The 125,055-nt window shown below is 40.3% G+C and overlaps 8 protein-coding genes and 1 non-coding gene across 11 annotated transcripts; 5 read left to right on the forward strand and 4 right to left on the reverse strand.

The window, feature by feature from the left end:
• Positions 1-1,400: 1,400 nt before the first annotated feature.
• On the forward strand, positions 1,401-1,472 carry trnae-uuc. The gene has a single exon. It is a non-coding gene; the product is annotated as a tRNA-Glu (tRNA).
• Positions 1,473-3,364: 1,892 nt separating this feature from the next.
• On the reverse strand, positions 3,365-22,868 carry slc7a5 (solute carrier family 7 member 5). The gene is made up of 10 exons (XM_047595997.1): positions 21,559-22,868; positions 19,221-19,346; positions 12,010-12,115; positions 11,092-11,136; positions 10,855-10,978; positions 9,947-10,050; positions 9,745-9,841; positions 8,683-8,832; positions 5,245-5,422; positions 3,365-5,070 (listed from the first exon to the last, which is right to left on the reverse strand). Exons 1-10 carry the CDS (start codon positions 22,118-22,120, stop codon positions 5,015-5,017), a joined length of 1,548 nt encoding a protein of 515 aa, XP_047451953.1. The 5' UTR covers positions 22,121-22,868; the 3' UTR covers positions 3,365-5,014.
• A 9,476-nt stretch (positions 22,869-32,344) lies between these two features.
• ca5a (carbonic anhydrase Va) lies at positions 32,345-48,215 on the reverse strand. Of its 2 annotated transcripts, none has more exons than XM_047595758.1 (7): positions 47,711-48,215; positions 43,040-43,237; positions 42,096-42,214; positions 39,524-39,619; positions 39,271-39,333; positions 38,111-38,269; positions 32,345-36,450 (listed from the first exon to the last, which is right to left on the reverse strand). In XM_047595758.1, exons 1-7 carry the CDS (start codon positions 47,847-47,849, stop codon positions 36,280-36,282), a joined length of 945 nt encoding a protein of 314 aa, XP_047451714.1. In that variant the 5' UTR covers positions 47,850-48,215; the 3' UTR covers positions 32,345-36,279. The 2 variants fall into 2 exon arrangements, with proteins under 2 accessions (XP_047451714.1, XP_047451715.1); XM_047595759.1 differs by lacking the exon at positions 47,711-48,215 and adding an exon at positions 43,387-43,791.
• A 1,360-nt stretch (positions 48,216-49,575) lies between these two features.
• Positions 49,576-59,194, reverse strand: uba2 (ubiquitin-like modifier activating enzyme 2). The gene is made up of 17 exons (XM_047596595.1): positions 58,964-59,194; positions 57,337-57,420; positions 57,163-57,233; positions 55,797-55,861; positions 55,608-55,708; positions 55,382-55,503; positions 54,528-54,595; positions 54,299-54,420; positions 54,059-54,158; positions 53,561-53,712; positions 53,370-53,463; positions 53,181-53,293; positions 52,926-53,081; positions 52,749-52,845; positions 51,996-52,101; positions 51,739-51,881; positions 49,576-50,931 (listed from the first exon to the last, which is right to left on the reverse strand). Exons 1-17 carry the CDS (start codon positions 59,102-59,104, stop codon positions 50,711-50,713), a joined length of 1,956 nt encoding a protein of 651 aa, XP_047452551.1. The 5' UTR covers positions 59,105-59,194; the 3' UTR covers positions 49,576-50,710.
• A 2,248-nt stretch (positions 59,195-61,442) lies between these two features.
• Positions 61,443-69,771, forward strand: lcat (lecithin-cholesterol acyltransferase). The gene is given in 8 exon segments (XM_047597540.1): positions 61,443-61,846; positions 64,078-64,234; positions 64,515-64,585; positions 64,588-64,629; positions 65,714-65,809; positions 66,859-67,083; positions 67,195-67,390; positions 68,313-69,771. Coding segments are annotated over 8 exon segments (1,305 nt in total). The 5' UTR covers positions 61,443-61,686; the 3' UTR covers positions 68,671-69,771.
• Positions 69,772-69,865: 94 nt separating this feature from the next.
• On the forward strand, positions 69,866-80,042 carry pla2g15 (phospholipase A2, group XV). The gene is made up of 7 exons (XM_047597542.1): positions 69,866-70,167; positions 72,915-73,071; positions 74,536-74,654; positions 74,759-74,857; positions 75,347-75,571; positions 77,443-77,555; positions 78,933-80,042. Exons 1-7 carry the CDS (start codon positions 70,029-70,031, stop codon positions 79,332-79,334), a joined length of 1,254 nt encoding a protein of 417 aa, XP_047453498.1. The 5' UTR covers positions 69,866-70,028; the 3' UTR covers positions 79,335-80,042.
• Positions 80,043-82,178: 2,136 nt separating this feature from the next.
• On the reverse strand, positions 82,179-95,203 carry usb1 (U6 snRNA biogenesis 1). 2 transcript variants are annotated; one of them, XM_047597544.1, is made up of 7 exons: positions 95,181-95,203; positions 84,299-84,438; positions 84,035-84,218; positions 83,793-83,846; positions 83,383-83,488; positions 83,130-83,210; positions 82,179-82,423 (listed from the first exon to the last, which is right to left on the reverse strand). In XM_047597544.1, the coding sequence occupies exons 2-7, from the start codon at positions 84,408-84,410 to the stop codon at positions 82,316-82,318; spliced, it is 645 nt and encodes a 214-aa protein (XP_047453500.1). In that variant the 5' UTR covers positions 84,411-84,438; positions 95,181-95,203; the 3' UTR covers positions 82,179-82,315. The 2 variants fall into 2 exon arrangements, with proteins under 2 accessions (XP_047453500.1, XP_047453499.1); XM_047597543.1 differs by lacking the exon at positions 95,181-95,203 and adding an exon at positions 85,123-85,649.
• znf319b (zinc finger protein 319b) lies at positions 86,876-92,200 on the forward strand. Its single transcript, XM_047597539.1, has 4 exons — positions 86,876-87,191; positions 88,297-88,361; positions 88,493-88,596; positions 89,039-92,200. Exons 3-4 carry the CDS (start codon positions 88,592-88,594, stop codon positions 90,918-90,920), a joined length of 1,887 nt encoding a protein of 628 aa, XP_047453495.1. The 5' UTR covers positions 86,876-87,191; positions 88,297-88,361; positions 88,493-88,591; the 3' UTR covers positions 90,921-92,200.
• A 488-nt stretch (positions 95,204-95,691) lies between the features above and the next one.
• csnk2a2b (casein kinase 2, alpha prime polypeptide b) lies at positions 95,692-108,335 on the forward strand. Its single transcript, XM_047597545.1, has 12 exons — positions 95,692-96,732; positions 97,136-97,247; positions 100,105-100,206; positions 101,608-101,658; positions 101,780-101,839; positions 102,180-102,263; positions 103,453-103,563; positions 103,676-103,777; positions 104,061-104,161; positions 106,112-106,260; positions 106,717-106,800; positions 107,621-108,335. Exons 1-11 carry the CDS (start codon positions 96,629-96,631, stop codon positions 106,791-106,793), a joined length of 1,053 nt encoding a protein of 350 aa, XP_047453501.1. The 5' UTR covers positions 95,692-96,628; the 3' UTR covers positions 106,794-106,800; positions 107,621-108,335.
• The last annotated feature ends 16,720 nt before the right edge of the window (positions 108,336-125,055 follow it).

A 125,055-nucleotide genomic window follows, 5' to 3' on the forward strand; every position in this document is an offset into this window, starting at 1 on the left:
TTCAACATCTTATGTTTAATGAGCACTTTTCCATTTTTTTCCCTAATTTTATCAGCACCAAGCAAATTATTTATTAATTATGTTAATGTATTTTTGTTAAATACTATTTCTTAATGTCAAACTTTATCTGTAAATAATTTTTAATATGTTCTATATTTATTTATAGTTGATTTATAGTTTCATAAGTTTAATGAGTAAATTTAAGTTTATTTATTTACCTATTTATGTTTATTAAGCATACTGAATTATTAGACCACATTTACATTGTGCAATTAGTTATTAATTTTCAAAGATAAAATAAAATTGAAAAAATAATTCACAACAATTAAGAGAAAATAAAGATGGCGTTACCAGCAGATTCAAAATGTCCCTGGGCTCGAGAAGCTGAAGAAGCACAGAAGCTGCCATTGTGCTCATAGTTCTCCTCTGCAGAAACAACAAAGCAGAAAAATGTCCTGTAAAAATCCCAAGCTGATTTCAGAGGCCTCGGCTTCCCACATCCATTCATCTATGGCCTACTTCCGGGCACAGAAGTGGGATGCAGGAATTTCCGACTACTTGAAAGTCTTTGGTTGTTTCTGGAGTACCTGAACATTAGCGCTTTTCTACCCAGGCTGCCGAGGAGTGTGAGAACATGCAAAGGAAAACTGAAAAAACCCTCCAGATATGCAGCACAATGAGGGGGAACAAATCTGATTACCTAACACTTTTCTTCCTCTATGTAGTGTATTCTGACTACAAAAAAGATGTACAAGCACAGATTTAATTTAATGTCATATAAATATGTATATATAGAGACACCAATAAGGATTCATAGTACAATGATATTTTAAGTTTACTCCGTCTTTACATATTTATACATAAACTATACATAAACACCACAGCCTCGCACACAAAAGAATAAACATCATTATTTCTTTAAATGTTTTTAAGAATGCTATTTTGGTCCAGACCATAGACTGTACAAATAAATCTTAATACAGTTCAGACTGAATTATCTCAACAAGTATTTGGGGGATACTGTATAAAACGTTTAGTATATAGTAGAATATGTGAACATCAGCTATTCTTTGTGTTCACTGCCCTTCTACACAACCTGAGGCAATTTAAAATAATATAATTAAGTAATGTTTATAGCCGTGCTAGCAGCAAGCTAGTGGACAGACTGAAGACTGAATTATAATTAAACATTTTAACTTTTATAATTAATAACTTTTTTTCCGTTATTCAAAGATGATTTAATGAATCCTACTGACTGTGACAATCCAGTTGATTACTCTTTACAAATAGTGTTTGTGCGTTGGAACAACAGGTTTTCCCTATTCTAACACTGTAGACACTTAGCATTTTCATACCTTGTGTAGCATCTGCTAGTTAGCATGCTAACCATAGCTCAGCGGTCCCATATGGTCTAGCGGTTAGGATTCCTGGTTTTCACCCAGGCGGCCCGGGTTCGACTCCCGGTATGGGAACAGAAGTTTTTGGCCGATCTACAAATTAATCGTTACAGAAACAATGCGCCCTTCACATTTATTACTGAGAGTCCTTGAACAAGCAACTAACTCACAATCTGCCCCTGCACTCTGCGCAGTTGGCAGCCTGCTGCTCCAGTTGTACACAGTACTTTGTGTATTTATTTATAGTTTAATAATGGGTCACATGCAGAGGTAGTACTTCTCAATGCGGCATAAACACAAGTTAAAATGATTCTGATTTATCTCAGCTTATGTTTTAATGGCATTCATATACGTTGAAATCACAGATGGGGCATAATTAATTCTTATGAAAGTTTTAATGCTGTTATCTCGAGACCATATATTAATAAACTTGAGATTAAAGAGAGAGATCATTTACTAAATGAGTAATGTGAGGTTATTTAAAGAATGTAGCTTTTAATCTTTGGTTTATTAATTAAAACTGCTATCACATCACACTCTCCTTTTTGCAAGTTATATATAGTTCAAATGTCAAACATAGTGAAGGACAACATGGAAACCAGTTACCCATAGAAGGACGCCTACTGTATTACACTGTAAGTAAACAGCTGCTGGCTGTTGGCAGAAGCCCGTGTTGAAGGACTCGGATGTTGGCAGTGAGTCTTACCTGTTGCTGAGTTACTGTTTTTGTGGCATGTATTGTTCTTAGCATTATGTAAGAGAAAGTGATATTGAAAAAAAAATAATAAGGACTCCACTGTTTATATTCCTAAAATAATTTCAGTGGGAATTTGAGAAAGGTGAAGAGGTGAGTAATGCCTGAGCAGACAGTGGACGTTCTAAAATACAGATTGTTCAGAATAAAATGTCCTTTGTTGTTTCTGTTACTTTTCTGGTCATGTGATACAAACAATTAGTTGTTGCTGTTTCTATTAGCTTACACCATAGACTTTATTAAAATGCACAAACCCACTGTGACCCTCCTTATAAATTTAGTAGTTTCATCGCTTTGTAAATTTTTTGAAGCTCTATGTGACGTCTCTGGTCGTCGCCATCTTGGCTACTTCTAAACTTAGCTTAGAGGTGGAGCTAAAGCTGGTGAGCAACGTTTGAACAGATAGCGGCCATTCTAAAACACAGATTATTCAGGGTAAAATGTCCCTCATGGTTTCAATAATTCTTTCTGGCTACTTAAGGGCTTGATACAAACACCACAATCAGTTGTTGCTATCGTCATTAGCATACACCAGAGACTTAATATAAATATTCAGAACACTCTGTGGCCTCCCCTCATAGGTTTCCTGTGTAGTCCCATTGCTTTGTGACGTTTGTGAAGCTCAGTGTAGCATCTCTGGCAGTCGCCATTTGTGATGACACAAAAAATGATGAATTAACACGTGTACACTTGTCATGAACGAAGAAATTAGCTTTTAAGACCAAAATTTGTACCAGGATGTAAACATGTTTATTTCTGCTGTAAAGTCCAACATATTAACATAGCAGCCTGTGTCCTGGAGTCAGCATCTAGTGGCCATTTGAGGAACAGTTTGAAGAGGATATTTATACATCACGCAGATATTAGCTTCTATTTAGCATTATTGTTCCTGCTGCATGATGAACGTACGGTAACTCGCTGCACATTTATCAGGGCTTTTATCGGTGATAAGAAGATGAAAAAGTGTCTAAAAACAAAAATAATAATTAAAAAAAAAACAGTGAAATGTAGATGTGATTGAGCACCATAATTATTGACATCAGTCTAGATAAAATTTTGATTATAGTGTTTCACAGAAAATGAAAAACTTCCGCTGATGCAGTTTATATTTTGATGTTGTCCAAACATTAAATTCAACATAAATAAATAAATAAATAAATAAAGGGGGAAAGAATGAGACAAAAACCAAAACACGACAGACAGAACACAAGAGTGGAAAAAAAACTCAAGATTTATTTATAAAGCACTTTTCTGACAAAATGCCCTGTAAACAAATTAGAGGGACTAATGACAACAAACATCCAATAGTCCTAAAAAATAAATAAATAAATGTTCTACTGTCCTATTCAGGTTAGTTTTCCATCGTGTTGGGTGCACGATGGCTGGAGTGTTAGAAAAGGCTACATCTATAAAAAAAAATACACACTAACCCCTCCTACATCCAGTGATGCCGCGTCTCTATGGAGACTGCTACCGTGGTAACTTTTGGTCCGTTGCCAGGAGGGCGGTCGTTGTTAATAATACAGCACTAACTTTTCTCTCTCTCGTTTTTTTTTAAACCGTCACTGTATGTGGAGTGAACAAAGCAGAAGGATGAGAAATAAAAACTCAAATTTCATACTGCTATTGGAAAATGTGCTCCAAACCACCTCGCTCACCCCTTGACCTTTCATCCCCTCCTCCCCCCCTTTTCGATCCTCCACAACATACGTGAATGATCATGTAACGAGAGACATCTCAGACGTCAGACGACGACATCTGCTTCCCAGACAGTCACGCAACACACAAACACATGAGCTACACTATAAAAAAAATGACCATCAGGTTTGTTTCTGTCTCTTCTCTTTAACCTGTCGCTGTCTGTTTCGACAGTATGAAGTTCGGAAAACACTCTTGGTGTGATGGAGTGATAACGGCGCTCTGGGAGCCAGGCTCAGTACGCTAACACATTGATCCCCAAAGCCAACGTGAGGATCACTGACCCTCAAAAAATAAACAGTAGCACATTCTGACCCACTTTTTCCCCCCCCTGTCTTGGTATCTCTGTCTGAATTTGTCATTTTAAATCAACATGACGCAACTTCAGCACACAGGGACGCCCTGTGAGGCGACATCAGTAGACTGCACACAGATAAACATGAAATACGAACTTTGAACAAAAACTTAACGGAAAAAAACTTGTGTGTAAAGTTCATTCTTGCTCTGAGCGCTTTAGTCAGATGGTGAATATATATATATATATCTATATATATATATATATATAAATACACACAAAATAAATTGATGGAATGCATTCGTCAGCAGTGGTGACGGCAGCGACGTTAAAACCAGAGAAATGTAACGACTGGAGGACAAAAATAATGAAATATCTTCATAAAAAAATCCTGGCAGCTATTAAACCCTGTTTCACAACGAAAATAAACTCCTAAATGGTCTTAAAACTCACAGCTGTAACGGCCACTGCAGATGACACTTCATTTGCCGCATAAGGCACGACATGCTAAATACAACAGGTTCCTACTGAGAAAGACATGGAACGTATTTACATAAAAAACGAAAAACAGAAATAAAAACGCATAGAAATCTACAAATGGTAGTGACTAAACATAGTCAAATAACCCCCCCGCCCCAAAAAAATATCAGTAACATGACAAAGTAAAGACAGCATCACTTCAGATGCTTTCGTTAGGTCCTTATCTGCATCCTTGCAGACAGGGCGTGGGGGGAGATAGGAAGGAAGAAAGAGAGAGTGTGGAGTGAAAATGGTTCAGCAGAGAACAAGCTTCATCTGTTGTGGTGCCCCGAGCTCAGAGGTCAGTGTTTGTGTGATCTGAATAACCAGCGTCTGAAGTGAGAGGCCCTTCTACGACTCCTGTGGCACAACCTCCATCATCTTCTGACAGAAGGCCGTGGTAGAGACTGCAAAACACACGCAGAAAAAGAGTGAACGCGGAGAATGGGACGTTTCTGTTGGACAAAGATTACGTTCTTTATGCAATGTCTCAAGTTGTGGTTTTGAAAAAAGCATCTTGAATAAATTGCATGAATAAAATAGAATTGATAGAAATAAGAGTAGACGGGTGTTACACTCACAGATTCCATTCAGCAGCCACTTGGGTTTGTTCTGCCACCACACCCCGATGAAGTAGACTGGAAGCCCGGTGGCGATGATGCCAAAGCCGATGCCGCACTCCAACGGCGTCTTAAGGATGGAGACGACGATGAGGAAGAAGCAGGCCAGAACGAAACTCACCGGCAGCAGAATGTTAACCTGCATGAAAGGAGGAAGGAAAGGTTAACAAAAAAATAAAAATAAATAAAAACAATGATCCATACCTCCTCTTTACTGTAGTAATATACATTCTATAAGGAGACAGACACATGCTGCATTTCCATTCCCCCTAAAAATTAGCAAAACCTAAATTTCAATGGAAACACCTATGCTTCGAAAAACATCGCTCTCATGAAAAAGTTGCAAAAGAGCATTTCCATTTTTGTCACTGGCAACGATGGAGATGATGCAGGCGGTCATGTGACCAGTTCATCTGAAGTCCATCTTCTTCAAAGTGAAGTCTCACGTGACGAGAATTTAAGATTTATTATTATGGGATACCGCGAGACTTTACGAGAGTTACAGCTCAAAACACGTTTCAATGGAAACACGTACAAAGCGCAATTGTACTTGTACTGAAATTTCAGAAATAACACTTTTATATTGCGAAAAATTGTGATGGACACATAGCTACTGAGACATTTTCTTTGACCTTAAAACAAAATGCAACACATGTGTGGACTCAGCCTAGAGGGACGCTGTCAGAAAGTCAGGCTGTTTCCCCCGTTTTCAGCCTCTATTCGCAAATATAAAGGAGCCAAATCAATGAAGTTAGCAACGATTAAAACCAAAACCATGAGCTGAAAGAGGAGTGCACGTGGCTATTTCTTCCTATATTTTTGTATATTTATTCTGTATATGTTTACGGTTTATTTTATTGGAGGTAAAATATTGTGGATGTTCAACCAGTGACTACATAAGTTTTAGTTTCAAGTCATTTTGTTTTTTCTGTTGTGGGCACAGCTGGAGATGATCCTTACATTTGATCCATCACTGCTGGAAAAATATGATTTGAAGTGTTCTCATACTTTTAGTCTGATGCCTTTTCCAGTTCAGGTAAATCTTCACGCTACTAACCACAATGTTTATTTTAGTGCATCTTAAGTTCCAGGTTTGATGAGGAGGAACTTAACAAGCCCGGACAGAAAACTGACACATCAAACACGTTTAGGATGAAACCAGAAAGTGAAATCTCATGTCAGGCCTCATTGGAGGTTTCTGCGCTTCCAATATGATCTTAAATAAACAAAATTTCCTCCCGTGGAGATTCACAAAAGGCTAGATCACATGTGCATTGTGCGAACTTAGCTGGTAATACTGAATGATGATCTCTTACTACCACCTTGCCAAACATCCACTTTGCATAATTCATTAATGTCTGTCTGATCGACTTGATTTTCCAGATTTTCTTCTATGTCAGGTTTGACACAGGCAGAAGAGGTAGAGGACGTTTTGCTGTAGTTCTGGTTAATGGCAGACCTAGAATAAACAACTACAAAAGATCAGACATTGTTGAAGATGGAATTCGGTGGATAATTTCCGCACAGGAAGAATCCAGGTCGTCACTGCTGCTCATTTCGGAACGAGACGCTCATCAATTACCTTCCCCGAGGACATGCATATTAATTAAGAAATGTGACCGTGTTGTGATTCTCTGGCGGATCTGAGGCAAAATGTGCTGATGAGCAAGAATGTGACAGACAAAGAAATGAGGACGAAGTACAGTGGGAGACGGGGAGAAAGAGACCAGAGGTCAGCTGAGAGACAGAGCTGCCACTGTCCCTCCAGTGGACCAACACGTCTCTCTGCCTCTTTCCCTTCACACCACCTCTCGCCTCCCTAATAAGAGACGCACACACACATATGAATGAAAACTGATATGAGAACAAAGAGCAACAGTAGCTCTGTGTTTCATGAGTCCTGCAGGGTCTGTCTGGTCTGGTCTGGTCTGGTATAGTCTGGTCTGGTATAGTCTGGTCTGGTCTGGTATACGCTGGTCTGGTCTGGTTTGGTATAGTCTGGTCTGGTCTGGTCTGGTTTGGTTTGGTATAGTCTGGTCTGGTTGGTCTGGTTGTTGGTTGGTATAGTTGGTCTGTTGGTATAGTGGTCTGGTTGTATAGGTGTCTGTTGGTCTGGTCTGGTTGTCTGGTCTGGTATGGTGTTGGTTAGTTGGTTGGTCTGGTTATTGGTCTGGTCTGGTATAGGCTGGTTGGTTGGTCTGTTGGTATATCTGTCTGGTCTGGTCTGTTTGTTGGTATTCTGTGTCTGGTCTGGTCTGGTCTGGTATAGTCTGGTCTGGTCTGGTATAGGCTGGTCTGGTTTGGTATAGGCTGGTCTGGTTTGGTCTGGTCTGGTCTGGTCTGGTCTGGTCTGGTCTGGTATAGGCTGGTCTGGTATAGTCTGGTCTGGTCTAGTCTGGTCTGGTCTAGTCTGGTCTGTTCTGGTCTGGTCTGGTCTGGTCTAGGCTCTTTGTCTTTTTCCCATTACATTGAGTTGACAGGTCAGTTTCTTTAAATTAACCAATCACAGACAAACTATTTTTGCTTAAAGGGGAAATGAAGCACTCAATTAAGTTTCGCCCTTATCAACAATATATAAGACTATTAACAAATATTTTCCTATAAGGAGAAAATACAGCGGCTGTTACTTGTTTTTTTTAGCATGGATGCCGCCATCCTGCCGTACGGTGGCTTGTGATGTTATAGGGTTGGTGATTCCCATAGGGGTAGACAGTGAAAGAGTGGGCATCGGTGTACAACCGCCACACCGACACCAGGTAGTGTTACCAACACGCTCTTCTCTCCAAACCACTTCTTCAAAAACATAACCATTAGGATTTATATTGGGCTCAAGATCTCTTTCCATTTCATCCTCGTCCATTTCTAACTGGGTTCAGAGGGATTCAACCGACCCAGTCGCGTAGTCAAGTACGTCACGTCAAAATGGCCACTTCCATGCGGAAATGACAAAAAATAAACTTCCTAAATCTTTGATTTTAGTAGCTTGTTATTATTTGACTTTAGCAAAGGTGTTATTTCAGATGTAGTTCGCAGTGCAAGGAGCAATAAGCGTACGTTTCATTTGCCCTTTAAAAGACAAATGAATCAAAACCCCTATAACAACAAGCACTACCCAGGAGCATCCAGCTCCAGTTCTGTCTTTTAATCTGCGACGTGTTCATCTGGGCTGAATGGATCTTTGTTGCTCGCATGAGACAAAGAAGAAACATTTCCTGCTGCCAAAGCTAACTTGAGTGGGAGTCAATGGAAGACGAAAAAAGGAAGGTTTCAATGGCCGCTTGTCTCTCTAGATCTGTAACCGTCTTTGCACTTCGGCCTCATTTGCTCAGATCAAACGCCTCTTCATTAGCAGCGCGGCTAGTTGGCAAAACGAGCGACGGCGTGTTTTCGTGGCCTCACCTTGATCGGCCGCTCCAGATGGGGCTTCTTATAACGGAGCCACATCATCCCGATGATCGCCATGGCGATGCAGAGCCAGTTGAAGAAGCTGAAGAAGTTTATGACGGAGAAGATGTCGTTGGAGAAGGCGTAGAGAAGAGTCATCACACACTGGAGACAGAGCAGGAGAAGTTAGATATGCAAAAAATAAATATTGCTTATCTTATCTCTGATAGCGTATTTGTCAGAGAATATGCATTTAATTGGATTTCATTTTACAAGCAGCAAAAAAAACTGTTTAATTAAAGAAGACGGAGCTGAGATGTTAGAGACTGTTCTCTAACATAGAGAAAACCACAGGGTTGAAGAAAGGTCATATTATTAAAAGGGGCTTTGGCAGGAAGTAAGGTTGTTTTTAACCGCGGTAAAATATGTGTGTATCGGGAATAGTCGACTTAAATTAGAGGTGGTTTTGTGACGTATTCCAGGCTGATGAGCAACAACAACTCTTTTTCTGGACTTTTTTGTCAGCGCCTTAATACACAAAACAAGACAGTGAATGACACCTGGGTCACATTACACTGATCGGAAACACTTAAGAACAGATGGACTCTAATTTGACCTTTGAAATTTGTAATCCTAGAGGTGCAAACTCACAGATATGCACATTTTCTGGAATAAATAAACACACAAGAATAATATTTCTGTTTCATTTGCTTGGTTGTTTTCTCAGTGTCTACTTTCAGGACCTGATGTTTTTAAGTCCTTTCTCTTCAGAAATGAATGAGAAAGCAGCTTGGTTATATTATTTTAAGGTAGTCCTATCAGTCTGTGTTTGACATGTGTTGACACTGTAATCGCTCGGCTCTGTAAATTTGTTCTTGCGCAGACTGTGATTGCTTTATTTCCAAATCTGTGTTTGGAGTTTGTCACATCTGTTGCGAACTTTTGCTTTTATAATCCTAACTGATGCCTTTTCTTTCTTAATTTATCATTTCACTTTAAACCACATTAATCGAGGCGTATTGCCGACACGATTTCTGTGTTGCAGCAGGTAGAAAACCGCAGAATAAGAGAACGTACGGTGAATATAAGTGAGGGGAGCGGGGTCAGCAGCGACGGGTGGATCATTGACAGCAGGCTGGGCAGGTGACCTTCCCGAGAGCCCACAAAGAATAACCTGGGAGGAAATGAAGGACACAAATTAATAATTGGTTGACTTGAAGATTCTGTTCGGGCGGCGTTCGTTTTCCTGAACTCTTTGTGTATTTGTCATATGTGTTACCTGGACGACGTGAACAGAGAACCGTTGACTGATCCGAAGCAGGACAGACCCACGAACACGGGGATGATCCACGCCATGGGGCCCAGGTGACAGTCACCGAAATCCTGTCACAGTTGAAGGTAGTGATGAAAAATGTTGTATTCAGGAGATAAATAATTTTAATAAATGTACAAGAGAAGGCGGAGGAACAAGTAATTTCTGTTAAGAAAGAACAGCGTGTTTTAAAAAGTTAACTTATAAAGAAGAATAGACCACAGTCTCAGTCTTTTCCTTGTTTTTTTCTTCCTGTCGTGCATCGTCTTCTTCTTCTGTTTCCTCTCTTCTCCATGTTTTTCTTTGTCTCCGTCTTCTTCAATTTCTACATCAGTCTTTTCCTCCTAGTTTGTCTGTTTCTTCTCCTATACTTCATCTTCCTCTCTATCATTTGTCTCCATCTTTTGTTCTTTACTTTCTCACATCAGTCTTGATCTCCTCCTTCTATTCTATTCTTCGTCTACTTCTTCCCCAAACATCCTTCCACTTTCCTGTCTTCTACACCCCTCTCATCCTTTTCTCCTCTCTATCTTGTTTCCCATCTTTTTTCTTTCCCTTCTCCATTTATTTCTCCATCTCCTTCTTCCTCTTCTGCTTTGTCTCTTCCTTGTCTTCTTCCTCTCCTCCTTACATTCTGTCTTTTCCTCCTGTTTTCTGCTTCCTCATCTACATCTCCATCTTCATCATCCTCCTTTCCTTTTTCTTCACGTTGCCATGACAACTGTGGTGCAAACTATGCGGAGGTGCCGAAAAACAATCCTGTGTCCTTGTTACTTTGGACCTGGCACCAAAAATTAAGTCAAGAGGTGCCTAATTAATTTACCCAGGGATCTAAGTTAATTATAAACATCGTCACTGAGAGTCTGTCCACTCACCACGGCCACAGCCTCCGAGTTGAGCATCCGATCGGGGGAGAGGGTGGTGAAATAAGCCAGGTTGGTGAGGACGTACACGGCCGTCACGATGGGCAGGGAGATGATGATGGCGCGAGGAAGGTTCCTGAGGACGACATGCAAATAACAACGGTCTGAGTTAGAGCGCGGACGGCTTTTGGCTGTACAGGACGCATCTATCATTTAAGAAAAAATAATGTTTCACTGTGTGCAACTCACTTGTAAGGGTCAATCATCTCCTCAGTAACAAAATTCAAGTAGTTCCTGGAAGAAGAACAGGAGGAAACAGTCAGATAGTGTCCGGCAAAACTGATACTTATGTCTCTGTGAAGGTTGTCGGTCATCCAGATCAGGTGGAGTAAATCCAAAAATAGTACACTTGCAACAAGTTGTTTCTTCAGTTCTAAGAAACCGTCCAGATAGGATCACATATCTTCTCGTTTTCAGATTTTCATTTTTTGATAAAGCTGATTCTTATCACACAGCAGCATGTGTTCGTACTGTAATCAAAGAATGCAATCAGTTGTTCTTCAGCACTAGCCGGTTTGTGTACTTTTTAACTACCTGGCTCTAAGCTAAGTTAAGCTAATCTAATCAGGTCCGAACATGAATTGAGCAACCACTGCAGGTCAACATCAATGAACTACCGTCAATTAAAGCCAGCTGTGATGCTGCCTCAAGTCGACTGCAAGGGATTAAGCCTTCAAACCAGCAGGTGGCAGTAGTATGAATTCACTGTAGTAAAATGGGAAATAGGAAGTGCTATTTTTAGCCGGGAGGCTGGGAAGCTGGGATTTTCACCACTTAGATATCACTGGTTCTTGAAGCTGAACAGCCAATCAGGGTGATCACAACTCGATTTGCTGCCAATTCAACGTGTTGAGAAGTCATCGGCGGCTGTGTGATTAGTGCTGACGATGCAGGACACGCCATAAAAAAATAGGGTCGTATATGCTGGCTCAAAAATGGCAGGCAGCTGAAAAAGGACAAAAGCCAAAAGCCAAAACACAATTAACTTTCAGACAGCACTGAAGAGGAAAAAGGTAGTACTAGTTTGGTGGAATCTTGTCACGACAGTATCATTTTACTCCTTTCGGGAATGGGTGTCGAACAGGTTGTGTAGTTGTGTTAACTCACCAGCCACCGTAGGCAAACAGGCCGCTGTACAGCGCCAGGCCGATGCTGCCAAAATCCTTCTTGGACCCTTTGAAGGAATTCTCTGGAAGAAGGTCCTCCGTCTCACCTGGAGAAGACAAAACGGGATTAAGGCTGTGGAAGAAGAGACTGCTTCATAAAAGAAGTAAAAAAGTCCAAGCATTTGAAATGTGGAGGAACCTAACTAGACTTTTTATTACACCTAAAATAAAGAGTAAACATTGTAATTAACAATAACATAATATGTGGGCAAACACGGGAGAATGGAGAAGAAATCCAAATACACACATTTTTTTGGAATGTCATAAACTATAAAACGTTTTGGGATGATGTATATGTTATATAACTAAGTTACGTACATAGTACATCTACACCAATCAGCCACAACATTAAAACCACTGACAGGAGAAGTAAATAACATCGACCATCTTGTGACAATCCAATGTTCTGCTGGGAAACATTTGGACCTGACATTTGTGTGGATGTTACTTAGACATGTAGCACCCACCTAGACCAGACACCCCCACCCTAAGGCAATGACACAGCAGGATGCAGCCTGACACAGGCACAAAAATCGTTTAGGAACAACTCAAAAGACATCAAGAACAGCACAAGGTGTTGACGTCGCCTCAAAATTCACTAGATTCCAAACTGATCAAGCATCTGTGGGATGATCCACTTAACCCACAGGACCCAAAGACCCCCCCATTAACAACATCCTGTTTCCAGACACCCCAGGACACCCTCAGAAGACCCATGTCCATCCTCTGATGATTCACAGCTGTTTTACACAATATTAGGTCATAATGTTATGGCAGGCTACTTTTGTGGGATGAATAATGGATTATCTTCAGATAAGATGTGGAACAATAAATGAAACAATGACCTGTATTTACACCAACAACACACCAACCAAACAAAAAACATGTCTTTGGTTTTAAATCCGTCTCAGTATGTGGATCAGTGAAGGACTGCAGATTTACTAGCGGGAGTTAAGACCGGCTGAGACGTTCAATCCGTGACCGAAGAATTCTTTGGACGGCCTGAGGCGTGGACGGCTCAAGCCAGCAGACAGAAAGACGAGGCCAAACGAAGGAGGACAGAGACATGTCTGTGGTTTAATAACTTAAACGTACATTCAGAATCCAGTGGGTGGAAATCTCCAAAATCTCCAAGGAACTTTATGTCTATCTCAACAACGGAGGTTTAAACTAATTTTAATGATTAATAACCTACCGTGCAATCATCACAGCAATGGTTAATATCTTGAAACTAATAAACTAATAAAATTCAGATTTTTTTCTTTCTACAAAAATGTTTTTAATGTACGATTTGTAACAGAGGAAGTTCACAAAGACTGCTTTAATTTGCATATGTATATCTTAGAAGATGCCAACGAGTTGGAGACTTGCACTTTACTTTACAGATGTTTGTTTTTGGTTGATGTGATGGTCCACACTCTGCTGCAGAACAAGGGCCCAGACCAAGCCGTTGAGAGGATTTACTGGTTCTTGATCACAGCCTCTTTTTCTCTGACCTCCAGCTTCGTGGCCGGTTCGCGGGGATCTGAGCCACATTCTTGATCCCCACAACGATGCGTACACATTCTCAGACATGGTGACGGTTGCTAAACCAACAGCTCCAGGCAGTGTTGGTACTGGGAGCGTCGGCCCTAAGCCACTGTGCAGTGTGGGAAACGCCCGCTAGAAGAAATGTTGGTATATTGACCTTGGTCTTTCCCCAAATGTCTAAATGTAAATTATACTCATTAATACATCTGCTTTATTAACTCTTTGAAGGTTACGCTGGTGGCTGTGACACAGCTCTTCAAACATGTTCAATTCAAAACAGGTCCAGTTGCTTTTGTCTCAGTAGCAAAACTTCATGTGTGTTCAGTTTAAAATAACATTTAAATCAAGTTTATCTGAGACAAAAAATAATACAAACTGTGACGAAGCCATATGAAGCATACAAATCTTGGCTCAGCTTGTCAAACATCTCATCCATCTTGAAGCTTCTGCGTTAGGTTTAAAGTGGGAAACATCTGGTTTGTCCTAAACCTTTACAGCTTTCCGTCCTGTGAGATGATGGTTGTGCATTAAAAGGAATTTGACAGGAAGTTGTTCCACTTTTCTCTTTGTTCCACCACACTAACCAGGAAACACTCTGTGATCAGCTGGTCACATGATACTGGTGCCGGGCAGTGAAAGTGAGACAGACAAGGAATTAAATATGTATGCAAAATGGAGAACACACACACAGGTACACAAACGTACCAGCAAAGGCTGAATTCCCACCTCTAGTAGCTTTTTTTTCCCTTTAAAAGTAAAAGAATTTAAGCCATTAGGAAATATATGATTTATTTGGTGCAGAGAAAGAATTTGTTGGTGGTTTTATAAGGAGATATCCTCAAATCCTGAAGCCATAAATTCATATTTATACATTTCTTTTCAGCTCAATTTGAGCAAACAATGTTTATTTTGTTAATTAGTGAGTATCTCTTCATGGTATGTTGTCTCATATATGGCTTGTGATAAATAAGAAAGCATTAATTATTTATTAAATAATGAATTAAATTATTATTAACCTGAGAGTAGTAGATGGCTAGCTGCTTGCATCTGATCCACTATGCTCGCTTGGTACATATGTTTATCGTGTTTCAAACAGTTTAATAGAATTTATTGGTCAGCCATTAGTCATTAGTTGGTGTACCATTATCATGGAGGCTGTATTCTCCTGTCTTCTGACTATATGCTAAGCTAAGCTAATCAACTCCTGGCTCAAGGTTCATACTTGTCACCAAACATGAGTGAGGTAACAACCTGGAGGTCAAATCACACTTTTACCAAACGATAACCGGTAACGTTGCCTCACGTCGCCTGAGTCTGGACCAAAAAGTTGCACCTGAACACACAAAGACTACAGTCAAAGTCCAGCGAGCTCGTACATTCTGCACCTGCCTGAAAGGAAATAACTCTTCAGGGAAACAGGAAGTGCTTCTATTAGCTTGGGAGGATATGAAGCTAGGAAGAGCTACAAACCGTCTAGATTAGGGGCGGGAAAAAATACTGCTCGGGGGGCCAAAAGCGGACCTGTGCAATAACCCGCCATTACAAAACACTGAGACCCAGAAGTGAACAACTCAAAATAATTAGTTTTTTAATGTTTTAATTAAAGCAAAGGCAAACATCTGGAGTTGTCATTTATAGGTTATCATGCTACTGGTGCAGCCTCCTTTAGATTAAATTGTAGTGTCCTCTGAACTAAAATGAGTATGTTAATGTTTAATTCATATGTGCAGTTTATTTTTAGGATAAATCAATACAGCTTTTGGGAATGCAGAGTGAACGTTTGATAAGAAGCTTTGTTTCTGTGGATTAAATCACTTAACATTCACTTTGAAGCAACAAAGGTGCTTCAGAAAAAGACTGTTGGTGCAGAAGGGAGGGATCTGACTGTGAATCAGACCTCTTAGCAAACCCACACCTTTTTACTCACCTGGGCCGATGTTGACTGTGACATTTACACAAGGTCGGGGATGATTGGTTTGTAAGTAGATAAAAGACAAATGCAATAAGGTCCTTTTGTAACAGGTGGTCTGTGACTGTGACACGAGATCAGTTTTTCTGAGTGTTTCAAGTCTAAACAGTGTGGTGGGTTGTCGGATTGAGGAAGCAGGACTTGACAGGAGTTAATTAGATTACACTCGTCTCTAATCTCTGGCCTTACGAGCCACAGACATTCCTCCACGCTCTCATTCACATCTAAATGCCTTGACTGCCTTAACCCAGTTCTAAAATTAACCTTATAAATCATGTCTTAACCCTCAAACTGGCTTTTTGACAGACTCAAATTGTGCTAATGGTGCTGAAATATTCTCAGTATGACGGTTTATAGATGTTTTTGGTGTCCGGTTGGGATCCTGGACGTCCCATACTTGGTCACAAAAAATGATTCCTTGCTCAAAAACCCTCCACACTGCATTACATCCAGTTTCTAAACCAACCAGCAAATAAATCTATACTAAAGTGGCCCATTTTTAGACGGGGCAATTCAAAGGCACACTCCAACAACCAATCACAATCCAGGGAGAGCGACAACCTTTCTTTGTTGATATAATCACAGCCACGTGTCTTTATCTGAAAACTGAAAGGAGTCTCAGATAAATAGTCATTAGAAGCTAAATGATTTAAGTGTGGCATCAAACTAAATACAAATCATAAACGATTGGTTCAGAAAGGATTACAACTACAAATGAGTAGAATTCCTCTTCAAGCTTCCGGGTACAAACCAAAACAGGCATTAGAGAAGGTGAGGTTTGCTCTCAACTTATGTGGATTAAGATCAGGAGGAATGAAAGGTGAATGCAGTTCCTGCTTAGAGAATGAGGAGGAGGTGGAGCAGGAGGAGGCGTTAAAGCTCTTGTTATTTACTTTAGATAAGTTTGATATAAGTGTTCATTTAACTGGGTCAGTGCTCCATAGATTTGTAAAAACCTGGAGGAGCTAAAGCAGCTCGTGTCTTCTAGCTGCTGCAAAACCAACTTCCCAAAAAGAACAACACATCTTTCCGACGGTCTATTTACCAACTTCCTTCTCCTTAACTCTCCCCTCTCCTACTTCCACCCTGTCGGCTCCACACCTGAACAATTCCACTCACTGTTGAGGCCCCCACTGCCCGGCAGTCAGCTGATCCACGACCTGCGGCCTCCGACCTCTACACAAACAGTGCAGGGTGTTGTTTCACTCAGGATGCCAACGCACTGAAGTCAGAAACTTAGGGCTGCAGTTACACCTTTGAGATCTGGTTGATTCTTTACAAAAGGCTCAGCGCCAGTCTAGGTTGTCTTTTAGGAAAGCCAAAGTTACCAGTTTTCAATGTTTTATAGTGGCCAGATTGTAGAAAGTATAGAGACAGACGACCTAATTCTACATAATCATGCAGAGGTTTATTTGAAGTTGTTAAACTTTAAATAAACCTCCTTTAATTAAACTCTTTTAGACCTTTGAAGGCGTTCTGTAGTATCTGGAAACCAAGATGTTAGCAACAGATTCTTTGAATCCTGCAAGATGTGAGGTGGGCCCTCCCAAACATCCTGCAGATGCTCGACTGAGATGAGATCTGGAGGATTTTGGAGGCCAAGTCAAAAGCTTGAATGTGAAGCGGCTGTGGCTCGTCAGATAGAGCGGGTGGTCCACGAACCAGAGGGTTCCTTGAGCAAGAACCCCCAGTGTGTGGTACTTGTGTGTGAATATGTGTGTGCTTTTGTGAGTCAATGGGTACAAAAGCGCTATATAAAAGTCTTCCTCAAACCATTCCTGAACCAGTTTCCATGAAATGGACCGTAGCAATGCTTAGGTAGGTGGTACGAGTCAAAGTAACATCCACGTGGACGACAGGACCAAAGGTCTCCAAGCAGAACATTGCATCTGCAACTGACTTGCCTTCTTCCTCATCCTGTTTTCCTCAGGTAAGCAACGCACAAGCACGAATGAACCGTGGTCTCACACAACCCTGTTCATCTCTGGTTCATCTTCCTTTTACTTCCTCGGAGTAGTTTAGACCAGGAACACCCCACGAGAGGTCTGGAGCATTGGTGCTCTGAACCATTAGTCTGGCTCAAATCCTTCCACTTGCCCATTTTTCCTGCTTCAAACTACAACTTTGAGGACAAAATGTTGCTGCCCATTAAATCCCAACCACTAACAGGCGAGGCACCACTTCAATGTTTCAATGTTATTGCAGATTGAACTACATGCCCTATACATATATTGTTATTATTCTTATTTAAACTCATGCATTTGTGTAAATTGCAGTAGTTTACTATAGTATACTTAAACTTGATGAATTTTAAGGCTGAGCATTGTACCGTTAAAGTCGGGTGTCAGGTCAAAGGTTAAGAGGTCACGTTTCGGGCTCATTGCTCCAGACAGAAGAAACACAAATGCGCTTCTCTTCAAACAGAGAATTATCAATTAGAAATTAACCTGCAACATCTCTCTAGCTCATCTACAATCATCACCAGCTCCGTCTGTCTGAGGAACACACCAGCTGACAGCTCCGAGGAGGAGAAGCAGCCGTGGCTTTGGCAGCGAACACACACATAGAGGCAACAGGGGCGGAATAAACCAGCAGTGACCTGTCGAAGCAGCTTTTCATCATTTGAAAGAAAGCAGAGCGGTATTAGGTGCTCTCTGATATTTAGCACTTCAGCGATTTAATCTCTAAGACCCAGTGAACTCCAAAATTAGTTGCACAGGCCTCCTCTGGATAGTCAATGAGCTCATGTCCTGTCTGTCCAAGTCGTGTCATGTAAAAGACACATATTACCTATCCAAACCAAGTCTGCTTGAGTCTTTATATGACTCAGACAGGCCATAAAGAAGGCTATACACCAGGATGCTGCTAACACGTGATGAGATAAGCACAGTTTGAGCAAACACAGTGTGAGAAATCATCCAACACAAACTTAGAAGATAAAAAGTTAGCTTTGCGTTCCAACTAAAAATCTGATTCTTCAATGGAGAGTCGTTAAATTTGATGTCGTTTGGACACGTGGAGTAAGAACACACAGTGCAGTCAGGAAGGAATTAAAAGCCCCAGGACAAATCACCACTTCCTGTCTCGGGTTGTGACACACACTTGCAGACATTTCACAGCCAAATATTTTGTTTGCCCGTGAATTTTAAGGAGACCTTTAGCTTACTGGTGTCTGCGTAAATATTGTAAGCGCTAATTAGATACATGTGATCGACCCTAAAGCATGTTCTAAAATTAACATTTCAGAAATTTTATTATGATCATTTTTTTAAGGCGAATTCTTTTGGTTGGTGCTTTGAGTCCTTTGACTCTTTCAGGACTATGACATGTGATATGATTATGTGTCTTTTAAATGAATTTGCTGTCACATTAACTGTACACCGATCAGGCGTAACATTAACTGCATCCTGCTGGGGATAGCTGCTGCTGATCAAAGAGTGTCATTGTTATGGGGTGGGATGGTCTGGTCTAGGTGGGTGCGACATGTCTAAGTAACATCTGCACGAATGAATGCCAGGTGTAAAAGTTTCCAAGCAGAACACTGAACTGCGACAACCTTGTTGATGTTATTCACTTGGTCAGTGGTTTTAAATCTGTGGTCTGTGGTGTTTGCGTTGACATGTGTGAACGTAGGCTGCGCTTGTGCGAGATACCTTGGCCAATCTTGACGAAGCCGATAATGATGATGAGTCCGAGGGCCAGAAGCTTGGCGGCGGCAAAGAAGTCCTGGACTCTGGTGGCTGCCTTCACGCTGTAGCAGTTCACGAAAGTCAACAAGACTACAGAGAGTAAGAGAGACACAAAAAGAATAAGAAAGAGACACATTAGACTATTTCTACCATCGTCCACATACCAAACAACACCACAGTACCACACCTACAACATGGACCGTGTCAATGCTACAAGTTTATTTTCTGATGGGAGTCGGTGTTTAGACGTACAGTGCACGGTGGAAGACCTTGGACTTTGTTTGAAGCAACGTGAATCAGGTGTCGTCTGGAGGTTGTTCAACTTCCACACTTGCTAGGAACCAGTTTGAGCAAACATAAAAAACAAGGCTAAAACAACAAAGGCAGTTCACTTTGTTGGGTTTCTTAAAGAAACATCACTACAACTACAGACTGACAAGGCGCCACACCGCGCCATCTTGTTCCTGACCGCGTACAAGCCCACATGCCACTATGTTTTGGCAGAAACACTTTTTTTCTTTGTCATTGGTTGTAGTGGTTGTCACTGTGGTTGGATTACAACCCTTTGTCGTGCCCTTCACACATGCAGTGAACATTTGCACTGTCGTTAATGCTGTCACTTTTTTGTTGTTGCTGTTGCATTTAACCCCTTTCACCTTATCTTAATTTAAAAACAGCGAATGTTCTCCCAAGTGCTGCAAAGAGTGGCCAAAGCATGTCTGCCAACAGCGGGTGTTTTGTGGCACAAAACAAAGTGAGCCGAAGATGGTAAAATAAGGAAGTTTTCAGGTAGAATAATAATGTCCTTTTTCATTTCATATGCCTGTGCACAGCGCTGGTACCCACGTCCTCTGGCGCACACAGCGAACCCCTTCCCTTGGAACCCAATAAAAGTGATTAACTGAGGCAGAAGGTTCATTCAAAGCTCCTAAATCAGGTCAGAGCCTCAACAAAAGACGAGACGGCACAATGGGGCTCTGTGTTAGGGAGACCAAGACAAAGGGATAGAGGGTGAGTACAGTAAAAGGCTAGAAACACCAACTCACATAACGGCGTGCGCACACAAAACGCTATTTCTTGGACGTTTATTTGTGCATATACTTTTCCCACAGTGATAAACGACTCAAATTGAACTTTAACTTTAACTTGCATGTGGAGAATTTTGGATCAGAGCCATACCCTGACCCTGACCGGAGACATGCACAATGGAACAGATACAGATATAACTGAGCCCCTGCGGCATCGTCTTTGTTCTGTGGTCTCAGTCAGGATTTAGGCTTCGGTCTAAGATTAGGCAGCAGCAGAGTAGCTAGATGTCCCCTCGCACATACATGGACACACATGCAAGGTCATGTGCAACTATGTATTTATGGAAGAGACGGCACGTGCGAGATGGGAAAAATAGTTTTTGTATTTGGCACTCAAAGACAACAGGTACAAGCAGAGACTGGCGCTAACAGGTTAAAGCAGCTAATAATCCGTTGTTAATCTTGTTAAGCTCTGAGGCACCAAGCAGACCACGTGTTAATTAATGAAACTCACATTTATTGGTTAAGGTTTAAAAGAAAATCATTAGTCCTCATTTCATTCAACTCTGATGAATGTTAGGCTTTAAAATCATATCATAAAAACATACAATGAGACATTAGTAGATTTTTATTTTATTTTTTTGTACATATTTCCTTAAGACTACATTTAAGCCGGGCTAAAGAAAAGGGATAGAAAATTATAGTAGAAAAAAAATCTGTATAGCTTTAAGTCACTTAATTAATAATAAGTTAATTTTAATGTATTTTGTTTGTATATTCAGGACTTTTGTGGGAATATCTATTTTTGCATTTTTTTTTGTTAATCGCGAAAAATTTGACAAAAAAATAAATTAAACGTCAAATTTAAAACTTTGAATTGAAATGAATGAATTATAACTTAAATGACATTTGAGTTCATTTTAACATCTTCCTTTTTGGAAACATCTGCGTCCTGCAATTTTTTTGACATCGCCGCAAAAAAATAAATAAGTATATATACATATACATATTCAAATATTTTTCTTTACATACGTACAACTTAAATTAAACTTAAACGTGTCCATTGAGTGTTAAATAAATACATGAAGAAAATACTTCCCATAAAGTTGGTTTGGCTGATGTAACAACGCAGGTTTTTTTCATCACTATATACTCTCACGTGCAACAATTTGACGACAAGGAGAAGCAGGAAGTGTAATCACATTTGTGCACTAGCTAGAAAAAGTTGCATCATCCCCACTCGGGGCGGTTCGACCTGGGTTCGGGATACTCACGGATGCAGAGACAGGCCACCAGCTTGGCCCCGTTCTCGGGCACCGGGCACACGGGGAAGATGGGCTTCAGGAGGTAGGTGGCGAACACGTAGGCGACGATGTACTGCGAGGACGGGCGGATGATGAGCAACTCGATCCAGAGTTTGAGGAAAGCTAGCAGGGGGCCGTACACCTCCAGGATGTAGGCATAGTCCCCCCCGGACTTGGTGATGGTGGTCCCCAGCTCCGCGTAGCACAGGGCTCCCACGGTGGAGAACACCCCGCACACTGCCCACACTATCAGGGATACACCCACCGAGCCGGCCTCCCTCACCACCCCGGTCGGGGACACGAAGATGCCCGAGCCGATGATGGTGCCCACGATGATGGCCACGCCGTTCAGCAGGGTGATGTTCCTCTCCAGGACGATCCCTTTCCCCGGTGCCTCTCCCACTGCGGCCCCGGTCCCATCCAGGTCGGAGCACCCCTTGTCCCCGCCGGAGAGCATCTTCTCCCTCGCCTGCTTATCCTCTTCTTCCCTGTCCGCCGACGAATTCGAGTTTCTCTTCTTAACTCCAGACATGCTGAACTCGGTTATTTCTTCGTCCTCTTTTTTCCTTCTTCTTCTTTTTCCTCTTCAGGCGAAGCTCACGGTCGATTCACCCCCGTCCCTCTGTCGCCGGTCTGGTGTCGCCGGTCTTTTATCCGGTGAGAGGTCGGATGCTCTGGCCGGGCCACGAGGAGTGCCGTGGTGGAGTGAGTCAAAGCGCGGCGTGGTCCTCGCGTGTATACTCTCGAGTCCACAAAGAAAAGTGAGTAATGTTCATACGTATTCAATCAAGGCCATCCCCGTAATACGCGTATCAATATACATCCGGGCCATTAGCGCCCTCTAGTGGCAGACAACGTTACTACACCTCGCCCCTTTTTTTTGGTGGAGGGACCAGAGATTGAGACAAAGGGGCCCAGGACACCATCTGTCCTGCATGGAGGCAAGACGCAAAGACAGAAAAGAGACACACAAGAATTACTACCACAAAATTTGTACTATGAGTCTTTGTAGTTGATGTTTTTGTGTCTGTTTTCAATCTCTTTCTGGATATTTTACTATTATTTATAGTTCACTTGATTCCCTTTCTGGATGTTTTGAATAAATTTAAGATTTAACATCAAATCTGTTTCAATTTCAAGTCATTTTGCATCTCTTTATTATTGGTTTGTGTCTCTTTGTAGCTGTTCGGTATGTCATGGTCATTATGTGTCTTTTTGCTCTGTTGACTGTGGCCTTGCATCTCTCACTCTCTCTTTCTGTGTAATTTGTTTCCACTATAATAAAATGTAAGTAGATTTTGAGTCATTTTGCACATGTTTTTTTATGGGGTTGTGTCTCTTCGTAGTTGCTATTTGCCCTTTTGCTGCAGTTTACTTTCTTCTGGAAGCACATTGCATCTCTTTTAGTCAGTTTATTCTCTTTCTGGATATTGTGCAGTGAGTTGTTTTCACTTTACACCTATTTTAGTTGGTTTAAAGTAATTTTGAATGTCTGTTTTAATTTGTTTTCTGTCGCTTTGCTGTAGTTTTCTCTCTGGCTTTCCTCTCTTGCATCTTTCTATTGCCATTTTTTTTTTACATGCATTCCCTTTCTGGATATTTTAGAATTGGTTTGTTTTCATTTTGCATCTGTTTTTTATTTGCTTGCATCTCTTTGTACCTGTTCTGTGTCTCTTTGCTGCAGTTTTCTATTTCAGTAGATTTTAGGTCATTTTGCAAGTCTTTTTTTATTTGTTTGCATCTCAGTTTGCACTCATTCCAGGTTACTTTGTGGTAATTTTGTGTTTCTTTGCAGTTGTTTTCCATATTTCTGCTTCTACCAATCTCTATACTGGTTTGAATCTTTTTGCCGTTGCCTTTTTGTGTATCTTGGGTTGAGGCCTTGGTTTATTTGCATTTATTTTTTATCTCCCTTTTTATTCTTTTGTCTTACTCTGTTTGGTTTGCATCTCTTCCCTGGCCACTTCCCTATGTGTTTGCAGCCAATCTGAATTTATTTGTGTTCATTTTGCACCTCTTAGTTTTTTTTTGTTTTGTTTTTTCATGTCTTTCATCATTTTCTGTCTTTCTGGTTGATTGAATTGATCTGTTTGAGTCTTGGTAGTTGCTTTGACCTACAAAATATGTTACCCACTGTTTTGAGTAATCAATTAATGGACCAAATAGAGTGTAAAAATTACATTAAAAACAAACAAGGATACAATAAGAACGGTAGCCAGACTAGCTGATCTGGTTCAACACTCTACAACAGCCTGAAAGAAATTGCCTCTAGTAACGAGAACACGGAACTATTTGAGTAATTTTACAAGTCCTGTCGAAGGCATCTAATTGTCTTTGGAAATATTTGAGTGGAGTAGGGTGTCAGTCATTTAATTAAAGATTAAAGAGTGTCTGATGACAAAGCCGGTTTGTACTCCCCTTAAGATTGTATATGCCACCGCAAAAACTGAAATGCCAGGGAATAATTACGAAGCTTCCAGTCATCTGACAAGGAAATTTGTTCCCGGTATATACAGTCTCAATAAGAAACGTCACACTGATTCAAGAGATAACAATGAAGTCAGACATGGTGAATAAGTTCCAGAACATTTTAGATATGGTCTGTTTACACTTACACAGACAGTTTATGTCCTAAATAAAGCACATTATTTGACTGTGAGAAGAACAAAATATCCAAATTCAACAAAGAAAAGCGTCAAATGAAAAGACGATCTCTGCCAACGCGAATTCCAACTAAATTCTTGCTGTAAACGACACAAACATGCGACAGCTGAATAAAATTTTGATACATATCTCTTAATTTCCCCCTTTCCTACATTTTACCTTTCACAAATTAACAAAAAAAAAACTTTCTCAGAGTTTCTCTGCAGTGCCTGTCAAACTATTTCTGTTACTGGAATCAGGAAGCCTTTGTGTTTATTTTGCTTAAACTGGAAACATCTACACACACCACCACATTCAAACTTAGGCTTGCAGCACTATGGAGAACAGACTAGACCATTTTCAAATCTGAGGATTTTCAGTGTTTAGACAAAACAGATTCATTTATAAACCAATCAGCCACAACATTAAAACCACTGACAGGTTTAGTCATTAACACTCATCATGACGTTATAATGCAACATTCTGGTCCTTTGGTCTTTGGTCTTTGGTCCTGCATTTATGCGGATGTTACCTAGCTCCTACCTAAACACTGTTGCTGACTAGGCATCTCCACTCCACAGTGATGATACTCCACAAAAGCAGCCTACCACACCACAAAAGTGTCCTAGCACTGCTCAATAAACATGAAACGTAGCCCAAGATTTTGATCCAGCCTCCAAACTCCCTAGATACCAAACTGGTGGAGTATCTACGGGACGCTCTCAGGCAACAATAATCCACTATGGCCTTTGCCCTCAATCCATACAACCCAAAAGCGCTGAGTACCAACGTACTGGTGCCAGCCACCACAGGATATCCTCAGAAGGCCAATATTCATTCTCTGGAAACTCCCAAACTCCCCAGATCTTAAAGTAATAAAGTTTCTGTGGGACACTCTCGAGCAACAGTAATCCACAAAGGCCTCTCCTCTCAATTAATTTGACCCAAATTCGACCAGACACCACAGGACATCCTCAGAAGGCCCATGTCCATTCCCTGATGAGCCAGAACTGTTTAGGAGGCATAAGGTGGATTTAGAGAATAATAGCAAGGTGGTTTTAATGTTATTGCGTACTTCAGTAAATATGTTAATTTGTTGGAGGCAGCACCCATGACATGGCACACATATCCGATTAGTCATATAGGTAGGATTAGAGGAAATGAATGGAATAGTCAGCAAGTCAGTCGTGCAAGTTTGGGTGTGGAATTGGCAAAGTACTTGAAACACATCCATGCTGACTAACACCACAGAGCACAGCACAAACAGCAATAGACTGATGTCTCTGCAGACATGAAAGCATCCCCTCTGAGACAAACATAAGTCCGAGCCGTGTTTGTAATATTACACGATACATGCAAACACCTCCAGTGACACAGACGGACAATTTCCTGTGTCCACATGAGTTATTGGCCAAATCCGGCCTGAAGCTGTTCTTTTATTGGTCTCTGTCTGTCTCTGCTCGAAGCCCGGAGAATGCAGGACATTCATCTCAGGCTACTTCTCAAATACACCTTAATCCCTGTCTGACTCATCAAACTGTCTCTCTCAGCCCTCCCAAACATAATCCTCCGTGAGACACGAGAACCGGTCCGGTCCGTGTATTTTTTGGTCGTTCGAGTTTGGTCTTACATTATGAAACGAACAAAAAAGTGAAATAAATGAAAGTGTATTAGTTTTTTTTTTTTAAAAAAAAGCAAAGACAAAAAATTCCATGACAGCTGGGATAGGCTCCAGCAACCCCCATGACCCGAGTGAGGAGATCGGTAGTAGAAGATGAGGTGATGAAAGTTAAACAAGTAAATTTGCCTTTCGTCATTAGAACGATTTGTGCTGAAGGCTTGGGATCAGTTTGGTTATTTGTTTTGTAGATAGTGGTTGATCCAATCGCCATGTAACATGTGAAAGTGCATTTTAACCAAGTGGAAAATTTGGAAAAGGTTGAAAAAAGAAGCTCAATCACCAAAAAAATTAAAGAGGACTAAAGCAGACTCATATCCTGGAGATTTTGTAGATGAAGAAGAAAAACTTTTCTGTTGGTCTAAACAAAGCATGGATGTGACTTTGCATCAGTATTTAGACGTCATTTCAGACTTGATGACAAAAACTATGTCATCTGAATCTATCTCTGGGCGTTTGTCTTGTGAATCTGGAGGATTTATGGGTTTATTCAGTGCTGGACATAATGATCCATGTCTATAAGAAGGGCCAAGCTTGTGCAGACTGACTGACATTTTTATTGCCAAAGCGAATGAGGCTGTGCTCGAGATAACTAACAAACAATATGTCGCAAAACATGCTGCAATACTCTTTCTAGTATTTGATAGCTGCAAGTTTTCCAAATGAAAGTATAATGGGAAACCTGTTCTTGTTGCTTTAAAATGCAGGGAGGACTTTTCCTCTTGTTATCAGCCATTTTCCTACAGAACAGCACACAATAGCTGGCGTGGGTGTGTTGTGTCAGCACGTTTTCCACCAACACGTCACATTCATGAAAATATATTCCCACAGTTAATCAAGCTTGTCATGTGACTGCCCAGTTCAAAGCAGTGAAAGGATTTATTTATTTTTTTTGTCCAGGAACATGTGGTTGTAGATATGAGTAGGAGTCGAGGGTAAATGTTTTGTGTTGTGGGAGAGGTCCTATCCCGGCAGCTGTGTCAGGTTTCTCTCTCAGGGAATCAGCATTTAGGATCATTAATGTAACCTCCACATTCACAATAAAATGCGAGGACTATTCAGTAATGCTTTTTATTTGTGCTGAAGGCTCGGGATCACTGTTTGGCTGTTTGTTTTGTTGATAATGGTTGATCCAGTCGCCATGTAAGTGCGTTTTAACCAAGTGACAAATTTGGAAAAGGTTGAAAAAAGATGTCTACAGTCTGGTTTATATAGTTCATTCATTTTCTGTAACCGACTGTAGGGCCGTGGGGGGGCTGAGTCTATCCATCATTAGGAAAGAGGCCGGGTACACCCTGGACAGGCTGCCAGTCTTTCGCAGTCCAGTCTTGTCCGGTTTCTCATGGAGTAGGACCCAAATGCTGGACGCAGGAGTTGGAAGCTAAATTATTTTGATAAAAACATCCAAGGCAGGATATCCAAAAAACTGGAACACAAGGAAGCGTGAGTGTAGAGCAAACAGGGGTAATGTTACGTATGACTTGAATGGGAACAAATTCAAAGGCAAAGCTGCTGTATATATACATGGGCACAGGGGCTGACGAGACACAGGTGAAACTAATGAGGGTGTGGACAACAAGGCGGTGAATCCTGAACCCTACAAGGCACATTCCTGCAATGTAAATTAGATGGCAACACAACATGATGTTACTCCCTTCACTGAAAATCATTGATATTTTTAATATGTATTTAATTTACAACAAAACACTTATAGTATAACTGATAAATTAGTTAAATTACTAAGATAAAGCACAATAGATGAGTGCGTCATGACTTGTTTGAGACTTGAAATGCAAAGTTTAGGACTTAGAATTTCAGACTCACTTGTGACTTTTGACTGATTAATTCCCATTTCCATTTCAGTTTTGACTGGCTCTGTCTCCAAATATCTTAAATATCTTACCTTGAGATTTATCCCCTTATACCGTATTTGCAGCTTATCAAGAATTAGTGGTCAAAACTCTAATTCTCGAAAGTTGTGACTTGACTGGAGAGACTTCAGACTCACCTGTGACTCTGATTAATAATCATATCTGTTTCTGAAGTACTTAAAACTCACTATGGTTTAGCAGCTTTAACTTTCACTAGATGCATCTACGAGGTACAATTTTCGTTTTGAAGAAAGTTAAAAGTGTGTTTTTCATGGAAGTTTTCATTTCAAACATCTGAGGAGAATAAAAAAAAAATGATTTGCCTTCTATCTATATTTTTTAGTCAGCACAGACTGTGTAACACGCTAACGTTTCAAACCAGTTCATACCGCACTCAAACCAAAACAGGAATCACACGGATGGAAGCCCTTTGTCTCAAATATCTGGAAGATGAGGAGGAAGAGCAGCTGGCTTGGAGTTCAGAGGGGATGAGGGCCTCTCGTTGCATGTTCCTGTTTATATCTGCGGCCGTACGGCGAAGAACTGGAGGGGCTTCAGGTTTTGTTGATCTGAAACGATTCCCCTCAAGCAGAGAACAGAAGGACGGCAGGAAGACGATGACTCAGATTAGAGACTTTTCATCCCTGGTCTTCATCGATGGCCAACATGGACGGGATCGGCGCACAGCGAACCAAACGTGTCGTTGTTAGAAATCACATTCAGAAAGAAAACAGTTTAACTGGGTTGACGGTGAGATGATGATTCAGCATGATCTCAGTCTGTGAACAGACAAGAACCCATTAAAAAGACACAATATGTAAAAATAAGTATACTGAAGTAAAAATGCATCATCCCAAAGCTACTGGGATTTTATTTACTCATTAATCTTGGTGAAGTTTTGCCCATTAGCTTGTGCTATATGGTTAACTGGCAGATGTTATGGTAATAAATTAAAAAATACTTAAGAAATAGTGAAAATATACCTAAAATGTCTTCTCTCTATATTTAGTTTTATTAATATCAAGTTGAATTTGTTTATGTCAGTACTATCAACCATCCACCTTTTATTTTTATTATTATTAATAATAATATTAATTAACTTAATTTTAAGTGTTGACTTGTTTTGTTCTGCAGAAACCTTTAATTCTTTAACATGTATCTTCTTATATTTGCAGCCCCTGGATTGTCCTGATTAAACCTAAGAAAAAATATCAGGACTCGTGTCTCTGTGCGATTTAGAAAAACTTCAAATTTTTCATGCTTAGACAAAAGTGGACAAAAAGAAATGAAAATGTGTCTCAGCGAGACTGATGAAAGACAGCTCTCCACATGTTTTAAACTGTGACATTTATGTTATGTTACAATTTTGTTCAGCTTCGTGTTTCATCAGAACGTCCTAGCGTAGCAAAAAAAGCTATTTTTAGAACAAGTTAGAGCTCTGCTGCACGTTGGTGACTGCAGACATGTGTGTTTTAAGCTTTAAGCTTTTCTTCCCACCTTGCTTCGTAACAAAATGAGACCTGTCTAATCATTGATCATAAAAAAGACATGTGGCATGCTTTGTGTGAATCAACTGGTTTTTTTGACCGGTTCAGCAACATGCTTTTTTTTTTTTTTGTACCTTATGTCACACGTTTATATGCACCTCAGTCAATTTCCTGAAACATTCCCTGTCTTAAGTCAGTAGGACTGCCACTCTATTTTAAGAATTTGAAATGTCAGGATAATAGAAAAAAGTTATTTCAGGTTTTGTTTCTCTCATTTTACTCCCAGTTCATTTACATACACTTATTTAGTATTTGGTAGCATCAGTCTCAAAACTTCTTTAAATATTTCCAGTAGCCTTCAGCAAGATTCTTACAATAAGCTGCAGGAGTGCCCTGCTCCCACACACTTTTCCAGTTCTGCTAACTCACAACATTATGCTGCCACCTCCATGCTTTACATTTAGGTTGATCACTAACAAGCCTCCCTTCTTTTTCCTCCAGATATAAACATGGTCAATAAGACCTGTTATTAATGATGTTCGATACCAAGATTTCCTTTCCGAACCGATACTGAGTAAAATTCAGGCTGGTGTAGATACTTTGTGCAAATACACCTAAAATGTCTGGTAAATCTAATTTTAAAATCATAGCTTCATAAAGAATACAAGACATATTTATTTTAAACTGTATATGTATGTATGTAAGTATAGTGAGGTAGATGCCTCATTTACTATATAGTCGAGCTAATACAACAACAGAAAAACCAAACCGATGACATAATCATACAAAATATGTGAAAATGGTGTTTCAAACACATGGAACTACTATAAAATGAACACTTTCATCTTAATTCTGACCCTGTGCTTTCCTGTTCTGTCCTCATCATAAATACTTTGTATTCTGTGTTGTGGTTTAACCCGAGGTGTTTCGCAAGGTTTAGTTACTTTCCACTGTGTTCCTGCTAGTGATAAACATTACCTTGAATGACTGAAGTATCAAAAGTTTTGATATTTTGATTTGAGAATCGATTTCAGAGCATAAAGATATGGTATCGGAGGTATCGATATTTCAGTATTGCTCTGCACATCGCTTACAGTCATATTCTTCAGGTTTCCTCAGACCAGAAAACATTTTTCGAACAAGTAGGATGACTTTTTATGGCAGGTTTGAAGCACTTTTTTTTCCCCTTGAAGTGCTCCAGTCCCTTCTGCACCAAAGCAGCCACACAACATGATGCTGCCACCTCCGTGCTTTACATTTGGGATGGTGTTATTCGAATTGCAAGCTTCCCCCTTTATCATCCTGATACAAACATGATCAGTAAGACCTGTTACATTTTTAAAAATTCTTCAGACCAGAAAACATTTCTCCAACAAGCAAGATGGCTTCTCTAATGGTGTGTTTGGAGCAGTGACTTCTTCAGATTATGTAGGACTCAACGTAGGACTCGTTTTATTAATTTGTGCTCATCTTTAGGAGACAGCCCGAGTCTCTTTCCTGAGCAATATTATAGCTGTGTGGTGTTTATACTATAGTATTTAGGAGATTTCTCCTATTGTTTTCAAGTTGTTTAACTTGGGTCAGATATTTATGGTAGTCTTACACGGCCTTCTCACAACTAGTTTGTTGTCCTTGAACCATTTTGCTACAATTTTGGAGGTACCATTTGCGACCAAGTTTTAACTTCCTGTTTTATTTCTTCATATGTTGCTTTAATACACATATTCACTATTTTCTGAAGTGCTCCACTCTTTCCTGCAGCGAAACACTTTGACAACATTATGCTTTTAAACCTGTGTGCTTCATTGTGGGGTCGGTTTCTTCGGCTTTATTCGCTGGTGAAGTCCTAAAATTAGTCCCGTTTCATTGGACTCCTTCAAAGACACATATGTCGTCCAGTTCAAAGCTGAAGGGTCTCCAGTCAGTCTGTCCAAATTCATACAATTAAGGGAAGGCCACGTCCACCCCCTGCAGCCAAGCAAAACAAACACCACCAGAGTTCGGTTTCAACCGCCTTCAATCGCCTTCTCTGTGGTCTGAATCAGGTGGAGACACAGATCACACCCACCCGCGGTAACAGTGTAGAAAAGAGTGTAAACAACCCACCCCTCGTACCCCAGGCGTCTGGGTGGGGGCCACCAAACATCCCCTCACTGTGTCAGAGGGGGCTTCAAAGTTATCGGCAGGGATGGGGCAGATTGAGGCGGTTAGAAGCGGTTTGTATTTTTATTGAAACTGGTTCAGGCTCAGAGAGGAGTCGGGTCAGGAGCTGAGAAAAACAATAAGGGTGTTTGAATTTACTAGACAGACGGGGAGTAAAAACAGTTCACAGTGATCTGACTAAACTAAAACGTACCAAGCTAAAAACAAATGCCACCTTAAATCAGTCAAGATGATTCATCACGCAAATAATAAAATATGTAAGAGATGTGCAGAAATAAAACAGGAAATTAAAATAGATAGTTTATACAGGTCCAGAATTGGTCTTATTTATATCACTTTCTCAGATCAGAATCAGAATCAGAACCTCCAAAGGGAGAAGACACTACCTGTTATACAGTGTTTTTGGTTTTCGTCTTGATTACCTCAAATTGTATTTCACATTTCTTTGAGTGGACACAATATTAAATAAAAGTTTTAGTTCTGTTGGAAAAAATCCTGTGACCCAAGTCAACCTTTTTCTTTTTTTGGAAGTCTTGACTGGCTATGGTCCCCAAAAGCCTTGAATTAAACCTTAAATTTGTAGTTTGTGAATCATCCTGATCAACTCAGAGAAAATATGAAAATATCAAGACTTCAAGGACTTTTCCGTGTTTCCGTGGGATTATGAATGTGTTTTTTTCAAATTTTTTAAAAAAAAAGTATAAAATACACCTCCAGTTGACTCTAATTAGGTCAATCAGATGCTTCAAAAGCCATGACATCATCATTTGGATCTTTCAAATCTGAATGCAGTGCTTTGACCTACTTTAATTGTGATGTAGTGAAGTACAAATTGAATAATTGATCTGCAAACAAGTGTACCGTCTTGCACAAAGAAGAGTTCTTAAATAAAATAAAATAATTCGACACAGTGATCATCTTTCCATGACATATTACTTTATTGTTTAACATCTATTAATGTCAGTTTTCTTTACATCAGGTGGTTTTCAACATCTCTTCCCCTGAGGAGCAGGAGCTAAACCCCCTCCTGGCTGCACAGCTGCATGGCTGCATACAAAGGAGCCATCCAGGTGGAGCTAGGCATGCTGGGAGGGGAGATGCCGAGGGCCCCCCGTCCCCTCCCCGCCGGGGCAGGAATGTGGGCGTCACTCAGAACAAATAAACAGCTAAAATATGCACTGCATAGAGTGGTATGGTACACATAACGTACACCTGCTAAAACATCACACCGAGCAACAGGAGACGCACCGACACCGAAACTTCAAGAAGAAACAACATACAGCAAGATGACGGCACTTTATGAAAGGCAGATGCACGATGAAGTTTTTTTTTTTTTGTCTTAAACTCCTTGAGATGCATGAAGGAGGTCACCTTAACGCCTCCGACTCGGACAGAAAAGAACATTCAGGCAGCCATTTACCACTGATTAATTGCATTAGAATATGTTTGATATTAACAGCACTGCAATAAAAGAAAAGGTATGAAAAAGATCTTATGTGATTAACAAGGCAATGAGATATGAAGGCAGGTTATGGTCGTTGATTAAAATACAGCTGAATGTGATGAAGGCAGCGGTGGGTCCCTTGTCTGCTTGTTGCATTGAACAAGAAGAGGAAAAAAAATAACTAAACAACTAAAATCAAACTTGTTTCCAACCTCTCTCCCGCCACCTCATCCCCTTCAGTGTTCATCCAGGCGGTTTGCAGCCTTCACAACAAGTTAACATCACTCCGTACACATCACATCGTTTCAGTTCAAGCCCATTCAGAGCGTCTTTCATCCGTCCCCCGATGGGGGACCTACTGGGGAGATAGAGCCGAGGGTGGATACCTCATGTGAGCTTCAGATCAATGATACATTGTTACACAGGGATTGTAAAGACAACCGTGGCCTCTAGTACACATGCGTGACGCGAAAACGTTTTCTGGTCTGTTCCAAATCAAGTCAAGTGTCAGAAACCAAATGCAGGTCGTCTCTTATTTCCTTACAGTCGAGACTGGACATGAGCCAAAGTAGGAGGAGTGAGTCATATCTTTAGATGATGCAACATTGCATGAACTTGTCTCTTGGTTACTAAACCCTCATATGCAGACATGTGGATTAAGTAAGAAAATGCGCCATTGAGTGTTTGCTCTACTCCAGATTAGATCTACCGGAGCTCTGTATAAGGTACACCCAGTACAAGTCAAGCAGCTTCAGTGGAAGCAAACACAAGCATGTTGACACAGGTATATGGTTGGTCCCACTGAATGACTTATCCGAATATGAACAGTCAAAGGTAGAGCCTTTTGTGCGGTCATTTTAAATAATAATAATAATAATAATAAAAAAAGAGTCAATATTAGGTTCTGCATTATAACTGACCCTTTTGGTGGACAGCAAACCAATGAGAAGACCAACAATCAGACGGTTCCTGCACTTTGTTATGTCCCGTTCTTAACTACGTCACTAGGTTAAATAAAGGTCAGTCCATTCTCATAGAAAAACATTAAAAACCTGTAAACTTAGTTAGCATTTAAAGTTGAAATTGTAATTACAGCAGAGAAAATAACCGTATAGGAAAAACTAGTAACTTTTCCAGTGTCTGCCACCATTAGCACGATTGCTAACGTTGGCTGTCTCACCTCAACATTTCCTCTAGACTTAAAGGTTTTCAATATTTGTTTATGAGAATGAACCTCTGCTATTTTCTGTCTGTAATCAACAGACTGTTTTAAAAGCTGAGCCATGACAGCTCCTCTAAAGTGAAGCCAAAGCAAGTAGAGCTCCCCCTGGTGACTGGATTCAGTATAGGTCATAAGCTCCACCCCCTCCATGTTAATGGATGGGACTTTGGCCGAGCTAAAACACATTTTTTAAGGATGGTTTCAGTCATTTTAGGTAGTTAATATAATGCTGACATGTGTTCAGGTGTCAATTTTGGTTTTAGTTGGTTCATCATGCCAAAATAACAAAATACAAGTGTATCATACAACGTCGTGGCTCCACTCTCTGACAGTGCTGCTCAGACTCCAGCTCAAAGCTGACACAAAAATGGCTGCACCCGTATCAATGAATTTTAGTCTCGCTTTCACCAACAGTGGGCCATTTTTTTCTACAGTCTATAGTCTACCTTAGCGACAGAAACACGGGAAGTCAGGAGACGTAGGATAGAGTAGGAGACGTCTGGTTGGTCGTCTGCAATTCAAGCTACAATATATGCAACTGTAAACGACTTACTAATCTGAGAACAGTAAATCTGGATCATGTTTAACCTCCTATTAAAAGCAGAAACACATGAGAAAACAGAAAACTACCTAAATGGCACAGATGAATGAAGGCAGCAGCTTCATCTATCTTACAGCCCGGTTTGATCATTCCAAGGTTTAGTTGTGAAAATTGAAACTGTAATGAGTTAATGGTCCTAAATGCTACAAGCCTTAACATGAGCAACCACCATGAGTCATTGAGGATGTACTGTGGATTCTAGTCATACTCTAATACTACCAGCATGCAGAACATTTAAGGCACTGTGGTTACAGTGTTTGAGATGGAAGAGTTCAGAACGGCTCAGTTCAGTTTGATCATTAGTGTGTGTGTGCGCTGTAGTAATGTTTGTGCATTATTGTAACACAATTTCAAGGCATAAAAACTCAAGGCTGAGAAGAGTTTTAAAACTAACAAAAAAAGTAAAGCTGACCTCAGACTGCAGGAGTTTCAGGACAAAGTATCAGCAGAAATTGACACAGAAATCGTTTTGTATCGAGTTTTGGCCCAAGTTCATCAGCCCTTAAACCTACCCGTACACCAACCGAGGCTGTTTTATGTTAAAATCTCTCAAAGTTCAAAATAATCATGAGAGAAAAGAGTTTACTAGGACACGGAGCAGCTGATGGTGTTGTCCAATAAAGATTATTAGCTCTGTTATTAAGTCACACATACAGCACGAAATGAAGAACAGATGAGATTTTCTCATTGCACTTTTTCTATTTAGTGTATGATTAAATCAGGTTACAGGTGCCACGTACTGCACTGGAACTAAAATAAGGAAACAGTTTATGCAACCGATAGATTTACAGCAGTATGATACGCTTTTGTTTACGTCAATGCTCGCTGATCCGGAAAAACAACTTAAACAATAGGTTTAAGATTAGAGAGAAAATCGTCTGTTCAGATTCTCCTTAAGTATGTGACACAACTTGATATCATTTAAACTTTTAGACTCCTGTAGTCTGAGCTCAGCTGGAAGGATGTTTGAATCAAACAAAGGTTTCAGATGATACTCCACACAGTATAATCTCTGTAACAGAAAACATTAATGCTACCGATACTGAACAAGAAATCCAAAGATCCAACGACATTACAGGATTTTTGTCTTTAAAAAAGTGACATTGTGGTATAAAACTCTTGATGATTTCAAATATATTATGTATTTTACCGGAGACACGTAACCTCTTTAATAAAATCTAAATCTCCAGGGCGTTGTGCTGTAAACTGACAGCAGCTCCGACCTCCTTCGCCAGGAGATCGGAGAGCTCTCGGGTGTAGAAGCGACTGAGCTGAAGGTAAAAGCTCTTGTACAGTATCTGAATAAACTGTATGAATGAAAAAATAAATATGAATAAAACCAGTAAATCTACAGACCTTCCCCACAGCAACCCCATCCCTTATTGGTTATTGGTCTGCAGCAGCACTACCAAACATGAAAGAAAATAAAAACCTGAAACCGGTCTCTCCTCACATAACTCTGTGTAAAACCCTCATAAAATAATAATTGTATTGAAAAAAAAAACAAGCACGTTCGTCATGGTTTAAAAATACATCTGAGGAACATTGTGGTCACCGTTGTGTGTTTCTGGGTGCAGCAGCATCAGTGGGTGTGATTGTTGCCTTCGGCTGACGGCGCCTCGTGGAGGAAGGGCGTGAAGGAGGAGCGGACGGTTCGACCCCGGAGAGGCTGCTGCACACGAAAGTTGTTCACCATGCTCTTCTGCACTTCCTCCTCAGCCGAGGTGAACAGGAGGCTCCGGAAGACGGCCAGCTGACAGAGGAGGGTCAGGGTTAGGTGGCAAAGTGAATCTCGTTGTGGTCGTGAGAGAGGTCACACGTGTCTGTGTTTGCTGCGTTTAGCTTGAACGCTTGAACACACGTTACTGCAATTAGGCTGCTGCAGTGTGGTTTTACCGTTTGACTGGTAAATCTGGTTTTACTGAAATGTGAGTTGGTATTTTTTTTTTTTTTTTTAACAATGAATGTTGAGTCAAAAGTCAAAGAAACCATGACACCTGTAGGAAAAGTGGAGCAGTGTATTTACTCCCTGAGAATCAAGCACAAACTGACACCAGCTGATTAGCTGACTGAAGACACCTGCCTGCAGTTTGACAGCAGCATCATACTTCAGTTTGGCTTCAGACCACAGAGGAGAAACAACTGTTTCAGCTTGGGTCAAACCGTGGAGAAGCTACTGGTACAGGTGAACTGAAGTTGAAGATAAATGTGTGTTTTGTTGCTAAAAGCAGATAAGGTGTAGCTTGATTTCGTGCATGATGAAGGAGCCTGCTGGGTTTTGCTTTTCTTACAAATTGATTTCATGTTTAATGTTAATGATGATTGATAAATACATGGTAATCAGATGTTATGAAGATTAAAATCTTCAAAAATGACATTTGTTTGTTTGATAGTGATATTGGTTGTAAATTTCTGTTCCTGTTTTGAGGTTTTTAACATAATATTCCCTCCAATAAGAAAATAAAAATTGAGAAGAGGAGAAGAGTTGCTCCATCCTTTATGTTTGGCCATTTTTCAAGTTTGGGCAGAAGCTGAGCAAAGTAAAACATTGGATAACAGGAGTTCAGTATTAATATTTTAGGATCCTTGAGACCAGATCAATAGCGATGAAGAGCTACTATTCGTTAGGAGGGAAGGAAACTAGTTAGAGCTTCAATCTATTGTACAGAGGCTGATCAGGTATATTGTTATACAGTTATATTCTCAGCTAATAGTAGCTTTTTCTAGCTTCTTAGCCTTGCAGCTAATATGTTTTTGAAATTATCTTTTTATTTGGAAAAGCAAATTTCCATCACATACATTAATTACCTTCCTAGTCATTCCAAAACAAAAAAAAGTTTACGTGATTATGTTCACACAGTCCGTCCAGGGTTTTCTTTTATGAACCACTAATTATTCCAGTAGAAATAATAACAAGAACAGAACAGAGGAGCGCACCACCTCTTACAATAGAAACATCTCGTAAAAAGAGAGCAGGTTCACACAAAGCAGCAAAGTAGTACAAATGAAATCAGATCTGATTGGTTTTACAAACTCGGTTCATTCGGTCCAGATCTTGTAGAATTTTTCCTTTTTCATAACATAAATCTAAAACAATTTCAGTCCATTAATCTATGGTGGGTCGTTCTATTTTTCTTACTCGCTGCCAATAGAACAGCCAGCAGGTTTTTTGTCTTCGATGTTCTACGTTTCAAACAGTATGCTGCCCAAATACAAAGTTTGAATGCTAATAGCTAATATTAGCTCTTCCCATTCCCCTTTTTTAATAATGAACAGAGACTACTGCCACCTGCTGGTGTGAAGAGTAATTTAGTTTTACCCAGGTGTCGAACATATGTTGCCTGTCGTCTTTGTGGTGTGTTCAAGGGTAACTTCTTAGCCCCATGAGGCGTGTGCCTTCATACCGTACATACCTGGTCATGGCTGACTTCTATGTGCTGCTTCATAACGATCCAGGTGACAGACTCTGTCAGGGGAGGTGTGGTCAGAGAGCCGTGGTACGTCCAGTAGTCGTCGATGTTGGAGGGTAACAGGCTGGCGGGGTCGAACCGAGTAAACTCTACGACACTGTCCTGCAGACGGTCAAAGACGCAGACAGATTAGATTTACAATCCCAAACTGAACAGAAATAACCCTAACAATTACAAGACAACATGCCAGATAAATGTTACACAACAATTTAAATCAAACAGGCACAGTCTATTATCTTATTTGTCCAAAACCTTATCAGACGTAACAGAGGCGATATAAGTTAAGTAGCAGATACACAAACACACGACCTCCAATCAGTCACTTTTAAAAGCAAAAACCAACATTAAGCGTTTTTAAATTGACAGACACTGTGCTTATATAATAAGAAGAACTATGACTGTTGACACAAAGCAGAATAAAAATCTGAATAAAAATCTATAAGTCGCAATGTTTGAAAACTCAGACCCATCCGCCTGCGACTGGAAACAGAAAACGTTAATTCCTCAGACAAGGAACCAAACTTAACCACACTTCTCCAGTCCAGGTTTGGTCAGTTTGTGCCTACTACAGCTTAATTTTATTTCCTCTGTCTTCTTATAAGAGCGGAACTGCTGCTCACTGACTCGTTTTTATTTTTTTATACTGTTTTTCTGCAAAAATCTTGTGATGCTTGTGCACAAATAAGCCAGGAAATCGCCTCAAAATCAGGGCACTGAGATAATCAAACCAGCCTGTTTGGCCCCAATAACTTAAAATGAAAGTCAAATTTCCCCTTCGTCTGTTTTCTCTGAATAACTTCCTGTCTGCGTATTCGTGCTTTTTTGCACTGAGTTGATGTCATGACTTCAAAAGATGGAGCAAATAAGATGCACTATTTTAAAATTTTTTAATGAAATGAATACAGATAAAGAATTTCTGTAGCTTGTAAGTGAGGCTTTAACCACTAGAGGGCGTCACGTTTTCAGTAAAGTACCTTTCATTTGCAGCTTTATACTAGACTTTAACAAGCTTTTTGTTTGGGTTAATTAATTCATTCACTAGTGAATTTTGTTTTAAAATATACATACACATACATACATTTGTACACGTGTGTTCCACAAACCTTGTGTCTGATTGCAGGCAGAGCGTCCACCAGCTTCTGAAGCCCCTCGTGTCTCTTTCCCACCTACACAAGGATTTAGACGTTAATCTGGATTGTAGTCAACACAGCACTTCTGCGGCATTTCCATCACGACACCATGTGAAGCAAACAAATTGTCTCACACAAACTGGTCGTCAGCACACTGCAGAATGTAAATAAATGTCTATTTTCTGCGTAATCGTATTGTTGTGGGGATTTTAAAAAGTAATGCTACCTTGAGAAAAACCCCAATAACAGCCAGGCCATTGTCTTCCATCACTGCCTCCTCAAACAGACTGTATTTGTCTGAGTTCCAGTGGACCAAGTGGAGCTGAGAACACAAGAAGATAAACAAGAGATAAAGGTAAGTTTTGTGTGTAAACCATAATCGTTTTATCACTAATCTCAATCTCCATTCATAAGTCTGCCCTCCAAGTGACCTGCTAATTCTTTCTTCATTTGGAATATTTTAAATTCTCTGTTTTCTTAGACAAAGACATCAATCAGGACGGACTGTAACTTGATCCGTCTGTGCACAGACTGCTGAGTGATGAGAGCCGCGATGTGGACAAAATACTCCACCACACTAACAAGGGAAGCTCAATGGAGGAGCCACTGGAATCTCTTGTTACGTAAGTGTCCCTGTAGGTAATGGAACAAATGGAAATAGATGTTCTGCTGTCAAACGTGAGAAAGGACAACTGCACCGAGTCACACTCCGCCCACAAACACAGCCCTTTATGTCGCTGGTGTAGGTCGAGGTTAATGTTTGCTCTGCACCTCACTTAACGTTACTGATTCAGTACTAGAAGACAAACGGAGGAGGACAGAGTCAATATTTGTCCTCTTCAAAAGGTCCAATGTTTGTCCTCTTATCATCTGTTACACACTAAAAACCTCCTTTTGTCAGACCAGTTGTGAGCATCTTATTTTTTTTTTAATTCTTCTATTTTACTCCTAATATAAACTTCACAGCAGCTTAAACTGAAAAAGACACATATGTAAAAATACATTTTATGAGTTATGTGTCTCAGTTAAACTGTAGAACAACAAACGCGCCACTTTTTTTTGTTTGTTTGTTGTTAAAACGAAGGCACATAGATATTGCAGCCAAGTCTTTTTCAGTTCTAAATAAGTAGCAGGCCAAAGTCTTCAATTACTCTAAGAAAACATTCATACGGACTTTCTTTCCTGAAATAACCTGCATTTCAGTGCACACATTTTCCTTTCACTGTCCATCAAAGGAGAGCAGCTAACTGTAATTTTATATGTACATAAAATTGTATATATTTAGTTGATATGAATGTGAGTCTGTTCCATGTTAATATTCTATCCCTCTCGTGTTTGCCCTCCACTTGTCATCCAGGTTCTATCCCGAGAATTATCACTAAACTAAACGGTCAAACTTAGGAGTTAAAAAGCTTCTTCACTCCCTTCTGGTCTGGAACATGTTGACTACAGCACATCCGCACATTAATTCAACAGCAGGAGGGTCAGAGGGTTATTAAAGCAACAACACAGTGTGCAGAGCAGAACCCTGCAGTCACAGGTTGTTAGTCAATGTCCTCTGGGAACTTTAGTCGTGTTTGCATCTTGCCGACATGAAAAATGGTCATTCATTCACTCATTCTCATCTGTGAGTGCTTATCTTTAAGAGCAGAGGGGTCAAACATACGGCTCGTGGCATCAGTTTGTTCAGGTTGTTCATAAAATGTTTTGTAAAAGAATAATTCATTAAATGTTTTCATAATCTACTTCTTTGCCCTAAAACAAAGGGGGGCAGTTATTTATAGCGTATGCTGCATGAATCTGTGCTGAGATACCACGTAGCTTATTGTAATGTAGATAGTAATTATAGAATTTGTACATGTATCATTTTCATGCAAGAATGGGGAATAAGTGAATTTTTTTGTTTTTTTTTGTTTTACTTCTTCCTATTCCTCCTTTTTGAACATGAACAAGCATGATCAAGTTGAAGCTGTTACTTTTTTTGAGGATTTGATTATTGCTTACTTGTTTTTTCCCCCTCTTTTTAAATATGTTCATAATAAAGATCATCATCATCAGGCTGCAGTTAAACAGGTGGCATATAGACCTGTGGTGATGAGGAGGTAGCTGAGGTTTAGTACTTTAAGTTTACCAGTTAATAATAAATTACCAGTTGAGGTTACCTCTTGGTTTCCTTCATTCGGAGTCTAATTGAGACCCAGAGGGTAAACCCAGAAATCCCTTCGGAGGGATTATATATATTATACATGTATCTCATCTTGTCTCTGAATACCTTAGGATACCTGAAGACAGACTGGAATGCGTTGCTCGGGAGAGAGACGTCTGGAATTCTCAAAAAAAAAAATCTACTTAACTTAAACTAATGATTTACAACCTTGTCTGCAACTCAACAAGCAAACTGACATCATCGTGGAGTCGTGTTTGCCAACCTGCAGTCGTTTGCTGCAGGGATGCTGAGATGCGCTCCTGGGTGTGTCAGTACAACAAGTCTTTAGTCCCAAGTGTGGAAACGAGTTCAACACACTCTCACTAGGACAGAGAGCTGCTTTCAGACTGGAAAAACAACCTTCACATCAAGTCACCATATGCACATTAACGTTAAAAAACTTGTCAACCATCTCGATTTATTTATAGATTCACTCTGTTTTGCAGAAACCAAAATTTAAACTTTTCACCTTTCCTTTTTTTCTATGTCCTTATACCACATATTACACGCTCCTGGTTTAATAAACAAGCTCAGTATGTGATGACAGTGTTGAACATGTTGTTAATTATTTAAGTGCGTTGTGACGCTGTACCTCTGCAGGGAACAGCCTCCTGTCCACGGTGTGCTCTGACCCCCAGGTGTTGGTCTCGCCCCAGTGGAAGTGGAACTGGCACAGCCTGAACTTGTCTTGCAGAGGCCCCCCTTTCAGCACTGCACCAGGAAGTCAAGGAACACTCAGATTAGTGAATCACACTCGTGACTCATCGATACAAAAAAATGGCTGTTGAGGAACAAGTTGTTCAGGCAGTAACGGGAATATTATAGTAATAGAAGTCAAACAATAACAAACTTATTACTCTTTATTGACTTCATAAAGTGTTTATCAATGCCAGCGACCTTGTCTTTATATATCAAAACATGACACGTTTCTGTTGCAGGAAGAAAGGCTAAAATTTTAAAGATTCATCTCTGTTCTCATGTTGAGGTCATTGTTCCTTGGTTAAACTTGCTGGTAATAAAATCTTGTTCTCCACATTTCACTGCCAATAAGCCTGTTTTTCATTCTCCCAGAGTCTATAATACAAAGACTGACAGCATGCCTGTAACATTTTTAATTCTACCACGATCAGGTTTATACTTAGAGCCGCTATGGTTTTGGATTATTGTAGAGTTTTGGTGTAGCCTAGTAATTACACCAAAATGACCGGCACATTAAGTAGAGACTATGTTGTAATTTTAGGAGGTCAGGGAAGGCAGGCAGGTCACATGATGGTCATAATTTCCACGTGGCACTGTGAGTCAAGCATTGATTAGTCGGCTACATACAAAGGGGTCTGTGGGGGGCGTGCAGGGGTCAGTCTGAGAAGAGGATAATCCTCTTGTATAGATCAAAATGTGCATTCTTTCAATAAAACCCTTTCTACCAGTCTAAAAGTTAATAATCTGGAGCTACATGAAACTAAAACGCAATTTCTAGACTTCCCTAAGATAATTTTTTATCCATCAAGAGTATATTTATGACGATAAATATCTTACTGGACTTGTCTTGAGTGTCGTCGTACTCGACCAGGAAGGAGTAACCGTTGTTCCAGATTTGCTGGCAGGTGTTCGGGTCATAGTCAGTGACCAGGGGCTTCAGCTCCGAGTCGTAGACGCTCTTCCGCACCACGATGTCTATGGGAGACTGACGATCACCTCCTGGTACCGCGAGGGGTCCCTGCCACATGGGATGCACTGGAGGTGAGGAAACAGGAGAAGAAGAAGAAGAAAATTCAAATATTAAAGATTTGACACAGTGGAAAAATAAAATCACTGCTTCGGTTTCCTGTGTCCGCTGCGAAGGGAAAAGTTAAAAAATAAATACAAAATCTGCTGACACCTACTTTTCATGTTGTACTCTGCTGCTTCCTTCATTCTCAGACAGTCCATCGTGGAAATTAAAAAGATAAAATTCAAAAACCATACGGAGATAGTTACTAGAAAGAAACACGCGGCCGTTCTTCTTCCTTGAGACGTTAGAAGGAACTGAATCAAAACCGACCAAGTAAGCAGTAGTACTTCCTTTTAGTACTCTTTTTTTTTTTTCCCTTCCTTAAAGGAAATTTCTAAATAAGAGAGAAGTGGGCCGGCTGTAGAGAAAGTGACTCTGAGGAATGTCCTGGCACGCCCCCAGATCCCCTCCACAGCAGGAGGACCACACCAGGACCTATTGGCCGGTCAAACTGCCCACTCGGGCCAACGTCTGTCAACAAACCAGGCTTCTAATTACCCAAAGAAATAAGTTTTGCTCACTTTCCCCTCCCTCCCTCCCTCCCTCTCCCTCCCTCTTCCTCCCTCTTCCTCCTTCTGTGCCTTTGCACTTTAAATCCTCACCAAAATCTTCTTTGAATAAAATAAAATATATTCGATCTGTCTGCCGCTGTCAAAGGGCACAAAGGCAGCTCAGTCTATTGTTTTCCTCTTCATTCATGCGGCACAGAGCTTAAGGTTTCCACTGAGAGCCAAGCTGAACAGGTCTGACTGGGAGATGACCTTCGTCTTCATCGGATTTCAGCCTCCCGGGGGAGTCGGCCGCCTGACTCTCTTATCGCACGGACACACAATAACTGCTTGCAAAGCCTTTTTCGAGCTCGTGCACCGGATAATTGTCAACTGTGAAAGTTTTCTCCCGATTTGTTGCAGGTCTGCTGAGTTGCTCTGCAGCGCTGCTGGGAGCTACTTCTTAGTCCCTGATGTCTCAGAGCAACAAGACGGACCAGTTGACTGGATGTCAGGAGAGGGAATACCCGTGCCAAGCAACCGCACAAGACAACATCCTGGTGCTGTACGAGATTTGGAAACATCAACAATGCTTCTCATTATCGTGGCACCTGTCAGTGGGTGCGATGTATGAGATAGCAGGTTGGACATTTTGTCCTACGAGTTGAAGTTAGAAGCCGGAGAAATAGACAAAAAGAAATGATTTGAGAGTCTTCGACAAGAACCAAATAGTGATCACTAGATGATTTGGTCAGACCAAAACTGCCGCTCTTGTAGGGGGCTTCTGCTCAAAAGTGGTCAAAGGAAGGAAAAGGTCACCGATGGGTTATCCATCATATATATAGAGACGAGCCACCATAGCTCAGATAACTGAGAAACAATGAATACTGGCTCTGTAGTGACAGAGTCCTATACTGAATCCACTACTGGCTGATAATGCGCTTATTGTTTGGACGTGTACTCGAAAAAATGAATCCAGTCTCTTTCAGTTTTTCAACTTTACAATGAGCTTCATTTCTTATGGCATTTATTATTGTTATTGTTATTATTCAGTTAATTAAATAGTCTGTCACTTCCTGTAAATTTGAGCACAGTCAAAAACTGTTTGATTCCCCATTAGCATCGTGGTTATGATAATTAATGAACTTAAAACACCTGTGGCAACCCTCAGCCTCCAGTGTAAACACGGCTTGGCTGCCCTCTAGTGGCTTGGAGGAACATTGCGCTTATGGATAAAATACGGTTCTTATGGGCTCTAATATTAAAGTGTCAGAACACAGAATGAATCTCAGTTTGTTTAGTATAGGGCTGTGTAGCTGCAGACAATCAGGGTGTCCATGTTGACCCCTGTCTACTGCTAAAAACTCCAATGGACATGCATCAAAGAACACACCCTTGCTATTGCCACAGGGGGTTTACTTGGTCTGCAACAATCTTCTGGTGGTGGTACGTCAGGACTTAAACGATAGGACCCGGATTTTCGAAGAGGAACATTACATTGTAAATTTATGACTGAATGGTGAATATTGCACAATTGATGTATAGGAAATATTAATAAAAATCATCCAAACATGCAAACTGATGTAAATGTCTTGTCAGAAGGTTTTAAATCGGTGCTCTGGATAATAACGTTTTCATCATTATCGGGCACTTAAAGGAAAGCTGTGGACTTTTATTCACCCCTTTACCAAAAACCATTAAGGCTGCAGACTCAGGAGGCCATTGAGGTTGATAGTTACTACCTATTACTCGTAGTTTGTACATATCCTTCTGCAATTGCCATTGTTTCTATTAACCATAGTAAATATCCTTTCTGCACACTGGATCACTGTTGGTTTTAATTTAATTTAAATCCATATTATATCTGTATATATGTTATACATGCACATGATCTACGCTCTGCACAGATGCCAACTGCTTTACGTTGCCTTGGAATTTAAACATTTGCAATGTTTAAAGTTTAACCTAATCTTAACGTAAGGGCTCTGACTGTGCCTCAGAGACTCAACTCAGGAAGAAGAGAGTGTTTGGTGCTGAAAGGATGGAAATACGCCTCAGTATTGGAAGGAGAGTGTGAGTCAGACGTTTTTATGTGACAGGTTGGAGAAAGCACAAATATCTTTTTATGAAGTAAATTGGCAGGCGGACAGATGAAAAGCCCAAAAAAAAATCATTTCCAGTGCACAACTTCAAAAAGCTCTTTCATAAGGAATTGGTGAGATGCTAGCCATTACAACAAGCTAGTTAAAGTTAAATATAAATGTCTTTACTGAACATGAAAGCTCTGTTGCATTGGACAGTGTTCAAAAGCTTCAAAATGTTCTTTTTTTTGCATGTTTACTCTTTGTGGCTACAACTGACTTAAGATGGGGAACAATGCTGATGTTATCGTATGTGGTGAAGCGGCTATTGAGACTCGTCCGACCTGCTTAGGTGAACGTATCTGTGTGATACGAAAGGTGCATATAATTTTCCTAGATTACCTTGTTATCAAAGATATTGGAGGAGGGTACACACTTCACCATACAAGATATTTTAAAGTGGGGAATACCCATAGAAAGTAAGGCCATGTATTTTGGATATTTGCTTACAGAATTGTCAAAGAGAGATTAATATTTAATAAATGTATTGCTGGTGGCTGGTACAAAAGGTTCATCCCATAGACCAGGTTTTAGTTTCACACATCGATGGCTATATCGTAGGAAAAGATCACTCCCTAATTACACAAAACCTTTTTTGTTTGTTTAAGTTTAATTTTATTGATCATTCATTTGCTCTAGTTAAGATGATATTATCTGAATATCTTTATGTAAAGTATACATGATAGATGCCAACTAACAATAAAAAAGCCGAATATTGTCCATTACCATATGTCTACCCTTTACAAGGCACTGATAACATTTTTAGGAAATCACAAGCTCATCCAGAAACTTCTGCAAAACCATCCTCACTAAGGATATAATCAGCAGAGATTATATGGAGGCTATAAAGGCACAAAACTATAATAAAAGGGGTGTGGTGATTTTCCTGAATGCGACTACATTCCTGACACTACACACATGTGGTGACCTGCTACCAAACAACAACTACATTTACTTGTCACATGCTAAAGTTTTACTTCCTGGCCGTTAAGAGATGACGAAACAAGTTAGGTGCTGAGACTACTGCATTTGAAGGCGCATCACCCTGATACTGATGCAGCCTATATCACAGTCAGTAATCTAAGTAGGAAGTTAAACAAGTTATTACTGTCTTGTGCCATTTTTACTGACCTAAAAAAAATGGCCATAAATGAAGTTCCTGGATGACGTATGAAAAAATAAATGTTAGTAGACTAAATGTAACAATGGAAAGTTGACAGAAATGATAAACTATGAAAGATAAAAGTGACTAAAAGGTGACAATCAGCATTTTGGATTGAATTAAACACAAATGTGTTTCTGTTCTTTAGTCCCGCCCACTGATTAAATTACAGATTATAGCCCAGTACAAATCAAGAATACTAAAACGCCACCGCTTACAAAATTAAAACACAGATTAAAATACATCCTTTACACCTGAGGACCTAATGAATTGGCAGCAGGAGCGTATGTAGGTCAAAGGGCTTCAGGTGTATGAGGCGGGATCCTGCACACATGTCAACACTGAACTAACTGATCCGAGGAAAGTCCAGCCCGAGTTTTCTATCTCTCCTCCAAACACGTTTTCCCACATGACAACAAAAGTGAGCATTAACCGAGGTGGAGTGACCCACAATGAAAGGCTTTAGAGGCACAATGAAACCAGACAGATAGATAAATAAAGAGCATCGCGATGATGATGATGCACAGTAACGACAGCGTGCAGAGACTACAATTAAACCCCTTTTTTTTTATATATATAATGAGCAGCTGTGTCCAGATGTGACGAGCAGCTGTTACGGCCTGTAAACGTACTAAATATACTCACTCTGAGACAGCACATATTTGCTCGAACATGCCGTGAGGTTGCATCTTCTGACCGGGGTGATCCGGTGACTCCTGCCGTGCCTGGCGAGCTGGAGGCGAAGCTGGGAAACCAGGGGTCTAATTACCGACAAAGTCACCATAATGCTCGGGCTAAACGCTACCAGCTACACCGTAAACCACCGCGACACGGCTCCTTGTCTTGTCGTGTTGTTTTTTATCGGGTCGAGGTGGCGTTTTTGAGCTTTTTAAGCCCTTCAAAAGTTCAAAACAACGTGTCAGCTGGTCCGGAGCCGTTTCCCTGGAGGCGCGTTATTAAATGTCTTCGTTTTGTACACACATTCAAAGGCAAAATAGGCGTTTGACGTTTAATTATCCCGAAGAGTGGCGTCGGTTTGACCCCATTAAAAAGCGCTGTTGCCGGCGAAAAAAAAAAAAACACCGTCCCCTCGTCCCTTGAGATAAAAAAGATGAGAGACACGGTTGCGGTTACGGGACTGTATCACTGAACGGTTGAGGGGCGGAAGAGGAGATGCGGATCTGACCAATCAGCGGTCTCCTCTGAGGGGCGTCAACGTCATACCGGAAGTACATCTTTAAAAAAACAAACAAAACCATCCAGCATCGAGTACAAGGTGTACCAAAAACACGTGTCTGTTTAGCCTCTTAGAAAATAATATTCTATTATGATTAAATCTCACTATCACGTTGGCCAAATTTATTGTTCATAAACGTATTTTTTTTTTAATCTTTGGCTAAATCCATAAATTTATTGTACAGAATTAAAGGCTGTTATCTTTAATTAAGGTAATTAATTTAAGGTACTGTACCTTTCTTTTTATGTATACACACGCTCAACTTCTATTGTATTTCATTTTTTCCTACTTTTTTAAATATATCGTGTGTGCACTGACCTCAAACTCTAATCTCATGCAACACTAAAATTTTCCCATTGTGTGCTAAATAGAGGATTATCTTATCCTATCTTATCTAAGACCTTTATTCTACGAATACAATTTTTTGTCCTGTCCTCTTTGTTGCATATCATGCTCTTGTGTATTGTTTCAAGTTTCACAGACAAAAATTTGTACGTTTACAAATAAAGCTATTCTCTATTTTGAAAAGAAGCTGTGAAAACCATGCTTAACTTCTTAGATTTACAAATTTATTGTTTTTTTAACCGAAAAGTAACTTTTAGTGCGCATGTGTCTTTGCTTTCACATTTCACCCAGTTTGTGACTCATGCAATATTTCTTTACACCCCTGTTTGTACAACTGTTCTGTTGTTCCCACGCTGCACTAAAAACTATTTTTATTTCACTTTTAAGTATTTCACAATGGCATAATTTCATTTATAGTGAAATATATTTTATAGAAATATTTGTAATCTTTATTATCGAGAGAGCGTCAATAAACAATCGTTTGATCAGAGATTTGAAACTTTAGAACTCAAATAATGGAAAACTTGTCTTATTTTGCAGAACATCATGAACATACATGTCTTCCTCATCTTTCCTTCCCTCCGACTGTAAAACAGCCCTTTAACGTTTGGCTAACAATTCTCTCACAACAAAGTTTTTGAAAACCAAAAGTTGTCAACAGAAAGATCAACATGTTCTGTACACACATATCTGAGATCAATTTTAAGCTGAACTCTGATACAACAGTTCAAAATGTGATAAGAATCCCAAAAATATGCATATACAAATTGGTCAACAGAAAAAAAAACATCTGTATCTGTTTCTGTGATGTGACAGTACAGTTCAGGCTGGTTACATATATAGACATAACATATTCCCAAATAGGCACAAATCACTGTTACTCAAGGACTCGGTAGAGACTAGACAATATAAGACAAAACAAGACGCCTCTGTAATAGGTGAGTTTATTGTCTTCATCAAATTGGTCCAAAGTGGCTCTCAAAGCCTTTCAACAAGTCAGCTCACAATGAAATATGAAAATATGGACACTGAAGGATTAGACTGGAGCAGGAGCTCAAACACTACACTTAAAGTCAGTCTTTTTTTTCTTTTTCTTAAATGCTATTTAAGTGCAGGACTCGACTGCTGCTAGATCCAAGTCCAGTTTAACCTCTGCAGTAGGTACGAGAACAAACTGACGCTCCATCTCTGCTCTTGTTTTCACGAACCGTCTCAAAAGTGACATAAAGCAATTGTTACATGTTTACATTTAACTACTGGTAACCTGGGCGTAAGCCGCTTGAGCTTAGCATCCCCCTCAAGCCGTTTCAAAGGGTACAGTTCAGTTTTGTTTTCACGAGGAGGCACGTTAGCTCCTGTGTTTTAATTTAACGTTTTAGAGCTGGACGCCCCACTATGGAAAAAGTCCTGGAGGGCATCGTTGATTACAAAGCTGCAGCCAAAAACATGTTAGCTCTAGAAAAGAGGTAGCAAACTAACACCCCCATGGCACAAACTGGCCACCAACTCTCCATCAGTGCTTTACCGACCCGGTCACAGATATCAACAGCACCGACGGGCAGGTAGGCAGCCAGAGGTCGGCCTTCCACACGACAACAGCTCAGACCAAAAGTTACAATCCAAGATGTTTTGGTTTTAAATCGTATTCTTTTGAAACTTGACAACAAAGCACAAAAATCACCCTGACTTGTGTAGCATGTGAAATACAGTACGTTTATAAAAAAAATACAAAAAAGCACTTTTTCTTTCTCTTTTTTTTCTCTTTTTACTCTAAACATCGAGAGAAGCATTTAATACGGTCCAGAAATGAATAAAAATAACAGGAGAGGATGATGGTGTGTCTTTCCAAAACTTTTTAAAACGTGGAGTCTATTTACAGCGTCACGTCAAGAGAGCGGAGGGAGTATGAAAGCACAAACAGGAAGTGACTAAAGACGAACCAGGGCAGTAAATTCTTCTTCATAAAAGAGGTGTTTTGTTTAAGCCTAATGTCTCTCGAGTCAAAACGACAAGCGTTCAAAGAGGCCTCAGTCCTTCAGGAGACTAGGAAGGGATGGACGGGTTTAGTCCAGAGCGATTATGTCATCGTCGTCGTCGTTGGCTGCTGCTGCTGCTGCTGCTGCTGCTGCTGACTCGTCTGTCCGAGGGCGCTTGGTGGACGTCTCGCCACTGTCTGCGTTCGAGTGCTTCCTCTTCGTGCCGCTGCTCGCAGCCGCAGAGCTGGACGCTGCCCCTTCCTCCTCATCGGAGTCGACGATCATGATGTCGTCGTCCTCTGCTGGAGCTGAGATTAAAAGAGAAGAAGATCCTGATTTGTTTCCACAAAAAAATTAGCACAAACCCAAAAAAATATATGTGTAATCAGTTAAAATTGAAGACTCTCATAAAAAGACAAATGAACACCTCGAATGCAAAATCTAGATGGTGGAAAGTTTATCTGGAGGCTTTCTGTTGAGAACCGATTACGCTCCAGCAAAGATCTGCCAGACCAATCAGATCATTCGGGCAGAGATTTATGTGGTGACGATGAGAAACTTAGCAGCGATGTAGTCATACACATCATCTGAGCACCATGGAATTGTTGGGTGTAGGACTATTCAAAGATATGTGCAAAGATACATTTTCCCCCCTGTATTAGATACAATGCTTGTTACCAGACTAATACTCCTATAAGAAACAAGTTTCTCACCCTTGTGATTCCTTAAGGGCAGTTTTGAAGCTCAGTGTGGCGTCAACAGCCACTGCCATCTTGACAGTGCCATGGCAGACTCAGATAATTAAAAAAATGCCATCTGTCACTTAACTTGGCAGCAATAAAACCCAAATCTGCACAAATTTAAATCTTGATACAGTTTAAAATATGTTTTAAACATAACTAAAAAATTAGTTTTTTTGGACTGGGCTGTAAGCATTTATTTCTGTTATAAAATTGGACATTTAACATGGACGTCTATGGGGACAGACTCGAGCTTGGAGCCAAGACATTAGCCAGACATTAGTGGAACTGTAGTTTCACATTCCAGCTTCATTTTTCTGGACTGTGCGTCTATATGTGTTATATTTAGCATAAAGACATAACAGTGACGCTGACCTTTAGAGGACGTGGACGGCTGGGCAGAGTCCTTGTTGCCGTTGGTGATGCTGTTGACGTCTTCCTGCTTAGTCTGAGGGGGCGGAGCTTTGTCTGGGGCTTCGCCTACCACCTCAAACTCTACATCCCGTTCTAGTTCCTCACTGCCAATGAAATGAATAAAAAAAACAAATAAGAACAACTAAAAGTATTTAATATAAACATATTCTGCTTTCCATTGCATTCACACATTCACACAGAGGAACAGAGGCACGTACGTGTGCAGGACATTAACGAGGAGTGTGTAGTCTTGGAGGAAGTCGTCGACTTGGAGGCGGCTGCCATTACGGATCCCAAAGTCAGAGAGAAATTTGCTGTTGTTGGCTGTGAAGAAGAAAAAGACAAAGTTACAACTAAGAATGCATTGTTTTACATTCCTCAACCTTGGATGTTATATCTGTAAGACTGAAGAAAGTGTAAGGAGTGTGAACAGAGATGGTATTTACCAACCCCGCCTGTCGTGTCTGGTAAAACTGAAAAATGCAACTAAAGCGCCCCCTTCTGTCCAAATAATCTCTTTTTTTATGCATTAATCCTACTGAAGGCGGTTTGTCAATTCAAAATTTTAATTGCAATAAATTTGGCTACATTTAAAAAAAGAAAAGACTGTCTGATTCAAAACTGATCTTGATCCGATCCTTTAAATACATGCTATTTCCTGCATCGTCTGAACAGATCCAAAACATCACACAACAGAGAAGAGCTGGACAAAAGCAAAGACTAGAGGTAAAATGTTGGGGCAAATCTCTGGAACGAACATGAGATTTGGTTTTGAGTAAAACTCTTTTGAAACTGAATTGTCTTTAAATGAATCGATATCGAATCAAGGCCCAGACTAGCTAAAAGAGATTTTCTTATTGTTTCCACCTTCTGCCTCGTCTTCCATCTGTCCATCATGCAAAAATCTAACAACTATAATCCTTAAAAGCTGTGCAACTTTAATTCGTTGCTCCATCTCGTTGCCTCCTCACCTTCTGTCTCTCCTTCCTCTGAGGAGATGAGGATTGTTCCTTTTCCGTCTTCTATCTGAACATCTGGAGCCACCATGCCGAACCTCTCCTTCAGAATCTGAGCAGAAAGAGACCCGTCAAAATCAAAACCCAACTCTGAGTTGTGGCAGAGGGACGTTGTGCAGTCACGTTAATTACCCTGTCCTGCAGACAGAGGACTGTGGTTTTGTGGACGTTGAGTTTCACCGTGACTTCGGGTTTGCTGGCGCAGACGTAGCAGTTGGCGCTGGGCGGGTCCAGGATGCAGGGGACCAGCAGCTTCTTCCTGAGGTTGGGACACTTGTTGAGGAAGATCTGGAGGGAAGACAAAGACGGAGGATGTCTGTCAGATCAGCCGATACTGAATACTTAAAAAAATAAATAAATAAATCAAGGCAAAAGAACTTAACCGACCGTGCGGCAGGATTCCAGTTCCCCAGACAGGATCTTGAGCCCCTCCAGCACAATGAGTCCAGCGATGACAGCGTTGGTTGTAGCAATAGCCGGGATGATGTTACCTGCCATCGCTGGAGCAAACAAATCAAATTAATCACTTAATCTACACTCTTGATTAGAAACATCAGGGGCCAAAGTAAGACTTACACTTCACATCAAAGCGGCTCTTCATGTTCATGCTGAAGATGTGCATACGTAGGTTGGCTGCTGCAGTGACAAAGTCCATGGCTGGAGGGTCATCCTGCGGAAAAAAGACTCAACTGTCATAATACAGTGGATGCCGTATTTAACTACAGCGCCGCAGTAAAAAAGACATTTCAGAGTCAAGTCTTATTTACCTTGTCCCAGACCAGCTCAGCGCCTTCGCCCTTCTCCTGCAGCTGTGAGCGCAGAGTCTCCACGCTGTGTTGGAACAGCTGGCAGTAACCCCAAACACCCAGAACCTGCTGATCCTTCAGACCGGACGCTGGAGCCTCCTCCTGAGGACACGCTGGGACACACCAAACAAACATGTGTGAACATGTGTGAGACCAGAAAAAAAAGAGAAAACTACACAAACAGTTGACAAAAATGCAGAATAATGTTGGAACTGATGAGAATCTGACATGTTTAGAACTAGTTTCTTTATCGGTTAATCTATAGGTTTTCTCATTTAACTGATTAATACTCATAAAACAGTGGAGCCCAACGTGACGTCATTTAATGTCTCGTTTCTTTTTCTGAACTAGCCAACACACAGCTGCTCTAAAATCTGCTATTTATTGTTAATTTGATGCAAAGCAAAGCAGCAGCAGGGATGATCGTCTCTTTGTGTCGTAGGACGTTTAAAGACTCACCACTGTTCTCTAGCTGATGCCAGTCCAGAGGTGTAGGCGCTTTCCTCTTCTTCCAGAGCTTGTCCATAGTCAACAGGTACATGATGTCGTCTTTGAAAAGCTGAGGAGAAAAGTCACAACAAAGCGTGTTACGTGAGGCTCTGTACTGAGGTCCAGGTGCCACCAAACTGTTACGATGCGTCGACATTTATCGCTACAATCAGACGAGACGGGGGAGTCGTAGATGAACCTGACTTGTACCTTGTTGAAGAGTTTGACCGAGTCGTATCCGGTGGAGCGAGCCCATTCCTTGGTGGAGACGCGCCTGATGTCTCCGTCCTTTTCTGAGGCCGTGGCCCGAGCCGCCGTGTCTTCAGGATTCCCTGTTTACAGCACACATATTGTAGCTTTCACACACAAGTTTTTTTTTTAATCCACAAAGTATAAAAAGTTCCCTCAGAAATCAATCAGAAATAAAACTCTCGCTCACATGCTGCCTCTGGGTCTGCTGTATCGGGGGACACCTCCTGATCGGCGTCCTCTTCTCCGAACAGTTGACTGTAATTGCAGAACACAGACGAGGTAAAATGAGTGTACATGTCTTTTTATTGGTGCTTCATAAGGATCTAAGAGCTGCAACACGTTATTTTTATGCTGACACTAATAAAAATTCTTATCGATTTCAACTAATTAAAAAAAAAAAATTCATTATTTACTGCATTTGATTACTCAGGAACAATACCACTTAGAGTGATTCTGACTTGTATGACAGAAACTTCAGAGTCTTGGTTTTCAAAAGAAACCAAGTACATCATTCAATTTACTCTGGTTTACTTTGGGTAAAGACGCCTGCTCACACACTCATCTGGTACGGCCTTATTAATATCGAACACGTCGAGAATTTAAGATTTAAAATCTCACAATAAATAATCTGAAGGATATCCGGTCGTCTGTGTAAGTTTGAGTTTAAAGGAATCGAGTTTATTCACGCACGTTTGAAGTTTCTCGAGTGCCACTTGACTTTAAAACCAAGAAGGATTAAATCACATATTCAACAGGTAGGGACAGGCATGGATAAGATTTTACTGATACAGATTTCATTATCAGTTCTGCTTATCGATCCGATTCTTTGTCGATTCCTTTATCAATTCCTCCTGTGAATTTTTGGTTTAGAAAAAGCTGGCGTTCGCAGTTTTATGTAAAAAAAAAAAAAATGAATTTCTTATTGAGATAAGAGCTTGTGCAAGTAAACAAACAGGAAACTGGCCACTGGACATTCATCCCCAATGAAACGCCTTGATTTCTAGTCAATTCAGCTTCGTTTTGATGAAGAATGAGCCTTACTTGAAGAGATATTTGGCCCAGACGATGCAGTGAATGGGCTCAGACGGCGTGTTTCTTATGGTGCATCCTGGGAAGGTTTTCTGTGTGGGCTTAGGTTGGCACTCGTAGCACTCGGTCATTCCCTGAGGAAAGTTAACAAGATTTATTTACATCATGCATACATACTTTTACAGATGTATTAAAATATCAATGCAACTGATGAATAATAATAATATATATATGTCACCTTCTTGATAACGGTGACTTGTCCCAGGTAACCAGCAGTGCCGCTCTCTATCAGAGGGATATCGGCCGCCAAACACATCCTGTTCACGTGGTTACGAGCAGCTGTTGGAGACAATGAATGTTTTATAATGAAATTATTTGAACACGTTGGCTGCAAATAGTGACATAAAAATGTCTCTAAGGACGATACCTCTGTTATCTAGAGCGTTCATCACCAGCATGAACTTTCTGAAGAACTCCACGTTGTAGTCGGGGCTGTTGGGTGGAGAAAAAAAAATATCAGTATCACACAAGTTTTTTTTTTTAATTTCCTCTTCATACAGGACAAACAGACTGTCAGTTTCCGTTTTTTCTCCACGACACAAGAATTCCTCCGAGAATTTGCTTTGTTCTCATAGTGTTTCTATGTCTGTTTGCCAACGTTAAAGCTGCCAAATTTTGAAGGAGAACCAACATCCCAAAACATGTTCTCGCTGAGTGGAAAAACTTTTCTCTGGAAAATGAAGTCAGAAAGAAACTTGTAAAGTGTGCAAAGTAGATGGTTATCGAGGCAGTAGTAACAAAAATAAAACAGAACAGAGGCGTCTGCTTTGGGTTTCCTGGGAAGCGTGACAGAATTTATGGCGTTGAATGAGCAGAACATTAAAAATTTAGACAGGAAACTTCTTCACTTTCATTATAGTAAAAATACTAAAGAAAAAAAGTATAATATTCTTGTGACTGTAATGTGCCGAGGCATAGAACTAAATCCTCCCAAACCGTCTAATCTGTAAGAGGAACAAGTTACCACCACACAACAGAAACTGCAGCAACTACCTACTTAAAAAAAAAAAAAAAAAGAAAATCTCAAACACTGGTTAAAAACAAATCAGACATGTACTCACATAGCCTGAATAGTTTTTAAATCTGATGACGTACTCTATGGTTCTTGGACCATTAACGTTTCGATACCGTCTGTCTGTGTCCTTTTTGGTTTGTTTTGACATTGTCTGCGTCTGGTTCTGTAATTGTCTGTTGTATAATTGTTGTTTCGAAGTCTTCTCTGTCTGTGTTGTGTACCTGCCCTGGGACAACGGCCGAGTCTGGCACATTTACACCGATGACTAATGCATCAATGCTAATGAATGTGCACTGTCCCAATTCAATAAATTAGTAATAATAATAATAACATTTCTGGAGGAGAGAACACAGGTTTTCTAACTACATTAACTTTGACAGCCTTGTTTATTGGACTTAATACAGCCGTAAGGTGCACATGTGATCTGGGAGAATGCAAGATAAAGAAGAGGCCTTTATGAGTCGCCAAGGGAAGAAATTTTGTTGATTTAAGATCGGCTTGGGACTTGGCCAACTCTGACAATTAAAAGATTGCCAGCATAAATAAAAAAAACTTGACTGTGACATCTCTTCTTCCATCAACTGAAAGATAAATAAAAGTGCAATAATACATAAACCAAGTTGCAGTGAAAAATGGGAAAAGAGATAAATCAAATCTCATTAACTTCAACTGTGCTTTAAACCTCAACCTGATAAATTTGTGACAGAGAGAAACTCACTTCATGATGCTGTCGTGGTAGGCAGTGATGTTGGCACTGGGACAGAACTGCAAGGCACTCTCCTTTGCCACCTGAAAAGTAACAACAGAGGTGTAAACATCAGTTTAACCTATTGTGATCTTAAACAGGACTTAAGACGGGTCTAGAGACAATCAGTCTGTGGCGTTTACAAACCTGTGCTTTAGACTTGCCAACATGCTTCTTCTGGAAGAGGAACTGACGGTTCAGGTTGCTGACATCAATCGTGTCCAAGTCAATCTGAAGAAACCAAAAGTTGTTTAATTATAAATCAGACATAAAAACATGCTTGGTCCCATCAGCTAATGGGTTTCTACACAAACAATAAATAAAATATGGCAGTGGAGTATGTTTGAATATTATCATCTCAGGAGCGCCTGCAAGTGTCCTGCAAGCGACTACTCAAACAATCAAATACTTTCTCGGGTCATGTTAGAAGATAAAATGCAAAATGTTCACTGGTTCGAGAGCGTCACATTTCTTGGTCTTAGGTTACTTAAAATGTTATATTTTGGAGTTCTGCAGCATAGTTTGGACAAAAAAAGACTTATTAGACATGGGGGCATTTCTTCACTAATATTAACAGATTTTTTTTTTTTTTTAAACAAATTCTATATCAATCAACTGTGAAAACACTCCTCAGACGACTTGTTCCAAAGTAATACAAGAAAATCCTTAATACAGCTCAAAGGAGTTTAGAGGAAACCTGTCTCTCAGTTTAATGTGTACAGGGAGCTTTGTTGTCGTTACTCTAACCCCAAACCCTCAGACAGTCGCAAGTGTCAAAACAATAACCAGTGATATAGTCGAAAAAAACAAATAATTGAATCAAATAACAAACAAATGAGCGGTTACGCTTTAACATTCTAAATAGTAACCCCAATCTCACAATAATAGATTGAGAAATTAATATTTTAGATGGATTTACTAAAGAATAACCGTGTTTTCTAGCAGAGTAAAGTAAATATTGTCATTTTCTTGACAGTTGTTGCCCGTTCATGTACTTGTTTCACAAGTGAAAGCAAATGCGTACTACTATAGCAGTGCTGCATTTAATCATAGCTGCATGAAGATTGTGGTATTCAGATTTTGCTTAAAATAACTAGGAAATAGTACTGTGTTGCACTTTCACATTATTTTGTGATTTACATGAAAAAAAAAAAAAAAAAAAGAGAAGTCACCCCAGGGCGAAATAAACTGTTAAGAGACATGTTAGTGAGCTGAATGACCACTTAAACCAATAAATAATAAGAACTCCTGGCAGCCCTACAGGATGCTCCGCCTTTTTGTTGTTAGGCTTTAATGAAGCTAATGTTAGTACTCCAATTAACAACACATTTCAAGGAGCCCTTGAGGTGACAGTTACAGAAACTCAACAACTAATAATATTTTTCCCATTATGGGGACATGTTGGCCATTGTTACTATGAATTAGATCTTATATGACCTTAAAAGTGCTCAAACAATTAGCTGTCTAACTAAGCATGTCTAGTTGGCATTTAGCCACCTTAGCTACAGAGAAGCTAACTTAGCTGTGAGTAGTGTTAATGGCGCCAACGCTGTAGCTACAAAGCTACGCTACAGTCCGAATCTTTATAAATTCGTGTACACGCCTGCCCTCTTTACGATATAAAGGCAGTCTCATCTAGCCACCACAAGCTCCCGCAGTGTTTTTTTTAATCTCTGAATGCCACGTCTAAGGAGTTAGCCGGAGCACCATTCACCCAGCCTGTGCGGCACAAAGACCTGGCTAGCTGCGTTAGCACCAACAAACATAAACGAACCACTTCGATGTTCTTGAAGCCGGTGAGGACGAGGTTCTTCAGCAGCTCGCAGCCGATCCCGCCTGCCCCGACCACCAGCACGCTGCAGGTGGAAAGTGAGTCGGCGAGGTCTTTTCGGAGGGAACCCACTAGTTGGACCATGTTGATCGGCTAGAGACTAGAACCAGATCCTGCAGCACCGGGAGGCTAGGAGCTAGCGGCTAGCTTTTTTTTCTTCGAAGCCCCACCCACTTCCGGGTCATCCGACTTCTTCTACGCTAGAAATCTTTTATTTACTGTATTTGTTGATGTAGCGCCCCTCTCTGTCTGGAATTCAACGCGCAATTAAACTTTTAATTTCTTTTACAATTAACCCTTTATAGGGCACTCAGTGAAATACTTTGACATGTTTTAATGTTTGAAATTTTTGGAGAAAATCAAAATTAATGAATTGAACATATATGGTTCCTCACCTTTTAGTGGTAATTAAATGTAAACATGTATTTATATCATTAGAAGGTAAGTGCTGATTCAGACACTTGTTGACATACACATTAGACAATATTAGGCCACTTATTCGTGGTACCTGATAGAGCAGTTAAGCTCAGATGCCCTTGTTGTGCACACCTGGAAAGCATAAAAGCATGAAAGTGTTTATTAAAGTAAAGTATTTAAAGTATTTACACCTTTATAAATAAAAACTTTGGTAATGAAGAGATCAAGCGCTTTCACATGTTTGTTGTGGAGTGACTGAAATTCTTGGTACAGAGAGAAGTACGAGGCCGTGACCTTGTGCTCCATTTACAGCAGCCAAACGTGTGTAAAAAAAAATCCATGGTCTGTGGTAACCTCACGTGTACAGGTTCACGATGTTGAGTAGGACAAACGAGTGCAGGTCGTGCAGACAACTGAAGAGCAATTATGTGGTCAGAGAGAAAAAACAATCTCTTGTGATATAAAGCCTCCACAAATCAAACAAACTTCCACCATGATGAAATGCTCTAATTAACGGATCATGCTTGGACAATCAGTTCACCTGCTGTGTTTACGAAGCCTGAGGTATTTCTGCTGCTGCTCTGTATCCAAGGTGACAGCAAGATGTGATGATGCCTTCATGTAGAGCCCGGAAATACTAAGGTTAAAGAGTGGTATTCTGTGTCTATAATGAGGACATAGGAAGCTCAAATAAATATTAGCCATAACTTAAACAAAGACATAAAATCATCTGTGTGATTTTTCATCTTGACATAATCAGGCCATTTACTGAAGCAGAAGTAGCTACATACTATACAAAAAACCAAGAGTACATTAGAACATGTTAACATAAATTAGATATATGCATAGTTCTGATATATTTGTATAGATACTATCAGTATTGCAGATTTAAATAGATTACTTTCCCTCTAATATTAGCTCACCAGCTAAATATGTGTTTTATTATGTAACGGTCACTTGCAAGTTCATTAGGTACACTGAAGAAAACAAATGCATTGTACTATAACAGTCCTGCGTTAAATCTTAGCTTCATCAGCCTGTTAAGTTATGAATGACTTGTTTAAAAGTCCACCACTCAGCACCACCACTCAGCACCACAAACTACATCCTCCACAATTATCATTCGCAGGATTGATATATTGAAATGCATTTGTTTTCACTAGCGTATTTTATCGTGTTAAATTTGGATTTGTGAAGGACCTTTACAAAACTATAATTTAATCATTTTGTTTATAGTACCCACAGATATGTACTAATGATTGGGTTCTCTTTGTCTAGATATAGATAGATAGATAGATAGATAGATAGATAGATAGATAGATAGATAGATAGATAGATAGATAGATAGATAGATAGATAGATAGAATCACAAGTCCATAAAAAGTGTTTAAAAAAGTACAGTTAGGTGGAAATGCAGGAAAAGTATACAAATCTAAATAATATCTTGAACGGTAAATAATGACATAAATAATAAATGTATGTTATACAAGTGTAAATATATAGTATTTCCACAAAACTATACAAGACGTAAGAGGAGATGTAAATACTGAATAATATGTCTAAAATATATTAGATATATCATTTGTAAGATCTATAAGTTATATGTACTTGTGCCAAAAAGTAAACACGTTATTGAAGTAGCAGCACTGCACCTCTTCTCTTTGTTTTATATGTTACACAATACGTTATAATTACGTGATCATTACAGTTACAAACTACACAAATGTTCATCTTTAAATCCTGGATTTCTTTTTTGTTTTTTTACAAGGACCGTGAAGGCAGCAGCAGCAGCAGCAGCAGCCGAGACTCAGCTGGAGTGAGAGTAAAAGTTTGAGGTAGGTATTTCTTCTTATTTAAGAAGTGTTTTCTAGACTGTTTGTCTCACAAAAACGAAAATGTGTCCCCTCTCAGTCAATCATTGACTTTATGTTGCGTAAAGACAAGTGTGATTAGGAAGAATCGATAGGGCAGTGGTTAACAACCTGTACACGTTTTATTTGTCTGCATGACCAATGAATCCCCCTCACTGTAAACCACGCATTAACAAACACACTGCGGAGTTAATCGCCGCAAGTTAGGAGGGAAGAGTATTTACCGCTTAGTGTGTATATATTTATTTCCCTACAGCTGTGACATCGCGTTTTCTTTTTTTTTTTCTTTTTTATCTCTGCCCGCCTCTGCCTCCGCCTCCAGCCGCACACAACCGAGACAAAGCTCCCTCCGACCGCCACATCTGCTCCACAGCCACCATGGGTCCCGGAGGAGGCTTGTTCCCGACGCTGCTGCTCACCTTCCTCTTTCTGCTGGGCCTCCATCACTCCTCGGGTTTCTGGATCGTCAACGTCGTCTTCCCTCCCAACGCCAAAACCAACCAAGTGCCAATCAACAGCACCCCGCCTCTCATCATTGGTGAGTAGCAGAGACTCTCAGCTTAAACTTCTAAATTGGGGTCATCATTTTATGACACGTCTGAGATGCAGCGAGCTTTTGCTTTTTGTCTGCGCACTCTTTTCAAAGTGGAGCCAGAAATGGCACCAAGTGTTCTTTATGTGTTTATTTAATATGAAGTCTATACAGCAGTGACATACAGTCTGGCTGTCTGTGTGGGCTGAGGTTATCAGTGAGGTCAAACACTGCACTCTGTACATTTGACCCTGCACCCAAATCATCATCATTTTCTCCAGCACTCAGACTTTTTACAGGCTCGGGGGTGATGTTTGGTGGTCCAGCTGTGATGTTCACGCTTCAGATGAAGGGTTTTTATTTTAAAACCTGGTCCTCACGACACTTTTTGCGTGAAGACATCCCTACTTCTTCTCAGCCACCTCAACTCACCATCATTCCCTCCTGATTTCCTGTCAAATACTCTAATTTGACAACATTGGGAACACTGGTGGGGGATAAAAGCATTCTTGTATAACTATGCTTCATTTTTAATTACTCTAAGGTTTAGTAGGATTTAAAAAGTACATACAAAATGTATGTCCTCATGTGTGGACACAGGGATTATTTCACTGTATGTTACAATAAAGTCGCCAAGTTAATACAAAGACAGAATTGCAAACAATGAAATCCCAACATCCTCAAACGAGTACTTGCTAATTAGTTATGAGGAGAATGGGTCTAAATGAAGCAAATAAACTTCCTCAAACCTAAAACTTAATGTCCCCATATGAGGACGCAGGGTCTCGAGAGGGTAACAGTCCTGCACTACATCTTAGCTACATGATTTTTTACTTTATGCCGAAACAATGTCAGAAAATTTGGATGGATTGTGTAGTTTGTGGTGCTGGATTGAATTAAAAGTGTTTCTGTTATTTTAGCCCAGCCCACTGGCTAAAATGGGGCTGCCAAAATATTAGGCACACTTCTTGGTACAAACTGCAGCATCTAATATGAAAAAATATGGTTGAATCAATCTTCATAAGGACAAGAATCAGCAGCAATGTTTATATGAGGATGTTTTCACTACTGTACCTAATAAAATGGCAGATTGTTGACTGAATGAAAAATCATCCCAAGCCTATAAAACATGTATTAATATTTACGCTCTCTTGCCAAAACATTAGGTACACTAGTGAAAAATAAACAAGCTGGGCTGAAGTGAAATGAGGTTGCCAAAATATTAGGTTGATTGGACATTTATGTTTTATATATTTTTATAAATTTTCCCCCACAAATTAAAATTTCTTTAAACACACATTAACACGAATCCAACACTCATTCAATTCAACTCCTTCGAGTCGGGGGTCCTTGACTGGAAAAATGCTGAAAACTCCTGGTCTCCAAACGCAGGACATAAATGGACAAGACAGGAGCAGGAAGTAAAACAGTTTTAATGAATCTAACTAACTACTCTTACTGCAAACGTAAGAATCAAAAGCAAGAAAGGGAACTCAGGAAGCACGATGAGACATGCTTGGTACATGAACCAGAGGGTAATTAGACAGAACTGGACACACATGAAACTAATGAGGGAGGAACACAGTCATACACCGATCAGGCATAACATTATGACCACCCTCCTAATATTGTGTACGTCTTCCTTGTGCCTCCAAAACATCAGAGAGTGGACATGGGCCTTCTGAGGGTGTCCTGTGCTGTGGGGACCACTAGGTCGAGTGGTGGATCATCCAACATGATCAGTTTAGGATCTAGTGGATTTGGCGGCCAGGTCAAAAACCTTGTGCTGTTCTTCATGTTTTTTTTGAGTTGTTTGAGGTGTTTTATGTGTGTGTCTGTGTCAGGCTTCGTCCTGTTGCCATCAAGGAGTGTCATTGCTGTGGGCTGGTATGGGGTGTCCGGTCTTAATGTTGTGGCTGATCAGTGTGTAATCAGAGGGGAAACACAGGCAGGAAGTGGAATAGGACACATAACACAGTTTTTCTACTTTTCTCAAGTTGAAAATGTAAAAAGAAGGTTTCATCTTTGTACTTTACTTTTTTATGGACCTCAGGTTTTAACATTTTCTGCTTTTATTTCCTTAAAGTACATAGAAGCTCATTTGTTTTTTTTGTACTTCATTCCCTTGTGTTTTATTACCTCATTGCTCAGATTCTTGTTGTGAAGCAGCAGCAGCAGCAGCTCCCCCTCTCTGCTCCGCGTGCTCTTTTTGTTGATTTCTGTATTCCTCTGTCCAGTGCCGGGAAACTTGGGGAACCGTCTGGAAGCCAAGATAAACAAGCCCACGTTGGTCCACTGGATGTGCTACAAGAGGACAGAGACGTGGTTCCCCCTGTGGATCGACCTCAACATGTTCATGCCGATAGGTGTGGACTGCTGGATCGATAACATACGGTAAGGCCTATTGCTCCTCCGCACCCTCTCAGCAGACTAATCACACCTCTATAGGTGAAGACATAAATATCCACAGATCAGATTTTAGTGTAACAGAAGCAAAACACAGACGTCTGCTGCGCTGCTCACTTTAAATCGGCTTAACTTGTCACCACAGGACGCACTAATTAAACTGGGGAGAGCAAAATGTTTTTTTGTTTTTTACTACTTTCTCAGGACAAAATGTTTTTTTTTGCCAATAAGTGAAAGACGTGAGCGTCCACCTTTGTTTGTCCTCCAGGCTTGTTTACAACAGGACCACTCGGCGGGCGTCCAACTCACCGGGGGTGCAGGTGCAGGTGCCAGGATTTGGCAAACTTATTCCATAGAGTTTCTTGACTACAACAAACTTACTGGTGAGGAAATGAATACACATATTCTGGTGGAGTTATTAATAAGAGTTAAAGTTGAGGGTTGCTTCAGTTTAAATGGCAGAATGAAGATAAGATTTAATGCAGGACTGTTATATTAGAATACATTCACTAGTGTACCTAATAAACTGGCCAGTGAGAGCATAGCTGCTTAATCTCAGTCTGTGTGAGCGTTTAGTCCTGAAATAAACCTTTCTCATATTGGTGATGTAATGAATACATATAAGCATATACACTCCCTTGCCAAAACATTAGGTACACCAGTAAATCCTCATGCTTGTCTGTTCTAATGTTCAGTTTATGTTGCGTCATAAAGGTTTTAATTCAACTGGAGGACGTAGTTTGTGGTGCTGTTAAACTGAACTAAATTAAAGAAGTGTTTCTGTTATTTAATCTAGCCCACTGACTAAAAATTGATTGATTGATTGATTGATTGATTGATTGATTGATTGATTGATAACTTTATTTATTTTTAAACTAATCCTGAATAACAGAACCTTGATGGAGAAAAGAACTAATGCAGGACTAATATATTAGAATACCTTCACTAGTGTACCTAATAAATTGGCCAGCGAGTGTATAGCTGCTTAAGTGCAGTTTTAGTCTTAAAACTGAGCGTTTAGTCTTGAAACAAACCTTTCTCATATTTCTAATAAAAACTATTCGAACTATAGATCCAAACTTGCCAAAACATTAGGTACACTGGTAGCAGTCCTACACCAAGTCTTAGTTTTATGACTTTAATAATGTTCAGTTTATGTTGAAACAGAGTCAGAAAGGTGGTGCAAAAACACATGGGAATCAACATTTCTCTCGGTTATTTTAAATCGCTGACTAATACCAGAACCTCCATGAAGACGACATATAGTGCAGGACTGTTGTGTTCGAATACATTTGGCTTCACTGGTGTACCTAATGAATTGCCAAGGTACAACTTTACATCTTTTCTGGTGGATTGAAGAGCTTGGGATTCTGTTTTTCCTCTGTAAATTATTCATAAAAGAATAATTAAAAGATTAAAGTGGATTCAGATCTGTGAGCTGATTGCGTCTGCCTCTTCTTTCTTCAGGTTACTTCTACACGATGGTGCAACATCTGGTCAACGTGGGCTACGTCCGAAACGAGACCGTCCGCGGGGCGCCGTACGACTGGAGGTTAACGCCAAGTCAGTAGCAAAAAGACACGTGCACCCTGGACACGCTCACACTTTAAGTACTCTGTTATCCAGCCTTTGTGCCATATGTAGATTTATTTGCTTTTTATCTCAAGAGACATGTAAATGTTACAGGTCTGGTACTTTGCATGTGTAGGCTGTGAAGTGTGATAACTGCGTCAGACAGGGAGAGGAACATTCATTTAGAGTTAACTGAATGGTGTAAGGTGGAGGTTTTATCAGAAAACTTGTTGTGGCTGAAAATTAAATGGATGAGAGGAGTCAGACAGAAAAGTGTGTGTGCGCGCGTGTGCTGTAAAACCAAAACAATGAGCTGAAGGATGCTAAAATGCTCCAGTGAACTGAAGAGTCAGGTGAGACGAGGACAGGTCTGATTGCTCCGGTCTCAGTTTTGTTTTTCATGACCTGCGTGGACCAGCGGGGACGTTCTTGGTAATAGTCTTTCCAAAACAGCAGAGGGCGCTGCTCCATCATCCAAATACAGCACAAGCAGCTTCGATGCATCTTCTACAACCAAACTATGTGCAAGCTGAGGTCTCAAAGAAGAGAATCTGCTCTCTCTTGCTGTGTCTAGACAGAGTATATTGAGCAGTGATGTTGTGTTCAAGGCACCTCATTCAGCCCAATTTGATCTCAAATAGACCGAACTAGTCAAATAACAGCATAATAATCTATAAGTATCAACAGCCCCAGATTTTTTCCATTTCTTTTAGGGCAAAGAAGACCAAGTAAATTAGTTAATTAGTTAATTATTACAATTTTTACACAAAATAAGTGCAATTTGGGCTCATTGCTGTCTGCTGTTTAGTCCTGGGTCTCAGTGTTGAGTTCTGTCCACCTCTTACTTACTAAAATAGTGGACAAATTAGGCATAGCTGTTATTTTCATTGACAAATTGCAGTCCATGTAACTTTTACACTTACACTGACTCCGTTTGACAGCTGTGATCTAAACTGTCCTGATTTAATGGCTTCCACATGCACTTACCAAAGTTCCTGCCTCCAGCCTCTAACCCTCTCGTCACCTGTTCGCCCTCACAGACGAGAATGGAGAGTACTTCACCAAGCTGCAAGACCTGGTTGAGGAGATGTACAGCCAGTACCAGCAGCCTGTCTACCTGCTGGGACACAGCATGGGCGGCCACTACGCCCTCTACTTCCTCAACCACCAGTCCCAGGCCTGGAAGGACAAGTACATCAGGGGCTTCATTTCCCTCGGGGCACCGTGGGGGGGAGCTGTGAAAGCACTTCGAGTCCTGGCTTCAGGTAAATATTTCTCATCTAAAATTTGGATACGCACTGTTAATACAAGCGCAATAAAAAGGCGTTTCCTTCTGCGCATGTGCTCTTCCTCTCAGACTTTTAATCTTATTCCAGGTGAAAACGACGGCATCCCCATGATTTCCAACATAAAGATCCGAGAGGAGCAGAGGATGGCGATGACTAACCCCTGGATGCTGCCGTCCGAGGAGATCTGGCCAAAGGACCACGTGTTCATCTCCACACCGACCAAGAACTACACCAACCGGGACTACGAGCGCTTCTTCAATGACATTAGCTTCGAGGATGGCTGGTAACTAACAGCTTTATTTTATTTGTTTTTATTTCAACTTGATTAACAATTCGATTCCAACTATGAAAGAAACACCTGTTTTTTTATTCTGTAGTCTTAGTTAAATATAAAGAAAGTTAATATATGTACTAAAAAAATTATTTAACTCAATTTGCATAATTCAGACTTTTGTTTAACAAAAATGACAGCAATTGCAAAAATGAATTCAGACTGAAAAGGTTTGGAAATGAAAGTTAGAGGTTTGTTATTCACACCTGATGAATCCTGCTTCGGTTCTCTGTGAGTTTACATTAGCCCCAACACACGTCAGAATTGAGTCTCGTTGTATTTTGGGTCATGTAGACTAGAGGTTTCTGAATTCAGACTTTATTTTCAGACGTTAGATGTTTGTGGAAAGAAAAAAAAAACAAGTATTATGAGATTAAAATACAAATTCTGACTGTATAAGTATTTTAAGAAAAATACTCTTAGATTAAAGTTAGAAGTTTGGGAAAAACAACAACTGAATTATGACCTAAAGTCAAAATGGTCAGATTTAATTTGCAAAAATTAATACTTTATCAAAATTGTGGACACGGCGAAGGACATAACTACACATTTAAAAAAAACAACAACAACAACCTTTGAATGTCTGCGTTAGCTGTCTCGTAACCTAGCAACAGTAGCACAGGAAGCTGGGACTAGACAAAGGGTATGTGCACTCTGAACTGAAACTGAATCCAGACTGAAAAAAGTTCGGAAATGAAAATCAGAATAGAGACCTCCGAAGCCAATTCTTCATCTCTGTGTGAGGTTGCGTCCGGCTCCAGATTTTCACAAACAAAGAAGCAGGCTCCAGATATATTGAACTATATCTGTCACTCTGCTTCGCCGGTTTCGTTAAATGTCAAAAATGTTAACGATGCCCTCGTGTTGGTTGCAGGCACATGTGGGAGGACACCAAGAACCTCACAGGTGATCTCCAGCCGCCCGGGGTCGAGGTGTGGTGCATGTACGGCGTGGGGCTGCCGACCCCCATCACGTACGTTTACGACGAGGAGTTTCCGAACGGGGACCCGGTGGACTTTGTTTACGCTGACGGGGACGACACGGTGGACAGCTTCAGCATGAGTCAGTGCAAACGCTGGGTGGGGAAACAGGAGAAGCCCGTCCACGTGACGGAGTTCAGAGGGCTGGCCCACCTGGACATCGTGTTCCACAACAAGGTGCTCAGCCAGATCCAGGACATCCTGGAGGGCAAATCAGACACGCCCAAAGAGGTAGACGTCAGATTAGAATAAACAGAGTGCCTGGTTCTTACACATCTTTGTGTCACTTTAAATATCAAACAAAAACATACATTAGTACCTCCTGTTTTTATCAAGCTAGTGCAACAGCTTCAAATCAATCTGGACTGGAGGAGGAGAATCTAACCCTCGTATCTAAACTGAAGGCTGACTACTTGACAGTGTGGCTTTGACTCTGATCTGTTTACTTATATTTCAACAATGGGGATTTTTTTTTTCTTCTGATAGCAATTATAACATAACTTAGTGGTAATCCTGTGAAAAAAAACTGTAACAATCACAATAATTACAAACAAAGTGTATTTTATGTTCATGTATGTTGTGTCGTTTTATGCCAAGGTCCTGTTACATCATCATTTAACAGATAGTTACTGTCTATGTTATAATTATAATGTTTCCTTGAGGATTAATATATTTTTTGAAATCAGCACACTAAGTATTTTATTTGACGATATTAATTACTTTTTCCTCTGTCATGCAACCTGCACACACGTATGGAAGAGGATTAGACTGACTAAAAAAGTTTTATGAAGGTTGAGACTTTTTTTTCCTCTAAATTCTCAGAGAAAAAAAAGAAAGAATTCTGAGATTAAGTAAAACTTCTGACTTTATTTTATTTTATTTTTTTTCTCAAAATTCAGAGAAAAAAAAAAGTCAATTTTGTTTAACGTGCAAATTTGGACCGTGTAAATCTGTACAAAATCTAAATTTGACTTATAAATCCAAAATCTTACTTTATCTCTAGATTCCAAGAGGAAAAATATGTTTATGTTGAAAAAAAACCCCAAAATATTTTGAGACAAAAATTCTAATTCCTATGCCTATAATCTCTGAAAAATATGTATGAGAAAAAGTCAAATCTCGATGAAAGTTTGAAGTTGAAAGAATTAAGTTGAAAAAAAAAACATTTGGAGGTGGAGAAAAGTCACAACTTCTAGTTTTATTTTGTTTTTGTTTTGTTTTTTTTTGTTTTTTTACAGTGCAATAATCATTTTCCACACATGGAAACCAATGACATGTAATAATATATTTGCAGTACTGTTAATAAAAACATTATTAAATGTGTCCAGTTGAAATAAAACATCTGATGTGTCAGTAGCTGCGTTATCTTGTTTTGCTTCCGTTCGACGACATCTGCGATCGATTACTTTTGACTTGATTGCTTGAAGTCGCGGTGGATTGCTCTGTGATCTGGACCTCGTGATCAAACCTGTTCACTCACCGATCGTCGCGACCGGAGGAAAATCAGCCTTTAAAAGATCTGAGGAATTTAACAGCGAACCAGAGACACGCCAGGTCGTTGCACACTGAACAGGACACCATGGTCCTCTGGCTATGAGACACAGGGAGCAATGGCGGGTTGGCACCGGGTAACCTCCCTCTCGGTCGGTTTGTTGTTGTTGCTGCTGTCGGCTCAGAGCACCGGGAGACCGAGGGAAAAATGTCCGGGCGACAAGTCTTGTCCGTCCACAAGACCTCCTGTGGTCCTCAGTAAGTGTCTGTTATTGGTATTATTATTATTATGTGTTAAAAGCTAAAAACAACACTCATCGTGTATGATGTCAGCCAACTCATCCGCAGCTAGCGTTGTCTAGGACAAACCAGATTCCATTCAAAATCTATCAAATTTCCAACATACTTGCGTGTAGCAGAAGTTTCGAAAGCCGAGGGCAAAACTCAACCCCCTGACACATTACAATTTCACCAATCTTTAATTCGGCTGTTCATATGTTCATCCAGTTTGTACAGACGCGTGTTAAATTTTAGCTTTTTTTATGTCTGAACTTTCTGTTCTTTTACCTCTTCCCACCAAAACACCCAGAGACATGTCCTAGAGGTCTGCATAATACATAATAATACATTTTATTTAAGAAACGCTTTTCAGGTCACCCAAGAACACTTCACAGAAAGGAACAGACGAATAGAACAATGGATGGAAACATTCATGGACACATAAAAAAAGAGCATTCAAACATCCAAATACAAGAAACGTACAATAAGCAACATACAAGCATTGACAAACAAAGTAGAGCATTTAATAAAACACCATGAATAATATCTTTGGAAATGATTAGAAGGGAGAAGTAGGGCGGTGGTGGAGTGAGTAAGCGATTCTAAACAGTCGTACATTTAATATTATTCAATCAAATTCTTTTTAAACACTTTTATTATTATGTATGTGCCGTATCGAAAATACGGAACACCCAATCCGAAAATATGTTTAGTTGTTGATTATTGACAGTTAAATGTATTTTTCCGAGACGTCGTCCTTAAAATGCTATATTTTTGAACGGAGTTTGGTCATACTATACTGCCCAGGAAAGAGCATGAGGCTATCTAGGAATATCCAGGTGAAATCGGCGCCTTAATTCACTGAAATTAAACGTTACTAGTCAAGAGATAAATCGTTTTCTTTTCTTCAGACATAGCTGTTGTTGTTGAGTCAGAGCTTTGGGTGATTGTTTATAGCCGAGCAGTGCCCAGATCATATGACTTGACTTGGAACAGAATTTGACTCTTCAGTTCTGCAGCCAATTAAATTCTCGTGATAAGGGAGTTTTTTTTTCTTTCAGTTTAACTACCACGTTAGGACCCAGTTTAAGAACTAATAATGTGACACATATTTCTATTCCTTCATTTTAAAGGAGTCCTCTTATCTGGCCCAGTCTGTTGACCTGAGTTGTGTGGAAAGAGTTTTGTTGACAGTGATATAGGGCCGGTGGTCCATGCGCTGAAACGACCAGCGTGTCTTGAGTTTGTGCAAATGTTACATGTTCTCAATGTGTTATAAACCGATTCTCTACTAGTCATTCAAGGTTACAAGGTCACATGTTTTCCTGTGTGTCACGCTGCTTATCTGTTGCAGATTTTAATTTGACCAGTGTGATTTAATTTGACATGAAAGCAACATGCGTAGATGGTGGAAACAAGGCTTTATTTCCTGTAAGTGGCTGATCGTATGATTTTATATGATCAGCATGTTTGTGGAAGTATTTCAGGTGCAAAATAGTTCATTTGAAAACTTCTAACTATGAAATAAACGCTTACAGGTTGTTTAAAAATGATTTAAAGTGCTTTAAAACCAGCTATTTGGTATAATATACAGTACTAATTGCATAAGCTGTCTCCAAGTTTGAATGAACTGTGTCAGGCTTAATGTATACAGGATTTAAAAGGTAATTCTGATTTATTTTATTTAACATATTTCAGCTTTATGTGTCTACTGTACCTTCATGGGTCATGTTGACTTTTCTCTCTTCGGCCTCAGTTTTAGAGAAAGAAGGAGTATGATAAAGCAGCGTATGTTGGCCCAAACGACACGAGTTTTAACATAAGAGTGGGTTTAAAAGTCTTTACAGCTACGCTGACTGTGTGAGAATCAAGTTTTTTTTGTTTTTTTTAGCATGTGCCACAACAGCCACAATAATAGAAATAGGTTGAAATACGCCATAATTATAATTTGGTAACATTTCATGAATAAATGTCACTTCTTAGTTGTTATATGTTCACAAATCCCTTTCAGATTGAATAACACTGCTGTTGTAACAACACTCAGATCAGTGCAGACTCCATATAGACTCATCATGGGATTACACAGAGGTCGCAAAGGGCCGATGAAGAAACCTTCCCAGTGACCCTTGACACTCAGATTAATCCATACAATCACGGATGCTGTTTGGCTTTTGCAAGTTTGTGTTGTAACAGATATTTGGGTAAAACCAACTACATATTTTTTTTAAGAAATTGTCGCCACTTTTGTGCATATGAGGTTATTTCTGAATTATAGCTCAAAAGTGATACATTAGGGTTTATCATTGATAACTGTCATTACGAAGAAGATATAAAGTGATTGAGCCTTTGTTGGCCTTCTGGTCTGCAGACCACCAATCAGAGGCTACGTCAACAACTTCCTATGTTACTGTTGCTAGGTTAGCTAGTTGGTTAGCATGAAATCACATAATTGAGAATCTTCAAAATGGATATAAAAATTGTCAATTGTGGTTACAGCGAAGGAAATAACCACGCTTAAAAAAAAATAAAATAAAAAAATGTCTCCTTTAGCTGTCTCGTAACCTAGCAACGGTAACACAGGAAGTTGGGACTTGACAAGGGAAGGAGCCCTCTAACTGATGGTGAGCCGACCAATCAGAAAAAACAATTATTTGTTTAATTGCAGCACAAAATCTTTAATGCCATGCTAACAGTTAGCCAGTCATTGCTAATGTTACTGGTTTCAGTCCCGGGGGATCTGGGGAACCAGCTGGAGGCGAAGCTGGATAAACCCAGCGTGGTCCACTACATCTGCTACAAGAAGACTGACTCGTTCTTCACGTTATGGCTCAACCTGGAGCTGCTCGTCCCGGTCGCCATCGACTGCTGGATCGACAACATCAGGTACTGACTTCCTCTTCTCTTAAGCTCCCGTTTTTTTTTTTTTTTTAATGTTGATAACAATTCATCTCACACCATCAGTGGTATTTTTTTTTGATAATCGGTTATATTATCTAACTTGCCACCAACATAATGATTTGCAAATTCCTGAAGGTTGCTCTGAACAAGATAAAGATGGAGGCCGTCGGGTTCAACGACCTGATTTGAGACTTTGTGTGAAGAGTTATCAACCCACTTTGGATAAATTGACCTTTGGGTCCTCTGTTTATCCACAGGGGGGAAGAAAAGGGAGAAAAAATACTATAAATGTCAACAGCAGCAATGCTGGCAATGTAAAATACCTTAAAATGAGAACTCAAGACATTAAGTCAAATATAGTGACAATAAAAAATCTGTTACTGGTTCTTCAAATCCACGTATTGACAACCTAAATCCATATGTGTAGTCGACGACTTGTTTTAGCAATTAGCATTATACCGTAAATGTTATGCTACAGTGTGTGTTGTAAGTTTTTAAGTTATATTGAATCTTTTCTTAAGTGTTTGGGATAAATGAAAGGATCATGTTATGTACGCCTCAAGCTGCGTTCAGGTTTTTGAGCAGGAAAACTTATAAAAAAGTGTGGCCAGCTACACTGTTGTTTTGAAATGTTGCTCAAGCACTTGTGGAATCAGATTAAAAAAATAATCGGTCAAACCAACACGTGTTGGTTCAACGCAGAATAACACTCTTATACCTCACAAGTGCAATTGCAAACAGCAGAAGTTGCGACTGGTTCTAAATACATTTAGAAAAGCAGAATATTCTCCCTCTGTGTCAAAAAAACATTTGATTTTATCGAAGTTGTTTCTTCTAATATAGTTCACAGCACCAGGACCAACACATGGACGTTTCATTTCCCTTGTAAACCATGTCTGGACAGATGTCTTCTCTTGTTTCTGATGCAGCGATTCCAGTAAACGTCCGTCCTGTTCCATATTCATTTACACCAACTTCCAGTAACAAGTTGTGTGAAGCTGTGTTCTCTTTTTTTTTTTAACCATAAGCTGGCACGTCTACAATGAAGTTATCACTTACAAAGAACAACACACTCCTAATACATTCAGATCTCTTGCATGTACAGTAAAGAACCTTTAGGTTTTGAGCCTAATATGTAAAAAAAACACAAATTTACTTTGACTTTTTGACTATATGTAGAATATTAATCAAGGATCTTTAGGTGTTAAAGTTTTTTCTAAGGCTCACTTCTGCTTGACAAACCACTGCGCGTTCTTTCACATCTGCATCGGACGTCTACAAAGCAGAGTTGGGGAAGTTGCTGTCACACATTAGGACCGCCGCGTCTGGAGAACAGAGACTTTAAAATGGGAAGTAGGAAGGTTTATTCGTGAGTGGCTCACCTCAGATGTAGAACCGATAACGATCTAATTCTCCTTCTAAACTGTGTGTGTGCGCACGTGTTTGCAGGTTGATTTACAACAGAACCACACACACCTCCTCGTCACCGCCGGGCGTGGACATCCGCGTCCCCGGCTTCGGAAAGACCTTTTCCCTGGAATACCTGGACCCCAGTAAACGCAGCGTGGGTGAGTGGAGACCCCCACGAGAACCCCCCCCCCCCCTCTCTCATGTCTCCGCTCAGGGCTTGACTCTAACATCAGTGTTGTCGTTTTGTTTTTGTGCGTTCCAGGCATGTATTTCTTTAGCATAGTGCAGGCGCTAGTGGAGTGGGGCTACACCAGAGACGACGATGTGAGAGGAGCTCCGTACGACTGGAGGAAAGCCCCAAGTAAGCACTGAAACGCAAAAAATACACAAAACCAGGTGCAGATGTGGAGAAAAGAAACTGGAATCCACCATGAACAGACATTTGACTTTTTATTTTTAATTTAACGGTTTTATTTATTATTATTTATTTTTATCTCTTAATGAGATTTTACAGTAACGTATAAATAATGATCAGACTTATTTTTCTGCTGATTCCTGCGACAAATGTATGTGGTAAATGTAGAGCGTGAGCCTGTATTTGGAAAATACGTCTGTGGTTTGTGGTTTAAACCAGCTGACACATGTACAGTAGATCACGGGACATCAGAAAACTACAGCTATGACTATGACATCGATGGACTTTAATTTCCGGATAAACATGGGTTAATAACTCCTTATTTTAACCTGTCATGCTCTCACATAACTGGTTCATTGTCCAAAGCTTTTGTTGGGACTTAAGTGACCTGTGGGTGAAATTACAAACCTTTTTTTGTTTGTTTATTTCTTTCAGATGAGAATAAAGAGTACTTCCTGGCGCTGCAGCACATGATCGAGGAGATGTCTGAGAAGGCCGGTGGGCCCGTGGTGCTGATCGCGCACAGCATGGGCAATATGTACACCTTGTACTTCCTCAACCAGCAGCCGCAGGCCTGGAAGGACCGATACATCAAGGCGTTCGTGTCTCTGGGGCCTCCGTGGGCCGGCGTGGCCAAGACCCTGCGCGTGGTCGCCTCTGGTAAGAAACGACAAACTGTTCGACAAAGAAACGGAACAGACGTGTGTGTTAGTTTAGTTTATTTCAAACAAGGCAAACAAAGGAATCAAATAAATAGAAGTAAAGTAAACATAAACTAAATATTTCATCCTCTACATGTCTGAAAAGGAGTGGGTCTCACATTAAAGAGGAAAAAGCAACAGGCAGGTTATTCAGTGGAAGCCGGAGAGATGGAGCTACGAACTGACGCCTGGCACTTTGTAGGAAAATAATCCACAACAACGCACTCAACTGTACACATGATTTCCTACATTGTAAAATGATGCAACAGTAAGGATGGGTTTAGTTTTTATCTGATACGGAGCTTAAAGAAGGGAAAACGCACAGACTTTATCCAAAAACTTTTTATTTTTTAAGGCATTTTGTGACGTGCAAGTTGAACAGAATATTAATTATATAAATACAACTAAGACTAAGGAATACATTAATCAATATAAAATAAAATTCACAATAAAACAATAGTAAAAACGGTGCTGTGGGGTCTTGCAGGCTATCAGAGGCGATCAAAGATTTCTTGGCTTTTAGAAAGGTGCTCTAAAGGTGCTCTTTAATGTTTAATCACATTCGGGCACTTGTTGCTGATGCCGAGTCTGCATCTTTGAGAGGAAGTAAAGCCAAACTTTTGACCGTTTGGCCTTAGGCATTTTGAATGTTCACTTCCATCTATGCAGGTAAAAAAACGACAGAAAGACGGCACAGCAACTAAAGTTAAGGGGGCGCTAATTAATTTTCCGTCTGGTTACAAACGTTTGCAAAAAATCTAAAATAACATGCATGTTATTGTGTATGGTTAATTGAAGACGCACCGTTGGCACCAGCTTCAATAAAGGAAACTTTGAAATGTGTCCTCGCTTTAGGCTGATTTTTTTTTTTTCCAATGCTAACTATAGGAAAAAAAGTGAATAATTCATTTTTGGGGGGATATTAAAACATATTCTCACTCATATTCTCTTAAAACATAATTACCAATACACTGCAAACTACTAAATATGACAGAAACTTTTTATCTAACACTTTTAAAAATGCTGCTTATTAATGATGAAGACGAGGACGTGTTTCTGAGACATCATATCTTATAAGTTCAGGACCATTTCCACTGTCTGATGCGTCATGTGGGTGTGACTGTAGTTCTCTGTTCTCCACTAAATTACTCCACAACACCAAACTCAACAAATTGCACAAAGCAGACGTTACGTTAGATCCTGTATGTTGTTAATGACTCGCTGAGTAATCAAATTTGTAACACAGTCACACTCAGGATTAAATAGTACATTATTGCAAAATATGCTCACTTGCTAGTTTATTAGGTACAAAAACGAATCTTAGTAAAACAGTCCTGCACTAAATCTTAGTTTCATGAGTTTTATAATGTTTATAATGTTTATAATGTTGAAACAGTGTCAGGACTGGATTGAATTAAAAGTGTTTGTTATTTAATGCCAAAATATTAGGAACATGTGTCCGAAAACACAGTGGAATCAACGTCTCTCAGTTTATTTTAAACTAATACTGAACATCCTAACCTTCACGTTTAGTATTACATATGCTGTTAGTAGTATTTGTATTTGTATTTATTTATTGTTAAAGTATATGTGCTGATGGTCCTGGGAAACAAATCTGTGTCAACATGTTGCAGTTACGACAATAAAATAAATCTGAAACCTGACGTTTTAGTACAGGACTGTTATATCAGAATAGCTTCAGTCGTGTACCTAATAAACTGTTTGTCTCTCTAAGCTCATAATAATAATGTTTTGTTTTTTCCTGAAACCAGTGGAACTGGTTCTGAAGTTAACTTCTCTGTTCCTCGTTTCCTTTTCCTCAACTTTCAGGTGATAACAACCGAATCCCGGTGATCAGCCCGTTAAAGATTCGCTCCCAGCAGCGTACTGCCGTCTCCACCAACTGGCTGCTGCCTTACTCTCACACATGGGACAAAGATCAGGTCTGTGTCTATGTTTGTCTTTCATCTAAAAAAGTTCCACGGATGCTGTAGAAGCTGAAACACACTGAGCTGAAGGTCGGCCATAGGCCTGTGTCGCTGAGCATCTGTGCTTTCGGCCAGTTCAGCATGTTGAATAAAGAGAGTTCACTCTGATTGGCTCTTAAACTCAAAGAAATAGGAAGTAAACAAAACAATAACTTTCATTGGTTGCACAGCAGGTCCTTCCTGTTTTCTTCATCTTCTAATTTGAATATTCAGATCAACCAATATTCCCGCAACAACTTGAACTAGTGTAGAGCCAGTGATTCAAGAGAGGACAGCTCTGTGCAACGACTTGTAGCTCTTCCTACCCTCCTAACTAATGGTGCTAATTAGCTCATGAAGCAGTGACGTGTGATTAGTGACGTTATGAACCACTTTACTACTTCGTCTGTCATCGAAACCCTTCCACTGGTTTGGTTTCTCTTTGGGAGAGTTGATGTGACGTGATTTGATAGTGTTTCGTTCATTATAAAGCTTCTATTCCACTACTTAACCATGATTATGAAAAACAGGATTTGTAAGCGCTGTAACGTGGCTATTGGTGAGAGTTAATACTGAACGACCGCTAGTCAACATCTTTTAATCTGTTGGCTGCTTTTTATTTCATTTAGAAATAAATATAATTATGAAAACAACATTTAATTGTGTCGGCTTGAAACCACACGACTATGAAGTGGAGTCAGGATGTGCATGGGAAATCAAATCCCATGCTAGCATGAACAAATAAATGACACGAATATCGACTGCATTACATTTTATTGTCCACTATATGTCCTAATCCAGCACTGTGTCATGGAAGCCTCGAGTAATGAGCCTAACAGCCAAAAGTAGCTCTTCCTAGCTTCCTAGCCTAACAGCTAATGGTAGCTCTTCCTAGTTTCTTAGCCTGCCAGCTAATAGTAGCTCTTCTTTGCTTCCTAGCCTGCCAGTTAATAGTAGCTCATCTTAGCTTCCTAGCCTAACACCTAATAGTAGCTCTTCCTGGCTTCCGCTTCCTAGCCTGACAGCGACTTTTTAGTCCAGACACACGAGACGTGAGTTGACGTCACAGCCGGCCTTTGTTGCTGGTAGATCTTTAAAGGTTTTGAAGGATTTGGTCCAGGCTCTAAATCTTAGGTCACGTTTAGTTTCGGTCTCCTGTTTTGTTTTTTGTTTGTTTTTAGTTTTTTTTTTTATCCACTTCCATGTTTACTGAATCTTTATCATCAAACGTTTTAGTCGAGCTCATACTTTTAAAATTTCTTTTTGACTCAAATGACTCCCTGTAATGTAAGACTCTACATGTCAAGCACCAAACAACACACAACTGAATGTTGACGTTCTGTCCACCCCCAGGTCCTGGTCCAAACGCCCACCACCAACTACACCGTGCAGGACTACGAGCGTCTCTACAAGGACATCGGTTTCACCGACGGCTGGCAGATGCGCCAGGACACGGAGCCGCTGGTGTTCGACCTCACTCCTCCCGGGGTCGCCGTCCACTGCCTGTACGGCACCGGCGTCCCCACGTCCGCCGCCTTCCAGTACTCGGACAAGTTCCCCGACGTGGAGCCCACAGTGGTGTACGGGGACGGCGACGGCACGGTGAACCTGCGCAGCGCCATCCAGTGCAAGCGGTGGGTAGGGCAGCAGAAGCAGCCCGTGATCCTGAGGGAGCTCCCGGGTAACGAGCACGTGGACATGTTGACCAACGTCACCACCGTGGCGTACATCAAGACCGTGCTGTTCCCTTCCTGATTTCAATTTTAAAAGGCCAAAAAAAAAAAAAAAAAAAAGACGGCGGGACCTGGACCGACTCCCCTCACCCGTCTCTTTACAAACTGCCAAATATATGCCCCATCTCCCTCTCCTCCGCCACAGTGCTCAAGACAAAGTGTTTCAATTTTATAGGATAAATTTTTAGATTAATTTTATAGCTGTAATTCCTCAATCGATGTTGATGTCGGGTTGTTTACGTTTTATAGCAGATTTCAGAAGATTTTCCACGCGAAATGAGCGGAACCAGAAACCAGGGACTCTCAGTTTGGGCTAAATTGAGCAACTAATCAAAGTCTGGTCGTTTATCAGTGTTGTAAATGAGATTTGAACTGAACTCCTTCAACTATATTAATGTTAAAATTGTCACTAGCTAAATTGTAAACCACATACTTTATTTGTACCTTTCTATAAATGATGTTAGGTTTTATGAAAACGTCTTGATTTCTAATATATATTTTCATTGTTTTTTTTTTTTTACACGCAGCCAAGCTGTTTTTTTTTTATCATCTCACTGTTACACGAGTCACTCTAGCATTGATTTCACAATGTTTTTTTTTTTTTTAAATATATATATATACACACACACACACATAGGAAAATGCATTGTTCAGATTTAAACTTCATACCTCAATAAATAAATTCTTTGAGTTTGATTCAAAGCTCTCGAAAAGAAGAAGTGGGCACAGATTTTCTTTTTGTCGGGTGTTTATTTGTTTATTTTTTTTCTTTTCTAAGGCTCTCAGCTGCTTCTCATTGTCATCAGTTGTTGAACTAGCTGCCTACCTTCACTTTACCTGAAGCTCCATATTTATGTCTCATGACTTAATTTTTAGTTTTTTAGCGTCCATGCATGAAGTGAAATACTGAAACTACCCACTAGATCTCCAGCTTCAAACTCTTTTCCAGGTTTAAAAAGGAGCTTTCGCTGTTTAATTATTTGCTGTTTTGTTCGTTGAATTGATATGAAATTCTGCTCTAAGTTGTCAAAATCAGAAAAGATTTTATTGCCTAGTATATTTGTACGTACAAGGAATTTGCCTTGGTATTTGTTACATAAAAAAATATATATATATCTATATATATATATATATATCTATATATATATATATATATATATATATATATATATAACAGCCAAAGTTATATTAAATTGATTGGAATCAGTGTTTTAGTGTCCATGCATGACCTGAAGTCAGACTAGTTGCCCCGTCTCTATGTGGAGCCTCAGTCTCATCTTTGACCTCAAAGCTGAAAGCTCCAGAAAAGATTTTATTTTGTCAGTCGGCTTATTTCTGAGGTTAGGAGAGAGAGAGAGAAAAGAAAGGAATTTCATTGTGGAATTTCTTGAATTTTTTCTAAATTCTGCCCTCTCCCAAAAGCAAGTGAAGAACTTTAAGCAACCACCAGACTTCAGACTTTTGGTGCTTTATTTGCCAATGTAGCAACAAAAAGTTGGAATCGTGAAACAGCTCTTTGAGGGGTTTAAGAGGAAAGAAAAGGCCTTTCACTGCCACATTTTTTATTCTTTATTGCTAATTCAATTTAATTGAAATTCTGCTCCCAGTGATAAAAACTACATGAACTGGTGTTTGGCCGTCTGTGCTCGGCTAAATTCTCAAGTTCCACGTTTCATTCATCAAACCTCGACATCAACAAAGAGCTGAAGCCTCTTTGAGATGCACTTGAACGCATCAAAATGCATTCGTCTAGTAAATCATCTCTTCCCCAAATGTCCCAGATTTTTTTTTTACCTCTAGCATCACTCGTGTCATTGTTTCAGTGTTTAAATTCTCAGATTACACAATTTATTCTTCACAGGAACTGATTTAATCAGGTCTGAAGGTAGTTAACCTCATTTCTGTGTAAAATCTTCCACAGGAACTTTGACCCGAAGCTATTTTTGTTTTTATTTTGTCGTAAAATTCTAGTTGAGCTTTAACAACCCAACGCCCACTCCCAGAAATAGGTCAGAATCCGTCGGCCGCTGACTCCAGGTGAACATCTGGACTCTGGTCATGTGAGATTCAGAAACCACACGTTCCTGATTAAAAACCCAAACACAACCAGTCTATTAGAACTGAGAAAACCTTGATAAAACGTCTTCAAGAAAGTGTAGTTGTCCTTGTTGTAGTTAGTATTTTTATTTCTATTCCCAGGATGATGAGCTCTTTCAGGACCTGCTGTGAACTATCATCGGTGTGTGTGTGTCATGAACAAAGTGCTGCCTTCTGTAACAGTAAAATATATGAAACATCACAAACCTGCCACTGAGTTTTCTCTAAGACTTAAAAACGAAATTATTTTAAATTTTGTCAGATTGTGTCTTGCAAACACATCAGCCGTAACATAATGACCACCTTTCTTTTAAATGATTGTTTATTGAAGGGATTTGCAATATATATTATACTGTCCTACCCCTTTATATTTACATGTTTACACAGCTGATGGCACAGAGTGGATTAAAAGAGCAACTAAATAAATGATAAAAGTGTATAATACTAATATACATATATATATATACATACATAAAGATAAATAAAAAAAAAATCTAATTCAAATTTTTACTTCCACCTTCCTAATATTGTGTAGGTCTCCCTTTCAATTTGTTGAAAGGGAGACTGACCCTTATAACAAATGTTATTTTATCAGCATCTGTGTTCTGGTGAATATCGAGATATGTGTGGTTTCCTTTCTGATCAAGTCCCCGCCTTCCTTCCTTTCTCTGAGGCTTTCATATGTCACCAGACCTTCTCACACACGCCTCATCCTTCAGAGACTAGTTTCAGTATTACTGTACCCGCTCCACACATAAAGACAAATACGTATAAAACCATTAACATCTTTATTTATACAGTATTAAATATGTAAAAAAATAACATTTATTTCATTGTTTGTTTGTTTTTTTTTTCTGGGACACCTCGGCTGTTGTTAAAGAGTAGCTGCTGTAGTCGATCTGGTTTTTATGGCTCTAGGGGGAAGCGGAAAACCTTGTTTCCTGTCCGGCAACGCAGCTCTGTGCAGTCCAACCGCAACAGAAATGGTCCCTCTTCGTGCTCGTCCACTAGACTCTGCAAAAGATAAATAAATAAATAAATATCAGACATGAATCAAGTCAGAGTTAGCGGGTCGTACAGCTATCTTTGGACTCGACTCTCGTTTTCTGGTATCCACCTGAGGGTGGGTCGCCATGGTAACCAAAGATCCAGACATGGTTGATGTCACAGTGACCGCAGCTCTGAATAACACATCAGCCATAACATTATGACCGGGTGAAGTGAACAACGTTGGTGATCTGGCTTTAGCGGCAACAGTCCATAGTTGGGACCTATCAGGCAGCAAGTGAACATTTAGTCCTCAAAGTTGATGTTCAAAAGCAGGAAAAGTGGAAGGATTTTAGAGATTTTGATAAGGAGATAGTATTAACAGTAATAGGGAAGGCTAGATGCCTGGGTCCATGACTTGACGGGTCAGGGATGTGTGAGCGGCAAAACAGGGACAACATTAAAATTACAGAATCCTTTAATTTATCCCGTAATGTTATGGCTGATTGGTTTATATTTGCAACAGGGTGAGGTGCATTTAATGAGATTATTAACAGCTTAATTCCCGTTATCGTGCATGTTAGCTTAGAACTAACTCGTGATGATCTGTACTTTTACTGCTATGAAAAGTCTGGGTTTTAAAATGCTCTGTCATTTTTTAAAATTTTTTTTTGAAGCTTGTCGCTCACTGACGTCAAGATTCAGGACTGACAGACACAAGACGTCCGAGTACCTGCAGCTCCTGTAAACACTCCTTCATCTGCTCCGTCACATCTCCAACACACCAGGCCAGACTCACGTGGAAGGATGGATCCTAGATGGGATGTGTGACACGATGGTGAGGAGACATGAACGTAAAATAAGGATTAAAACAGACTGACTGGTCTTTCTTCAACAGGGCAAATCAATTCCTGTTAGCTTCAACACACATTTATAAAGTAATAAAGACATAAAAGTAACAGCTGTGACAGTAAGTGACGACTGACCTTATAGAAGGTTTCCAGACGAAACTCTGTCATCGTCCTGTCAATAACTCCAACCAGGTCCAACAGCTGAGCGTGCCCAGTAGCCACTTCCATCCCGAGGAACGTCCTGCAGGGAACAGAAATACAGAAACGGGTAAAATATGTCAGACCACGAAGAATAAATCAAAACCATATGTTAAGGCTTGTGTTCTTCTGTCGTTTAGTCTCTCTCCTTCAAAAAAATAGTGGTCACCTCATCAATGTGCCACTTCTCAGCTTCATTTTAAACAGGTTTAAAGCTGTGACTTGTTACTTTTTATTTTCCATTATTTCCTTTTCAAATTGAATGTTGAGAGGTTCTGATACAGAGGGCTAAAAATGTCTGGACCCTTGTGGTTTGGTTAAAATATTTCTAAAATATGAGCCAGTACCTCGTCCTCTCAGCGTTACAGTAGAGCTTCAGTCTCGCTGCAGTGCACTCAAACCTGGCAAAAGAAGCATAAGAATCAGAATCACACAGGAAACAGCTTCTTCTATATTCTGTCTTTCCTGTTTTGTTGTTGTTGTGCACATACACTGGGTACAGTATAAACCATTGCAAAAGCAAAGCACAACGCTGATGTAGAAGCAGGGAGCATCATTACAATACAGACACAAAAACACTCAAACAAACCTCCTGCAGCGACCCAGGCTTGTCTTGAGGCTTTGTGTGAAGGGCTGGATCCAGTGGTGTCTCAGCACCACCGTCTGAGACAGGCTGAGGTGAAACTCCTCCTGCGGGGTCAGGACCACACCTCGGGCCTCTGCAGCCGAGAGAAGCTCCTCCAACAACTCCCCGAACTCCTCCTCGGGTTGGTCTTTTAAGAAGAGCAGACAGAGCGTGAGAATCAGGATGAGAACGCAGTTAGCGATCAGCCATCGAATTTGTTGGCCTTACACTGCACATAAACGTAGGTGGCCCAGTTTCCTCTCTCGTGCTTGAAGGATCGGATGCGTCCGCCGTGGAGGGAGCTGTCTTCGGTCTCCTCGTCGACTTCATCTGGAAACATGGACGTCAAGCAGCCAGGGAGGGGAAGTCTGCAGAAACACAGTCAGATGTCACAGTCGCACAACACAGTCACAGTCAGGTGGCTCATGAAAAGGACAGTGAATACTTTATCAAAACGTGCATTTTGAGCAATGTACAGAACATTTAAGTTCAGTTAAGTTGCTGCATTGAGTCATTTTACTATTTGAAAAGGTTGCCAGAGAATTTCCTGTCGTGTTTCTGTTCAGTAGCTCGACTAGACAGCTATGTTTATCTCATGTTGTCAGAATCAGATCATGTGTGCTCACACATACTAGAAATCTGACTCCAGTCTTGATGTACTTGGATAGAGTATCGACATAATAAGGTTAGAAAACCGCACAGAGCAGCAATTAAAATGTATGTGTGTGTGTGTATGTATATATATGTCACCCTGGTATTTAGTAGTGTCTCTATTATCATGCTGTCTCACCCACAGTAGAAATAGGTTGCTCTCATCAAAGTTTTCTCAATCTTCAGGGGGCCGCCATCTTTGTTTTGATTAAAAGCAACTTATAAAACAAGTTAAAATCCTTCCCATCATTCAGAAAATGGTGTATTTTTTCATTCCCACCATTAGAGGAGTCTCTGGGGGTCTTATATGTATTTTCAGAACTACTATACATGTATTAATATTCATGTGCAAGATAAACCAGTGGTTCGCTCCGTTACAAGACTGGATGCTAATACTTTACCTTGTTTTAGGAACCTTCTCGTCCGTTTTGAGTTTCTTCCTCACTGGAAAATCATCGTCTTTCTCTTTCCACTTTCGAGAGCAACTTTTATTGTGATCAGCTGCTACTGCTGCTTCATCGCTAGCCTCTCCCTCCTCCTCCTCATCCGAGCTGCTGCTGCTGTATCCAACCAGCATCCTAAACTATGACATGTGCCTAAACATTGTGTTTTATACGAGAAACTACCTAAAATACATCGACTGACTTAAAATTACAAATTTATTTAAAGACTTAAACCCCAAAACGTGTCCGCTCGGTTTAAAAACGCTACTTGCAACGTCTTCAGCTCTGCATTTCCGGTGTAAACAACCATGTGTAACCTTAATTTAAGACCCGGAGCAACACAACGCCTGGCGCTAAACAGTTCCTCGTCTCACCGGGTTTGCTAAATATGCCTGAGAAATGTTTGTGTTGTTTTATGTTTTTGATTAACTCTGAGCTTCTTGGGGGGAAAAAATTTTACCAGCCGCTTAAGTCGTACACTTCCTGTATAAATAACCGGGTGTAGTCATAATTTGCGTCCGGACGCAACACAGCGCCATACTCTGAACAGTTCCCCTTTTAGGCGGGTTTTTAAAATAGTGACGAATAAACGCTGCCTTTAGCTTTGATTGCATCACACATTCACTGTAGGATTGTTTTGATAAGAAGCTTCTGCAATGTCACAAGATTTATTTCCAACCAGTGTTGCATGAACATTTCACTAAGTTCTTGTATTGATGATGGGAAAGTCAGACCACTGCACAAAGCTTTCTCCAAAGATTCTCAATGGGGTTCAGGTCTGGACTCTGTGGTGGATAACCTATGTGTGAAATGATGTCTCACGCTCCCTGAACCACTCTTTCTCAATTTGAGGCCCACGAATGCTGGCATTGTCATCTCGGAATATGCTGTGCCATCAAGGAAGAAAAAAAAATCCATTTATGGAATAACCTGATCATTCAGTAAATTCAGGTAGTCAGCTGACCTCATTCTTTGAGCATGATGTTGTTGAACCTAGACCTGAACAACTGCACTAACCCACAGGCTTGTACAGTAGGCACTATGCATGATGGGTGCATCACTTCATCTGCCTCTCTAATGCGCCCACCACTCAAACACGATTGTTCCTCACTATCCTTCCAGTTTTTGATAATACACTGGACAGGCCTTAACCCAATTTTAGTAGTTTCTGCATCAGTCTCCTTGGACTTTTTCTCTACTTGATTATTTGACTCTTCTCAAACAGACTAACATCTTTCCCACGACCACAGGATGCGTCTTTCAACATGGTTGTGTAAGAAATGAGAAGCTACTCATTGCATCAGTTGGGGTAAATGACTTGTTGCCAGCTGAAAGGTAATGAATGGCCTATGTAAGGCCAGTGTACATTTATTGTTATATGTTTTTTATTTACACTGCACTACTTGTATTAAAAAGTAAATTCATTTTTCAACAACGAGTGTAAGTTGTGATGAGAGAAAAAAATGTGTAAAATGTTGGAATTATTTTAAAATATATTTGTTTTAATAAGCAGGCATTTAGACTTTGGGAATGCATGGGATGAATTAAAATATATAAATATTTCATAATTTTATGTTGAAACCACAAGGCTGAATTTGTGTGCGTGTGTGAGCGCGTTCATAAGGGGGAGTGCGTGTATTGTGTGTGTGTGTGTGTGTGTGTGTGTGTGTGTGTGTGTGTGTGTGTGTGTGTGTGTGTGTGTGTGTGTGTGTGTGTGTTGAAGTCTTGTTTTATACATGTTCCCGTGCGCGGGTCGGGGGCTCGGAAGCTAGCCCATAGCTAGCTATCAATTTACAACAAAATGCCCATCTTCTCGCCCTTCGAGAGGATGCCCCGGGAGTCGCATTCATGTAAACGTAAAACGGTGCAGCTAATGGCGCAACTAAGGACATCGCGGGGGGATTTCCACTCATTTTAATGACGCCTAAGTCCCATTTTCTGGCCCCTGGAGCCGCAGCATTGGAACAAGAGAGAGCCAACCCACACCAGGCTGCTGTTACCCCTGGAATAATCAGCAGACTTGACCGGTGGGTAAATACGGGATGCCCTATTATTGTTTACATATAAGTGCTGCTAATGTGGCTAGCTCGCTATTATTTTCCCGTAGCGAAAGCATGCTACCGTTACCCTTATGTTGCACCTATGGCTGCGTTAGCATGTGGCTAGGCTAGGCTAGCTAACCGGTCCTGGTTACAGTGATGTTTTTTTTATTAACATTTATTTTAATCAAATATACTACAAAGCAATGAGGCAGTTGTTTTTCTGTGTATGCAACAGTGTCGAGGAATAATACAAACGCACAAAAACCACGCCAGGGAGACCACAACAACAACAACAACAGCAAGAGAAAAGTTAACAAAGTGAATAATTACATGAAAATGTTGTAAAGCTTAAATTAATCATAGGATTTAATTGCTTTTTCGTTAGTGTTGTTGAATATTGAAAAGATGCATAGTTTGATATGCGCTGTTCTAAGAAAATTTGGTTTCTGTTTTAAAAATTTGCATCAATGAATATAAAATTTGCTTGGAATAACAAGCATCAGGATTTTTTTTTTCAAAGTCTATGAATCCAAGTAACACATTTCTCCAACATAAAACAAAACCAGAATACACGTGAGCACTAATATAATGTGACAGTGTACTCCAGAGATATTTTGTGTGCTTACATGACCAAAATAAGTGAGTCCGTGTTATGATGCTGATGCACACACTCCTTTTCTCTTCATACCTATGTATGTGTGTGTGTATTAACAAATGATTGAGCATTTGCAAAGCCATTAATTGTTAGTTCTTAAGTCTTTGTTAATGAGTTCACCCGTTGTTTTTTTCTCCATTGTTTATGACCAGTTTAAATTGTATTGGAAAGTTCTTCTTAATGCCAACACAAACAAGGAATAATCGTTTAATAACTTAAGCCTTCCTCCCACAGTTTTACTCACAGCTCTTATAATAATTGGAAACGATGTAAGCAAGAAGTTCAGTATTGATTTGATGATCAGTTTACCTTTCAGTGACCTAAAGTCTGTGTTGTTTTACTCTTGTTTTGCTTCCGGTCTGTTTGCCACACAAATGCTTCACGATAGTGTTAATAATTTTTTTTAATGACTTTGTTTCTGCTGAATTTATACAGATTTGGCAGCTAAATCTGATGTTACAATACTGCAAAAGCAAATGCACAGTCTCTCCATGTTTTTGGTAAGCATTTACACGATTATTTATTTTTATTATCAGACAGTTTGTAGTGGGGTTGTGAGTTAGTAGCTCAAACCCAAAGACGGTAACTTCTGTTCTGACTAACCTTAATTATTTTTAATTTTTTCATGCAGATACCTCTCAAAGGGCAGGGTTAAAGTGATCCGGTCTTTACACGGCGAAGCCTTCTTTCACCAAGCAACCCTTCCAGCTTTTCAGTGCCACTTGCAGACATGGAGTGAGTTTCTTTTCCTTTCTCCTTCACACTCAGAAAACCTTTTGGCTGGTCTCACACACAGCTTAACTTAAGAAAACACGCGCACTTAGTTAGAAACACAAACAGCAAATTAAGTAAAAGGCTTTATCGGCGAAAAACGTCGGAAAAAATATTTGAGATTTATTAATGCCGCCAGTCTGGAAATTAATTTCATTATTGTGTCAGATTATTTGAAGCAACAAGCTAAGACTAAGAGATGGACTCATAAGGAATTACTTCAAAAGTCATAGAACTTTAAGCAAAATGTGCATCCCACAGTTTCTGTTTTCATTTGTGTATTTGCTTGTGTCGTATTTGCAGAGCACGTGTTATCTTAACTTGCTTGTGTTTTATCTGATTACATGTGTGATCTGAAGTTGCAGTGCTACTGCACATTATTAATTATGCCTGTCAATCTCCCTAGTTGGGCCACACCTGCTGCCAAACTCAATCCCTACTCCCGAGCCCGCATGACCGAGGCCTGGCAGCAGCACGCCGTCGCTCCACCTCCAGTGGTCCACACCATCCCTCCGGGAGCTGAGAATGCACTGGGTTGTGCTGTGTACGGTATCGTGCTGCAGCCAGATGCAACGTCTCTACAGCAGCAGCAGCAGACCCAACACGGACAGCACAACCAGCACGGCCAGCAGCACGGAGGAGGGCAGCTCAGTCAGCAGCAGCAGCAGCAGCAGCAGCAGCAGCAGCAGCAGCAACACCCTGCACAGACCCAGCAGACGTCGCTGCAGGTTGGGACAGAGGGAGGACACAAGTGTGGGGCCTGCGGACACGATATCTCCCACCTGGCAAACCCACACGAACATCAGTGTATGGTGACTCAGGACAGGTCATTCCAGTGCACACAGTGCATGAAGATTTTCCATCAGGCAACAGACTTGCTGGAGCACCAGTGTGTCCAGGTGGAGCAGAAGCCGTTTGTGTGCGGCGTCTGCAAGATGGGCTTCTCCCTGCTCACCTCTCTGGCCCAGCACCACACGTCGCACAACAGCACCAACCCAATGAAGTGTTCGATATGCGAGAAAACCTACCGACCCGGTTCCTCTGGCAGCGTCACGCCCAACTCCTCAAACAACTCCCAGCAGCCGAGCAGCGACGGCACGTCGGCCAGCAGCAGCTCGTCCATCCTGCCTTTCCCCTCGGCCCGGGACCGGCCGTACAAATGCTCCGTTTGCCAGAAAGGCTTCAAACACCTGTCGGAACTCACGCGGCACGAGAGGGTGCACACGGGAGAGAAACCCTTCAAATGTGACACGTGTGACAAGGCCTTCAGCCAGTCGTCGCACCTGCAGCACCACCAGCGAACGCACAGCAACGAGCGGCCGTTCAAGTGCGCCGTTTGCGAGAAGAGCTTCAAGCACCGCTCGCACCTCGTGCGTCACATGTACGTGCACTCCGGGGAGCACTTGTTCAAATGTAATTTATGCGAGCTGCACTTCAAGGAGTCCTCCGAGCTCCTCCACCACCCCTGTCACCCGCAGGGCTCTCGCCCGTTCCGCTGCGCCACCTGCGGTAAAGGTTTCAAGCGGCCGTCTGACCTCCGCCAGCACGAGCGCACACACTCGGAGGAGCGTCCCTTCCACTGTGACGAGTGTCAGATGAGTTTCAAGCAGCAGTACGCGCTGGTGCGCCACCGACGGACGCACAAAGACCCGACGGACCGGCCGTTCAAATGCAACCTGTGCGACAAGGGCTTCATGCAGCCCTCTCACCTCCTCTACCACCAGCATGTCCACGGCATGGACAACCTCTTCAAGTGCGCCTCGTGCCAGAAGGAGTTCAGCCAGTCGGGGGAGCTGCTCAGACACAAGTGCGGCGAGTCGTCCAACACGTCGCCGGACAAGCCGTACAAATGCGACGTCTGCGGCAAGGGCTACAAGAAGAGCTCCACGCTGCAGCGTCACCAGAACTCCCACTGCCAAGAGAAGCCCCTCAAGTGCTCGCTGTGCGACCGCCGCTTCCTGTCCTCGTCAGAATTCGTGCAGCACCGCTGCGACCCGTCGCGGGAAAAGCCCCTGAAGTGCCCGGACTGCGAGAAACGCTTCAAGTACTCGTCGGACCTGAACCGACACCGGCGAGTGCACACGGGCGAGAAACCGTACAAATGTGGCCACTGCAACAAGGGCTTCAAACAGCGCGAGCACTTGACCAAACACCAGAGCACGCACTCCAGGGAGGGCCAGTTCAAGTGCGTCTGGTGCGGAGAGCGCTTCAGTGACTTGGGCTCTTTGCAGGATCACACGGTGCAGCACACGGCTGAAGGGGGCTACCCCGTCCCCCAGTGCTTATGAACCCTTGACTCTTACTCCCTCATGTCTGGCTTTTTTTTATTCAGCCTAACATCAGTCACATTTTCAGGATAATCCTGGGGTAATTATTACTGCATTTATTCCCTAGCAGTGCTGCGTCAGGTTTTTGTTGCTCTGCTAAGCGGTTACTCGTAGTCTGTCATTCCCTGAAACACTGAGGAGGATGTTCGGTTTTCTGTCATGTCTTCAATTCCTTCTTTTCTCATCACTTAACTGTCATCATTCATGTTTACTAGTACGCACACAAACAGGTGCCATAAAAGCAAACTAAACCTCCACCTTAAAGGGGTCCTTCTTCTTTCTTTAATTTCCTCCTTTTCCTGTCTCAGCCTTTTTTAGTTTGGGTGCCCCATGATCTGGGCCTGAAACTTTTAAAACAGAGCTGATAATGTAGCATCCAACATCTACTCCTGAAATGTTCTGGTCATCCAACGCTGTCATAAACTCCCTGGAAGATCTTTTTTCCTTGAAACTGTCCCCAGGAAACTTTGCTTTTAAGCGCTGTGTTCAGTCTTTCTTCTTCTTCAACCTTCTTTTCATCTTCTTCATCCCTTTTCCTCTTCTTCTCCTCCTCCTTCTTCTTTTTCTTCTCCCAGGATTAGCATCTGCTGTGACGTTAGCCAACCACCAGAAGTAAGCTCTGACCCTACGGGGAGGTGGTTTTGATTTATGTCAGACCTTTAAGTTTGGCTTAAGTCTGATCCGCTCATTTTAAAAACGGCTGAATTGTCTTCTTTTCAAACCCCTCTTCTTCCTTTTTTTTCTTATTTTTCTTTAAAAACAGATGAAGGATGACCCGCTGAGAAGAACACCTTAAACATTTCATTTGACTCCACCATTTTTATTTTTATTTTTTTTGTATTATTTAAGATGTCGCCAGTAAACTCCTCAGTTCATGTGAACCAGTTTAGAGGGACTCTGGGAATGTATTTGTCCAAAATGCCAGTAATCTCACCCTCCAGTGTAGAGACGTGTATAAATGTACTTGTCCTATTCCTGTACATACTATGGATGTGTGGGTGGTGTACCGGATATGAACTTGTGTCTTTCTTACAACAACAACAACAAAAAAAAAAAAGGAAAATCTGTACTGAAGAACTGTTTTTGTATTCTTGATACTTTTTACTGTGTGAAATGTTTTGATGAAAAATGCTCTGTTTTTTTTTTGTTTTTGTTGTTGTTGTGTTTTTTGTTGTAGTCCGTGTGTTGACTGTGCCAGGAAGTCTCAAAGATAAAAACCTGTGAAGAGAGTTTCAAACAGACATGCGCCTTATTTTATTTCTTCTTTTTAAAACCGTCTTAATATTTTTCCATGCTTTTTTTTTTTTTTTTTTTTTTTAGAAATGATTCGGTTTGTCCTCTTGCGTGTTTTTTTTTATTTTTAATTTTTTTGTGAATGCCATGAGATTTGAGCCAGTCTGTTTACATGACTCCTTGTGTTTTGTTTGTCGGCTGTTGCTCCCTCCCTCCGCTCGCACTGTTTGAATGCAGTATTGAAAAGTATTTAATACCTCTTATATCTTCTGTTGTCATAGCCTTAAAGTCGGGGGATTCTTCTTCTTCTCCTTATCCTCTTCCTCCTTCTTCTTCCTCCTCTTCTTCTTTGTCTAATTCTACTCCTCTTCCTCTTGTTCCTTATTCCTCTTCCTCCTCTTTTTCTTCTTCTTTTCCTCTTTCTTCTCCTTTCTCTTCCTCTTATTCCCCTTCTCCTCCTCCTCCTCCTTCCTCATCTTTCCCTTTTCCTTCTTCCCCTTGTCCTATTTCTTCTCCTCCTTCTCCATCTTCCTCTTCTCCCTCTTCTCCTCCTCTTTTGTCCATCATCACTCATGTGAAGTTTGACTCCGTCATGATTTTTCGTATAAAGAAAATCTGGCTAATTAATAGTCTTTGAGAACAAGTTAAAGTAAAAGAAAAGTACTTTATCTTTAAATTGATATGAATATTTGTCCTCCTGCGGGGAGAGACCAGGGCCTCGGGGCAGGTGTTAGAATAAATAGAATAAATAGTACGAGCCGTCTGTGAGGCTTGTACTCAAGTTTTTTTAAAGGTTTTATTTTGAGACTTTGCTCAAGGATTTGTTAATTGGTGCTAAAAATACGGACCTTACCTACTGTTGAGAGCTAATAATGTGTAATAATAATAATAATAATAATGATAATGATGATAATATTATTTTAAGTGAAGCCAAAGAGTAACTCCAGTCTGGCAGCGCTGCATCTGCTGTGTGGTATAAAGATCATGGTTTGGTAAAGGACCAATCTGAGGATCCATATCTGAGAAGAAATCGGGGGAAAATCTCCTGTACAAGCACAAATCTTTTTAATTACTGGTTTTTAAACACAGTAAAAGTCAGTATATACGCTCCAGTTAAACCCCCCCCCCCATCCTCCTCCATCTCCATTTCCGTTCTGATAAATAACCCCCGTCAGACCCTGGTGTCTCTCGCCTCTCTGCATGCTTGCTGTGTTAGTTCCTGTGTTTCTGTCCCCGTGGGAACTGGTGCCCTCCTCCTCCTCTCCTTCCTTCTCCTCCTCCTCCTCCTCCTCCTCCTCCTCTTCTTCCTCCTCCTCACCCTCACAGCACTGTTCCCTCCTATAGCTTTTACTTCTTTCATTTTTATTTTTTTTTCTACAAATTGTACCGTAGTTTTATGTGACTGATGTTGAAATCTCTGAAAAGACAAAAAAGCGTTTGTGTACATTCATGCTAAGATTATCTGTATGTATGTAGCATTCAATTACACAGCACTAACAAATAAAAACGTTTTTTCATTTATATACTTTATACAACACGCATCGTGGTGAAGTCATTCACGCCTCTGGTTAGATACAAACCGATCACCTCCAGAAATCCTTTTTTTAAAATGTTTCCTTGACAAGCATATTTAATCCAAAGGACGGGTGAGGAGACGGAGAAGCTACTTCCTGTTATTTCTCACTTTTTAAAATATCTTTAAAAACAATTAGCCCCTAAAATGCTCTTACTTGGTCCTTAATATACCTGCATAATGTATTTATATTGACAACATCCCTTCATTTTATGTTGAAACACGTTAAAAACTGAAAGAATAACAGTGAATTTCTTTCCTGGTGTTACTTTTTTCATTATTTTAAAATATTTGTTCAATCCTCCAGATATCAATTTAATATTTTATAAACAATTATCCCTTAAAATACCATTAATGAGTAGTGTGATATATCTATTTTGCCACACAATCCCTTAATATCTTGTTAAATCAATCCATCAGTTTCCCTTTAATGTGAAAATGCGAGAACTTAAAAGACATAAATTTGTAAGAAAAATAGCTAAAAATACAAGAAACCGTTTTCTGTTGTTTTTCCCCATTATTTTAAAAATATTTGTTACATTATCGAGTTAAGAATTTTTTTTTAATAATCAGTTCGTGCTTAATTTAGTTCTTAATGTCCCACTGAAATATACTTCTTACTCTTCCTCCTCCTCTTTTGTCCATCATCATCCTTGTGAGGTTCGGCCCCGTCGTATTTTTGATTTAAAGAAAGTCTGGCATTAAAAGACTTTGAGAACAAGTTAAAATAAAAGTACTTGAACCTGATATGAGTATTTGTCCTCCTGCAGGGAGACACCAGGGCCTCAGGGCAGGTGTTTAGAATAAAAAGCAAATGATCTGGTACAAACTCATCATCAGGAATCTGTTCGGTTTATTTATTTATTTTTTTAGACTATTTAAACTATTTAAACCTCCCTTAGAACTCCTCATGTCCTGGAGGATTGAGATAAACACACAGACAAAAACGTAATTAAATAAGAATGCGACCTGAAGTGGACCTCCCACATAGACTCTGTTTGGAAGAAGCTGAGGTTGTACTTCCTGCCCTAGAAGCTGCTGATCATCTTCTACACGACAATAATCCAGTCTGTCCTGTCCACGTCCATCACAGTCTGGTTTGGATCTGCCACCAGACATGACAGGCACTGACTGCAGAGAACAGTCAGGTCTGCAGAGTAGATTACTGGCACTAACCTTCCCTCCATCCATGTTTAATCAATTAAATGTACATACTCACTGTTCACATACTATCTGTTCTTGCCTGTTATTTTTATTTCCTTAAGTGTAATTTATGCTGTACAGTTTTAGTTTTTACTCTTTTGTTTTTTAACTTATTTAAGTTTTGTGTTTTTGTACAACTGTGCAAAGTGACTGAGTCGAAGCCCTTGAATCGTATGTGTAATAATGTTTTTTGTTTGTTTTTGTTTACATACCTGATCAGGATTGTGAGCTACTCCTCCTCAGGCCTCTGGTCCCTGCGTCCCCATGTTTCTATGAAGGCCCATGTCTCGCCAAAGACTCTCGCCTTTATGCTCTGTGGGAAAGGAGCAGGTGAGCAGTTTTTAGGGTTAATTCAAATATATGTATCCGTGTTATGTCCACATTTTAGGGGCTCACTTGAGGGACGTCAAAGGGATGTCATCAGATAATAAATACGCTTGAAACAGCAGTGATATGGTTTCCTCCCTCCTCAGAAATAAAGAAACACAACGCAGACCGGTTACATATGTAACATACATACTTAGCCAACAAAACTGATTCTGATTAAAGAGTGAATTTCCTCTTAATTACAGTATTGAATTTTCAATTTTGTCGCTGTCATCCGGGTCTCCAGGGGGCGCTGTGGTCCCATCTACCCACTCGAGGGTCGCGCTCCTCATCCTCACCTCGGCAGCCAGCTGCTGCTTCCACATCCGGGCGGATCTCTCGCTCCTCTTCAATCGCAATCCGCGTCCCCTTCCCCTGCGCTCTCGACCGGGGAGGTCCGTGGCTGCAGAAGAACCACCACCAACCCCCGCACCTCCCCTCCTGAATCCAGCGCCCCTCCGTCTCCGCCTGGCACCGGGCCCACACCACCACCACCACCACCACCACCCCCCACCCCCACCCCGGAGGCGCCGCTTCCCCCGCACGGCAGGGACGCACATGACGCGGACTCCGCCGGTGGTCGGTGGGTGCGCTCCGGTGGTCGGTGCGACATCTCCGCGCTGAAGTAGCATCGCTGGGCTAACACTAGCCGACAACATCGATCTCCTCTCTTGCCACTCCACCTCCCCCCCTCTCTCCATCTCCATCCCTCTCTCGATAGCTAACCCCGGAGACCACCGAGGGCATGCCCCCTCCCCGGCCGTCCATCATCTAGCGCAGCCCGGTTCTTCTCTCGGAATTTGGGGCCCGCACACACACACACACACACACACGCACAGAGAGGATCACCCCCCACCCACCCCCAGGAGTTTTTTAAAAAACCAACAACCCCGCTTATTCCAGCCTCTCCGTGGCCCTTTTGAGGCAGGGGAGGGGGTTCCGTTTCTTTTTCTACCTCAGCACACGCCCCGATGCCTCCCCGTCCCCGTGCGCTACATCTCAGCTGCTCTAATCGGGACCCCTCGGAGCACCAGCGACCCCGACTCCTCCGCCTCTTACAGTCCCACCGAGGAACGCTGCTCGGCGGGCACTGACTGCACCGAGCCCACCGGCCCTCATCCCGGTTCCTCTGCAACATAGCTAGCTGGCTTTAGCTCCACTTCACACCCACACATCCATCCTCTCCAGCTGGTACCGTCATCCAAACCACCACCACCATCATCATAATCATCACCACCACCATCATCCAGCAGCCTCCCCCCCTCTCCCCTAAGAAGCGTCCCCGGGTCTCGCCATGCCGGGTCCGGTGGCCGGTAGCAAGTCCCGTGTGTACGCAGACGTGAACACCCTGAAGACCCGGGAGTACTGGGACTACGAGGCCCACGTACCCAACTGGAAGTGAGGACATTTCTGTTTTTGCTGCAGCTTTTGATTTGATTTGATTGCATTGCATGAGGATGTGTCTGAGCAGGAGTCAGAGAGAAGAAGGAGGAAGGAGAAGGAGGAGGAGGAGGGGGGAAAGTGTGGCAGATGGGTGTCTATTATTACACATGGAGCTGTGAGATGACACAATGGTGGTTCAGTCTGTCTCACACTTTCCCTCCACCTCCATCCATGTCCCCACATTCACCCTGGCTGATGCTGATGCTCCTGCTCCTTGCTCCTTGCTCCAGTAACATCCTCTCCGTCCCTTCATCCCGGTGACAAGAACGCCTAGCAACGAACACAGAATTAATTGCATGCTACAAATATTTTTCCACTCCATTTTTTTTTTTCTTCTTCTTCTTGTCTGTCCCTATAGCAACCAGGAGGACTACCAGCTGGTCCGTAAACTGGGCAGAGGGAAGTACAGCGAAGTGTTCGAGGCCATCAACATCACCAACAACGAGAAGGTGGTGGTCAAGATCCTGAAGGTGAGCGGCTGGTCGCATATACGCTCACTCCCCAGTTCATCTGGGTCCAAATCTCATATTTGTGAAGGTCCTGGTGTTCACCGTTTGTTTGAAATGACAAATGTGGCTTGTTGTGGTGTCGTTGAACTGTATTGTCTTGCACCGACACCTGTTCCTATTATTTTGGCAACCCCCTCGTGTTCAGTGGCTCCAGAATTATCATTGAATCACCACCTTTCTCAGTCTGTTGTGACATCAACTGAACATCAGAGCAGTAATGAAGTGTACCTAATGTTTTGGCAAGTGAGTGTATATGTGTTAGTAATAATATCCAGCAATATCTGAACGCGAGTGAAAGGGTTTGTTTAAAATAACCGAGAGAGCTGTTGACTCAACTGTGTTTTCATTTTGGAGGCTGTGGTTTGTACCAGCACGTGTTCCTATTATTTTGGCAACCCCCATTTTAGTGAGCGTGCTAGACTAAATAGTAGAAGGACTTTTAATTCATTCCAGTTTAGACTTTAGACCACATCCTCCAAAATGATCACACAGTTGAGTCGACAACTTACAAACACTTTTTCGACAAAAAAATGAACATAAATCATAAAACTTGGATTTAGTGAGTTTTAATTCTCTGAAGACTGCATGTGTGTACGTTAGCTCGATGTTAGACAGCCCCAGTTAAAAGATTTTGCATCAAAGTGCAGCTGAAACTGTTTTAAATTATTAGCTGAGGATATTTTTGAAGTATTTGTAGATGTGAAACATTTCCGAGGTCTAAATTCTCCAGTAAAGAGCAAGAGTAAAGAGTTACTGGAAAACAAGCAACAACAAAAAAGCTCAGGATGAACGTTTTAAGAGGAGATTTAAAACAGGAGGTTTGTCTGGAGAGCAAAAACAATCAATAATACAAATATATTGTTCTGAAAAATACAAATTCCTAAAATTCACAGGGTTTGTTGCAGCACATTTGTTCCTCAAAATGACTGATGTGCAAGAGGATTTGGGGATTAAACAATTAGTTGGATGGAAGAAAACTAACATTAACTTTATTCTGACATATTAAAAGTATTTCTTCAGGCAACTTTTCTTATATATTACATTTCATGCACAGGGCAAATCACTGTGCTTCACCTTAAAAAGGTGAAGAAACAAAATTAAAAGCAACAAACATTAAAGAAAACAAAGGTTATAATCGGTAAGCTAGACTAAAGTAGGTAGGACATAAAATAAAAGTGCAGAAGTTCTTTAAAATGATTAGAAATCAAAATGCTAAAGTGCATTTAAAGAGCTCATTCATAGGCATGTGAAAAATATTATAATAAATAAATAAAAATCACAAATTAAACGATTGATTGAATAATTTAGTTTTGTACCAATTCCATAAAATAAAATACACAAATATTGACACTTTTTTTTATACAAGGCAACTCAATGCAGAGCTACAGCTGATGTTTCTTAATTGAAATAGTAATTGTTAAAATATCCACCATTATAATAAAAGCTAAATGCCTCTTTTTCTACTAAATAGCTGTCCAACATTGACATTTCTTCTGATAAAAATGACCCAAAGCATCAATCAATTATCGAAATGGTTAAAAAAAGAAAAAAATCAAAGAAGTGTAATTACCCGTCGATCGACCAATCGCTGCAGATCTGGGTCAGTCTGTCAATTGCTGATCTGAAGCCAACGAACAAACTCCCCGCTGCGTTTGGAAATTCCGGTGGAAGATTAAAAACGTTGTTCCCAGCGGGACGAGGATGTGATGCTGATGTGCTGCGACGTGAACGGGGAGGAGAGGGGGGCCAGAGGGGACTTATTTAGTTATTGCCAGATAATTAAACAGATTAAATAAGATAAACATAAATGACAATTGAACCGAATACGGAAATCTTGCCCACATTATCATCATCATAATCATGTGCACTGACTGGCCTGTTTATTAGGTACATTAGTGAGTGTATTCTAATATAACAAGACTGGCATTAAGTTCTGGTCTAAATCATTAGTTTGAAATAACAGAAATGTTGATTCAGCTGTGTTTTTACTTTTGTGGTTCGCAGTACTGTTGAATTATATTGTGTTGTACTGACGCATGTTCCTAATATTTTGGCAACCCCCTTTTAGTTGGTGGCACCACCATCCTCCAGAATTATCACCACCATTTCTGACTCCATTTCAACATAAACTTATAATAAATGAGTTACAGTTTTGGATCTATAGTCTAGATTAAATTTTCATAAGATCAACAAACATTGAAAAAAGGTTTATTCCAGGACCAAATACACACACAGACTGAGATGAAGCAGCTATGCACTCATTAGTGTATTCTAATATAGCAGTCCTGCATTAAATCTTATCTTCACGAAGGTTCTAGTGTTGAGTATTAGTTGATTCATCTGTGTTTACTTTGTGGAGGCTGTGGTTTGTACCGACACGTGTTCCTAATAATTTGACGTCCCTATGTTAGTCAGTGGGCTTGGCAAAATAATAGTCACAAATGTCATATAGTGGAATTACCACGTTTCTGAAACGCTGTCTCAACATAAACCGAAGATCAGAACAGACGTGAAACGAATATTTGGTGCAGGGCCATTGTAATGGGATACATTTTTACCGGTGTACCTAATGTTTTGGCACGTGAGTGTCGATATCTGTGTTGGGTTGCGCAGGGGGATCAATGCATCCATCCCCTTCTTGTCTTGCCTGCATCAGTTAATGTGACGTCCTATGATTTCCCCCAACCCTGATCAAGAGTGAGAAGACATTGGAAAACTCTTCTTTTTTTAAACCTCAATGTGATTTTCACCGTCACTCTAACTCGCTTAACAGCTTCTCTGTGTTTGTCTTGGTGTCTTTATGTCCTGGTTAAATCAGCCGGTCAAGAAGAAGAAAATCAAGCGAGAGATCAAGATACTAGAGAACCTGCGAGGAGGGACCAATATCATCCGACTGGTGGACACAGTCAAAGACCCAGTGGTAGGCATGCTTTCATATATGTGTGTGTGTGTGTGTGTGTGTGTGTGTGTGTGTGTGTGTGTGTGTGTGTGTGTGTGTGTGTGTGTGTGTGTGTGTGTGTGTGTGTGTGTGTGTACATAAACTGAGAAAATCCATGAGAAATGTTAAGGATGTGTGAAATTAGTTGGGAGTTAACGAGTGGAGCAGCCAAAGAAGAAGCTTTTTTTTATTATTAATTATTTATTTGTTGCCCTGATTTTTTCCCAAGAGACGGACTCAACATGGCAGTGTTCTTAATAATTAATTACTCAGCATGTGCTTTAATTGCGTCCTTAATATAATCCATTTGCACCGATCAGATTTTTTTTGTTTGTTTTTTTTCAATCTACTTCATTCAGTTTTTTAAAGGCGCCCTGGGTGTATTTAAAATCAATGCAATGAATTCTGCTTTATTTATTATTCCGTCTTATATAGAATTTAATTAATACATTTAATTATAGCAATTTTGATGATAATTTGTCAGCAGAACAAACGAACAAACCTTGTGACGTTTCTCTTGGGTTTTCTGAAGAGCAGATTTGAAGCTAAGTGCAGCGTCTCTGGCTGCCGCCATCTTGGCCAGGCCGACACCCAGCGAATTCAGAAACCGTCAAAGAGGTGGCGACATGTGCGGACACCCACCTGTCACTCAAAACAACCACGACCTTAATTAGACATAAATTTAAGGCTGAAAAGTGTTTATTTCTGTTTTTAACGTGGAGGTCCATGGGATTAACTCAGTTTTAAAGGCTGCCTCCAGTGGACACTTGAAGAACTGCAACTTTTATTTATTTGAATCTTATGTGTCTAACCAAACATCTGGCTTACATCTGCATCACTCCTGGAGTTAAAATAGTGTAATGATGCCTTTAAAGACACATACACTGCTGTTAGCATGTGAGACAAAGAATCCGTCTTCTGATTATTCTGTCTGTCAGACTCTCATCTCATCCTGAAATGTCTCAGATTTGTGGTTTTGTTATGTGCATTCAAAACCCGACTGAATAAACCTTTTTTAACAACTTTTTCTGTGCGGGAGTACGCCAACGAATCAGGAAGGAAGAGTATTTTTAGGCCATGGAAGTGCTCTGACTAAGCCAGGACTCGTTTCTTTGCAGCAGTGGGAACCCTGCAGGGTCCTTTCTGTTTGTTTGTTCTTGTAAATGGCAGGAGGTTAGAAAATCATTATTATATTCACAGTTTTTCGAGCAGGACTGGGTTATATTCCGCCAATCAAGCATAATGGTTTCACAGAGTTGATGGGGTTTGTCAAGTCGGCGTTTGAATCAATAATTGCTCTTTTCTTTTTGGGGGTCCTTTGATTATTTTGATTATAATCTGACTTGATTTGGACTTTCCTCTCTGTCTGTGGTGCCCGTACAGTCCAGAACTCCAGCGCTCGTCTTTGAATGCATCAATAACACAGACTTCAAGGTACAATCATTACTATTATCTCTCTCAGCTCTCCTCAATCAATGCTCTCCACTTTCGCTGTGTTTGTATTTTAATCCGTTTGAGCTGCAGCTCCTCGTTCAGATTTGTTTTCCTCCCGCAGGAGTTGTACCAGAAGTTGACAGACTACGATATCCGTTTCTATATGTATGAACTACTGAAGGTGAGTTTACCTGAACACATGTTTGTAGCTCTTTCCATCCTCTTAGCCTCCCAGTTAATAGCAGCACTTTCTATCTACAATTCATCTTAGTCAATAACACTTCCTGTCTTCCCTGCCACTATTAGCTCTTCCTAGCTGGTTCTGTGTGTCCATACCTTTAAGAGTAGATCCATAGATCTCACATCACCACATGGACCGTATTTCTTTTGGCCTGTGAACGCTGTAGTTTGAGCCCAGCTTTACTGAGCAAAAAAAAAATCTCCCTCTCTGTTCTTGGGGAGCTTCCAGGAGTTGATCTGAATCATTGTCTGATGTTGTTGCTTTTGTGTGTGTGCGCCAGGCTCTGGACTACTGTCACAGTATGGGAATCATGCACCGTGACGTCAAACCCCACAATGTGATGATCGACCACCAGTTGAGAAAGGTAGGCGGTGCCCTATATAGTCTGAACACATGCTAAATTAGCAATGAAAAGAAGAGGACAGATTCTAGTGAAACGTGTTGTCCAGCAGGGGGCAGCAGACTCACACAGATGTGTGTTAACCCAGTTTATTCTGCAGAATGGTGCCTGTATGGACCAGGATGCTGAGGGTGGATGTATAATGTACAGTTAGGTCCAGACATATTTCAGCAGTGACACAATCTTCATGATTTGGGCTCTGTATGCCACCACATTTGACATTTGAATTTGAAATGAAGCAACTGAAGTGCAGACTTTCAGCTTTAATGTCCTGAGACCCTGCATCCTCATAAACTTTTAACCTCTAGACTAGATACTAGTTGGTGTAAAAGCATGATAGCGATTTTTTCTTATACTATGCTTTTTGTGGTTCGAACTTGTTGCTTTTAACTTGTAGCACTCTGAGATACTTAGATGAAAAGTGCGTCATAATTAAAATTCATTATTATTATTGTCATTAAAAATGCATACCAAACAAAAGCTCAGGTCTGGAGAGATTAAAATATCCATTAGCCCTATTCGCACTGGACTAGTTTTACCTGGGGACCTCCTGTAATTTGTAATAATCAGGCAGGTCGTCTGTGATCTTAATCCCAAATCGTCCATGTCCCTGATTTAAAAAGTAAAAATTACGCCACAAATTACCTGTGATAATTCCTGTAAAACAGAGGTCATGTGAAAATACTAACCCAGATCGAATCCACGTCTCTGTGATTTAGGGGCGAGTTTTTACGTAAAAATCCTGGATTGTTTGAGCAGGGTGTTTTCTGAGCAGAGGCAGAAGCTTCAGATTTCTTTATTTTTTTTACTTTTATTTCCGGGGGATAAGGATGGTCTGTTTCACCTCTGTTGAGTGCTTGTTCATGTTCATAGCTTCCAAATGCAACACCTCCAGACCTTTAACCGGCTTAACTGATGATGGATTAATGAGGCAGCTTTTGAGGCAACCTTCCATTTACTTTTTTTTTGAAAAAGAGGCAGCTACATGTGGATACCCTCAAATTACATTATAGCTGAGAGTCTGCACTTTAACCCATATTGATTCTATATTGAATGCAGTTATATATATATTTATATAAAGAAAAACAAACTTGTGTCGATGCCCAAATGTACATATATATAAAACATATTTACGTTTTTGTTGTTCTGATAGCTGCGCCTTATAGACTGGGGTTTGGCAGAGTTCTACCATCCGTCCCAGGAGTATAACGTCAGAGTGGCATCACGATATTTCAAAGGCCCCGAGCTCCTCGTGGACTACCAGGTAACAAACACACACCTGAGACCTGGCAACTCATTAACCCTCCTCCGCTGTGGATCATTTAGTCACCTGTGTCTCATCATCTGCAGTGCTGTTTGACGATTTTGTGTTGCAGATGTACGACTACAGTCTAGACATGTGGAGCCTGGGCTGTATGCTGGCCAGTATGATCTTTCAGAAAGAGCCCTTCTTCCACGGGCAGGACAACTACGACCAGGTGCGCGCGACACAAACACATCGAGGAGCCTGTTTATGTGCACATTGACTTAAAGAAACCGATCAGATGGTCTCGCGTAGCTGGGCTCATTGCAGCATCTTGTTTCCCACTTAAACACGACATCCTAAACATGTAATGGAGACGACCTGGATGTGCATCCTGGATATTTATCTCACTCTCAAGTTTCCACAGCAGCGACAGGAAGAGGGCGCTGTTGTAGCAGCACAAACCAGAGAGTTTTGTCTTTTTTTTTTTTAAATGGCTCTGTTTTTCTTTTTTCTAGCTGGTAAGAATTGCCAAGGTCCTAGGGACGGACGAGCTGTTCGGCTACCTGCGGAAATACCACATTGAACTGGACCCACGCTTCAAAGACCTGCTGGGACAGTGAGTTCAGTCTAATCAGAATAAAGGACGAAAATATTCCTGATAGGTTCTCGGTCATCAAGGTCATGGTATAACTAAAAATAAAGACTCGTTGGGTTTCATCCAAGTGGCTTCTTCAGTTTCTAAGTGACTGGTGGAGTTTAGTTTTTTTTTCATGTGGAAAATCTGTGGGTTGTTTCCACCTGAAAGTAACACGACTGAGTCTGTAACGACCAGATACTCACATGAATTAGTCCCCATTCATCCTGAGTGATCTGATCACCGGTGTCCATCTTAAATTACATGCGTGAACACACACAGGACGCACTGCAATCACATTTGAGTGGTCCGATCTCAGACCACATGTGGTGATGGTCTGGGAGGTACTGAGCTCATTCTTTTGGTGGTGTGAACACACAATGGCCGTGTCCAAACTCTCCCCCCCATATAAAGGTAACGCTATTTTGTAGCGGTGTCTGAAACCTTAGTGGTCACATAACCCTCCTATTATCCTTGGGTCAATTTGACCCCAATCAATGTTCATCATTCAAAAAATAACAGTACAGGGAAGGTCAACTCACTGGTAGAAGAGGGTTATTTATGTAGTCAACAAATACACAAAGTGCCTGACACAAAAACCTGGTCAACAAGTTCATGTAAATCATTTTTTTGAGGGTAAAATTTGTTAGTAATATTTGAGGACAACATAGGGGACTTAAAATTTCCCATAAAGCATTGCAAAAAGTGGTGACTATCCGATAGTCACTCAGCGGGTGGTGGATGTCCCATCATGCATTGCGATACTAGCACCGTTAATGGCCGTTAGTGGTACCGGTTTCTGGTTCTTACCGAAACAAGTCAAGCTTTGATGAGCGGCGCAATATCTCCAAGAAACTCTATAAGTCCAGTTATATACTGTTTAAGAAACGGTTCTTGTGTATATATAAAATAAATAAATAAATAAAAATAAGACGGTCGTGTCCCAAATTTCCCCGGCAGAAGGTGTACTCTGACCACTAAGTCTACTTTCTTCCACAGAGAATACAAATGAAGTGATGAATTGTCTGTTAATAAAAATGCAATAGCCCAACATTGTTTGTTGATCTCACTTACAATTTGACGACGTCTTGCCTGTGTAGCAATTACGGCACGGCGCAGTCTCATCTGCCATTATTCTAAATTAAGCCGGTTTAAGTTAAGCGCAAGAAGGTTCAGAAGCCTGTCGGTAAACATTTTCACGGCTCAAAAAGTAGATAGCTCGCCGGTGAAAGACCTATTTTGTGTGTTATGAGTTTATACGTTGGATACTCAGCGAGAGGCACATTTTGAAGTTTCCTCGCAAAAATATGAAACTTTTTTAAAACATATTTTTTTATTTTTTAATTCATGACCGTCATGCACATCTGTTTACAAAATAATCATGTTTTCGTAATGTGTAATATATAATGGGACAATAACCAGAGGAGCCACGGCTGTCTGACACGTAATGATGCGACAGCGATGACGTCATTAACTGAGCGTCAAACGATGATACATGTAGTGTCCAAAAGTAGTTGTTGTTGTCACTACATAATAGTGAAAGTCTCTCTGGAACTCAATGATTGAGGAAAAAAACAACACACATATGATGTACAATCATTGGTAATGAAAGCCTTTTAAAATATTCTGTTTTTGTAGGTGTTAACTAACTAAATAAATGAATCTAAGTGAGAATTAACTAATAAAGTTATTTAATGAGTACACTGTATGAATCTATCAAACGGGGTTAAATTATGTTGTGTAGGGACATTTTCAGGGTTTGAGTTCTAGTCTGAGCTTTGTCTCTTAAATAACTAACAAGATAAATTGATAAATAACTCGTGTGCTTTCAGTGAGAGAGAAATCATGACTCGCACACAACAAACTGCTGTTAGCTCTTACACAGAGGAGACTGTTGTAGTGACATTAACCTGTCGCTCTTTTTCCCTGCAGGCAGAGCAGGAAGCGCTGGGAACAGTTTGTGCAGACGGAGAATCAGCACCTGGTGAGTCCTGAAGCTCTGGATCTGCTCGACAAGCTGCTACGCTACGACCACCAGCAGAGACTGACGGCCACGGAGGCCATGGAGCACCCCTACTTCTGTGAGCATCGATCAGCTGTAAAGCACAGCCTAATGGGACGTTTAGCAGACATGTAATCCCGTCCTCACAGTGGTACTTGCCAATTAGTGACACTGTAGCTTTTTTACTACTGATAGAATTTGTTAAATTTGCATATCATGTCAAAATGCAGAAGTTAATAAGCAACCAGACAAGTCAACCCTACAAATAAAATAAAGATTTCGCTGAAATGCCTGCTATCATGTTTTTACACCAACTAATGTATTGACCCTTTACTACCACAAGATGGCAGATAAAAAAAACGTCCACTTATGAGGACAACAGGTCTGAGTAAGGCAGAATAAGAAGCTACCGCAAACCTAAAACCTGTCCCCATACAAGGAAGCAGGGTGTCAGGAGGTTAAATGAGCAAGTGCTGAATTTTAAAATTAAGCACAGAAACAGAAACTTTGACGTGTTTTCTCTTTCCTCGTGCAGATCCTGTAGTAAAGGAGCAGTCTCTGTCCAACTCTGACAACAACATGGTTTCCAGTGGCAACACTACAGCACGATGAGACACAGGTAACACTTCATTTTTAAACTCTGTATGTGCAGGTTTCACAGCCAGAGGCTCTCAGATCTGTTAAACACGTATGTACGAGACTATTTCTACGAATGACCGGGTGTATGTTATGATGTACAAATGGTCATTAACACGTGTGATGCTGAATCAGAATGTAAAAGAAGAAAATGTAAATAAATAAATAAATAATAATTATTAGTGTAAAGTTTTATTTATGTTAAGGTAAATGAGGTTATAGATGTAACCTTTGGATTACACTCCTTAACCTGAACTAAGGTGGATAAATTGGATCAGACAACTTTGATGCTATGAATCCATTAATTAATTATTATTAATCCATGCTGATCAAATATCAAAACCACAGCGTAAAAACAAATAAAAATGTGGTCATCATCTTTGGCTGCAATAGGACGTTTCATCATCAGATTATGAAACCAAATATTTCCATAATTAAACATATCTTCTTCTCAGTTTACATTGAAATTATTGATCCACATGAAATAAAAACCTAAAACGGATACAGATACTACAAATATAGGTCAGGCTTGGCTGGAGTCCCAAGTGGTTATTTAAAAAAAAATATATACTGAATTTTATTCCCTTACACCACTCTTTTCTCATTTATTTCATTAAATTTCTGGGAATTTTATACAAAGCAGACATACAAACTTTGTAAGTTGTTGTTTTAAATGTGCTATAGAAGTGTGTTTTTGGTGGTTTTGTACCTGAGAGTAGAGGCGTATCCGACATGTGAGATGCTATAATTTTGTTATAATTCGTTTCCATTGATTTTCTTTTTGTCTTTCTGTCTTTTTGCAGAAATAGAAGAAAGAAGGATGTTTGTTACCTCAACTTTGTACCCGGTTGTGACAGTAACTTTGACAAGTGTACAGTGACAATGGATCAAAGTAACTCTGACCAGTTACACACTCACAGATATGTGCATACGGACACACACACACACACACACACCTACACAATCAGTGCAAACAAGCGAGCACACCTTCATGAACCTAACGCACACACAGACACACCTATACATACACCCTCCTCCTTTGTATCAGTCTGTGATTGGCTTGTCCTGGTCCCCCGTCCAGCAGCCTGACCAATGAGCTTGAAGCTGCTGTCCCCCCTTGCCCCCCTCCACCGACGTCCCCCCCAGCTCAGTCTCATGTAGGTCAGCAAAGACAATTCAGTCCCTTGCCCGTCCCTACTTCATATCACCCCTCTCCTCTCTTATTTGTTTGCATCCGCATGGAGAATGAACAGGAGTCTGACCCTGTACAAGCCCCCCCTCCCTCCCCTGCCCCCCCCTGCCCCCCTCTCCTCCTGGTCTGGTGGTCCATCCGTCTGTCTGCCTCCCCCTGTTTGCCCTCACCCATTTTACCCAGCCCTCGACAGGAAGACAGGCGTCTTAGCACTACTCCAGATCTGAAAGTGGCATGGTTGGACTCTCTCTAGATAGAATGATGATGATGATGATATTATAATAATAATAATATTAATGAAAATAAATGATTTTTATTTAGATGAACGTCTGCGCCGTGCATCCATTTTTACCTGTGATTGTTGAGAGTGTGTGTATATTGTATATAAAAAAAAATGTGTGTGTAAAGATTTATTTAAATTACCAGTCAGACGTTTTCATTGAGTTCAACGACAAGGTTTGTCCAAACTTTTGACTGGTACTTTAAATAAATAAATCTGGTTGTAGTTACAGGGAGGAGAGTGCAAAACGACTATATTCGTAGAACCCGGGGTTACAATGCGTATTTGTGGCTCAGTGAAGCGTTGCTGACTAGTGATTAATTATTTCAAATATTTCTGATAAAACAGCAACTAGGGAACGTCGATTGGGATCAAAATATGTTTAATGTGTTTAAATGTATCCTCTATATCAGTGGTTCCCAACCTCGGGTCCGTGCCCCCCAGAGATCACAGGGGCTACGCTAAAACAGGTTTCACCTGTTTAACCACCGCTCAATATGATAAATCAGACAAGGTGCACAATATGACAATATGAGATAGATTAGAAAATCCTTTAATGAATCAGAAAGTTATTCCTAAAAAGAAGAATTTAATACATTTGTGAGAAGTAAACATATTAAGTAAAATTATTCAACGAGTCTTGTAAAAGTCTAAAAGTGTTGTAAACGTGTATACGTCTTGTAAAATTAGTATGTTTTTTTTTATTTGTAAACGAAGTTAAAAGTTTTAATCAATGTATTGTAATTTAAGGCAAATCTGGTTACAGATGTATGTGTAACTACTATTTGGTTTGAAACTGTGTGAAATGACTATACTAATAGAATCCAGAGTTATAGCACATACTCTTGGCTCAGAAAAAGAAGGATTTTAAATATTTTTATTGATCAAAAGAACCTATAAATTATCAGCTGGAGTATCACTCACCATTAAAATGTGGTGTATTAAGCAAGAGTTGTACAATGTGTTTAAATCGACTTAAGTACATTTTTAAATAAATCCAAAAATTATTCCTTAAAAGTAACACTGAAATATATTTGCTAGAGATTATTTTGTAGAACTTTTGAATGTATAGACTGACGCAAAATCTGTGAAACTTTCCACTCACCTCTAACTGTAACCTCAAACCCGTATCCATACTGTATGTACTGTAAACTAAAACTAAACCCTGAGACTAAAACTGCTCCGAAGTTCGTGCGTACGGCTGCAGAGCTGACGAAGGAAAAGTAAAACTGCACCGTGTGTTATGACGGAACAGACACTGAGCCTCTGTAATGAGAGTGGATGAGACCAATCAGCTGATGAGTTTGTCTAATAGGTCAACAGTCAGGTGTCCTACTGTCTGAAATGACAAAAATCACTATCACTACTTAAAATAATGTGTTGCTTATATAACGAGGATGGCTTTAGGAAACCTGATGAACCATATCCACTTTCTTTTTGCTGTGTTCTTGGTCTCTACAAACTTCTGAGGAAAATATGTCTTTAGCTGCTCATTGCTGCTAGGTATTGTATTGTAGGATTTCCATTCATGCACATAAAAAAAAAAAAAAAAAAATGAATTACAATTTTATCATACTCTTTAAAGCTTTGTTACACGTTTAAATCCAAAAATATAACATTGTATGCAGGGAACAAAGGGATCAGCTATTATTTCATTAATTAACACTTTCATTTTAATTGACTAGTGATAACATCTGCTATAATATGGAGTTTTTTTTTAGTTTTTCTTTTTAACAGAAACAATACAACTATGTAAAGTGGATTATAGATTATAGTTATAAGGTTTGTTAATGCCTTAATAAGGGGAAATCAAGACGTACTCAATAGTGTCATGGAAAGCAATCAGAATGTGAAGTGCAGTCGTAACAAATCATTTTATTTTACCGTACAGAGGGTAGTAATATGCCCTGTAGTGTCAAGGCTGCCCAAAAAAAAAAGAAAATTCCAAGAAGGAAAGCAAGCAGAAATGGATGAAGAAGTAGATCTTTTGACCGACGACTCCAGCTCACAGTTGAGAGGTTTGTGATTAAAAATATGGAAAATATTCATTACAGATTCAAATTTGTGATTAATTAACGTATTAACTTCTAAATATTTAAATCTATTGACAGTCTCATCTCGTTATATCTTTCATAACTCTGTATTTTACCCACAGGATTTGCAAAGTGCGGTTTTGAGGTTCAGTGTGGCGCCCCTGGCAGTCGCCATCTTGGCAGTGACCGATTCCTCCTTACTTTCAGCTAAGTTGGAAATTAATACCAAATTAATACCTCAGACATGGAAGTATATGCAGATTAACCCACTTTTATAATGCAATTAAATAAATATATAAACACTACCCTTGCAGGTTGCTCGCTGCCGGGTTTCCCACATAATGTTAACACTGTGGTGGAGTCTAATTTACTTCGCCAAGCTCTTTCATGAATTGGAGACATTTTTGCACGTTTCAAACAATATACTTACGTTGTTTTTCCTATTTTTCCAGAAAGCATCTCCGCCAATTAGCCAGATCCCCTCTACCTCGCCTCCCCTAGACCCTCCACATCTGTCGCTCTCCTGCTCTGTCCTGGATTTAATCTGAAATCATGGAAAACCCATGTAGCATGAGAAGCTGTTTGTGTTATTCCATAGTAAAAATTGATGTTTGTGCTTTTGATCTTTTACACTATGAAACTATGCATTGTGAGCTAGCTTAACTTCATAAGCACCAGCTAGTAAAGTTAGATTTAAAGTCGGATGTTTATTCTATAAAGATTTAGATTTCGATGATGCTTAACTTAATCTTGCATACATGTGTACACAGAATGCCAGCAGACTTTTGTTCACTATTCATGTATGTGAACTGATGAACTGCACAGGTCTATTATAGTAATGACCATAGTGACAGACTGATGCCAAAAGCAATGATCTTATTTCATGTGCGGACATTTCATATCCAGTGGGAAACACTGCAGCTGCCCCACCTCTTTGTTTTTTTGTTTTTTTTTCATTAGTTAGTTGGAGTCAAATTCTGCCAAGATGGTGACAGACGGAGACTAGTGATGTAACGATTACCGACAATTAGTATTACCATGTCAAATTTTTATTGGCACTAAATCGGTGTCTGATTACTGCACAAAATAAGGAAATTGAAGTTCTAAGTGTTACTAACGTTACTCCTGTAAAAATAGTATTTACTGGACACGTACAGCAGCAGAGCAACATGTGTTTGTGTTGTGTGCGAACGCTGCCACTGAATTATGCATGTTTGGTCTGTTTCCGCTCTGACGCTGCAGTAGTTCCGATCCGCTTTGAATGTGAATATTTGAACATGTTTTGAACGGGAAGTCAGACACAGATCCGGTAAAATTTGAGAAGAAAATGCTCCTGTGTTAAAAAAAAATAAATCCTAAAGGAAACATTGAAACGTGGTTTGTTTTTACAGTAGTAACATTAATGTGTGTGTCTCTGTCAGATAATAATAATAAATTTGCTTTTCCATTATTTACAGAATTGCAGCAGGTAAACCCAGTGATGCTATGGCTACTGCATCTTCAAGTTCATTGTGCTCGTTTTTATATGGTTACATCTCTACCGGAGACACCACACTGAGCTAAGGAAACATATGGGTGACGTCACAGAGGGCTCATCCACCTTTGAAAACAGTACGTTACTTACTGCAGTTCCTACTAACTAACTATCTTAATTAATCCGTAAGTAACAGGCTTTATGGGCATCGTATCCAGATGTGAGTTGGATTTCAGCGTATATAAACATGTGTTATCACCTAAAAACTAAGCTTTGTATTGGTAAGTATTGTAAAAAATTCTTCCTCGTTGGTGTTTAATCACCAATTCAATTAATCAATTACCAGCTTCAAAACTAGCCCCGGCCGTGTAGCAGTTAGCACCGCTGTAATTCCAGTCAGCCGTCAGCAGATTTCGGGAACACTTCATATCTTCACCCTCACAGGTCGCCGTCATCAGTTGTCGTTTCGTGTATGAGCTTCTCACGTATCAGCTTCCTCCCTGTATAGAAACCAGAGCTCCAGCTTCCTGTACAACAACCCGACTCCTCACTCATGTCCATTTACCCCGGCGCGTACGTATGAACACGCATGCATCTGGGTCATGAAACATTCAGCAGGGTCCACTGTCCACCCATCCCACCTGCACCTGGTAATCCACACTTCCAGATGTAGACTACAGGTGAGCTGTACTTTCCAGTCTGCAAATTAATCATCCTGCGCTGTAAACAAACAAGACCATGTGACCCTTTTAAAGTGAGTACTTTTCCATGTGACTGACCTTAGTTTGGTTCATATGTTCCCCAGTCATTAGCTTGTAGATTTCTACAAACACTGTTTTGATAAAAATTTTTCTCTGAATGACTGAAAAATATCAAAATATCGTTACATCAGACTGCACACAGTTTTTTTGTTTGTTTGTTTTAAATAGTTTCACTATAAATGTACAAAATGTACTTAACCTGCGCAGTGAAATACAATAAACATCCAGGGCTTGTTTTATATATCTTTTTAGGTACCTGAAAATTTGCCAGGATTTTATTTATTTTCTTTTTTTCAGTTTTTCAGCAGAAAACGACTGCCTCATGTGGAAAAGTTGATGCTGTTAGAGGAAATTGGAAATTGAAAGAGTCAAGTTGTAGCCAGACAGCAAAACAATGAAAGACACAAAGCTCTACAGTACAAAGTGGAGTGGAGCTGCAAATTCATGCATTTTTTTAATATATATAAATTATTATTAGGATATTGTTGAAGTTAATGCATTAATAACTGCAAATCTGGAAGCACTTGGTGCAGCAGTAGTGCTGTGAAAAGTAAGCAGAATCTAAAGTGTGGTGGTAGCTGTAATAGCGTAGTGCATAAAATAAAATTAAGAATAATATCATAAATACCTACAAATAGAATTAATGATGCAAATAAGAGTAAACGAATAAACCATTGATCAGGAATCAACTTTTCCTTTTTTAACGTCATTATTAAGACAATTATAAAATAGCATGCAAAGTAGTGGTGTCTTCATTTTAGCTGTGTCATTAATCACAGGGCCCCAAACAGACTTTCTTCTAGATTTAAAAACAACATGAGGTCTTTGGTGCTTTGAGTCTTGTAAAATATTTTATTCTATAATAAAGAATCAGAAGGATGCATAGGCAATACTGAGCCCTGTTTTCCTTTTAATTCTTTGATCCTCACCTGATATTAATCTAAAAATGGCCACTTCTCCTTCTGAAGTGTAACTTTTAAAGCCTTAACAAGGTGTTTAAAAATAGCTGTTTAGTAATCTTGTATTCGCTGGTAACTATTACACTTATCTGTGACACTGAGGTATAGTTTAGAGGGTTTGGATTTGGTAAAAAAAAAAAAAAAAAAAAGATTGACAACCTAAAGTGATTAAGTCTGGAACGGGACATGCTATCATTTCCTTGACATAATCCACTATCCCAGTCACTGTCATCTAAAACTTTGCCAAGTTCGTCTTTCCTATTGTTTTATCTTTTTCTTTTTTATCTAAGGAGGCCTTTGCAAGACCAAAGATTAGTGTGTAAAATTGTGAGGAGTTGTTTAGTTAAACTGGTTTACTTAAGCTCCTCCTATCCTTCGAGACTCCAAGCTATGTACTTTAAAATTTGTGGAAATAGACCTTGAGAGCCAATTTGTTTCAGTTTCTCTAGGAAGAGGTAGAAAAATCCAAAAATGAGGTCATGGATACTTAATGCCAAGAGAGTTTTGGATTCAAGTTTTCATTCACACACATAAAAAAATTAACATTTAATCACAGTTTTATCACATTCTTTAAAACTTTATTGCACATTTAAGAAATAAATCCAAAAATATAACGCTGCATCATGCAGGAAACAGAGGGCTCAGCTATTACTTTATTAATTAACACTTTTATTTTTACTGACTAGGGATCACATCTGCTAATAAAATGGCATTTAACTTGGTCTTTAACTAAAACACTATTTCTTCATTCAGTGGTTTTTTATTTCTTTGAGTGGTAAACATCAGAACACGTCTCCAATAAGAAAACAATCATCATTTTGATTACTTCCAGTCCAGAGGAGAGGTGAATGATGGGGCAGTCCAATGAAAGTCCTCATGTTACTTGGAGAATAAAATGAAATGCAAAAATGACACACACACACTCACAAAAAAATAAATAAAAAATCGACACACGGAAAGGTCTGTAAAAATTGTTGTTTAAGTTATTTTTGTCCTTGTCTGCAAAACAAATGTCCTCTCATGACTGGCCGCGAAGTCAAGTGTCCTCCAACATCCTCGCACGGCCAGTTCCCCAAATTAATCTGACTGTATTCCATGTGTAATGATGATGATCTCCCGTGTCACTGGGAGAGTCCTTCCTCGGTTTGTGAGATGGATCCTGCAGGGTCGCTTCAGCCGACGCGTTTTATATTTCGTTTGTGCCTTAGACAGCACGGGGCGCACCTCTTCTCCGACTTGGTGCCGGGCGACGCCGGGGCCGGAGCTGCAGAGCCCTGCTTCCTGTGCGCGGAGAAAGAAACCAGACAACAAAGGGAGAAGTGTGATTGAGTGTTTGTTCTGGCGGTGACAACGCAGCTTTTAATTATTAACAGCAGCCTCCTGTGGCCTCTGAGGGCAGAACAACTGGTGTGATCACAGTCCAGTCTGAGGCAGCCAAGACCAGCAGGTACAGGTTAGTTATTATCCCTCCTACCTGCATCAATAATGTAATAATCAACTTGATCAACGGACACATCCATCTTCACACGCACTCATTCTGCAGAATGAGTTCTTATTAACACCCACCATTAAAAATTAATAAACTTTAATTAATAAAAAACCAGGGGACCTGGTCTTGTTGGGTTTCTTGAAGAAGAATGAATGGTGTTTGTAAGTATCAGTTTCACAAGAATATCCAACCAGTCATTTAGAGCCACACAGCAACAACAGCATTACTAGAAAGAAGTGAGATATTTTATTACATTCAATCAATCATCTTGTATTGGGAAAAAATTGGTTTTGCTTGACAAAAGTTTTTAAAATAAGCAAAACATAAGATGTGTTTCTATGATACAAGGATTTTTTGCTTTCTTGAAATTCCTTTTTTGCAGTGCACTTGGATGAAACGTCTCCAAGAAGTCCAACAAGTCTGTCTGCCATTGTTCTAGTTATGTTTTTAAGGATATACCATGACGTGGATGACAAAGACCCTCCACAGACATTTGGAAGGTTTTACCTCATTACTCATTACATTACTCGATACATTACTCTGAAACAGGATGAATCTGGACTCATCAGACTACATGACCTTCTTCCCTCGCTCCAGAGTCAAATTTTGTTGCTATCTAGCAAATTGAAGCCTTTTTCCTGGTTAGCCTCACTAATTAGTGGATTTCTTAAGGCTACACAGCTGTTCAGTCCCTTGAGTTCCCCTCACAATGTATATGTAGAAATGTTCTTGCTTTCACTACTAAACAAAGCCCTGAGGTCTACTGCTGTTCTCCTGTTTGATTTCACCAAATGTTTAAGTGATCGCCAACCACATTTATTCCTCGAAGTTGATGGCTCCCCACCATCCTTCCAGTTTTCAATAATGCATTGGACAGTTTTAACCCGAATGTAGTAGTTTCTGCAACTCCCCGCCAGAAGCTACTTGGATAAAACACCTTCAAGAAACTCTACAAGTTCAGTTGCCTTTATTTCAACATGTTTTTGTTTGTTTGTTTTGGATGTACAATGACCTGGATGACTTAGAACCTTTACAGACATTTTACCTAATATTACGTTTGCCAATCAAACAGTTTAACCCAAACAGAACTAAGTCCCCATAGCTTCTTCACATTGCATTTTGCTCAAAGTACTGCTACCAGAGCTTGTTTTACCTTGTTTGCAGTGCAGTGGAGGAGCGTCTCACCTGGCGGCAGCAGCAGCTGCGGCAGCCTCTCGGTTCCTGACCTGCTTCATCAGCCTCAGCATGAAACAGATCTGCCGCAGCGTCATCTTGGGAGCGTGGCACGCCAGGCGGGGCCGCGGCGCGCAGCGAGGGCCCCGGTATGTGAGCAGTGACAGGTAGTTGGCCCCCCTCGGTCCTCTCCCGAACAGCTGCAGGGGCTGAGAGCTGGCATAGCAGGATGCAAACTGAGAGTCAAGGAAATGGTGAGAAAGCAGTTTGTTAGATGCGACCTGTACAAACAAAACTGGTTTCGCAAATTCCACACGTAGCCTTGCAGTCACCAACTTCCCCCCACCCACAAATGTCTGGAGTCTCTCTGCTGGGAACTGGTTATGCTCCAGCAAAGATCTGCCTGTATAATCAGATCGTTTTGGTCGGGGTGATGAAGAGATAATGGTGTGGGCGTATCAGGCTAAATATCGATAGTGTCGATGCCAAGGCTAGAATCAATATCTGATCGACAAAGTATCGGTATCAGCAATGCTAGCCCTGTTTTTACCTGGTATCGGATCGATACCAAAATTCCCAGTAGCTCTGATTGAGTATTTTTCCGAAGTATTTTTCCACTGTGTTGGTTGAAACACGTCCCACAGTGGAATCCAAACTCTGTAAGCTAGCATGCTAATTTAGCTTACCAATTTGTCTACACTCCTTTGCCAAGTCAAGGTAGCCTACACTAGTGGAAACAAATTCATTCTAATAAATAACAGTCTTGCAGGCTCAGTTTATGCAGAAAGCTGTTGATTCAACTGGATCATCATTGTGGACGGTTTTATTTTTTTAACTGCGTTATTTAGTTTCCAAAATAATGAGATGGTGTATATACATATATAACAACAATATCACATTATTTGGCCTTGAAGTTCATTTGTTTATTTGTTTTTTGTCACAGAGTGCTGCTTCGTGCCAAAAAATCACAAGGATGGAGGATTTCATAGTAAGTTCAGATTTCCAACAAATTTAAAGTTAATAACACTCTGCAAAATGCATCAATGATGTGGAGTAAACCATTAAAACTGTGGAGCCCCCCCTTGTCCAGCTAGATATGTGGAATTGCATAATGATGCAGCTGCACGCCTAAATTAAGAAACTAATTAACTTAGCTGTCTGCTTATTTACGCTTCTTACACTGATCTATTTTTACACAACACATTTTGTTACCTAATAAGTAATTCCACCCCTGTGACATTATGGCAAATAACTATTTAGCTGCAGCTTTCGGTCATTGGCCTCAACACCCTGTTGATCAAATGGAGCTTAATGGATACTGGAGTAGATGGGAATAAGGCCACCTGTTGGTCACACTTCACATGTTGCACACACACGCACACACATACACACCCTTTTAATCAGCATCTGTCTTCCAGCCTCAGACATAATCACCCTCCTCATCAGAAACCAGAGACACACATGATCGGTCTCACAAAGGGAACAGATTCATTTACGGGGCCGACACCTGATCGTGCCATTTGTCCGCCAACACTTGTTTACTCTGTCGCACACACACACACACAAGCAACATGCACACAAACACAGAGTCGTGTGACTTCGACTTCAGGGAATATTAAATTGACTTCCATTAATCTCCTGGAGACTGGACTGGACGGGAGTCCAACCTTAATCATCGCTATAAAATTACTACATGCCTTAACTGGCTCAGTTGCCATTTCATTAGGAACACAAGTGAAGCTATTCTAATGTAACGATCCTGCACTAAGTCTTTCCTCGATGAAGGTTCTGGTATTGAGCATTAGTTTAAAATAACTGAGAGATGCTGATTTAACTGTGTTTTTTGATTTGGAGGCTGACGTATGTTCCTATTATTATGGCAGCCCCCATTTTAGTCAGTGATGCTTGACTAAATAAGCTGAATTACCACTTTTCTGACACTGTTTTAACATAAACTAACCATTACAGCACGAGATTTGGTGTGTAATAGAATGCATTTGGTTTTTTTTTCTCTTAAACTAGTATTCCCAATGAACTGGCAAGAATGATGCAGCACTCAATAACACAATTAGCCCAAGTAACACACATGCAGATACTCACAGGAACAACGGTAGCCATGGTGTGTGTCGAGTGTCGAAGCCTGGCGATGAAGAAATGATCATCAGCAGGTGAGTCCTGTCCCTCTTATAAACGGAGACATGGCCAGTCGTCCTTCTGAAACCACAAACTAACTCCGCCCACATCCGCCAACAGTGAGGTCACACGCATAGATTCAGGTTACACAGACACTGACACCAAGTCTGTCACTATGAACTCCATTGTTGTGCAGGTTATATTTAGAAGCAGCTGTAATTCAGTGGAAGAAGGTATTCAGGATGATTAGGAGACAGACAGGAAGAGGTGGGCGAAGTAAGGGTGGAGAAAACAGGTGGGAAACTGAGCAGTAAGGAGGGAAGGGATATGTTTTATTGCTTTGTTACAAGCTTTATTGATAATAATGTTTATGAGCTAATGAGCATTTTAAAAAAATACTCAGACCATCACTCCATCGTTGTCTAAAGAGTTGGTCCTGTTTGACTGTGTCTATTCATAAGAGGAACAAAGTCATGAAAAACAACAATTAAAAAATATAAAAGATTTTTATATTTTACTTAGTCTTAATCTGAAATGAAACCGCCTGACACATTTAGCCTCCTGAGCTTTTGTTTGATATGCATTTTTAATTTCTCCAAAGTATTTGGGATCAGTAGGACATAAGAAGTATAAAAACTAAAGCATCATCTTTCAACAAGAAGTTATATTATGATAAATTCACCAATGTGTGACAAAATATAAAACTGTTTATTTTAACACATGAACATGGCTGAGCAAAACCAGAGTCCCAACCTCCTCAAACGAGTACCTGCTAATTACAGAGGTTGTACCTCATTGCTATTGATAAAATTTGTTAAATTTATGTGTCATATCTAGAAACGTTAATAAACATGAATAAATAAGTTTTAACCATAGAATTTGATGGGATTTTGTTCCTTGTCCACCTTTATCGTCTGATCGTCTGTAAAATAAATCTGATCAAACGTCTACTATCATGTTTTTACCAACAACCGACACTTTGCTACCACTAGATGGCAGACTAAAATGTCCACTAACGAGGACAACAGGTTTAAATGAAGCAGAATAAGCTGCAATAAAACCTCAAACTTAATGTCTCCATATGAGGATGCAATAACAAGCAATAACATACCTGAAGAAGTCACCGTGAAGACGACAGTTCGCAGACCTCATCTGCATAAGGATAAAATCAGATCCTGTCTCATCAACGTGGTGTCCACAAAAAGCAACACCCTCCATTCGAGCACTGAGCAGACACCCTCCAGAGGAACCAAGGAGAGCTGTCCATATGCTGTAGAAGTGATGACACAGACACTGTCAAAAGATGCTGGAGAGGTCACTCTTGTGGAGGCCTTTGTTCTTGACGGCGACACTGTGGAGGGCATTGAGCCCCCAGAAGGCCGTGTTGTGAAGTTTGATGTGTCAGCACATTTATTTCCTGACGCTAGAGCGGAGGAAAAGTCGAGACAGTGTTTTGGAAGAGGATTGTTTACCAGGCGGCCGAAGACTCACAGACGACCTTGTCTCCAGAAGAAGCGCTGGTCATCCACCAGCGCCTGTGCAGCAAAATCTGGGCTGACGTTGATTGTACGAACCTTCCCACACAAATGTTTAGGAACATCGACAGGAAAATCTACCGGGGACGTTTGAAGTTTCAGTCTCCACATATTGTGCTGATGTTCCTGTACATAGATTTACAGATATGTCACAGAACAGTTGTTGATTTATTTGAAAAAAAAAAACAAAGAGAAGACAAGGCATCTTCAGAAGGTTAATTTCAAATGGACGCAAAACCACCAACAATATCATACGGAGCCCTAAAACCGGCCCGCCAGAGGGTCCAATCTGGCCCATGGGACGAATTTGCAAAAATTACGCATTTAATTATACATTCATGTTGTTCATTACATGTACTTGTATTTCTTAACACTAAAGTAAAGGGAAACATTTGGAGTTGTTGTTATTTACAAGTTAATAAGCCATTGTGTTACTGGTTCAGCCCCCTTGAGATCAAATTGGGCGGAGTGTGGCCCCTGAACTAAAATGAGTTTGACACCCCTGCCCTGCCCAGGTTTTCTCCAGATACTCCGGTTTCCTCCCACCCTCCAAAGACATGCTCGTTAGGCCAGTTGGTGATTCTAAATTGAGCCTACGTTGTTTCTCTCCGTGTTAGTCCTGCAGCCTTCGACCTGTCCTGCGACTGTACCTTCCCTCTCGCCCAATGGCAGCTGGGATAAGCTCCAGAAACCCCCGCGACCCAAACGAGGATAAGCGGTAGTAGAAGATGAGATGAGATCCGTCTAGACGGGTGAATGGATCAAAGACGTCTCCACTGACTCCTAGCATCAGTCCAGACTTTGATTTACAGAAAATCGTGATTCTTAAAATACAAGAGACGCGAATCAAACACCGCCCCTCCCCCATCACAGATGTGGATTCGCAGTGATTTGCACTGTATTAGTTTATCACATACCCACTTGCTGTCATCTTTTTACAGCTGTATACACTGATGGCCTGCAGCAAAACTAATAAGCAACAAATTCAAAAAATAGGACAAAAGACAGCAGATGCTATATTTTTTTATAAAATACATAATTTAACCCTTTAACAGCCATTATATCCACACGCTTGATCTTTTTTTTGTAGTAGTAGTAGAAGTAGTAGTAGACAACAAAAAGCTTAATGTCTCATTTTGTATATTTTTTTAAACTTTTTGAGATATAGCGCTTTTGAACAGAAGACCATGGCTTGAAAATATACATCATACAGCTTCAGTATTTATATTGTACAAATCTGTACAATCGCGTAAACATTAGCAACAACAGTTAGCAAACACAGTCAAAATTAATTTTACTTGTAAAGAACATAGTAGAGGGCCATCCATTTTCAGGCAGTTATCTGGAAGAAAGTCCAAGTTATGACAGTTTAAGTTGCGAAATCTGGTCAAATTGACCCAAGACAACAGGAGGGGTTGTTGGCGGTAGTCGGTTTCTACTACTTGCTTCAATTTCAACAATGGAACTGAAACTTTCGCTGAAACTTCACTGGAGATGAGTCGTACAAACATTTGCATCACTGAACCTCGTCAGTTAACCTTTCCCCAACCTGGAACCAGCTGGAAATACTAAAGTGCAAATATGCTACTACCAAGTGGACCAATCACTAGATGGACTCTTATTTGGCCTTGAAATTAACTTGTAATCCAAGACGTGCATTTCTGTTTGCAACGCACAGATATGTAATATTGGCTCACTTTCCTGAATGAACAAACGCACAGGTATATTTTCATATGTTTGATTCGGTTCTCTGTAGCTTATTTCCATTACATTTTTCTTTTTGCAAAATAAAAGCGACGTTTCTGAAATTTCGATAAAGTTGTGCTTTGTATGTGTTTGAAACGTTTTTTGCAAATTTAACTCGTAAAGTCTTGTTTCGTGAGATTTCAGGAAGTCGGACTTCAAATGAACTGGTCACCTGACCCCTTGTGGCATCTGTGTCATGGTTTCATTGCACTTTTGCGATAAACTACGTCTGAAAAACCACCTCATGATAGCGTGAACGTGTTTTAGCGATATTTGACAGGTTTTTAAAAAACACAGGTGTTCCCATTTCCAGGTTTTTATTACGATACTTAGATTTTGTTGTTCTGAGTTATTTTTATACAGAAATGTAGAATATTCTGAAGGAGATAAAATCATTTATGACACAAAAAAGAGTGTTTAACTGCATTTTCAGCACTTGTTAAGGATCACACACAGAACATTTATTTTGTGTCTGTGATTATTGACTCTCTTTTATAAGCCTATAGCGTGGCTAAGCCCGATTAAACAATGGTTCTGGGTCATCTCCATTCAAGTCAATCTGCAGCACTAGATGGACTCTCTGAGTATTTCCTGTGTTGTGTCTGTTGTAACTGATACTCTGTTCAAGGCATGAGGTCTATTTGGCCGACTGGTAGAAGAGCGCCATCTACAGATGTTACGTTAAGGGCATCAAGCAGATTCACTGGTGTTTCCCTGAAATGAGAGTGTTTAGTCAGTGTGTTTAGAAGAAAAATGCTGTAATTTGTCCCTGGTCAAATCATAATGTGCACCAATTGCCCTTAAATAAAATAATTCCATCAAATTTCTTTGATTACAACTTTAAAATGACAACGTATAAGGAGACGGTACCACTGCATACTGTTACTTTTCTGCCCCCTCCTGGACCTTTATAGTGCGCTGATTTACCAGCTCCTGATCTGTTATCTGTTCATTCCATACGTCACTCCAAGTTTACATGTTAGTATTTTATTGTGGCAGATAGCATCTGGGGATGCAACAACGCCACTGGGGAGTGATTTAATAATGTGATAACTAGTTGGTGTTTACAAGTGGTAAAGGGAGTTTTCAGCTCCTGCAGGCAAAAGTCCAGTATTTACATTTTCCAGGTTTGGAATGATGTGTTTAAGGAGGATTTTTTCCTCTCCTTCAGTCCAGGATCTTTATACCTTTTAGAAAGGATAGTCCAGCTATGCACAAATCACGCGACAATTTCTCGTGTTTGAGTGATTTATTTTGTACACAGAGAATAGATAAAATAGAATTCAGTGCTGAGACTTCAGAGGGTAGAAGAGGGACAAAAAGCCCCGATACTACTATTTCCACACCTTTAATGCTGTCTCGACCCCACCCATGCAAGAGGGAGTGCTTCACTGTTTGAATGTGTAACTGAAGGCCGGCCATATCTGCCTTTAAAGGAATGTGACAACTCTGAGTGTATGTTTACTATCTAAGTGCAAAGCCAAAACAACTCCTTATGTGGAAGGAACACACTTGGATCACATGTGCTATACAAGGTGAGAACAAAGAGAATAAGAGAAGAGGAAGTATACACCTCAAGATAACTCTTAAGATAAATCTTCACAGATGATTGAAATTGTGATTTGGAATAAAGATTTTTGAATGATTGTTTTCTAAAGATTATTATGATTTGATTCCCAGAATAAAAACTAAAGCCGGCCATCTACAGTTTTACACTTTTTTAAGCGACATTTGTACAAAAATACTGTATGTCGTCTTCGTAACTAGGTACAGTTGACCACAACATTACTACAACTTGTTTCTTAAAAGACACTGTTAGAGGATTGAGAGTACACTGATATAAATGTATTTATTTATGTAAAATAAAACTGTGAAAGGATGACATTTGCCTACTGAACCATTTCAAGAGACGGGCAATGTTAAAAACGCTGTTATTCTGCTGCTTAGATTATGGTCAGTAGTGCACCTACAGTGTGAACTTAGAAATGAAATGCAACATGTGAGAGCACTTGGGCAGTATCTATAATTACACAAAAGAATTTCAGTCTTCAGTAGATATTTCAGTTCCTTTTTTTTTATTGCAGTTTCATTGTACTTTCACTTAAACCGGGAATCTAAATAGGCTTGTCAATTTAAATGCATGTCCAATAACCTATTTTACATTATATCAAGTTGTTAATGTTGAATTTAATTGTGGTTTACACTTGTTTAGAGGGGGTTTGACGACTTATACTACCAAAAAAAACACATGTGGGCGCTGTTAGACAAGTTGTGGGTCTCACGGTGCCTTAAGGACCGCTGTTTAAAACGTATTTTAACTAGCTACACCACACAGAACATCAATAACATCGTTATTGCTTTATTTACGTTTTTTTTTTTATTTTTTTTTTTTTTACGCGCTTTATTTTGTGGTCACCATCATCCACCTGGTATTTCCGACGTAACGTGAAGACAGCAGCAGCAACGAGAGTTCAAAAATTGATGACGGATCCACAATAAACGTTTACCTCTAATTAGTTTTGACTTATATTTAACAAAAAATCTATACACTTGCGAATTATTGAACCACAGGGCACACCTCTGGCCAGCTGACGCCTTTTTAAGAGCAACAGGTGCTAGTGATGTGTCGTGCGCAAAAGAGCCGAATCAGAGGAGCCGATTTTCATCGAGTGAGAGCCGGTTCCCCGCATCTATCTATCTATCTATCTATCTATCTATCTATCTATCTATCTATATGGCTGAAATTTAAAGAAGATAAGAGGGGATGGTAGAGCAGAGTGTCTTCACTGTAAAATTAAAATAATATTAACCACAAACCTGCGCAAGGACATTTATGCCATTTACTGAGTTTGGTTCTGTTATTGCTTGTGTATATTTGATTGCAGTGTTTTGTTCATTTGTTTGCACAATTAAAGTTTTATTGAAATGTTCAATATTATACAAAATTAGGGTTTTTATAAAACACATTGAATGCCAAAGGGCTTTTTAACATACAAACCATATGTATTTCCTGTGTAGCTGAGCCACAACTTCTCACAACTATGAAATCAGTCACGTCACCCCCCTTGCAAACACGCACACCCTTCCTCTTGACACTGACACACAGCCCACACACACCTCCCTGCTATGCTAACTTACTTATATGTTTATATCTGTACAGTTCTATTTCTATTTATTTTTATTTTATTTTTTTATACTGCTTAGTCTAATGTTTTTTGTTTGTTTGTTTGTTTGTTTGTTTGTTTGTTTACATTTGCACTACTCAAGCCAGGAGCTACCGCCTAAAAGTTTGTTATGTCCTCACATAATGACTTGACAAAAAATGATTCTTGATCGATAAATAAAGAGCCGTTCTGGAGCTGAAAGAGTCGCCTTTTCTTTGGGAGCCGTGGCAAAAGAGTCGACTCTCGGAACTCCCCACCACTAACAGGTGCTTTTGGATGAAACGATCTATTCGCGGAAC

This window comes from Mugil cephalus, chromosome 10 (genome assembly GCF_022458985.1).
Source record: "Mugil cephalus isolate CIBA_MC_2020 chromosome 10, CIBA_Mcephalus_1.1, whole genome shotgun sequence".
Classification (NCBI taxonomy): Eukaryota; Metazoa; Chordata; class Actinopteri; order Mugiliformes; family Mugilidae; genus Mugil; species Mugil cephalus.

Coding starts and splice junctions, on each gene's coding strand:
- slc7a5 (XM_047595997.1), bottom strand. CDS start 22,120: ATGTCTGGAGTTAAGAAGAGAAACTCGAATTCGTCGGCGGACAGGGAA. Junction 9,842..9,946: donor TCTCTGTTCACGTCGTCCAG/GTAACACATATG, acceptor ATTTCCTCCCAG/GTTATTCTTTGTGGGCTCTC. Junction 5,071..5,244: donor GTGGCTGCTGAATGGAATCT/GTGAGTGTAACA, acceptor TGTGTTTTGCAG/TCTCTACCACGGCCTTCTGT.
- ca5a (XM_047595758.1), bottom strand. CDS start 47,849: ATGGTGACTTTGTCGGTAATTAGACCCCTGGTTTCCCAGCTTCGCCTC. Junction 43,238..47,710: donor CAAATATGTGCTGTCTCAGA/GTGAGTATATTT, acceptor CCTCACCTCCAG/TGCATCCCATGTGGCAGGGA. Junction 39,334..39,523: donor TTATTGGGGTTTTTCTCAAG/GTAGCATTACTT, acceptor ATCCTTGTGTAG/GTGGGAAAGAGACACGAGGG.
- uba2 (XM_047596595.1), bottom strand. CDS start 59,104: ATGGTCCAACTAGTGGGTTCCCTCCGAAAAGACCTCGCCGACTCACTT. Junction 54,159..54,298: donor CGGTCAAACTCTTCAACAAG/GTACAAGTCAGG, acceptor TTTTCTCCTCAG/CTTTTCAAAGACGACATCAT. Junction 51,882..51,995: donor CTCGTTAATGTCCTGCACAC/GTACGTGCCTCT, acceptor TTTCATTGGCAG/TGAGGAACTAGAACGGGATG.
- pla2g15 (XM_047597542.1), top strand. CDS start 70,029: ATGGCGGGTTGGCACCGGGTAACCTCCCTCTCGGTCGGTTTGTTGTTG. Junction 73,072..74,535: donor TGCTGGATCGACAACATCAG/GTACTGACTTCC, acceptor ACGTGTTTGCAG/GTTGATTTACAACAGAACCA. Junction 74,655..74,758: donor CCCCAGTAAACGCAGCGTGG/GTGAGTGGAGAC, acceptor TGTGCGTTCCAG/GCATGTATTTCTTTAGCATA.
- usb1 (XM_047597543.1), bottom strand. CDS start 85,298: ATGCTGGTTGGATACAGCAGCAGCAGCTCGGATGAGGAGGAGGAGGGA. Junction 84,439..85,122: donor GAGAAGGTTCCTAAAACAAG/GTAAAGTATTAG, acceptor GTGTTTCTGCAG/ACTTCCCCTCCCTGGCTGCT. Junction 84,219..84,298: donor CACCTACGTTTATGTGCAGT/GTAAGGCCAACA, acceptor TCTTCTTAAAAG/ACCAACCCGAGGAGGAGTTC.
- csnk2a2b (XM_047597545.1), top strand. CDS start 96,629: ATGCCGGGTCCGGTGGCCGGTAGCAAGTCCCGTGTGTACGCAGACGTG. Junction 103,778..104,060: donor GGCAGGACAACTACGACCAG/GTGCGCGCGACA, acceptor TCTTTTTTCTAG/CTGGTAAGAATTGCCAAGGT. Junction 104,162..106,111: donor TTCAAAGACCTGCTGGGACA/GTGAGTTCAGTC, acceptor TTTTCCCTGCAG/GCAGAGCAGGAAGCGCTGGG.